The sequence below is a fragment of the Aythya fuligula genome, chromosome 3 (assembly GCF_009819795.1).
Source record: "Aythya fuligula isolate bAytFul2 chromosome 3, bAytFul2.pri, whole genome shotgun sequence".
In the NCBI taxonomy this organism is placed as follows: Eukaryota; Metazoa; Chordata; class Aves; order Anseriformes; family Anatidae; genus Aythya; species Aythya fuligula.
Window position 1 is genome coordinate 73,816,376 of NC_045561.1, and position 130,950 is coordinate 73,947,325.

Sequence of the window (130,950 nt, forward strand, 5' to 3'; positions counted from 1 at the left end):
TTTTGCACATTTTGATAGAAATAAATTGTTATTTTGATTAAAATTATGAGGATGAAAATGAAAAAAAAAAATCTATTAGGCATAAATTACATTTGGAGAGGAAAGACAGAAAAAAGAAGCATCAAAAAGAAAAATTTCAAAGATATTTGACAACTAAGATTTCTCCTTTGTGTCTAATTAAGCACTTCTGTAAGAATAACATGCTATTCCATGTATGTGAATAGCACAGCTCTGTTGCATAGAAGAGTTTAAGACAAATAAACTGCCATTTTTAAGTACTTATATACAGATGTGGGAACTCTTCTGTGTACATATAGTTTTAAAATATTGATGAAAATAAAACACTTCTGTTATGTTAGGTGATTGGTTTCATTCTCTGAGATGTTATGGAGGCTTTCAGATCATGAGTTCATAATAGTGCTGATACTTTGCTTGGTATGGAGGACGGCATTACCTGAAATATATAAAGAAAGACGTAATTGGTTATACATACATTAACTTGTGATATAGTGCTTTCATACAGCATACTGTGAGCTTGAAGTAACTACCTCTATTATCACAGGAAGATTCATTTAAACACCAGCCCTTTTCTTAGTAGTTTATGGCAGATAAAATTGCTTCTCAACAATGTATTTATAAAAGGTGTAGAAAATAACTTTAATGTGATGATAAACATCCTGCCAGTGATGTTTATCACTGTTTATATGGAACATACCTTTTTTGTCCTCAGGGCTATTTAACAAAACCATCAAACCTCTATGATTTCCAAGAGCAGCTTGGTTCACTATATACAGACAAGCTGGTTTAATGTAGAAATGACAAGTAATACATAGCACTACAGGTTACCCCTACTTGAATCAAATATCAAGAAGGCAGCTAAATGTATCATCTGAATGTATCATTGGCATAGGAATGATAAAACCTAAATCTTTCATGAAGTTAACCCTGAAGTCAAAAAATTATGGTAAAACAGACTAAGAAGGAATATTTGTGGTAGTGCTTTTTTTTGTACTCCCCTAACCAATGTCACTAATGGTAGTCCAGCATGAATGGACTGATGGCATTTTATTCACAGATTACAATTACATTGACAGTAAAAGGCACACAACAGGGAAGCATCAGATTTTTTTTATTTTTTTTTTGAGGGGGTGTTATTTGCATAATCCCATTATCACAATGTCTAAAAGTTTTTCCTCAAAACCTTCCTATTTGTTCCTACCCTATTCCTTACCCATCCTCAAGAGGGGCATATGGCCTCAGTCATTTGGCAGCTTGAAAAATGGAGATACAGAGGCAGAGAGATTTGCCAAGGGTCAAATAGGATACCTGTGGTGGAGCAAAGAATCATATCCAGGTCTCCTTGGAGCCAGATTAATGAGATAAACACTGGACTAGACACCCTCTCTCTACACAATCCATTTTCTGTAGAGAAGGTTCAAGCAACTTATTTTCAGTGCCAGAATCATTGTAGCATAAAAAAAAAAAAAAAAAAAATCAAAATAATTCAGTACCAGCAATCTTGCTAGGATATCTAATAATAATACATTTAAGAGAAAAAAATATATATACATATTTATACCTATACATATATATGTGCATGTGCATATATGCACACAGAAGATAGATGTATATGTGTTTATTTAAATAAAATAGTATTAAATAGCAAGGTAAATAGTGCTTCTGTGACATTAATCCAAATAAAGGTACTTGTAAAATAAGGTTTAATTCCTTATCATCACACAATGAAATATTAATAAATTCCATATATGTTGATTTAAATCTCTTTGTAACGTGAATGAAAAAGGATTTTTTTTTAACTAACCAGTGAATACATTTATGCATGTGAATGAAATCTCTCATAATCCAGAAGCATTAAATAATCTAAAATTTTCAACTCTAAACTTGAGAGTATACCAAGCTTTCAATGGGCAATTGTTTTCTTACCTTCTACCCACTATAAAAAGTTTTATGGCATATTTGATGTTACTGAATGTGACAGAGATAAACATTTGGATTTACAGCAACTCCAATGCTGCTAGCCTGTTCAGCATAATAAAAAAGATTGCTCCAAGAAAAAAAAAAAAAAAAGGCAGTAATCCAGAAAAAATAATAATAATTAAAAAAAAAAAAAAAGTAAATCCTCTGTATAGTAAATATCTTCCATGAAATGTTGTTTTAAGTAACTGAAAAAAGTGTCATGCCTGATTAAATTGATTAAATAAGTGTGTAAATGATTTTTAAGGTTTCTTTTCCAAAAGATCCAAAGGGTGTGGTCAGACCATTACCTAACTAACTCCTTTAGTCTTCTTTAATCATAGCCTAAGAATCTGACTCAGAGTCCCTTGAAACCAATAAAAAGAATATAACTGATTTATTTGGGCTAGAGTCAGGATCTTAATACTAACACTTCTTCCACTCCTCTGTTGCCAACCACTTATTACTGGTAATTTCCACATATCTTGACAACTATTGTCAGTTTTTTTCATAACCCATCAAAATATACGTACCATGAAAGATACACCTGTGAAGAAATTAGGGGTGAATGTTAACTTTTTGGTTGTCACCATGGCACTAACATTAAGCCCACAAAGAAACAAAGGGAAACTCGAACTTTCTAATCAGCTTTTTTCCCTGCAACAATTCAAGAGAGAAAAATGTCACTGCGGTTAATAGCATAAAGTCTCTGAGTGGCCTGAAGCAAAAGCACCTGTCAAAATTGCAATCACAAAAAGAAAGGGTCACCAGAAGGACAAATGCTGTATATACTTGTATAGCAGTACTTTGAAAATCAAGTTCAAATATTCTGTGATTCCACTATTATACAAATAAAGTCAAGGATATTTTTTTTTAAATATGGAAATAAATAATACCACTATGGATATGAAGGCAGTGTGACTTGAATTGAAAATCATTACACAGTAGGCAAGCTACATTACTGAATGCCCAGTTGCAGTATTGAATTTGTGATTAAACATGAGTTAAACTGAAGAAAAAATGCTTCTGGAATTTTAAACTCCCGTGGCAAGGAATTAGATTGTTTTCTTACATGTTAAGGCCAACTTACATAATGGATTTACTCTCCTCTATTGTTAAATTAGAAAGACCCAAAGGGAATGCTCTTTCAGCAAAAAAATATTTTTTATTTTTTTTTAAAGCTTCTCCTTCTCCACAAAAGTTCCACTTTGGCTGCTTATGAACAAATGATTTTACTAAATGGAAAATGTTGGTTTATCATAGCAATGGAAGGAAACTAAAGCATTTTCAAATCCTTCCTTCAGCCAGGACTCAGCACTTACACAAACACAAACAGGAGCAGAATCTGGTTGACCAGAATTAGTTGTAGGTATATATATGTTATAGAATGTCATGTACAATGTGGATTCTTGCTATAGCTGACTCAGACACTCAGCTGCCCCTGGATCCCAGTCCACACACCCTTGCCCCACAGTCTCTCTAGCAGCTGTCCAGGACTCCCCTGGTCCCTCTGAGAGTCAGCTCTTCCCACTGGCTCACCTTTTGACACACACACATACACACTGATGGATAATCCCTTACACAGCAAAAGGTTAGCAAGGAGTTTAGCATGAACACAGGACAGATAGCACTGATCAGGCATGGGGTATGGCCAGATGGGAGTACCAACCAGTATCCCCACACCCCTTTATTTTCCCAAATTTGCATTTCCCCAAGTCACCTAAATCCTTCCTTTTACTTCCCTTTGCCCCCTCCTCAAAACATACCATAATAAGCCTTGTGCAATCCTAAAATGCTCTACCTATGCATCTTCTATTGCATTCCATACTCCTAAGTCATGACCAGCAGGTCAAGGGAGGTGATTCTCCCTGCAGCTCTACTCTCATGAAACCCCACCTAGTACTCTAGTACTCCTGTGTTGAGCTTTGAGACCCCCAACATACAAAGACATAGACATATTAAGACCACGTCCAGAGGATCGTCAACAAGGATGATCGAAGGGCTGAAGCATGACTCCTACAAAGACAGGCTGAGGGAGTCTTGGGGTTTTTCAGCCTGAAGATGAGAAGGCTCGGGGGAGACCTTATAGCAGCCTTCCAGTGCCTAAAGGGGGCCTACAAGAAGGCTGGGGAAGGACTCTTTGTCAGGGAGTGTAGTGATAGGACAAGGAGTAACGGCTTTAAACTAAAAGAGAATAGACTTAGATTAGATGTTAGGAAGAAATTCTTTACTCAGAGGGTGGTGAGGCACTAGCACAGGTTGCCCAGAGAAGCTGCGGATGCCCCATCCCTGGAGGTGTTCAAGGCCATTCTGGATGGGACTTTGGGCAACCTGGTCTGGTGGGAGGTGTTCCTGCATGTGGCTGGTGGTTTGGAATTAGGTGGTCTTTAAGGTCCCTTCCAACCCAAACCTTCTGTGATTCTATGAAGTAGTGCCCTCCCCTTGCACTCCATGGTCCAAAAGGTGCTTCTCAGAGCTCCTCCTGTTTACTTATCTTGATGGGCACACCTGGATACCAGGGCTCAGGTTCTCTTGGGACAGCCCTGGAGGAGGTCCCAGGAGGGTGTCCTTTTAATCTGAGTCCTTAATTTGTGTTCCCACATACCTTTGTGTCCCTGAGTTCTTCTGGGCTGTGGAGAGGAGCCTCTGATGGGCTGATGGCTCCTGCCACTGGCCTCAGAGAAGCTGGAGCAAAGGGACCAGGACATCTTCTCTGTGGTGAACAGGCTCATCCAAGGCACAGATCCCAGCTCTTCCTCAGACTCTGTTAACTGATGAAGAACTGAAAAATTGAAGCAATTTTGTCAAATAAGTTCTTCTGTCACTTTCTTTTTCTTTTTCAGGGAAATTGTTGAGATGTATTTGGTTGAAGTGGTAGGTCAATCAGAAGCCAATTGCTGTGACAATATCTTTGAAAGATTCTCAGGACCAGAGCTGAATAAAGAGTAATGTGAGGTTTCTTACTTGTTTCTGTTCTTGATAGATAGAGCCACTGGGAATCTGAGAACATTTTCACAAGTTTCTAATCCAAACATTAACTAACTCTAGAAGTATTTAAACAGTGACATCAGTTATTGTTCTAAAATAAATTTCATTTATGAGAAATAATATTTTTTGTAAAAAAGAAAAAGAACAAAAAAGAAAAAATAAAAAGAAAGAAAGAAAGAAAAAAAAAAGAAATGAAGACCAATTCAATCCAAGATAAATGAAGTAATAATTATTAAATAAAAAGATAGAAAATTATTTAATAGCAAGAATTTACACCTAAAATCAAGATCTACAGGAAAATTCTCCAGTAAAGAATAAATCCCCTTTAACATGTAAGGGTACCAAGCATATAAAGAGGCTGCTGCTCCCCTTCCCTGGAGCTTTGTTACTGTGTGGCTGCAAGCTCCAGCTGCTGGGAAGGAGTCATGAGGGGAGACATGGTGGCAGCCCTTCACTCGGGGACTGTGTGTCAGCCCTGGTCCTCGTCTGGGCTGCACTGCAGTCTCCCTGGTGCCTGGCATTATGCCCATGATCTGGCCTCCAACCCTGACCAAGTGACCTGCCTGGTTCACCACTACAGGGTGCAACCAACAGCAGTGAGGCCACCACCCAGCTGGCCTTGTGATCCTGCTCTTGCTGCAGGATCTTTAGACCTGTAGCGCTAAGCCTTGTGCTCTTGAAACAAAGCTAAATTAATTGTCAAGAAAATTAAAATTATGGCCTCAGAATTCTCTTTTGTTTAAAGATTACTTGTAACCATAATAATAATAGCTTTTTAATGCAATAATATTTGATTACATTATATTCTCAACCTGCAATTTTACCTTTTCATGACATTTTTCCTTTAGCTAGCTACTGTATTAAATTATTTTTCTCCCCTACAACATAAGATATAGTCATTTCATTGTTGTAACATGCAAGCTGTCTGCATAGCATGAGAGACAGTCCTACCACTAGAAAGTCTTGAAAGCTTTCTTTTCCAAATTAATCATGTTTTTATTTCTTGTCAAACTTCCTTCTTGCATGCATAGAACAAGTTTATATGCAAAGAAGCTGCCAAGCTGAAATAGCTGACTCTTTTCATATCTCTGTGTTTTAATCTGAAATCATATCTGATTATCCAATACTAGATTAATCAATAGACAGTATAAGAAGATAGAAAGACTGAAGCATATGCTGCATTTCAGCCACTGTAATTACCTACTTGGAAGTAAATGGGACTGTTCTTAGTCTATAAACTTAAAATATTCTGAAATTTTATGTTAGAAGCTAAGTTGCATATGTGTTTAATTAAATTTAAGCACACAGGTAAGTGTTGGCATTCTTTGTTGAGTTATGTTACCTAGCTGAACTTCAAAATGGATGGGAGAGATCAAGTTGTATGTAATAAAAATTGCTTCCACTTATTTTTTTCCCATCTATATATTTCAATCATAATATGGCAGGTTATTTGTATTACAAGCACTTTATGATATTAAAATTAATATATTTAGTTTCACAATTCATTCATCCTTAGTCATATAATGATAAACTTCACCACTATCCAGATTAACAAATCAACACTAATAAGAACAGAAATTCCAATGCAACTCATTGTCCTCAAACACAACATCTGCAGAAAGTTAACACATCTGATTTGAGAAGTACTTTCTAAAATGGCAACAGGCACAGGTTACATGGCACTACCACTGAATGCTCTGTAAATGATAGATGAGCTAATAACATAAAATAGCAGTTGTAATGACTAGTTTTCTTTTGAAATAGTCTGAATATGCAGCCCCTAGAGAAGAAATTAGACTAACTTAATGATGACATGCACAGCTAGCAGTGATGGGGTCCAAGTACAAGAGGGAACCTCAACCTTTTCTAACCAAATGTAACAGATACTTTTGGCCATAGCAGCTACCTCCAGAGCCAGGAAGCTGGCGATATAATAATGCCCATTTGTTGCATTGTATCACATTTGGCAATCACATTTTCTAGCTAGAGTTGCCAGTTCTGATTGTTTTTTTCCAGCCTCTGGCATCAAAGCAAGAATAACTCCAGTATCTACGGATTGTACAGAATTAAAGTACTTTGGTGCAAAATAACATTCTTACACAATCCCAGGAAGACATAGAGATAAGGACATTCTGTAACAACCCCAAGTTTCCTTCTTAATGAACTGTGCATGTACTTAAAAGCCTAGGTGCAGCTGGCAGAATCCATGATTAACAACTGCCTGCAAAAAATAAATGTAGGCACTTTGTCAATACCCCAGATACAGGGGCCAATGATTGCTATGTGAACAATGGGTTTTCTGTTGCATAAGTAGATTTAAAACATGAGTGGACAGAGTCCAAACAAGACAAAGATTACAAAAATCATCACAGTCTGACTGTTCTCCATCAATATTTGAGATCTGCCTACAAGTAATATTTGAATTTGATACCAGAGAGAAGTTCAGAAGGAAGACACCTACCTCCTTGTATGAAGGCAGTGACAAACATACCAAGGGCTATTGCCAATGCATTCCCACTTCCTTTCTGACTGATAGGAATAGATAGGATAGGGATAGAAAAAAAAAATCTTCATCAATTATGGTACACAATCACTTACTGTGCTCTTGGTTGGCAGCATGCCAGGCACTTCTGTCAGAGTTAGGGGTCAAGAAGGCAGTTCAGTCCCTTTCAGTCCAGTGTGGTGAACTGGATCTGATCGTCAGCATTTCTTCTAAAGGTGAATGTCACAGACCAGGCACACAAGGAGTAGGTCCTCAGGTGGCAGCTCCCCTGATTCCCATAAATCTAACTACACTTCACAATCTAACAGACCCTGTTCTCCCCTGCCACTGTAAGCTTTGGCTGATTGAAAATGACCAAAATCAACCACAGTAAACCACTTAAAAGCAAAGTGCTTTGTAGTAATCTAGCTAAGAGTGCAACACCCACACAAAAGAAGTAAAATATAGCCTATTTGTGTATTGTTTTCTAGTGGGTCCTACAACCTACTCTTTCCTTGCATGCTCAGTAATTCCAATTCAGCTCACTTACATTCAGATTTTGGCTGAGAGAAGCAGACTGCATTGCTGCATCTTCCAAATACTCCCCTCCAGATGCTCCTGTTAGTTACTCTATCACTCCATTGCTGTCTTCCCTTCTCTTGGGAACTTTCTGAGGCAAGGTTTGGTCTTTATATCTCTGTATTTTCAACCTTGTTGAAATAAATATCTAATTTTGCCCTGTACATGGAAAAAATAATTGTATGCATCAGCTGTCTAGCTGGTATTTTTTGTCTCCAAACTGTGTACCTTCATTTCTTATCTCACTATTTCATTTTCTGTTTGCTCTAATTTTAACAGTATTCTTTGAATTCAATGCCAATAGTAAGGATAGAATTAAATATGCAAACTAAATTGCTCTTGACAGTTATTTAAAAAAAAAAAAATCCTGATTTTACAATTATTGTCTACATGTTTATAGGCAGATTGTTTTCATCTTCATGTAAGGCTGTGTTTTAATTATATGTCTTCTCTAAGCAAGAATTTATTATGGAATGGTGAGTTTAACAATGGTGAGTTAAAACTAAAACAAATCAGATTGTCACTTCTCTGTTCTGAAGAACTGCTTTATGTCTAGAAGCTCCCAGCGCCTACAAGTATGATCCCAAGTAGGACCAAGATGCTGTTCAGAGGCTGAATCAAGTTTTTTTAGTGATTTTCTAGAACTAATATTTGTGTTATGTTTTCCAGTTTCTGTTTCAGAATTCAAAGGAGCATTTTTACTTGAATGGTATTTTTTTTCTATTACAGCCCAGTGGATACTTTTCTTCCAGTTCTGACTTCTCCATTCAACTGTTGTTATTAATGAATTCCATGTAGCCTGTAATCTTCGGTCCATGTTAGGCTACTGCATTTCTAACAGCAAAGACCAAGTGGGAACTCGATTTCCCTAACCTGACACCAAGAACTCCAGATTCCCATTTGTTATTCCTCAGACCTGCCGTTATGTCCAGTCAGAGCAGTCACTTCTGGTCTACCATTAAACTCCCACTAATCTAACCCAGTGACCTATATCTCTATGTTCTACATCTACTCCCCAAAATCCTCACATCTCCAGTGTATTTATAAGACCCTTATTCAGACCTTTTATTTAAAATCTTCTAAGCACCTTAAACCCATCTTTTCTTCAAAATATTAAAATGTATATTTTAAATTTTTTACTTTATTAAATATATATATATAAGCCCATCCATGTATGTTGAACTCATTCCTTTTTCATACTCTTACTTTGTTCAAGTATTGCTCCACAGAAACTCACATCTAACCTTCCAGTCAGCACGTTCCCCCAGATAAAGCCATACTGACAGCTAAAGCCAAGCCCTATACACTTTAAAACATATTTATTTGAAACTGGTTTGCATTTCTTGTAACAAAATCTTAGGTTTAGTTGGTGTTTGTTTGTTTGTATTTTATGCCAGTACTAGAAAATGCGTATGAGCAATACTACAGGATATATCTGTGTAGCTATAAATTCCTCTGAGATCTTCATCAATAACAGCTAATCCAGTTAGCTCTGTAAATCCTTTCACACCATAAAATAAACCTCTTCCCTTCCTCCCATGGCATTTTTGATTATAAAACTCAATTTCTGTTTAACAGACACTATTAAGTCTGGAAGATTAGTCCAAAATGCAACCCTTAAAAAAAAAAAAAAAAAAAAAAAACACACAAAAAAAAACCCTCATAACTATTTTGTCCAAATCCATACATAAGCTTTCTAAATGATTATACTCAGAGTGGATTAATGACTTGTAAATACAGTGACTCAGCTGTCTTTCTTATTTCTCCACTACTCTGTATTATTGTTACACTCTACTGTGACAGGGTCTCATCAAGCGCATTGGGTTTAGTTAGTGAATCTTGTCAATTGAGCTGCAGTCGTGCCTAAGGCTCAGAGGCTTGTTGAAGTCAGCATTCCTCTGGATTGCTCTGTCAGCAGAAACTGGAGGAAAATCTCACAGGTTTTAAATCTGGGGCACTGGCTACCTCTGAAATACCAACTTGATGCTCAAAGTGCTGCATACTCTGAAAAGGAAATGTTGGTTTTGCTAGTTTGTATTTACCTTACATATATCACTTTTGTCATTACTTTTCTTCCCTGAGGCACTTTAAAGAAAAAAAAAATAACAAGAAATATCTCAATCCCTGAATTGTCTCAATGAGAGTTGTTTTGTTTTGTGTTTTTTTTTTTTTCATAGTTTTATGTAAACAAATTCATGTGCATAACAATTGGAACTTTTCTTTCTTCAATTTTGATATCATCCTACTGTCTGTTCCTTGACAAAATGTTTCTCTTCAAATAAGACAAGTGTATCACACAAAGAGAAGATCATCTTATTGAGAAGTAAGCAACGTTCATTGATAGAAAAAAAAATGTCAATAAAGACTTTGATATACATTTTGTACTACTTGTAAACAAAGTATGCACCCCTACAGACTGAATTAGGACAAAATTTCAGGAAGTGGCTCTAATAAAATGAGAAAGGTAGAAGAGAATTAGATTCTAAAGCTCCTTCTAAAACATCCAAGTAAAATCTTTAATTTTAACTAAATAATGCAGAGCAGTGGAGAAAAGTACATTATAAATTAATAAACACCAGTCTTCATACATAAAACCTGATTCCCTAAGTGTTTTATATGAACAGATATAGCAACATGACCTACCTTGCTAGTCAAAATAGTCTGAGTAACAAATATTCCCACTGAACTCTTCATAGATGACAGACTCTATGTATAAATTCAGTTATGTCAGTCAGAACCTGAAAGATTAATGATTTGTCTTTCTTTTAAAGCTCACAAATACAGCACATGCATACTCACACAGGTGCATATATATACACAGTTATGTATATACATTTGTATGTGGGCATAAAAATAAATATGAAAGCCTTATTGAATTATAATGTTGCAATGGAAAAAAATATATACATTTTTGCTGTAGCTTCTGCTTCTCTGTTTTATGAAAACTGATGAGCAATGGACTGGCATAGAGTGGGTGAAGGCATTCTAGTACAAGATTATTAAATTTACTCCTTAGAGACAGTTCCACTGTGCTAGGGAAGTTTGGGCTGATTCATCTGAAACTATGGACAGTTTCCAAATGATCTGGCACAAGCTTCATTCCAACATCATATATACCTACCAATGCTGTCCCTTCTCCTTGGAAGTCAAAATACTAACAGCAGCCTTTTCCCTCTCCTGCTGTCTCCTCTGTTGACTCTGGAGCCATGAAGTCCCTGAAGGACTTAGCAAGCAGTTTTCCCCCTTAATTTTTTTGTTCTTCTGTCAGACTTGGAACAGAAAAGCCCTGCCCATTCCCTTCCAGCGGCTCAGCAATGTTGGGCCTTGGATGCACCTTCAGATTAGAGGCTATCAAGGGATAGAAATTCCCTGAGACTGCAGAAGTTCATGTAAGTAACATTTTTGAAAAAGCAAGACTAAAAAGATGGCAAATATTTTCTTGTAAAATGCTCTAGACATACAGGAAAATAAACCTTTGGCAAACTGTTAGTGACTACAACACTTTTTATTCTAGAAAATGCATCTTATTTCACTGATGATTTGAAATTAATATTCAGAGTTGCTTCATCCCCTTTTTGCAGTATTTGGATTGAATAATATGTGGGAAAACAAGAATAGAGTGGCTAATGTATTTGCCTATTACAGTCACTGTTGTATCTATATGTCAGTGTGAACCCAGATTCAACTCTGTACAAGCTTATATTTCTATCTGTAGCAAAAGTGCAATTGGTCTTCCATAACACTGTGCATGAAGTCACTGTTGGATACTGGGGAACAACAGAACAGTATGAGAAAACATACAATATTTAATGTTTATTGTAAATAGAACCAACATACAAATATGTTGTTATTCAGTGGTTTAAACTTCATGTCTCAGAGATGACCAAGATAAATAGCCAGGACCACATTAAACTTCAAAAAGAACTTGTTATCATGTCATGAAAAATTCTTGCTTTCAAGTGATGGAGTTTACCCTGTAAATTAAATCTCTAAAGTAATGGAAGAAATAACCCGTGACACTGGTGGGGGAAATTAAATCAGAGTCACTAATAGTAGGTCAGCACTGTCTGAGCAGAGGTAATAGAAGTGACCACATGAATGATAAGCAGGTCTTCACTCAGCTGTGACATCTGTCTTCCAGAGACTGTGACAAACATTCATCTGTGTGGCAAGCAATTCACAATTCAGGCACTAATATGCTTATAGTGCATATGGTGGAGCCAAAGCATGACAGTCTTTCTCAGCAGGATGTTCTAATTCCCTTAATGAAGACCATTAGGACAAGTAAAAATATTTGACCTCAGTCTCTCCACTAGAACAATCTACCACTGCTCTGCATAAATTTTTATTTTATTTGAATGTTTGCTTTTTTATTTTATAAGCCTGGAAAATATTTTCTCAACTAGTATAATCCCCATTCCTTCCAGTATTGCTAAGGTACTGTAAATCTACCATGCAGAAGTAATATACAAAGGAAACAAAAAATAAAAAATAAAAATAAAAAAGTAAGAAAATTAAAAGAAAACTCTGTTTCAGAATTGAAAAGCTCCAGAGTCTTTTTTTTTTTTTTTTTTTTTTTTCCTAAAGACTTTAACCTCTCTGCAATAGCCATTGTCAAAATAGCAGGGTAAGGCATTAAGCTAAAATGGAATCTTACATGTCATACAAAGCATTTCTGAAATTCAGGGGCTTCTCTCTAATATTCTTCCTAATACCTTAGCATCATCACTAATGTTTTGGTGTAAACATAATGTAATATATAACATATTTCCAGATAAAACATATGTTTCTATAAAATACAGGACTAAAGGATAAGGTCATATTCTACCACCTCTTTCCTCTGTGATTAAAAATAAATATATAAATAAAATAAAATAAAATAAAATTAACATATTAACACACACCACAATCATTACCAAATATTTTCAGTAGGAATTAAGGCTAAAGACAGTAGATGAGGAGTAGGATAACAAATAGCAAAGTACTTGGCAAAGTAAGTGTATAAGTATATAAATAAGCAAACCTTACAGCACATGAGCTCCTGTTCGGATAAGAAGAGGCTGAAAGAAATGTTTGTTTACATTATCCACAGGATATATGTGATCTTAACCTTTTAGTCATTACATTAAAACAAACAACATATTAAATGGAAATTTCCCCAGAGTTACTGATTTGCAAAGTGAAATAATGAACTTCGTATCCCTCGTTTACTCACACTACTTGTTTCCATTTAAATGGTGATTAGGTTTACTCAATACTAATGATCATTTGGCAGTATTATTTTGTGGCTTTAAAATCCAGAGGTATAACTACAATGATGAAGTGCTATTAAAAATGACAGATTTTTTTGGTGTTGCAGTAGACACAAGTGCTCTGAGTTTGACATTTCCAAATAACATTTTGGCAATAAACAAACCGTACCTTTTGTCAGTCTTCAGAGGCAAAACATCCATCTCTACCATTCTGCAATACGTTTCCTTGCTTCTGAAAACTTCCCCTTGTGGACATACCAAATGCACACTGGGTTTTGTCTGGAATAAATTCTAAACTGACACTGGGCCCAGACTCCACTGATAGCAACAGGAGTCCTGGATGAATTACCAGTTACACAATCACAATGAAAATAAGACACACAACCAATGGTGAAAGGGTATACAAACCAACCAACCAACCAACCAAACAAACAAACAAACAAAAACTAGTTAATTAAAACACTACCTTTTGCATTTTCTATAGACTGGATTTCAGAGTTTGATACTATAGAGATTCTTTTAATTTTACTTAAAGTTTTAACTATCAGTTCTAGAAGTCAAACATTATGTACAGCATTTCCAGAGCAAAAATAAAGACCGTCTTACATCTATTTGATGTAAGATTTTCCAAAATTTACTCAGCTACTACTGCAACAAAAATAATCAGAAATGAGTGAGTTGTATCACTAGTTTCTTTTGGAAAATTCTGGACCTCAGAACTGAAATATTATCAGTGCAAGGGAAAATAAAATGAGAACTGAAAACTTCTCAATTATTTTAGGATTGAATTTTCCAAAATTAATTGTATCATAATTCTGTTATGTCTGAAATCAAGTCATAAGCAATTCAAAACAAAAAAATAATAATACTAATAATAAGTTGCATCACTACACACTGCAAAACTTGGATGTATTGTGGAATTTTCATTGTTTCCTAAGCTTTTCAGTGAATTTTAAAGCATATGTAAATGGTCACTATCTCTCCATTAGAAATTAACCTGTTTACGTCATTGTTGTAATTGGCTGCCAGTAAACTTATGATGGACTCATCCTTGACAGAGGGGCAGGTAAAAAGCCTGGAGATAAATATGTGGTCATGCCAGACACAATTCACAGTCATGACAAAATTGAGCATGTCAAGGCCCTGAGGACACCCCCAGGCCTGCTTGTCCCTGCCCATCCCACTGGGAGTCCCCAGCCCTGTCCAGGGCCTGGCTCTAGCTCCCCATGACCCTGCCCTGCCCAGCCATGAGCACCACTGAGCCAGGCAGCCCCGTGTCTTGGACCTGTCTGAGCCCTGACAACTCTATCAAAATGCTAGCTGCCATCTCTCCAACCTGGGGGTGTTACCAGCTCCCAGTCTCTTCAGAATATTTTGATACCAGGTCAGGGTTTAACCATAAAAGTTTTCCTTATCATACAGCCCTTTCCTAGACCCAAGAAACACTTCCCTGCTTCTGCTCCCCAGACATTCAGATCTTGTTCCACACTTCATTCCCTTCATCAGAGAAAGAAAGTAAATCTTACTTTTCTCCATGGAAAAAAGACAGGAAAACAGGCAACATAGAATCATAGAAAGGCCTGGGTTGAAAAAGAAGATCCCAGAGATCCCAGATCTTAAAGTTCCCAGAGATCTTTAAGAAAAAAAGGAAAACAGAATGTTTTGAACATTTTTACTGGGTTCAATGGGCAGTATTTGAAAATATGCTGGAAAATAACTCCTTAAAGTTGCAGTCATTCTACAGCAATCCATCTAATAATGGCCCTTGCCTGCCAAGAGCCTGTATGAGAGTAGCCTGTCATGGGTCAGAAGAGTTCTGCTAATGTTTTTCATGAGTTCATCAGGAAAAAACAAGTTGGTGGTCACAGAACAGAAACAAAGGATGAGTACTAGCTTGTTTATTCTTAAAATGAATTATAGTTATCTAGAAGAACAGGCTATGTATTCAGTCTCCCACACATCTAACCTGGCTTTTTGCTAACAGAAAGAGTCACAGAAGACAAATACTTAATCTCATTTATATTTCCTTCCCGTTAAGTTAAGGAGATAAACAAAAGAAGTGCTCTTCTGAGCTCCAGGTTCACCTGGGGTATGCAGTCAAAGCCGATGTGATTCATGTCTGTAGCCAAATGAAGGTTTTCATTAAAACCTGGTGGCTGAACAGAGAGAATTATGTTGGAAAGATTGTGTTCTTCTTTCCTTTTTAGTGAGAAGTGTATGTTTTACACACATCAAAATACCCCATATCCCGAAGCCTTTTGTTTCTGGGGAAAAAAATAATAAAATAAAATAAAATAAAATAAAATAAAATAAAATAAAATAAAATAAAATAAAATAAAATAAAATAAAATAAAATAAAATAAAATAATTAAAATAAAATAAAATAAAATAAAATAAAATAAAATAAAATAAAATAAAATAAAATAAAATAAAATAAAATAAAATAAAATTAGAAATTGACCTTCTGGGAAATGGTAAAGAAAAAAATAAAATATGTAAATTAAAACCTGTTGAAAATACTTTTCTTGTGCCTCTTTTATCACCTGTATTCAAATTAAGACTAAAAATTGATAAACAAAGGAAATTATTCTGACATCCCTTACATCGTGTCTTGTTACTTGAGTGTGTTTGAGATGCACATATGCTTGAGATCAGACTCATTTTCAGTGAGACTTAGCTAATATTTAGTTTAAAAATCAATCTAATTCAGCAGCTATGAGAAAGTTCAAGGATTCTCTCTTTTTACCTTTCTGGACAAGCTGCATGGAAACTGAGTTTTCAGGAAAAAAGATAACTCTGATTTAGTTCCTTAATGTGTAAGAGATGCAAAAGGGACAGGTGTAAAATATTCAGAACACATTGGTAATGGGTATGGCAAGTCTTAAAAGAGAACCTCTGTGCCTAAGTGGAGTGCTACATGTATGTACAAAGGTGCTACCCATATTTTATGCCTTAAGATTTTACAGACAGCTTTAGCTGACCTAATAGTGAGTTGTGGAGCAAAGAAATAGTCTTGCATATTTGTCCATCCTCAGGGATAATTTCTCACAGCTCTTTTGGGCTGCCTCTAGTTCGTGTACCTTTGGGATGAATTCAGTCAGCTCCCTGGTCCAATTCAGAATGGTTTTCTGTTGGTTGTTTTCAGAGCAGCAAAGAATCTGCATCACTGTGTAGAAAAGACTCAACAGTGGAAGCATGTGGCTAGGAGCACACAAGGCAGGATTCCCTTTCTCATATGGACATAACCCTAGATCAGTATGCCAGACCGAGAGAGCACACCCCAAGAGGTGTGCCCTCTATATGTCTTTGAAGGATTTCTAAAATCTGCTGCAAAGCCAGATCCTCAGAACACAGCAGTTTTACAGAAGTTAATAGTGTTGGCTGGCCTACACTAGCCTAGAATCAGGTCCATATCTATATGCCCGTTTGTATGTAGGCATATGTGTATATATTTCTGCAGATATAGATGATGTACTTATATGTATATATACAGATAAGATACCAGATATATACAGACATTACACATTCCTGAAAGCCTCTCCTGTACTAATACCAGACTATTTCCAATATTACTTTTATTTGCAACACTTCTCTCACCTCCTAACGACAATTAGGGAGGGAAAAGTTGCACATTAAGTGGTCCCATTATGAATTCATTTGCTTGTGTTTTTTTTTATTAGCACACAGGATGATGAATTAATTTGGTATTCAAGTAACTCTCATTTCTGACTCCAATAAGAGTTCCCTCATAATGCACCATTAGTTAAATGTACCATCACAATAAAAATCTAACCAAAAAGAAACCATATGTTACTTTAAATAATGAACCCTCAGCAAAGTTGAATTAGCACTATAAATTAAGAAATGAGGCATTATGGTAAGAGTATATTTTTTAGGTAACATTGATTCATCAGAGCAAATCAAACTCAGTTGTTTTGTCTCCTAAATTAATTGTATTAGAATAAATAAAATAAAATAAAATAAAATAAAATAAAATAAAATAAAATAAAATAAAATAACAATAAAACCTACCTTTTTCATGGCCCACATATACTCCCCCCATGCATTCCAGAGGGATAAAATGAAAATCATGGATTTTAGCTTCAGCATCAAAAGAATAAAAGCCAGCCTCCCACCTATGTGTCCTTAGCAAATTTAATTAATACACACCTACTTGCATGACAAAACCTTTCATGTAAATATTATGTAAGAACACTTCTAATCTATCCAGCCGTGAATTCTCCTTTCAACATAATCCATCGGACGTCTTTCCTTTAGCTTGCTTTCTAACCATTTGAAAATCCGTATACAAATCACCCTTACCCTTTTAACTGGCATCTTTCTGTGGAGCATCATATCAAAATGTTTTAATTCAGAGAGATCATATTTACTACACTAACCTTGTCCAGGATATCAGATATGTGACCAACAGTTCTTGCTTTTTGTACCAATGGTACACAAAAAATGCTGTAGAAATACAAATTTCTGTTTTCTGACTCATGAGGTAAACTCCACAATATTGTGAAATATTTTTTTTCTTGTTTTTCTTGATCCTTCACTGTTTTTCCTGCTAATTTACTAGAAAATTAACCGATCAACACTGAAACATTTGCCCAAATTTCAGACTGTATCAGTCTGCAGACTAGGCAGATAGGAACAGTGAATACTTGTCCCAACCCAGAGTGATTTTGATAGTTTTTCAATAGAAAATAAATAAATAAATAAATAAATAGGCAGAGACATTCAATGAGGCTATGAATTTCTTATTTGGCTCACACCTGCTCTCCCACACACTGAGGTAAAAATACAATCCAGTAACTAACACTGTCAACACTAACCATACAACAAGATCCACACTGTACTCACAGGTTACACCTATGCTAGTGAATTGAGAATGCAGCTTTGAGTTCCATCCTGCAGTTTTCCATGCTGTTAAATTATTAGTGCAGTTTGGACCTGAGTCAATCAGAATTCTCTTTAGTAATGTCCAGGGTATTTCTAGAGTTGATCACACTGTGAATCACTACTAACAACCCTAGAACTCCTAAACTTTGGAAAGGAACAAGAGAATTTAGCTGTGAGAATGTAAATTCTGCCATTGCAGGCAGCCTCAGGGCCAGAAAATGATCTCGAGACCACATGATTTGTTTTCTGAGTATAAATGTAACTAAAGAATTATATCTGTAGTATACATCATCTAATAAATTGTTCAGGAATTTCAACTGATATAATTTATTTTTTTCCATTAGAAAGCAGCGTTTAATTACAACACTTTACAAGAATGTTTCTATTAGTTTCATATAGAATAACTGATCAAAATTAGAAACAAAAATGACATAAGCCACCATAAAGATCAACAGACCAGTTTATGGCTTTTGAATTTAAGCTGGCTCAGCAGAGATCTATACTATTGCCTTGTCGTCCCCCCCCCAAAAAAAAATAGTGTCTTTACACTTATTGCATGTTGATAATCACAATACCTCTGTCCACAGATTAAAAATCACAGAAATCACAACAACCTCTTAGTCATTCCTATACTATTGCCTCATCCTTCGGGTATACAGCAGATTTAAGGGGTTTCTTCAAAGTAGGTCACAGCTTCCCAACACCAAGGAAATCCCAGCAGTTTTCCTTGATGAAGTGTCAGAAGGTTCCTGCTCCACTTACTAGTGTATAAGGTCATGAAATGTGAATGAAGGCAGTTCTCTTTACTACTTTATATGTGCATGTGTCTTTCTTTTCTGTGTATTTTTTTCCTTTTTTTGTTTGTTTGTTTGTTTGTTTTGTTTTGGGTTTTTTTTGGCACAAAAGAAGATGTTCATATATCTTCTTTGTGTTCTCATTTGATGCTCTTTTTTGATGAGGTTTGATGCTCTGAACAACAACAAAAAAAAAATGAATGAATTTAATGATCCTGTACTAGAAGATTTAGCATGCTTTTCATCCTGCCACTGAACTGATGAAAGGCAGCAAAATGACACACTTTTTTCAGCTGAGCTCAGATACACTACAGTTCAAATCTCCTGCCAGCAACTCACTACATTTTCGTATTTTCTTTCCATATTCAGTCTCTATGTGTAGATTAGCCCATGCCCCTTCTTCCAGGCTGTAAATTTGCTGGTTTTAAAGATTTAATAGTGAGGTTGTGGCAGTGACAGCTCTATTTGTGGCACACCTCCCTTCCCACACTTGATAGAGGTTTGGTGCTCAGATGTAAAGTTCTATTCTCCTACACCTTATCAATCAGCTTCACTGTGTGACCCACTTCAGGAGAGATTTAAAGGATATAGTGCAGATTCTTCATAGTGAATACAATAACTGGAAAAAAAAAAAAATCAAAAAAAAAAAAAAAGCAAGTTTTGTATTGTTTATCTAATACAACAATTATTTCATCATTCTTCCTCTTATCTTAATTCACAAATGGTACGAAAGGTGAAATCTGTAGAAAGAGGGAAAATTTCTTACAGAAAATAGAACAAGTACTTTTTTTTTGAGAATACTAATGGCTTCTCCCAGCCTTAAAAATGTTCTGATTGTACCATGAAGCAAATATCATTCGCTATCCTTTTCCCTTCAAACCAGAACACAGAAACATTGAGTTTTTCTCCCAGTCTTTGTTAATACCTTCTGTTTCAAAAAATACTGATGGGAAGGGGTAGGAAAAGACCACAGATTCGCTAAAACGTGGAATTCTCTTTCAAGAACAGAAGTTATTTGGCTTAACAATTTCTCATACAGGCTTTCTTTCTTTCTCTATTGGTAAACAAAGAAACAAACAAACAAACAAACAAAAAAGATACTTAATGTCTAAAAAGGAAGACAAGGGATAGGGCAAATATGTGCTGCAAATCTCTTCTTTTCCACCTTTTCAAGATAAAGAGAATACTGGTCTGAATTGTTTGGAAAAGGAGGTAGCTACTTTCAGACCTACCAACTGCTGAGCAGTTACTACTGCTAAAGAACACATAACCATGTATTGTAGGAAAGAATATATGACAAAACAGTCAATGCTAGGAAGCAACAAATAAACTGGAGCTATAGCTAGAAGAAACACACAGAATTTCAATCAAAACCTATCTTTACTGATAGTTCTGCCTATTTTTCAGAGAATAAACCCAAAGTTCTCACATAACACACAAACTCAAGTCAACCTCTCTCTCTTGCCCATTTCACATTCCTGCTTAACATACTCTGTCAGAGCTACAACCTTTGGTCAAATCTGCATATGCTGCTGTGCACTGATCTCCAAGTCAAGAGGTCAATAAGTTTGTATTTATTTGTTTATTTTTTATTCATTGATTGATATAGCTTTGTTAATGCTATTAAACCTTTACACCTGTTGGAAAAGTCTAAATCTTTGTTTTCATGAGTAAGTGTCCACTTTGGAAGAAGAAAGGGGCACAAAATCAGTTCTCAGCTACTTTCAAAGGGTAAAAGCTAAAGTAAATTTTAAAAACTGAAAAAAAAAATCAAGCAAGTTACAGGTACAAAAGTAAGAGAATAAGTTCAAAAGAAGAATCTAAGGAGTCTGGACAGAGACAGAGAACAGAGAATTTGAGGGCAGTTATGTTATGGGTCGGACATTTTTCTGAACAGCCTCAATAATTTGAGACTTGATGGTAGAGATTCAAGCACTGCTTCAAAGCAGGTAGAGTGCGATATCATAAATAGGCCACTCATTTCCCAGCTACTGCATCCCAACAGTAGGGTTTCTCTGATCTGCCTGAACCTCCTCTTACACAGCTTCATGCTGTTCCCTCAGTTCCTGTCTCTGATTACCAGAGAGAAAAGCTCTTTCCTCTTATCACCCAAGTGATACAACATTAACAACTCCAAAAAAAAAAAAAAAATAAAATAAAATAAAATAAATAAATAAATAAATAGAAGAAAAAATGTGAGCTTTGGGTGGTGCTCATGAGTCACTAACATTGAGCAATTAAACAGTTTTCATTGTTATACACTTTGTGTTAATGAACTGTTTAGTCCTCAAAACGACTCAGAGGCAATGAGTGTATTAATAATCAATCACCGAAAGCCAGTCATTTCTGTAGTTCTCCTTTAATGCATCCTCACATCATCACCTTGTATCCCTGCCTCCATGAAATAGTTCTCAGATCTCACCCAGGTGACACAGCTGCTTGAGGTGCTGAATAGAATAGAAAAGAAACATTTAGAAGAGGTGGATTGAAAGTGCCCACATTTAAAAGTCTGTTTTTATTATTATGATTTTTTATTAAAATAAATTAAAAGTCTAAATAAAAAAGAATTGAGCAGTTTTGTCTGCTTTCGAAACAGAAGAATTCTGCACAGAGACCACAAGCTTCAGGAAGAAGAATGCAATCTACGAAGCTCAAAGCATCTTTTCATCTTTTCTTTACTTGAACTGAGCAGAAACAGTTCTTCCTAGATACTTATTTGTATGTCTTTTACACGACCCTCATTTCTTCTCTTTTGTTGTCACACTTTACTCTACTTTGAATCAATAACATTGGATGTGTTATTAAAACCTATTGTTTGAAAAACCTCTTTTTCATGACTTTCACTTCCCTTCAGTTTCTCTGGCAAGCTTTGTTATAGAGTAAAAACACACAATAGAAAGCTCCCTTGAGCAGTAGTCTTTGACTCAATTTTCAAAGATACTAAATACACTTCAGCATTTCTGAGTATCATGACTTTTAATACACTACACGTCCTAATGCAGTTCTTGATGATAATTCTCCCTGTTTCTCTCCTTCATGAGAGATCTATTCCTCTGATGTTGTTTGTTTGTTTGTTTGTTTGTTTTTGGTTTGGTTTTGTTCATCATTTCCTCATTCCTTGCTATTTCTGCTGTTTATGTATATGTTATCAATTTAACTTAACCTTTTTTTTAGATTCTCAGTAAATAAACACTCTCATGTTTTTGCCACTCTTTGAACTTCTCTCACCATAGTCCTTTCTATTCCCCTTAAGCTGAACAGAACCACTTTTGATCTGTTATCATTTGTACACATTGAGACAAATTCATCTGTTGCAAATATGATGCACTCATACGTATTGTGCTACAGGTCCAAATTTGCAGTGTAGTGAGATGGGTATGACTTTTCCACTCCTGCTACAAAGCCACTGAGATTAGTTAAAAACTTGTACTTTACATGTGGCTCAATACTCTTCCAAAAAAGTTTATTGTGTAGTTGTCCTAGTTTCAGTTAGGACAGAGTTAATTTTCTTCCTAGTTGCTGGTAGAATGCTATGTTTTGGCTTAGGATGAGAAGAGTGCTGATAACATGCTGATATTTTAATTGTTGCAGAGCAGTGCTTACACCAAGCCAAAGACGTTTCAGCTTCTCACTCTGTCCTGCCAACGGGCAGGCTGGGGGTGCAGCAAGAGCTGGGAGGGGACAGACCCAGAGCAGCTGACCCAAACTAGCAAAAGGGGTATTCCATACCATCTGACGTTATGCTAAAAAATATATAAGGGTGGCTAGCCAGGGGGAGGAGGGCCGGACTGCCCGGGGTTAGGCTGGGCATTGGTCAGTGGGTGGTGAGTAATTGCATTGTACATCGCTTGTTTTGTACACATTATTATTAGTAGTACTATTATTATCTTTATTATTATTATTATTATTGTTATTATTATTTTCCCGTCTTAATAAACTGTCTTTATCTCAACTCACAGGCTTCACTTTCCTGTTTCTCTCCCCCATCCCAGAGAGGGAGAGGGGAGGGTGAGCGAACAGCTGTGTTGTGTTTAGCTGCCAGCTAGGTTAAACCACAACAGTAGTATTTTTCATTTCCCAGAGGATCTTTTCCAGGACAATGCTGACGTTCACCTGGAGAGGTTAACAAATGGACAAAACAGATGTAAAAGTATGTATGTCAATATAGTTAGCACATTCTTAGAGCCCTGTTTCAGTTACATTCTGAAGACACAGCCATGAAGGTAGCTATCACATACATAACTTCACAAGCCCTTTAACTAGTAGCAGGCAAAACAGTCTCAACTTCGGGAATTTTTACGTAATTTGATTTATTGCTAATGAACTTTTAATCACTGGTCCAGGTATTGAGAAAAAGAAAACTTAAAAATATTAAACAAATTCTTTGGGAAACACCTTCTAAAGTCTTAACTGAAGCCAAGCACCTTTCTTTCCACCTCATTAGTCTTAATATCCATTGTTTTTAACAAGTGTTACACTTATTCCCTCCCAATTGCTTCAATGAGACACAAGGCAGAACAGGAAGTTGGGGTGGTATGTAATGGTTTCTTTCTGTTGCTGTTTATGTCCTAGTGGGTTTCCTCTGCTCCTTAATGGTCTTTACTGGGTTTTCTCCACTCCTTCATGCCTTTCAGTGTTATTCCAGGGCTGAAAATCCTTTGGGGGTGTCCCTGTTCTGGTGTAGGTTGCCAATGGGCCACAGCCACTTCAGGCTGGAGTGCTTCCTTCCAAGAACACGTTTGGCTGTATGTTTCCTCATCTGTCCCCCTTCTGCACATGTGCCCCCAAGGGTGTCTAGTCACATTTCTCCCAATGCCTTTCTTCATATAACTCCTCACATGCCTCCTCCTCTTGCCGCTGCTGCCCTTTTTTAAGTATGCTTGAGTAGATGCCTCATACACTCTGCTGTATGTTGTTGGCCGAGTTTCTGGCACATATCACAGAATCACAGAATTTCTAGGTTGGAAGAGACCTCAAGATCATCGAGTCTAACCTCTACCTAACGCTAACAATCCCCACTAAACCATATCCCTAAGCTCTACATCTAAACGTCTTTTAAAGACTTCCAGGGATGATGACTCCACCACTTCCCTGGGCAGCCTGTTCCAATGCCTAACAACCCTTTCGGTAAAGAAGTTCTTCCTAACATCTAACCTAAAACTCCCCTGGTGCAACTTTAGCCCATTCCCCCTCGTCTGGTCACCAGGCACGTGGGAGAACAGGCCAAACCCCACCTCGCTACAGCCTCCTTTAAGGTATCTGTAGAGAGCAATAAGGTCGCCCCTGAGCCTCCTCTTCTCCAGGCTGAACAAGCCCAGCTCCCTCAGCTGCTCCTCGTAGGACTTGTTCTCCAGGCCCCTCACCAGCTTCATCACCCTTCTCTGGACCCGCTCAAGCACCTCGATGTCCTTCTTGTAGCGAGGGGCCCAAAACTGAACACAGTACTCGAGGTGCGGCCTCACCAGAACCAAGTACAGGGGGATGATCACCTCCCTAGCCCTGCTGGTCACACTGTTTCTGATACAAGCCAGGATGGTGTTGGCCTTCTTGGCCACCTCAGCACACTGCTGGCTCATATTCAGCCAACTATCAACCATCACTCCCAGGTCCTTCTCTGCCTGGCAGCTCTCCAACCACTCATCTCCCAGCCTGTAGCTCTGCTTGGGGTTATTGCGCCCCAGGTAGAGGACCCGGCACTTGGCCTTGTTGAACTTCATGCAGTTGACCTCAGCCCATCAGTGCAGCCTATCCAGATCCTCCTGCAGAGCTTTCCTACCTTCGAGCAGATCGACACGCTCATAGCTTGGTGTCATCTGCAAACTTACTGAGGGTGCACTCAATGCCCTTGTCCAGATCATCGATGAAGATATTAAAGAGGACCGGCCCCAGCACCGAGCCCTGGGGAACTCCACTAGTGACTGGCCTCCAACTGGACTTGGCTCCATTCACCACGACTCTTTGGGCCCGGCTATCCAGCCAGTTTCTAACCCAACGAAGCGTGCGCCAGTCCAAGCCTAGGGCAGCCAGTTTCTTGAAAAGAATGCTGTGGGAAACGGTGTCAAAAGCCTTGCTGAAGTCAAGGTAGACCACATCCACAGCCTTTCCCTCATCCACCCAGCGCGTCACTTTGTCATAGAAGGAGATCAGGTTCGTCAAGCAGGACCTGCCTTTCATAAACCCATGCTGACTGGGCCTGATCGCCTGCTTGCCCTACAAGTGCTGCATGATGACTGTCAAGAGGATCTGCTCCATGAGCTTCCCTGGCACTGAGATCAAACTGACAGGCCTGTAGTTTCCCGGGTCTGCCCTCCGGCCCTTCTTGTAGATGGGCGTCATGTTTGCTAGCCGCCAGTCAACTGGGACCTCCCCCAATAGCCAGGACTGCTGATAAATGATGGATAGTGGCTTGGCCAGCTCCTCTGCCAGTTCACTCAGTACCCTTGGGTGGATCCCATCCGGCCCCATCGACTTGTGCACATCTAAGTGCCTTAGCAGGTCACCAACCAGTTCTTCGTGGATAGTGAGGGCCACATGCTGCTCCCCATCCCCTTCCACCAGCTCAGGGTACTGGGTATCCAGAGAACAACCAGTATTGCCGCTAAAGACTGAGGCGAAGAAGGCATTGAGCACCTCTGCCTTTTCCTCATCTCTTGTCACTAAGTTTCCCCCTACATCCAGTATAGGATGGAGATTCTCCTTAGTCCTCCTTTTTGTGTTGATGTATTTATAGAAACGCTTTTTGTTATCTTTAACGGCAGTAGCCAGATTGAGCTCCAGATGAGCTTTGGCCTTCCTAATTTTGTCCCTGCACAGCCTTACAACATCCTTATAGTCCTCCCTAGTGGCCTGCCCACTTTTCCAAAGATTATAAACCCTCTTTTTTCTCCTAAGTTCAAGCCACAATTCTCTGTTGAGCCAGACTGGTCTTCTTCCCCGCCAGCTCGTCTTTGGGCACGTGGGAACAGACCGTTCCTGCGCCATTAAGATTTCCCTCTTGAAGAACGCCCAGCCTTCCTGGACCCCTCTGCCCTTCAGAACCACCTCCCAAGGGACTCCATCAACCAGTGTCCTGAGCAGCTCAAAGTCAACCCTCCAAAAGTCCAATACAGCGGTTTTACTGGTCCCCTTCCTGGCCTCGCCAAGAATAGTGAACTCCACCATTTCGTGGTCACTCTGCCCAAGACAGCTCCCAACAATCACATCCTCCACCAGTCCTTCTCTGTGAAGAGAAGGTCTAGCGGGGCACCACCCCTGGTAGGTTCACTAACCAGCTGCGTCAGGAAGCTATCTTCCACGCTCTCCAGAAACCTCCTAGACTGCTTTCTCAGGGCTGTGTTGTGCTTACAGGATATGTCAGGGAAGTTGAAGTCCCCCACGAGTACAAGAGCTGATGATTTCGCAACTTCTACCAGCTGCCTGTAGAACTCCTCATCCGTCTCCTCATCCTGGTTCAGCGGTCTATAGCAGGCCCCGACCAGGACACTTGCCTTGTTGCCCCTGCCGATCCTAACCCAAAGGGACTCGACCTTGTCATTCCCAGCCTCGAGTTCTACAACATCGAAAGACTCTCTAATATAGAGAGCTACACCACCACCCCTTCTGTGCTGCCTGTCCCTTCTGAAGAGCTTATAGCCAGGCATTGCAGCACTCCAGTCATGAGACTGGTCCCACCATGTCTCCATGATGGCAACCAAGTCGTAGCCTTCCTGCTGCACGATGGCTTCCAGCTCCTCCTGTTTGTTACCCATGCTACGTGCATTGGTGTAGATGCACTTCAGCTGGGCCATTATCTTATCCCCCAGCCTTGCCATTGTTCCCCCTGGAACAGCCCCAACAATCCTTGCTTCAGCCCCATCCCCCTTCCTACCTAGTTTAAAGCCCTCTCAATGAGCCCCACCAGCTCCTGGCCCAGGATCCTTTTTCCCCTAAAAGATAGGGACCCGTCTGAGGCCATCAGGCCAGGTGCTGAGTAAAGTGCCCCATGATCGAAAAACCCAAGATTTCTGCGTTGGCACCAGCCCCGGAGCCACGTGTTTAACAGGTGGGCTTTCCGTGTCCTCTCTGTACCCCTCCCTGCCACCAAAGGGATGGATGAAAACACCACCTGCACTCCCGCTCCATCCACTAACTGACCCAGCCCCCTAAAGTCTTGTTTGATAGCCTTCAGGCTTCTCTCTTCAATGTTGTCACTGCCCGCCTGGACTATCAAAAGAAGTTAATAATCAGAGGGGCGTACCAGGTTGGGAAGCTAAACATGATGGGTTTTAGCATATGAATTGTTTTATTTCTAAAATATATGATATTATAGACACCACCAGAGTTTGCTCAACGAATGATGCTGAATATATCCTTTTGCTTCCAAACTGCAGGCTTGAACATTTATTTCAGAGATGCTTTAGATCCCCATCTTCCCATGAAGTCTGTATTTAGATTGCTCCTATGAATCAACATTTTCTCGAGGTTATCATATTTGGTTGTGAATGAGTTTCCTTAGTTGTTTGCCCATTTAAGCTTTCCTTTTTCCTTATTTAAACTTATTGCATACACATACATAGATATATAGATGGAAAAAAATGAAATAAAAGCTCTAATTATAATCAAATAAGATATGCAAGGGAAAAAAAAATAGGCTGTGATGAACTTTCTGTTCTAAACTCTGTCTCTAACACTCCCTGTCAGCTGTTTTCATAAAGACTTCTCAGAAGAAAGCCCAAATCACATCCCATGGCATTGACACAAAGGCAAGTCTGCTATCCATCACTATGGAACCCAGAGCTGTAAACTCAGGAATGGGCATCAGCTTGTCAAATTCACACAAAATATGTTCAGCATCTCTCATCAGTCACAGTGTTTGAAGGACAAATGCAACAACAACTGCCTGGTCAAAGTAGTTAAAATTCTTGGGCAATAATAGTGGTTTAAAGTTTCTTACTTTTCATCTTCTCTACTATGAGAAATTTGCATGTTTGCAAGATTCATTCTTTGTGTCTTGTATTGACTGTCAAAACTATGGATCAAAAGAGGATCATATTCAGATATCCATTGCTGTTGTCCTAGAGGGAAAGGAAGGAGGCGAATCAGCTCTTTCACCTAATCTCTCTGAACAACTAGATGAAAATCCATATAATTGGACAACTGTACAATTGCCATTTTATGTGAGTAAAAATAGTATTATCTGTCATCCTTTATCATACTTGGATGATCATTAAGCCAAGCAGGCAGACTGTTAATGTTTACAATGTCTAATATTCCCCACAATATACACAGATTAACAGGAAGAAAACAACTCTACTCCTGTCCTAGTGCCAATGAGGATTAATTTCATTCAAATAAATGTGTTTATGAAAGTAAAGAAAAACTCCTTCTGCAAACAGCTGGTTAAATTTGACTTTTTTAATTCATCCAGAAAGACCAATTAGACTGGGTGCCGTAATTGTTCTTCTCCCCCTGCTGACTCTTTTCTAATTGCTAATGTTAGTGTGTGTAAATACCAATTAAATCTGTTCTGATTTACTCTTTTTAACTGGTGTTTAGATTTCAAGGGGAAAAATGGCTTTTTGAATTTATAGAGACAGTGTGTGTCCTTTGTGATTTTCACAGCCTGTTTCAGTTAACAACAAATGGAAATAAATGCTGAGCAAAATCTGTTTGGTGGTTTTATAGAACAAACAGTCCTCTTTACATGGTGTTACCAAACACCTGATTTTTTTTTTTAATCTTTTATTTATATATATATTTATTGGTCATTAACTTCTAATCTTCTTTCCCATTTGGTTACTTGCTTGTGATTTCCTATGTGTCAGCCACAGAATTATGACAATGATATTATCTCACCATTTTATCATGGTATTAATTGCCAGTGATTTGTGGGTGAAGGGTGACAGTAATGACAAAGGGGATAATAAAGAAGAATGTAACTCAAGTGGAGCTAAAGAAAGCATGAAAATACCTCCTTGGGTTTTATGTGTTTTACTTGACCCAAGCATGCATCATTCTCTTTAATCATCATTTCAACTTGTTTTCTTCAGATATTCAGAGGATGATTTAGCAAGCTATTTTGATGAGGATGATTGACTACAAATACAATAGTGTGTAGACCAAGACAGAGGTGAAATAATGAAAGGAATAAGGAGTAGAGGGAAAAATATATAATAATTACATTAAGCTCACAGAGATTAAATACTAGATTACAAATGAAAACTGTGACACATTTACGTGAACTACACCGAAATGGTGAAAGCTGGAGGGAAGATGAAAATGAACTATCCTCTACAGTGATTGTTTTATGAAGTTCATAGCAGTGAAGCTTCATCTCAGCCTTTTATTCAGCAGTCCCATCAATGCATTTCTGACCTGTGGGGTTCATCCTACAGCAGAGCCTCTGTAGAGGGCATCACTGGGAATTGGTGGGCTGCAGCAGAATGGAGTGATGAAATCAAAGCAGCTCATTTCAAGCTGGTTTCCTCAGAGCTATCTAACTGAAGTCTTTTTTTTTTTTTTTTTTTTTTGGTGCCTTAGGTCAGTCTTTTTCAATCTCCGGTCATTCATTGGAGTTAGAGACATGCAAGATGGGTTTGTGCATTAGAGCTGTGCACACTGCACCTGTTTAAACAAGAATGGCAGAATGAGAGAACAAAAAGATGTATAGATGTATTAGCTGCTTCTGGCCACAGAAAGAAGAGCAGAACTCCCCAGTTTCTGTCAGGGACTAAGATAAAAGTTTATAAAACTTAACTATCTAGCTGGTTATGTGAATATGACGGGATTCTGGTAAGCAGAGCATTTGTGCCAACTTTTATTTTTAGTTCACTTCTAATGCAGCCCTCTTGATGCACTTTCTGTTAACATTATAATAACTCTAGAATAATTCTATTGAGGTCTCCATTTTCAGTTTCACTATCCCTATGAAATATTCCAAATGGAAGTGGACGTCTTTCATAGTGACTTTCAGCTTCTGAAGTTTCTGGCTTGCTCTTTTTTTTTATCTTCAATAAATCCTTTAGAAGAGGATACACTTTAGAGCAGAACTTGAAGTTCTGTTTTCACAGTTTGGACACCACAGGAAAAAAGTTGTTAAAATCCATACTAGGAACCCCATATATGAAAATATCTCCATAGAGTAATAAGTCAGGAGTTAATTCCTAATTTATGTCAAGACTAATGCTGTTTTTTGTAGTGGACACTGATAAGGTTCTTCACCTGGAATGTGGACTATAGGATACTGTAATTTTTCCCAGTATTTGGCCAAGCAATAGCTTAACAGCACAAAAGATTCAACATCTTGAGATTGTTCTCATTTATACTGTGGTCCAAACTAGAGAGTAATAAGTACTTAAATAATAGAACCTCAATTAGAATAAACATTCTACAACACTTTTCATGTCATATAAGCAGAGATAAGTAGCAATAGTAAAATAAAAGGGACTTGCCAACTGGACAAAGTCAGAGACCAGCCACCAAATCCCACTCCTCAGAGTGAGATTGCTACTTTCTGTCTTCACTGTCCTAAAATCTGCTTCAGCTTGGACAGAGATTGCTTACCAGTGGAAATGAGAAATGAGGGGTAAAACCATGGTCCAAACTGATATACATGTACTACCCTATGACATCAAAATATCTTACAGGATAGCCTAGCCAAATCTACATATCAAAGTCTGTATTTTCTTTCATTCAGGCTTTTCATGTTTCTTCATGTTATCAATGTGTCTCTTTACTCTGTTTCTTCTGTTGTTGTTGTTTAAAAAAGAAAAGAAAGATCATTTAGACAGCTCTCAGCCAAGCATGCCAACACTTCTTCAAAATCACATTTGGAAAGGGGTAAGTACTGCTATGTATGTTTATTAGGTTGTAGTCTTTCTGCATACACTTGCATGTCTTTCTTGCTCACTCTCACTGGGCTTCCATTTGCAGGATGTAAGGGATATAACACAAATCTTTAGGATTATTTTTCCTTCATTTTTGTGCCTTGCACCATCACAAACATTTCTGTATTGAAGAAAGTGATATGTTTTCTGCCACTGTGTAATTGAATCCTCTCCTCACATTATAATTTTATATCTTATTTTTTTAGTATAATATTTTATTAAGCTGTACAATGTGTTTTCAAGATAACCCTGTGTCTTAGTGGACTTGACTTTATTTGCTGTAACCTCATTTTATATTTCACGTGTTTCTCAGTCATCCCTCTGGTAGGCCTGCAGCCCATGTCCACTAGGTAATAATTCGAAGAAGCTGCATATGAAATAACATTTTAAATAACAGAAATCAGCATCACATTATATCACTGTTTTCTTCCTTTCATTTTCACCATCTTCTTCAGTTACTGATGAGGAAGGTTAATATTAAACATTATGTTAATGATTGTCAAATCAATCATGCTTTTCACTGAGTTATGCTAGAAAGAAGCAACACACTTTATAAGAAATCATAGAAGGACTGAATGAGATAATGTAAAATCACTTATACAGGCACTCTGGAGATGGAACCCCATTTAATATTTAATATAGTCATTAACCTGAGAGTGGGAGAAAGAGGGTAATGGATGGCCTATTGCTTTTACCTACAGGACAAGTTTCTGAAGTGAACTGTCTCCCGTGGGGCAAGTATCACACATGCTGAAAATCTTTAAAGAGGGTCAGAGATGAAAGGAGTTTGAGCAGACTCAAAATTCCCATGTGAGTATTGTGAGCACTGCAGATAGGGCAGGTGGTAAAACTTACCAAGCTGCACACAGCCACAGGCTATTGCCATCTAAATGCTCAATTAGTTTATTATGGCAACAGACACACCATGGTGGTAGAATAACGAACACATCAGCAGAAACTACAGAAAATAATGAATTATTGAAGAAAAGTATCTACAAGTAACATTAGTCTCACCCTTTCTTGATCTTCTCTTTTTTTTTTTTTTTTTTAATTTTTTCTTTTCATTCTGCCTAAAAGAACACTTGTTACTTATTACCCCTGTGAGTCAGAAATCCATAAACTAATTTTAACTATAAGAAACACAGGGGTGTTTTTGTTGCTGTTGTTTGTTTGTTGGGTTTCTTTGTTTTGTTGTTGTCATCTTGCTGTAGTTTGTTGGTGTTTGTTTGTTAGTCTAAATAAAAAGACTCAAAAGCGCATTAAACATTTACAGGTGACCTTATAAATACTGCAAGTATTTCCTGTGTTGCAACAGCACAGTATACAGTATGTTTTTGTGCAGAGCAGCTAAGTTATATGTTAACCATTGCCGTAACAGAGTCAGGGCACTTGCCCCCACTGCCACTAGGACAGGTTGCACAGGGCACGAATTTACCCCAAAGGCAAAGTGGGTTGTAGTGCAATGGTTTCCTCAACAATACCACATAGGATGCACCCATCCTCCCAATCATATGAGCGACCCTAACCCTTTGCCCAATAAGAACTGACAACCTCCAGCCTTGAATTGAGTTTCCCTGCCTCCATGACAAACCACCATGTTCTCCCACCTCACTTGATGTGCTTGTTCCTGAGCACACTGACAAAGAAGGAAACTTCTATCGTGCTTAACCATCTTTTTCACAGGTACAAAGAGCCATTATACGCTCTCTTACAAAGAAGCAGTGATGAGTCTGATGTGCTCCCATACATGTATGGACTTCCTCAGTAAAGGGGAGATAGTGGGTGTTCTTCGCTGCTGTTCTGGCAGCATTTTGCAGGTCCCTATAGTTGGAGGTCAGCATAGACAAAGCAGAAATTCAGCCACTGAGGGAGTGGAAAGACTGAAAATTCTCAACAGGAATAACAAAAAAATGCATAGATACAAATCTTTTTCTTTTTTTTTCCTTCTCCTTCTGTGTGAACCCTAACTACTTGTAACATATAATAGTATAGGCCATTAAGCTACAATACAAATATTATGTGATATCAACCAGAAAAAAATATCAAGTGCTGGCATTTTAACTTTGCTGCAACACCTTACGTTGTGCTAAGATCCATATAGTAGAGGTAGAGCCAGTTCCTTCCCTGAGCAATTTCCTGCTATAGGGAATAAACATACAAATGTCAAGGTTATCCTTAGTTTTATCCTTAGTTTCATCTTATTCACTATTTATCAATAACTGGATTACTTTTGTAAATACTTAAAATAATATATATATATATATTTTATTTTTCTTTGAAGTCTACTTTTTTTTTCCTTTGGATTTTTATTATTTACAGAAATGAGAACGATGTTACTGCATCACTAAGTTTTCAGGATAAGCCTTAAATCAATTTCTGATATGCTTGAGTATACATATATATTATATATATATGTATGTATGTATAAACACACTAAAGTCATATATGCTCATGATTTTACATCTGAATTCTATCCTGTAGTCAGCTCTGAGATGTTCCTTGGACTTTCTGTCATAAAGGGTCTGGTAGTGTTTTTAATCCACAGTTCACATTGCTTCAATGCAAAGAAAATGAAAATTCACGCTAGTGGGAACACAGTTATGTAAGATAATAACTGAAGCATCTTTATCTTATTGTGAATGGAACTGCACAATCTTATCCTTAATGCTGCACCATGATTTATCACACGTGATCACATGTAGTATCACTGCTGGGTGTAGCACATTCCAGGTAAATAAAAAGGCAAGATACTTGCTATAGGGAAATTACAATCTAAATTAGGCTATGAATGACAGTCAGCTGCGTAATTCAGAGACAAGAGAGAGGCAAAAGACAAGGAATATTTTCTCTAGGGACAGTCCATTATTAATAATGAGTCAATAAGTATTGCATGCTTACTCTTAGCTCAGTTAATTTATGATTATTAATATAACAATATTATGGATAATGTAGCAAGTTAGGTGACAGAGCAGAAATACTACAGCCAAGACATAATAGCTGAAAGTGGATAGCCTTCTCTAGTTCCTGATTTAGTTTAGCAAATATCCAGGTACTTATGAAATGCTGTCTTTGCTGGTATGGTGACTCAAATGAGTCATTACCTTGCTCTTCTGACTGCAAGTGTTTTCACAGCTGAGCCTTTGTGTGGGTACTGACTGTCTCCTGAAATGCGCCATCCATTCACACGTAATATGCTCAGAGTTGGTTCAAGTCCTGGGTCCATAGAGCTGTTGGGTGCCTCAGATAATTTGGGCATATATCTGTCCATAAGAGGAGAGTCCTTCTGAAGACATGGCTACCGGATTGATTATCAAAGAGATCATGTCTCTGATGGTTCTATCTCTGTTGGACCCAAATCTCTGTGAAAGAGAAAGCTGTTGAGTTCATAGGGAGTATTCATCCAGTTAGAAGACAGAGTTCTGAGTTCATCACACAGCTGCTTTGCTCCCCTAATGTAATACTAGAGGGTCACCTATTAGACATGAAAATTCTGTCTTTCTAGTAATTGGCATTTTTCTTTCTGATCTTTGAGCTTTTGTGCTTCCCAGACTATGCTATTTACTGCCTTGGGTAATAAGAATAGCACATCAAGCCACAGCAATATAAAAACTATAAATTATATGAAAACATGAGGAGATTGTGGATGAACTCAGACATTTTTATAATGGTTTACTGAATTTAGAGTGGAAAATAGTTATATTTCTGTAATTTTTGCCCACATATGAAATATGTTAAAAGAAGCAGAGTTCAGAGCCACAGGGAAAGTGGACTTTAACATGAAAGATTTTTTGTGTAGTAATAATTAAAATACATATTTAATCACTAAAAGAGACTGATGAATCACGATGTTAAAGAAATCTTCTAGTAAGGTCAACTGTGTTAATCCATACTTCTGGTAAGCAAAGGGGACATTAAAATGAAATACCAAACTCTTCACAGCTTGGGAGTGAGGGGGGCTGAAAAAGGATATTTTAAAGCATGGCAACCAAAGCAGACTACGTTATATGTTGTTGTTTTGGGGGGTGGGAGGGGGAGGGTATTTTTTTAAGTTGCACTTCAAAATGATAGTAGCTTCTAATGTTGATAAAGCAGCAAAACTTTGTAGTTTACACTCCCATCACCATGTTTCTCATATCACAGTGAGCTTTTGTCTATGTAACCATAGAGTAAAGTGCTAGGAAGCTTTTGCTGTTATGGGATAGAGGAGAAAAAAAAAAAAAAAAGTGCTTAAATAAAAAAGTGATATAAAGGGGTTAATTTTACATTTGTCTTTAAAACTGAAAGGAGATGATAGGCAGATCATCTTTTTAAGAACTCTAGATACACGTGAAGTGAAGGGAATTGGTAGTAGATGGAATGGATTCATAAAACAGAAGTCATGACTGACTAACCTGAAAACCTTATACAATGAGATGAGTGGCTTGGTAGTTGAGAGGAGAGTAGTGTATATTGACTAGCTTCACTTCATCAAGGCTTTTGAAACTATTTCCCATAACATCCTTACAAAGCTAGTGAATGTGGTTTGGATGAACAGACAATGAAGTTGATTGAAAACTGGATGAACTGGTCAGGCTCAGAGCATGTTGATCTGTGACACAAAGTCCAGCTGGAGGTCAGTAACAGGATGTGTATCCCAGGGTTCACTTACCATTCAACATTCATTCAATACCATTCAACATCTTCATTAACGATCTGCATGATGGGGTAGGGCATACCCTCAGCAAGTTTGACTATGATACAAAACTGGGAGGAGTGGCTGACAAAAGAGAGTTGTCCTGCAGTCCAGAGGAACCTCAAGAAGGTGGAGAAATGGGCTGACAGGAATTTCATGCAGTTCAACAAATGGAAGTGCCAAGTCCCACACCTGAGGATGAATGACCCCAGGCACCCGTACCTGCTGGGGACAACCCAGCTAAAAAGCAGCACTGCAGAAAAAAATGTAGGGATCCTGGTAGACATCAAGATGAGCATGAACCAGCAGTCTGCCCTTGCCACAAAGAAGGCTAATGATACCCAGGGCAGCATTAGGCAGAGTATTGCCAGCAGGTCGAGGGCAATACTCCCCTCTACTCAGCACTGGTGAGGCCATACCTGAACTACTGTGTCCAATATATGTTTTTCTTACCCTACTTTTCAAAGCTAGCTGGCCTGGTGCTTAAAAGCCAACAATGTGAATGGGTTTCCCTTTTTCTTTCAAAGATGTTTATTGCATGGTATTGATGAAGCTTTCATTGTTGGCATTTCTTTCCAACATTTTCAGAGCTGTCTAAGACATGAACCATCTCAGTTTCATGAACTGCAGCTTTTACTGCATATAACAAAGACAAAGGCAGTCATAGTAATTAAAAATATGAAGTTTAAATCTGGATTATGCTAATAGTGACTTCTTTATTTTGTCTATAGTTAAGAGAATAGAATACATATATTATTTTTTTTTCTAGAGTATAAAGGAAATCATTGAAATGAAATCAATCATTTTTATTGATTTTTTTTTGGTTGATGATAAAATAATGTATAATTTTTAATAACAGCAAAGGTTCAGAGATATTGCATTGGTTTTATTGACAGCAGCATATGCCATTATAACCTCTTACATACAAGCAAGGAATACGTTTGATTATCTTATGTTAGGATGTGAATATTAACCATTTAAATTGCTTAAATTTTTACAGCAATACATTTTCCACATATGATTCAAGTAAATAACAACACACTCGCCTTCTTAAATAAAACCTGTCATTTAGACAAAATGTATTTTGTCCTTCTTTTAGCCAATGACAGTATTAAATTAAGATGTGATGCATTCAATATAGAAAATGAAAATATTGGTAGAATGGATGTTAAGTGAACCATATATGCAAAACTAGAATCATGGGAAAAAAATATACTATTATCTGATCTTTATTTTTTTAAGGGAATAGTTAAGCAATATTCCCAATAAATCATATCAATTCTATATATACATCATATATGTAAAAGCACATCCAAAAGATACTTGCTGATGTTGTTTTTTTAATTAAGACCTTTTAAGCAGCTGTTCATGTCTTAAACAAAACGCAGTTAAACATAGGAACATAATTAAAATATCCTTACTGATGCTTAAAAAATTTGTTGGTATAATGAGAAGAGATGAAAATTACAGGAGGTATAACAAACACTGAGCTAAGGGTGATCTTAATAAAATCACTGTTAAATTCACATTTTGTTTGTAGGGAAGAACTTAAGTCCTTGATTAGACTAAGTGTTTAAGTATTCATCTAACTTATTTGAAGCCAATGGTAATTGAACACATGCTTCTCTAAAGCAAAACAGGCACATACATGTATGTGCGCTTTGACAAGCTGGAGCCTGTACAGACACATTCCTGTTGATCTGTTAGAGCACTCCTGAGAGACAGCTGTGTGATGGAGACAGTCTGGAGCAGTTCTGTCTGCATTCACAAGGTAGCTTTAGGATATTCATCCCTGTTACAGGATTTACATGCAGAGATGAAGGATTTGGGGGATAACACTAGTCCTCCAAGCACAGGTGCATGACAGACATTATCTAACATTTAATTAAATACATCTGGACTCATCTACATTGTGCTGAACTTTGCAACACAATTCATTGTATAAGGAGCCTGCTGCAACCCATTGTCCACCCTGATGTTGATTCATGACTAGGCTTAGCCTAACAATACTAGCAACACAGCAGAAACATAAGAGATGGAGTTGAAAGTCCCAACAGAAAAACAAACAAGAATCTAGCTCCCACACAACCACATGAAGCTGTGCAGATAACCATGTAGTTATTTGATCATCTCTTAAGTGTAAATACCAGCACTGCACTTTGTGCTAAGCACACCAATCTGTTTTCCACTGAACGGCAGAGTCTCAGGAGATCACAACATCCTGGTCTACTGTATATTGGCAACTCCAGACGCACAGTTGTGGCAGTCCAACTTGAAGATCTAAACTTGGACCAAAAATGAGCAAACTTCAGCTTTTGGAAGACATCTATACCAGATGTGAACCAAACCTATGGAGCAACAGTTGTATCAGCAAGTTCATCTGCTGCTCAGTCTAATTCTGTTTGTCATATGTGACATCCTAAACATCAGCACAGCCTTCAAGCAGGAAAGTTAACTATGTGAGGGTGCTGCTGAGGTATTCTGATCCAGTGTCTGCTAGGGAGATTTGAAAGCCATAAATAAGTATTTTTCAATTGTACCCAAGCCATGAAAAATCACATTAGAAGTATTTTCTGCAGAGTAAGACCAGTTTTAGAAGCCAAGGGCACAATACCCTCATGTTTCAGAGTTCTGGTATGTTTCCCTGCACTACACTTGCATTACTATTCATGGATATTGGTAATGTGAGGAAGACTGCATACTTTATCTTATTGGAGGCTTTTACTCCACCAGCTGTAGAGTGGGCCAGCTGTGCTTCTGAGGAGATATAGGACAGGCTCCATTAGTGATATATGGTGTTGTGTCTCAGGTCAAGAGGTGGCAAATATTCCTTCTGTTTCACTCTTTTAGGAGATGGGCCTGTAAATCAATGCAAGCTACTTCAGAAATTATCTCTGTGGCAGCCTTCTGGTTCTCAAAGGGGACCGACTTGGCAGCCTGATAGTGGCGGCTGTAAAGGAAGAAAGCCAGACTGCTCTATCACATGTGGATGGGGATAGAGACTTACATGTAGGTGACTGCTGACCATAATGTAGATGCTTTTGGAGACTAATGGCCTGGGATCTCCCTTGTATTAATACTGGCCAGACTAGCAACCTGTTTATAAATGGTATAATGTCCAGGGGACTGGAGATATTCAGTGAATGAAAGGCCTAGTGATATGAAGAGGATTGTTTGCCATTTATACACTTCCCAGGTAAAACTTTCTGCCATTTCTAGCTAAATGTGTTCAGTCTTTTTCACCTTCTTTCAACACTGCTTACAGATCTGAAGGTAATCCTGCTGATTTTCTGGTGCAGCCCTATAGATGTAAGGTATGTCTATGTCAAGAAAAATAGATAAATAAATAATAAAGCAAAACTCTTGAGAACAATAAAATCATATCCACAGCAATAGTTATGTGGAAGAAAGTTTTTCTTTTTTTCCAGGCCTAGATAATTTTGCTAAGGCATAGCTATACATTCCCTCTTAGGCATTGTACTGTGGGAAATGAGAACAGTGACATCTAAGTTTATCCATTAGAATCCTGCTCCTAGATTCATCCCATCCACTTCTAGGTGACTATAGGATGCAAATCAAACCCGTTAGGCATCCAGGATGGCTCAGTAATCAGTGTTCAGAGAAATTTCCCCTTCTTGGTTACACATCTCTAGCACCTAACTTAGAAAATTCTCCAAATTTAAGTATCAAATGTTAAAGGTGAACAAAGTCCTCAGTGCTCTTTTTCAAATTCCCTGACAAAAACCCTATTAGCTGAGCATAGGTCTGGAGAATTGTACAACTTTAATATTATACAGGGTTCTCTGGAGCTTTGGATTGGAGTACCAAAACAAGAATAAAACCTGCAGTCAAATAAAAGGACAAGGGATCCTTCCAACCCATCTCAATTTGAGCTGAACTATTAACTTTCATTCCTTCTGGGGCCTGATCTGAATAGTCCCAGTTCTTCCATTTACACCAAACTCTTCTGGGATTTTATTACTCATTGACAGTACTGTATCTGCTGAGATTTATGGTTTAAGGATACCACAAATTATATAGCAATCTTCTTATACCCTTGCAGAACAGTGATGTGGTAACAACCTCAAAGAACCAATTATAATGTAAATCTCCAGAATAAACTACTATTTCAAGGTTCCTCACAGTGTAAAATATGGAACACAATCCATATTCAAAAGCCTTATGGAATATAACAGAGATATAGCATGTGTCAAAAAGGCATATTTTAGACATTAAAAATTCTGCTATTTCAACAATGTTTTTGACTCTACACCAAAAGAGGTTAATCTGGTTATTAAGAGCTTGATAAATACATAAATCTTTTTAACATTATCTTTTGTTAGACAAGTTAATTAAGGTAAAGAAATGTAAAACAGCAATTATATTCTTCTCTTCTTAAATAGTATAACAGTGTAAGTGTTGAACTTACATAAAACAAATTCTTTTCAGGCGGCACACAGACTAAAGTCAACCCAGACTGACAAATTCTACATCGTGTTTAAGTATAATGAAAATAAGTATGAAAGAGATTGCAAGCACATCACTAATGCTGTTTAGAATGGATATGCAGACCATGTTATATAGCAAATCAATCTAACATGTTATAACACTATGATAATTAACTACAAATTAATGACCAGTAAAGAATTAGGCACATAATAAGCCAACTTCTCAGCTATGCAAGCTGGCACAAATGTAGGACCTGGTCTGCTCTATGCCTCATAAATCATTGCAATTACAGACAGTAAGACTAGAAAGCAACATCCAAAGGTTGTTCCATGTCATCCACAAATTTACTGAGGGTGTACTCTACCCCAGATCATTAATGAAGATGTTAAACAGGACTGGATCCAGTAATGACACCTGAGGTCAATATTGTATATTTTCCCCATACTTGTCAACTTCCCAACAACCTGCTCCTGTTCTTAATCAGGAGACTTTATTATTATTATTATTATTATTATTATTATTATTATTATTATTATTATTATTATTATTATTATTATTATTATTATTATTATTATTATTATTATTATTATTATTATTTATTATTGCTTTCTGTGTCATAGCCATCTTTTGTCTCCTTCTCAGTCTTCCTCTCTTGACTAAACCATCCCAGGTATTCCTGAATTTCTGCATCTGCTATGGTTTTTATTCCTTTAGCTCTCTCCTTCAATGCCTCTCACTAAATTGTTAATCACAGTGAAGAATTACAATGATCCAATGATCACAGAATGCATAGTATACCTTAGTATCCACTATATCATAGTACCATAGTATACCATAGTATCCACTATACCTCTGTATAGTGAATTGTGAGCTCTGTAAAATTATATGGCTTTGGTTTGCTATAATTAGTTATTTGACTGAACAGATTCTCATACATTTTGACCAAAAATAAGTGGATAAATAAATAAATCTGAGTATCTGGGCTTTGGCATCTTCCAATAGAAAATATCATTGGATCTGATCTTGCTATGTTTGAAGGGAGAAATAAACTCAAGAATGCTTAATCCTCTCACACAACGAATAGGAGTCTAAACACATAAATATGCATATAGGGACATCATTCTGGTTTCACCCCAAAAAAGATAGAAGGACTAATATGCTCTTACTATATTCTGATCTGCTTTGACACTCTGCTTCCTGTGAAGGGCTTAGTTTCCTTCTTATAGACTTCCAAATTCTTTCAGATAACACACCATTGCATGCTGACCCTAGTGATGAATTTCATCCTGGAACAACAGACATAGAAATTCTAACTCTTTCTATGCAATAAGAATGAATAATCTCTCAAAATCCAAGTTTGTGCCTTACTGTAAAACAAAAACAAAACAAAAACAAAAACAACAAAAAAAAAAGCATACTTAATTCAGCAGTTAAGTGCCAAACCTTTGCCTTTGCGGTATTACTCTCAAACCTCAAACACTCTTTTCCTTCAAAAACTGAATTTAAGAATTGATCAGTTGAATTCTCTTGTTGCTAGCCACAACAACTTTTTCTCTCTGTTTGTTTTTGTACTTCCAACTGTTAAAGTAATTCCTTCATGCCTTAAACAAAGAGAGCAAGAAGACTACCCTGTTCACATCACTAATCTCAGAAATATACCTTGATAGTAATATTTTACTTTTGATAACTAGGACACTGTGGAGGTTTTCTGGGGTGAGGGATTGAATTGCCTGGCAGTGGCTCTCAGGAAATCTTTTCTTCACAAACACCATTTATAGAAGCAATTTGTTAGGCCTGATCTCTTTGTTCTAACTTCTTGTTATTGTTCATTTAATTGCTAACATTTCACCTCAGTTATCACAAGGCTTTATGTATCTTAAGATACCTTTAATAACTCCCATCAGTCTCCCTGTATGGGCTCAAGTAACTTACAATATCCTAACCTCCAGCAATTAAAGCCAGGGTGAAAAGCAATATCTTTCTCCTGGTCCCTCAGCTAGCTCTAACTGTGTTGATCATTCACCAGAGCACAGCAGAGTACCATGCTCTCATAGACATTAGCGCAGATCCTGAAAACAGTAAACATTTACTCAGGTTCAGTGCTGTTCAGAGTGAGCCGGTGCAGTACCATCTCTGTGTAGAGCCTCATTAAGATATGCACATATCTTTATTTCTCTTTAACCAGAGGAGTATTCCCCACATCTAGATATAATTAGTGTACCACTATGCATACAAACTGTTCTTGAAATTCCCAGAATGTGTTGGAGTAAGGTCCCAACACAGTCCTTCTTATGTCTATGCCCTGATTCCCTTGGAAAGAAACCAGGAGGGGGTTTCAACTGCGAAAGAAAGTACCCAGTGTGGAAGTTGAACACTACATGCCCATAGGTTTTCCATGATGAACAGCAAGGACTGTAGAAGAAATTGTGTCATGAGCATAATTATGAGACAACTGTTCCTTTTCATACTTGCACTTTCCATGGGTTTCTTAATTAAAAATGTCCCTCACTGCTAACACCTTAGCACTATCCGCACATGCTACTCTCTTCTTTTGCTTTCTTTCCTTGAAATGCTCTTTGCACATTCATCTTATCAATGATAGTTGTTGCAGCCACACAAAGGAAAAAAAATAAATAAAAGAAAGGGAAAAAAGAAAGAAAAAAGGCTTCTACAGCTTATGTTCCTGTTTTATTTATTTATTTATTTATTTATTTTTACTTATTTATTTATCCCCGCATTTTAATGACTTTTAAGGCAAAAGGAACTGTAACAATAGGACAGTCTGACCTGTTGTCCAGAAGAGGTTCTACTAGTTGGGTATCTTTGACATATAACCCATATCATTATTTAAGCTTTAATGTTTTGTTCCAAATATATGTTCTCAACTTGAAGATAACAAATGAGAAAGAGACATTATGTTCATAATGTATTTAAAAGAGTTTGAAGCTTTCAATTCTGAGTGTTTCACATCTCCCACGGTAGGTAAGAATTGCAGGACTGGAATGAATTTATCTTGCTGTTTACAGTAAGATCCATCCATGCAATAATATTTGATTAATGGGACAACAGAAATAAAAGGAACCCATTCATTCTCTATGAAACATCTTGCAATTGTAAAGATATTCTGGGGAAAAAAAAAAAAAAAAAAAAAGCATAGAATTTCAGAATGATTCTGACTATACCTAGACAAACCTTAAATGCTATTTCAGGAGAGACTTCTAAGACTGCAGCAATATTTAACTGTCAGATCAAGGTTCAAGTTAAAAACTGAAACCTTCTCAGAAGGATCACACAATTCCAGAAAAATATAGTGACAAATGGTGTGTTAAGACAACTTGTTATTATTTCTATCAACTCAGAAATGTTCTCTGCAAAACATTTCTGGCTACAGCGTCCCATCTACATTCTAGTCTGGTTGCTTATATTTCCAGCACTGTGGGGATTTGAGACAAAGGAGAAAGGAAGACTAGAAATTCTGTTCTGTATAGTTTTGTTTTTTTTTTTCTATAGTTCAACAAGAAGCATTTTGGTGTAATTATTTTCCAAAAAAATAAAATAAAATATAAATAAAATAAATCTTTTGTCCTTTCATGGCAAATACAAAATGTTATGATGAGTTCACTGTGGTGTAAAACTGAAATAGAACATTACACTCAAGGTTGTGAAAATGTAAGAAGAACTGATGCAGCTAAGCACTGATGCAGCAGTGCTTAACTGCTTGTACTAATCCTGTATCCAATATCTTACCCATAAGTTTGAGGGGAATAGAGGGTTAAAGATCTGTTTCAGTCCCCAGCTGGTTTGCTTCTGCATCTGCCATTCAGGTTGCTGTAAGCATCTGAGCAGGCCTGCACACCAGAGAAAGAGAGGAAACAAATTTCTTAACATCTCCTGTTACTATTACAGCCTCTTAGAGGAACAATCCTAGGTTTTGTCTCCTTCCCTGACAAGCCAGCATCATTATGTCTTCTTCAAAGTCTCCCCATGAAAGTCTCATGAAGAAGGTATTTCAAAGCTTCAAAATATATACCTAACTATGTATTCTGAGGACAGGTTTAAATCCAGCTTCCTTGATGCTGGGTCTCCATGCAGTGAGAAGAATGGAAGAACCAGGAATTGGATCTTGCAAGGCCAGTTCATCTGGCTGAATATCTTAAGAATTCAATCACCATGCCCTGTTTATATATCTCTGCCAAAGAAATGGATTAGATTCTGTCTGATATTCTTCAGGTGTGAGTTGCTTGTATTTGCTGTGTGAGATTGTGGAGATTCACTAATGATCACTAGTGACAAAGCACTTTGACATCTCTGTTTCTGAACACATTTCAGAGAAGCCACTATGCCTTATATGGTTTTCCTATAGATCTTCTGCAGAAACTAATATTTGTGAACTTGCTAGCTCCATCATGCGTCCTCTAGACAACACTGCAAGGGGCAAAATGCAGATTTGTCATGTTTCTAATTTTAAAAATGAAGATGTCTGTTTTAAGACAAACACTTTGATATACAGAAGGTTTTGCAATACCTCTGGTGACTATACTTGCACTGCCTGGATGTAAATGAAAAGGCGCACCTGTTCTTTATGATAAGAAAATCAAACAGAGTAAACAGAATATCTATTTTTTTTGTGTCTTACGCTGCCAAAGCTGAACTAGAAAATTTTTTAACTTGCCAGAATTTTAGAATAACGATGTCATGTCTCTATCACTTAGGGATAGAGGCATGACTGCTAGATTCACCACCAAGCCCAACTCCAGTTCTTCTTCTTCATTAGCTTGCTATGCTTTTGTACAAGTCACATAATTTTCTGCTTCAGTTTGTCTACAGTTATCACTTTGTTACACAAGAATCCAGTTTGAAGGTATATTCAGGCAGGTCATGACAGAGGTTTGGAAAGTTTGGAAGGAAATCACTACATGCACTGTCACAATGCTTCCCAATGTATCATCTGATTAATGTCAATAACAAATAGATGGTGTTATTAAAATTCTGTGTTCTCATTAAACAACATTAGTTAATGAATATTTCTTCTATGTTTTTATGCAAGAGAAGTAGAAACACTGATTCTGTTTGTTAGACATCTTTCCACATTATGTGCTTTGACAAAAGAAGTACAGGAGACAATTATAGTGCTTGGGAAATGTTATTCAGAAAGTACATTATCTGCCATTTCTGCCTGGTATATCATGGTTAATGTAATCTCCTACAGGCTGGACATTTATTAATTAATGTGTAGCAGCAATTAATTAAGTATGGGACTCACCTGAATAAACGTAGATGTCAACAAATACATATGTATACATACAAGTTAGTTCCCCTAAGTTAGTCCCCCTAGGCTCTTTTGTAGTGGTAGAAAATAAAGAATCTTTAGGGCATGATTCCTCCTATTCTGAGGCAAACAACCAAACTACATCGTAAAAACTACACTCTAAATATTCCCTCCCATTTATCTGTGATAACTACAAAAGAAGCTGTGATGACTAGTTGAAATGCAGACACTGAGGCTATAGTTATGAACAGGTGAGTTGAAATCACCATCAAAATTGAAAATATACACACACAGGAATTTGATTCATGGTTCTACCAGAAAATTATTGGTTGATTTTAATAATTTATGTACTCTGTTATGCTCCCATTTCTTCATTTGCACTAAGATGATCATGAGTTTTATTCATTATGGAGGCCTTTACAGTACTCTTGTGAGGGGAAATATTTCATCTCAGGCAATAATATTATTATTATTGCAGATTACTCACCAAAGTGAACACTATTTTCATTTCTCTTTTGAAAATGTCTGGTTTAGTTTCAGACAGCAAGATGCCAAAGACAAAATATTTGCCATATTTCTTATCAGATTAACTTTGCCTGCTGAACATTTCCAGTCCTATCACACCATATTTACTGGGTAAGTACTGCTTTTTCATAGAGTGCCTCTTTTCAGTATACCACAGTCATTACAAATAAAAGGCTGGATCTTAAAACACTCTATAAATGATGGAGATGCACCATTTTTATCCCCTTCCAACAAAAGGTCCTAATTATATACTAACCCAGTGACACAATAATTGGAGAATGGGGAGGTAGAGTCTCCTACCTCACCTTGAGCCAGGCCAGGTGTCCTGTGATCTAAGCATGGAAAGCAAAGGATACACTTCAGAATATGTATTAATTGGATCACCAAATGATTTGAATGCTGGTAATTAGTTTTTCATTGTTTAACTTAAGTACAAGATGATACTTGAAAAGGTATAATAGAAATTTACATTATAAAATATTTATAGAACACTATTAGAATCTATTACAATTCCAGTAACATGTATTCCTGCTTCTGACAATAGTTTCTATGGCTGGCTCACAGTAAACAGCATTACTCATTTCAAATGGTATAAGCTACCACCCAAAATCTAGAACTGTCTGTGTCTGAGAAGTATGAGACTCCAGACTAGTTGGGTAGAAAAATGGAAAGACAGACAGACAGAAAGAAAGAAGGACAGAACGAAGGACAGGAGGACAGAAAGAAAAGCAGAAAGAAAGAAAGAAAGAAAGAAAGAAAGAAAGAAAGAAAGAAAGAAAGAAAGAAAGAAAGAAAGAAAGAAAGAAAGAAAAAGAGAGAAAGACAAGAAAGACAGAAAGAAAGACAGAAAGACAGACAGAAAGAGAGAAAGAAAGAGAGAGAGAGGAAGGAAGGAAGGAAGGAAGGAAGGAAGGAAGGAAGGAAGGAAGGAAGGAAGGAAGGAAGGAAGGAAGGAAGAAAGAAAGAAAGAAAGAAAGAAAGAAAGAAAGAAAGAAAGAAAGAAAGAAAGAAAGAAAGAAAGAAAGAAAGAAAGAAAGAAAGAAAGAAAGAAAGAAAAAGAAAGTTAGTTAGTTGCAATGGCTTGTGTAGATGGATTAATGTGCATGGAAGAAAAGAGATCACACTGATCCAGATGAAAGCTACACGAAGTAGAAAAGTCCAGACTGCAAAAAAGACCAGACTGTGGTGGATAGGAAATTTCCAATCTTATATTTCTTATTCATTGATCTGAATTAAAGACAGCAATCCTGATAGATCGTTTGACAGGCATTGTATTGCAGTGGGGAATGTGTGTCTTGCTTTCAAAACCAGATCCTCTTGACAGTATTATCTTCTGTCATAAATTGTTTAGTCATGCTTTTATAAAAATGTTGCATTGACAGAATTTACAGCAATGTCTCTTCTGAGGGCAATTTCCAACCTTCCCCTAGAGGTCAGGAACAAGTAAATAAGCACCCAGAGGTCAGGATCAATTAAAGAAGTACAATCTTTTCACCACTGTATGGGATCCCCCAACCTCTCATGTTTTCAACTTTAATATGAACAGTTTTACCTTCCCATTTTGTAGTTAAAAAACTTTGTAATAATTTCATTACATTACAACTTGACAAAAGCAAACAAACGAACAAACAAAAGCTCGTGTTTAAGACTCTCAATACTGTTTGACTGTGAGCAGACCTCCCTCACTGTGAATTATTTCTTGCTTTTGGTAATTAAGTAAAATTATTTCTTTTTTGTATATTTGGCCATTAGTGAAACTTAGTAAAGAAAACTTTTCTGTGGAGGGTAACAGATGAAAAACATCCTTTCTTCTTGATGTGTCATAATAGGAAAATATTTTTTAAGGTGTATCAACCTGACATCATTATAGCAAATACTGAGTCCATCTCCAGGTTTCCTTTTTTTTCACAGTTGCCATTTTACATGTGTTTTGAACTGCCAAAATAATATGGAAACATATGCAAATCTGTTTTTTATTATTATTATTTTTGCTGAATATATTTATTTGCACTCACACTACAAATAAAATGATAAAACTCACCCACCAAGGAAAAATAGAGTAAATATAATAGAGTGAATCAGGAAAACAGCCACATCTTATCCAGGCATACAAACAGCAACCCACTCTTCATTTTCATGATGCACTCCTCTGAGAGCCATTCATCATATCTGTGCTTACATACTCTGGTTTCCACTAGATGTTTCTAAGGATTTGCAACACAACATCCATACATAAAGGGCCATTAAAGCATTAAGAACAATAAGAAGCTAAGCAAGCAGCAGCAGAACACAAATATCACAGCTTGTGTATCACAGAAATTAAATAAGGTTCATGGTCTAAATAAATGCATTGGGAGCTCAGGATTTTTTCTTCTGCTCTTAAGAATTTTTGTGAATTTTTTTTAAATACTAAGTCCAGGCCAAATTGGTTCTCCTTGTAATGATAGCTGTACAATGACTGTAGAATGGCCTGCAGAAGTTGACATTTCTACCGTAACGAGCAGTTCCGTGCCTCATTGTCGAAGATGTATTAAGGGGTGAGACAGTCCCCAAAGTAGGTAATGACATTTTTCTTACAGCCTTCAAGGAGATTTGAACTATTTCCAATATATATCAAAAGGCAGTAGAAAGATTGCCACTGACTTCAGCCTGGGCACTGAGTAAGGTCCTCTGGAAGGGGAATTGAGGAGACAAGCCTTTTCATCTCTTGCCTCTTTACCACCTTCTTTTGCATTCTTTGGCCTTGGTAAGAAAACTTGAGCTGGCAAGACTATGCATACACTGCATGTTCATCCAGCATCTGAACTCCAAACCCAAGGGTGGATATAAAACAAATAAATGAGATTCTACTTAGTATTTAAGCCCAAGATTAGATTTAGCACTGTATTCAACATACAATGCAAATGCATCCTTTATATTGTGTCTCAAAAGAATTTGGGTTCTTTTGTGCTAGTCCAGCTATATTAGTCTTTGAGCACTTTGGAATGAGTAGTGTTTAGACAGAAAATAAAGGTTTATTAATGGAGTAGTTGGTATTACTATAGTCGGAAAAAAATAGAAAAAGCAAAGAAGCACTTTCTCAAGCCATTACCTGGTCTCTATATCCAATTACATATCTGTATATTTTTCAAAGCACATTATCTGATATAGTAAAAAGCATTGTCTGCCTCTGTAGATTCTAGCCCACTTTGTGTATGCATTCCAATCTAGATCTAACAGCAAAACCCTAAAACAAAGTGTAGGTAAATATTCATACCCTTTCAAAACTACTGGGAAAAAAGCAACAGCTCTCATAGTACTTCAAAACCAAATAGTTAAACAGGTACTAAATTCATTATTAGTGGAATATTTTTGCCAAAATACTTACAGAAGCTGGACAAATTAACTTTAGTTTCCATCATGATACATTGAAAGTATGACTACAAATAATTTATCTCCTTACAAATTATAGGAGCAATTAAAGATGTAATTAAGAGAGAACAATCTCTTAACTTGTTCAGAAGTAAAAGGCTGAAAAGTAAGGAACAAAATATGAATACATGTTCAGAAAAATATTTTGCAAATGTGCATCCATTTTGGGTGTCTGTTTTATTTGTTGATTTATTTTAATACCAAAACAAAACAAAACAAAACAAAACAAAAATGATAAAAAGATAAAAAGTCAATGCATTTCACACTTTCTGTCAAAAATCATCTTTGTGTATGTTGCACAATTCTTCATTTTGATGTTGATTTCAACATTTTTCTTTCACACTATTTCAAAACAGAAAAATAATACATATTTTGTCTTATGATAAATAAAACTTTACAGTTTGAGTTTATTTTTTACATAAATGAAAGTTTCAATGGGTTTTCACTGTAAGTTAATGTGTAAATTGCCTATTATTATTCCTATATTTTCATGTTAACTATCTAGTTTTGTTCAACATTTTCTAAATCTGCAACTGTAGTTCTAATGCAATCAGTTTTAAATAGTAAAATTAATTGGAATTCCATCTTTATTCCATAAACCCAGAGATTATTCATGGTCCTAAGGTAATATAACGTGTGGTAGCTCAGGGGTTGTGTAGGTTAGGGATAATTCATTTGACTGCAGTATCAAGAAGCATTGGGATTCCAGTAATATGAAAATATGTTTTTTAAGTGTCTAAATATTCTCTTCACTGTTTTAGTTTCTTTTGAGTAGTGAGAAAACTAACTGTGTGAATTATTTTTTTTTAAAGGAAAATGACCTTCTCTATCTATAAATATTAATATTTTGCAGTTGGTCTATAGTTATGATGAAAAGCATACATGTTTTCTTTGTTCAGTAGCAATTTCCAAAATCTTTATCATAAAAATAAGTGAAACACAGGATAATTATTTTTTTAAAAAGTACTATTACAGATTTGCCATCTCAGTAGCTACAACTGGGTACACTTAAGATATTCTCAAGTAGAGATGCCTAACGCTTCAGGTTTATCTGTGAGCTCCTCTTCATATTTGTACCTCATGTAGGTGAGAAAAAGTCATTTGTGTTTATTCAAGGACACTACAAAGGGCAGCATACTGCACAGCCTGTTGAAGAATACCAACAACATTAAAAAGACTAGAAATGGGCAGCAATCATTCCCCTCAGTATGTTTTCTCTCTGTATGCTAGGCACTTCTCTTTGAATGCAAAACAACTTAAAGGTGGGACACCAAAGGTTGTAAACCTCTTGATTAGGAGAGCTTTCATTTGAACACTTAATTTGCCTACAAAATGCTACAAAGAAAATTAGATACAAAAACTGTGTACTTGCATGTATTTCTCTGGACTGAATGACTACATACAATTATATATTTAAGCCATATTCTAAATTGCAGTTGAAAGAAAGGAAGAAAAAATAATAGGTAGGAAAGTGAAAGTTTGAAGTGAAAGATTGAGTTAAAATGAAGAAGTAATTAAAGGTTTATGGAAAATTTAAAAAGGAAAATGATTTTCACAATGCTATATAAAGTTAATCTAAGTAATAGAAGGTATCTACAGAACCCATTGAACAGTAAATACAATCATTATAGAAAGTTAGATTTCTTTAACACATAGAAAACACTGAAAATTTTTCTTATTCTTTCAGCTATTTGTTCATAGGTTACATAGGCAAATATATATATATATATATATATGTATATATATATATATGTATATATATATATCTTTGGCTAAAATAACCAAAACTAGACATTGTATTTTTTTGTTTGAATATAGCATAGATAGATACTTCACTGAAGCAACTAAATAGGTATCATAGTCTGACCTCACATTCTCAGCAGTCTGCATACTCTGTGCTCATATTTATCTCTTCAAATTACATTATCTTTTCTTTTTTTTTTTTTCATTTTCTACACAGAACTACAGTAGATATCTGTACATAGATCAGTTTCAATGTATTTTAAGCATAAAATTGTCATATTCTTGGTAACTCTCCCAGTAGTTTTCTTCAATACTACATGTTAGGAAACATTTCTTATCTTAGTATAGTCAGAATGCCATAGAAACTGAATGTTTTCCAAATAATTTGCCCCACACAGCAAAATGCATATTTGTCCCAAATACCCAAATATCACCTCTCAGTTTTGATTCTTAGTATGTGATATCCCTTCTCATTGAACCATGTAGTACAATATGTGTCTACAGTTTCTTTTCTCATGAATCCTACTGGGAGCTTTATGTTTTTCCTGGCCTACCAAAAAAAAAAAAAAAAAGGTTTTTAATATTACACCTGTTATAGATGAAGAAACACTCCTTTATTTCCATTAATGAAAGCTGTTTGAAGAATGTCATGTTTAGAGAGAAGCACATATTCATTTGTCTTAAACTTTGTGCTTCAATGTCATGTTTGGTTCGGAACCTTATGGTAAGTCACAGGCAGAGAATGACAAGGCTCAAGGAAGGACTAGATAGTCTCTGGCTGTAATTTATATTGCAGCAGCTGGCACCCCTTACGTGCTAAATTAAAGTACTTTATATTAATACATGAAGCTGATCCAAAGGCAGGATATGGCCCTGAGGAAGCAACAATTTTGAGAAATGGAAGATGCCATCTGCAATTGCTTCCATGTCTTAAAGACAGAGAGACGTTCTATTTTCCCTTTGGTCTCCACAATTTCTCAGCACTTTCTATTTTTATGGAAACTATCAGTATTAGATACATCAAACTCCATTCACTCCAAACACCCCTTGGTTATTTCCCCAGCCTTTAGTCTGACTTGCTGGCAAAAGTTTGCCAGCCCAGCCTGTTCAATAGCCATCTCTGTGAGTCATAACACAGGAGCTCCAGATGGAAGACTGGGCAAACATCTCCCTCCAGAGTTATCACTAATTCAGTTCCCATCAATCAACCAGCAGCTGGGAGTGAAGAATCATTCGTTGCTTTGCCTGGCTTGCTCATGCCAAAGACTCAGCACATTAGAGCTGCATTTTCCTTCATATCCAGTCCTTGGGAAGGAAAAGTCTGAAGCCTCTCACAGATTTCCCACATGGTTATTCAGCCCACTACCTCCAAGCATTAAGCCATACTTACTCTGTGAAGAGGATTTTGTCTTAGCACTGTGACATGGCATTTTTTAATTTTTTAATCTGAAGAGTGAAACCTCCTGGCTTGTCAATCCAAGGATGTGGTTTACAGGTAAAATCTAGTCAGTCTTTCCTCCATCCAAAAGACAGAGGAGCATTACATGCATTATTCTAATGGCACTGTAGCAAGTGGTTGGCAACCCAAAGGCACGTCTGGGTTAACGTGGGAAGCAAGCACACTGAATTAATGTGATTGCTCGTGCCCATTCTGCAGTTGGTAGCAGTCATAGGAGTTGGCTGGTGAGCCGTGATAATGGTGAGAATCTAGTTTCTGCTCTGTAGTAGCAGACGTGGCAGGAGGTGGCTGTTCCTTGAGCCAAGACAAAAATTGAGAATGAACAGTTGGAGTATGCTGGCAGCAGAGTTTTGGCACGAAGCTGCACAGCAAATGCTACATGGTGCCAGTGTGACCTGCTGACTAGTGCTCTCAGCCGTCACCTGCATGTGTGGATGGTTGCAGAAGCCTATATCTTGGAGGATATGAAAAAAACAGAACTGAGTAGAAAACAAATGCATAGCCTGAATAGTGTCTTCAAATCAGGTACAAACACCAGCAGTAAGTACCCAAGAACGCTTCTAAAATAATTGCTCAAAAAAAATGAGGGCTGGCAGATACAGGCCTTTGAATTTAGACACACCATCCACTAATAAGGATGCATGGGGCTGCCTCAGTGGGGATGGGGGCATGGTCTGAGGGGGAATGTTGACTGCTATTCTCAGGAATGACATTCAGTACCCCAAATATGTCTCTTTGTGCTGTGATGAGACCTGGAAGTCAAAAATCTCCTTTGGGGGCATTTTTTATTTATTTTTTTTAAGGGTTAACCCAGGCATTTCTCCTACACATTCAATTACAATAGAGAGATGAAAAAGATCTACTACACACATCGTATTTCTATTTTAGGGGCCTCTGATGAAAACTCAATCAAAGGTAGAGTTCTGATTGTTACCCTTGGCTAGCTATGCAGTGGTACAATTTTCTGTGCTGCCTGGGCAAGAGTGGACATGATCACTTTGCATCATTTCAAATGTATTCATGTGTTAAAATTTAAATTCAAAGGTTACTGGCATTGTATATTGAGGGAAAAAAGAAACAGTGAACCAGCTAGAAGAAAATCATACACTGCAGGACAGAGAGAAGCTAAAAAAAGTCCGCCCAACAGAGAAAAAGCAGTAAAGAAAAATTCAGCAGGGAAACGAAATAGTACTATATACAAATTATATATAGAAAGAAAAAGAGAAGAAGGAAATCTACTTCTGTAGGCTAGCCTTTTGTGAACATTACTTTTATCCACAGCTTCTATATAGGTAGCAGACCCTGCTTTTTCAAAAAACCTTGTATTAAGAAAAGAGAACTTGAATCACCTATGGGGAAAAAGAGAAAGGCCACAGGGCTAAATCATAGGAGTCAAAGATTTTAAAAATTGAACTAAAGGTACAAAGCGAAAAAATACAGTGACAAATTCATAAATTCTACATAGTTGCTCCATTCAACATAATACATTGTTCACTGTCTCTAGTCCTGGGAGACGTTTTATTCACCCAAAAACCTGTCTTCAGTCTGTCCAAAATAATATTTTACTTCTGAGATACAGGGATATCATTAGATAGAGGGCATCTGACATTGCCGTAGGGCTTCCCATCTGAAAAAAAAAAAAAAAAAAAAAAAAAAAAAAGAGCTCTCAGATGAGGGAATTTTGCACCCTTGTATTGTTACTGTCTACTGATATTAAATAGAAAAATATACCTTTTTTGCACCTTTTCTACTTAGGAGTCTGCAGGGAAATCAGGTGTATCACAACTGAGTTAAGATTCCAAATTGTCAATCAGAAGCAGAAGGGGGGGTTGACATTTTAAGTAGGGCAAGTGGATCATCCCGATTTTAACCAAAGGAGTGGAATAGCAAAGAAACCCAGCCAAGCTCTATCTCTTACCCTTCTGATTTCTCACAGCAGCACTAAACAGATAGTTGTAGCCTATTGAAAAGACTCTCTAAAAGTGTAACAACCCCTCCTCCACCACCATCTCCCTTTTTCACAAATTCAACTGGATGCTCCTGTGCATCTCAGTGATAAAGCAGGCTTATTTATATTTGATTCTTTCTCTGTTTTGTTAGAAGAGTGTTCTGCTCATTTTTCTCCCCACCCACCTGTCACAATTCAAAAATGTCATGTTAATGTTTTATAGGCAGACTCCTCCTGGCTTCTTCTTAGAAACAGCAGCATCGTTGAATAATTTATAACAGTGTGTTTCTGCTCTATTTTTTACTGGGCTCCAGTAAGCTTCCATGAAGGAGAGGGAGGAGGAATCACATAAGCAAATGCTAGTGTGTGTCTGCCTCTGCACACAGTGTTCAGCCCCCTTCTCTGGAAAGACAGGAAGGGAAATTCTCCTCTCAGAAATGCTGAAGGCTGAATTCAGATTGAGGAATGGGGCTTTCCATCACCAGCTGCAAGGATCACAGCAGGTAAAATCAGGTTGAGCAAACATCTGCTTGTCAATATTGTGCTTAGCATCGTAACTGAAAAATGTCTTGGTGAAATATGGAGCAAAGAGAGAGTTTGACCTTGCCAGGCTCTACACCCAGGGTCTGACATCGCCTTGCAAGCTGTTCCTTTACTTAAATCATTTAAGCCTTTGCTGATGCAAATTAAAATAAATACAAGCACACACACATGGATACATTTATTTTAGATATGGGCTGCAGGGCTGCTGGAGTCCTCCTTAACACAGAGCATGAGAACAGGGCAGAGAAGGAGAGCAGGGGGGCTGGGAGCCCCCTAGCAGCAGCCCCCCAGCAGCTACCAGCCCCCTAGAAGCAGACAGCTGGTGGCAGCCAGGTCCCACCACCCAGCAGCCTGACGTTGCCAGCCTGCTCCACAGTGCAAAGCAGGAGTTGAGGACAATCTGTCAGCCAGTGCTGCGTTTGCCCCAACCTTTTGCCTTGCTCCATCCCCTCCCACCCCCCTCCATGTGCAAACCCCACTGCAAGCCCCCCAGTTCATCCTAACTGTCCTGCTGCTGCCCTCCATTCGGCAAGGCTGCCATCTGCCTGCGCAGAAGACGAGCCGTCCAAGTGTGGTGCTTTGGGATTATGACTAACTACTCTGAAGGAATGAGTGTCTCAGTCACACTTTCTAATTATGGATATGAAAAGTATAATACTGTTGTGGAACAAGGAATCCATTTGCAGGCAGGGGCTCAGCTGCCTCCAGGAGAGCAGGGCTCACCCCATGACATGGCTCCTTGGGAAGACAAATTCCATCACCCCAACATACCCTCTGCCTCCTCCTTGTGTCCCCCCTGCCTCCCCTGATGCTGTCACTGAGCACGGCACCACAGGGTGTGGAACATCTGTTTGAGCAGCCTGGGCCAGCTGTCCTGTCTGTGTCCCCTCCCAGCTCCTGGGGCACCCCCAACCTCCTCACTGGCTGGGCAGCACCAGGAGCAGGAGAGGCCTTGGCTCTGTGCGAGCACTGCTCTGCAGCAACTGAAACATCCCTCTGGTATCACCCCAGTTTTTATCACAAATCCAAAACACAGTGTTATAAATGGCTCAGTCTTCAAAATAGGATTAAATAAAAAAAATAGGATTTATTAAAAGAATAGAGGTAAGCAAACAGCGCTGGGTGCACCAGGAGTCTCCGCTCCACCAGGACACACACCAGTTACATCAAGTAGCTGATTTTTATGCTCCTAGACTAATACATATTCATTACTACTTCTAAAAAAATAGGTTATTATAATTAGCTCCCGAGGTCCAGTCCCTCCTACTGGAGCATGCGCATCAGTCTCCAGTGGTCCCTCTGGGGGTCTCTAGGGGTCTTTCATGCTGAAGGCTCGTAGTCTTCCTCTCCAAGTTTTTTTCTTGTCCTTCCCCTTTGTACTCCTTGGCAGCATGTCAAGTTTACACAGCATCCCCTGCAGGTCTTGTCTCCTAGCCGTCCTTCAGCTTCTTTTTTTTTCTTCTTCTTAATTTCTTGGCCACCTGGCCAGATATCAGAGGCTTGCATAGTATCCCGTAACAGTCACTAGTTGTTATCAGTTGTTCTGAAACCCCCAGACATCAAAGTCTTCATACAAACACAAATAGCTTTCTTATTGACACTTCACGAGTAATTAAAACGTTCCTCACAACAGCATTGTGTGAGCCTCTATGAAGAAAAGTAACTGTCCCAGCCAAAACCATGAATATATATATATAATTCAATGGGGTTCCTATTTGTTACATTAGAAACAAAGTGGCGAACATAACCCATTAGGCGTTAGGTCTGCTCCCCAGCTCTGCCCTGCACTTGCTGCAGGGACTAGTGTACCTAGTGTACCTCCTTCATCATCTAAGCTTTGAAGAAGCCTTTTGTAAAGTCTGTACTAGTACTGCTATGTCCCATACTACAGAAGGAAAAGTAGTCCAACAGACAAAGAAATTTATACCTTTAAAAGTGAGCTTGGTGGGATACTTTGATTTTATTTTTTTTCTAGCAAAGATAAAAAAAAAAAAAATGACATTTGAATCCTTCTATACTCTCATAATGCCACAAGGAGACAGCCTTTCACCCCATTGATTTGGAAACATGTAGGGAATGACTCCAGGTTTTAGCTGTCACACATTCATGACTCCAGTGTTGGTTTTTGGACCACAGTACTTTACTTCAATATGCATTCTCTCTTTTTATTATTTTTTCTTTTTATCTTACCTTCATTCACTTAAGGCAAACAACTTTTTAGTGCAGTGTTAGTGTTACACTGCAAATCATAAGTATGTCTGCAGCTTGTACAGTCAATTCCAAATCTATGAACTGAACACAGTAACTATGCATCTGCAGTAACATGGTAAAAGATTCTCAGCTGAATGCTTGCAATGTACTGAACTCTCAGTTACTAGTGATGGGTAAGAAACAGTGACAAATGAAAAGCTAGCCCAAAACACTGCTCAGGAGACTATTTATTTAACTTTCATCTTTCTCTTTGGAAACCAAAATACTGAACTTGGATGACTAGGTGATTTAGCCTTGTCATTATCAATTTCTCAAAATTCTCTATACTCAAATGTGCAGAGAATATATCTTCATTGCAGTTCTTGAAACTTGCACTAGCCTACCTGATATATCTCTACCAGCTAGTGAAGGGGTTGCTGTCAGTGTAGGTAAAACAACACATAACTGAGCACGCTGCCCCTGTGATACATTTCTTCAGCTTTCTCTGTGAGATTGGTAATGGATTCTAGTTTGCTACAGCTCTGGTAGTGACACCTGAGTTATCTTGTAATGTAAAGCATGCTGTGTCATACCACCCAGATTGAAATCACACCTTTGACTGAAGCAATGAGCAACCATACAGAAAACAGCAATTTCCTAATTTCAAAAATCCTATTTGAAGCACTGGAACGTTTCTCAGCTGCCTTCATAGCCACAGAAATGTATTCATGTTGAGAGAGTGCAACAGTAAATTTTAATTTTAGAATGACAGAAGTTTAATTTTACTTATAAAATATAAAAGATGATAAAATAATGGGTCAGGTGTTTTTAGACCTAAGAAACAGCACCATTATGATTTAGATATCTGTCATAAGTTAACTCCAAATCAATATTTGACACTTGCACTATATTTAAATTACATTGCTCTAAAGTACATTAAGAATTCAATGTTGGGAATGCAGTTATTCCACAGATCAGGCTAACAAAGGGCCAATATAATAAACAATTTATAACTTTAAGTATGTTTCCTGCAATAATGTTCCAAAATCCATCCTAAATAAATCTTGTATAATATCTCATTATAACTCATAATTTAGCTATATGAAGAATTAAAGAATTAAATTATGGTTATTCTCTAACACACTGGATGTTTTATCTTTGCCCTTAAGAGTTATTTCATGGCATAATTGATTGCTGGAGCCACATATCTTATCTGAAGGATGAATAAGAAAAACTTCACAAAATGATTTTAGAGCTTTGGGAATTGTAAGAGGATGTGATATGTACTTATCAGACCTCCAGAAACCACGAGTATAGAGAAATCTCTTATCACTGTATGAGGCAGGGATTGGCAAACACACTTCTTTTATTAGTATGACAACTGATTAGAGGAAACTCATAGCAACATTGCATGCTCCTGAAGTGGAGTGTGTGTATTCAGGAGTCAGACATGCAATGGTATGACCATGTATCACTGTGGTATCAGGTTGGGGGATACTATCACGCCATCCTGAAGCTGTTTTATCCTAGCACTGACCATATACAGCAATCTGTGAAGTTACTGGGCTATACAGAACTATAGCTACAAGTGTGATGGGAAATGATCTTAGCATAAGAAGCCTTCCAGCTTTTGGCTAATTCTGTAAATTTGCCACTGAAAGTTAGCCTTGCCAAGCTAAATGAAAATGAGCTAGGATGTTCTAGACTAATATTAGCTTCAGTTAGGACTTTTTTTTTTTTTTTAGGACAACTTTTTTTTTTCCTTGGAAGGCCAGAAATATTTTATTAAACTTCAAAATAGAAAGCAAAAATGAAATGCCCATACAGACCTGAAAAGGATAACAGATCCTAAAAGCATTTTTTTTCTCTGAATTTTCTGCTTCTTTCCTCATCTCTTTTAGTTTCCTGACAAATTGTGTTAATTTACCCAATTCCTTTATCTGCTTCTGCTAATATAGTGATGGCAACCTGAAAGGGGCTTGCCTTCTGTTATTAATGCAACCTAAAGTATTGTAAAATCTCTCATAGATCACAGGTAAAGGGCAAAGAAAGTTATACATGCTATAAATATAAATGCTTGCCAAAACAAAACCTTTCACTGCAGAACTTCCAAAGGGAGAATATTGTCTTGTTTGTGAATGCACTCCAATGCACATCAGTGGCATTTCAGAAATCAGAAGTATTGTCCACACCAAAAGGTAGAAAGAACCCAATTAGAAACTGCTGTTTTCAAATGGCCATAGACATTTGATTCCAGCTACCCCAGCTGGCCAGCTGGTTGGAGTACTTGTACACATATCAACAGTGTACAAACACATAATTTAAAGGTTTTGCTGTTACCAGTGATTTTTACAAGACTATAAATTAAGGTAGAGGTCATCTTAAGCCACCGACAGTAATGAAGTTTAATCTCAGTTTTGGTCTCATGTTCAGCCCTCCAGCAATTTCTCTTCCCACCTCCCCTTCTTTCAGGGAAGGCTGCTGTGAAGTTTTTGATGTAGCAACGTGTATTTGAGTGTTTTTCAAATTTTCAAATGTGTATTTTAGTGTTTTCTGTACTTCAGTAAGGAAGGACTGAATTCTTCAGTAAAATGCAGCTGTGAAAATTAAAATGCCAAAGTACCTTTCACTGATTTCCCAGCTTTCTTATACTTGTCATTTGTCATTTCTCATATTGGATTATTTATTTATTTATTTATGGATTTGTCATTCCTGAAAAGCTGGAGACTGGAAGATAACTTACATTGATCTGCTGACAGTAAGTGTGAATAGAATGGAAGTTTTTTTCACTGACCCCAGCTCAGCATTTTGTTCAAGCACAGTTCCTCCAAACAAACTTTTCCAGCAGGTGACTGTGGCAGGAGTCTGTTGCAGGCTGGAGCCTGCATCAGCCCAGATATTGACAGACTGAATGGAAGCCATGCAGCTTTCATAGAGAAATGCCAAACTGTATCTCTTGGAACAAGTTTGCACAACTCCCATATGCATCATTTTTACCTGCTCCAAGGTCCATTCACTACAAATAGGACTCATACTGAACAGTGAGTTACAGTGGCCATGGGAACACTGAGTGGACAGGAGACTGCAAAACTTTTTAAATTAGTAAAATAAAAGCATATAGGACAGCATAAGGAGCAAATCACTTGAATGAGTCATGTGTTTCTTTTCTATTCCATAAAGACTAAGGAGTCCCTAATACTTACAGATCAAAATACAGTTGCGGTGCTCCATAACTTCTTGAAGAATGAAGTATTTAAGAAAAGCGGCAGTTCTTCCTTTCTGGTTGAACATTTTTAAGCTGTCTTTTGTAATATAACATAAAATAATTTAGTTCTCAAAGAATAACTGAATTACATAAATAAAACATTACATAAAAGATGTCTGAGTACAATTTATGTGAAGTGAATTTCTCAAGATCTGGTCTATTGTAGAAAATTCAACTCACCTCTTCTTGATCCTTTTATTCTATCTAAACATAAGAATTTATGTCAGTTCAAAAAATCTATTACTCTTTCTCATAACTGAATCCATTATTTTACCTCCATGATCCATCAAGTAAAAACAAGTGCAATACATAGCTCTAGCAGAACCTTGAACATAAAAGGCTTCAAAAATAGAATAAGTTAAACCCATCTTACTGTGCACTATAACCAGATATGATAACCTTGATGTTTAATTTAAATCAAGTCATAGAAAAGACATCTGACTATAATTGCTATTGGTCATACACATAAATACATGATTATAAAATGGATTGGACTTGGAAAGATATAGTTTTGCGTGTTACATTGCCAGTAACACACTGAACTTTGTGATGGTTTATCACCCTTTGCTACCTTCATCATCCAGTCTTTCCTGGTAATGGATCCACCTGGATGAAAAAATATGGAGAGAAAGAGCTGAAAAAAAAAATGCAGATTACACTGCGTTGATGATTTTTTCTCTTATTTGTTCCCCTGCCATCCCAGGGGTGGTATTACAGCTCAAATTAGAGTGGCAGCTTTTCACTAGTCCAACCAGGGCTGGCTTTAGGTTCAGACAAAATAAGGAAGCAAATGTAAATGCCTGGATTTAAGCCAGAAAGATGAACCAATGGATCTCATGGCAGCATATGTGATTTTTAAGCTTTGCCTCACTTTGTTCATGGCTGGTGACAAAAAGACTCTACAAGACACCACAATTTCTCAGGGCAATGCAGTGGGGAAAAATGATCATCCTGGCCCCACCACCTACCTGACTTTTCTGCCTTTCCTCGATTTCTTCTTCTGCTAAGAAAAGAGGGTTGGCTGGTCACCAGGCACATGCCAGTGAGGTGGAAATTTTGTTTAGGCTTGGAAAACAAAGGTTGGCTGCACTCCTTCACCTACACTATGTCACCTTGGGGAAGCCAAATATGCACATATTGCCTCTAAGCTGAAGACAAAATCAACTAATTTATTTGATGTGGTGTATAGAATGAGACACACCAAAGTGACTCTACCTCCTGCTGTCAGTCAGTGCTGCTGCTTATCTCCCATCCTGGGCCAGCACATACTAGAGGCAGCTGGCAGACCCAAACCCCGTCAATAAGCTAAGGCTGTGGAAGCATGCAGAGAGACAGGAGGAGAGGAAAATGAGCAGGATGTAGCAGCAGGGGAAAATGCCTGCCAGCAGCATCCCAGAATGCCAGGCTTTGTCACCTGGAGGCCACCACATGGGGGTGCCCACTCCTTTCAGCTAAGCAAAGACACATCTTGAGGCCACACTGGGAAGTGTGAGTTTGAAACAACTAATTTTGTTTTATAACATACATTATGAAACACACCCTCAACAAAGAAGTTTGCCTCTCTCCTGGATACTTTTACAACAACAAACAGAAAACAAACAAGCAAGCAATCATCTGGGGTGCTTTATAGGAAAAATGTGGTTTTGGTGCACCATCTCAAGGAGCCTTTCTCTCTCCTCTGACTATAGGAGAAATTAGGGAAACAATCTGTCCAACTTGACTGGATGAACAGCTTTTCTGTTCCCTATATCCTGGTTTAGGCTGCTTCATTGTGCAGGTGCACTTTCCTCAAAATTACTGGTGTTGCTTCAGTGCTACAAGATCCTTTTTACTTCCACTTGAGGGCAGGAGCCAGCACAGTGAAGCCTGGACAAGTCGGTAAAATTTGAAATTCAGAAAATTTTCCTATTTCCCTATTGCTGTTGTAGTTTGTTCGTTTGGTATTATTTTCCTGCCAATTCATCTTTTAAAAAAAAAAAAAAAAAAAAAAAAAAAAAAAAAGGTCTCCATTGAAATGCACTTCTGTCCTTTTCAAGGTTATATTTCTTTCATCTGCTTTTTTTTTTTTTGAATCATGCAAACTCAGCTTTTATTTGCAACATTCTTAATGTTCTCAGTCTGAAAAATCATCTTAGAAATACTGCTTGAATACTGCTTGAACATCAAGATTGCAAGTTTGATGATAAGTTTGAATAACACCATTCCTATTCTGACTACATAACACGTCTCTGTGGGATTTGCTAACCTTACATTGCAACAGTGCTAAACACAGCTCCTGGCCAGAAGAGAGGCGCATGGATTGATGGAGATTTGATAACCATAAATAATATCTCACTGGGGCCAGGAGCCAGTACTTAGCATTAGCCTAGAAACAAACAGGGACAGTATTAAGGCATGAGACTTTGCCTGGGACTCTCCATGCCAATTCTTATCAGTATGGGTTTGGCACAGCCATTTAACCTCTTCTTTCAGAATGGTGATCATTTTCCAAAATCACATGGATGGTATGACAGCTAATTAATTACTGCTGTATTGTGCTTTACAAATATAATTAGTATAAAGACAGCTACAAGGGAGAAACATTGCACACAAAAAATGAAGATGAACAGAGACAGAACACTAAAGAGACTGTAGGTGTAGTCAGACAGAAAGAGGAAAAATAAATAAGGAATATAATTCTGAATAGACAGCACATAAAAGGTATGCTTGAAAGAAAAAAAAAATAATAATATATATATATACTTAATAATAATAATGAAAAGGTATGTTGCCTTCCAAAAGTAGAGGAGGGTAAAAGGAAATTAAAAATTAGAAGCAAGGCACTGAGATGAATGGATCTGATATATCTAAAGAGAAGAAAAGATGATAAAGAAGAGAGGTAATAAAAACCACCCAGCCTTTAAAGTAATGAATCTTTTAATTTATTTATACCTTTTTTGATATTAGAGGAAAATGGTTGAAAACTTACACTGAGCTCATGCTATGTTAACACAGTAGAGCTCTTAATTCCTGGATTATGTTGTTAAATAATTAACTGATGAATCATAAGTAAATAATTGAAGCTTGGTCCTCTAAACCTCACAACTGGAGATAAAACTGTCACAGTTATATTAAATTTTAGCAAAACTGATATTGAAGTTAATTAGAAAATCTGGAAAAAAAAAAAAAAACTTCTAAAATCTGTAGCTGGGAAGACTGCTAGCAGAAGCATCTGGGCCCCATTTCCCCATGGAACAAAATAAAAGGGATCATCAATTATTTAAATCTCCTACATTAAAGTTAAATCTAGAGAAGATGGAAGCATAGATTTCTAGTTCTTCTGTGAAATACCTACACCTGCCCTGAGCCTTGTCCTGTTGGAGAAAGTTATTGATGTGTGCAGAAGGATAAGATGTAGGGGGTCACTCTGAAATGTTAACGTAGTCTTGATTTCTTTTTAATATATCCAGAATTCCTAAACTTTAAGATCTTTTTAAGAACTTTTAAATTCTCCAGAAATCCTAAACTTTAAGAGCTATGAAACCAGTCCTTATACTTCAATAAATAATGATAGATCATAGGTTTCAAGACACTATTTAACATTCAAAACAAACAGCTTCAGGAATCTAATAATGATTGTGTTTATTCTTGTAAAAGAGGAACTGTATACAAACTAGAAAAGATCAATCCTGCATCTATAGAACAAAATAATTCCTTTCCCCCCATGAACTTCTGTGTTGCCTTTTTTTTTTTTTTCAATACAGCAAAAGCATGTGTACTTTGGGTTTAAGCAAGGCAATTAATCTGGATTCTGCTGTTATCATGTTAATGGGATTTTTATTATTATTTTTTTCTGTAAGAGAACTCTTAAAGCACAGATCCTGCTGTGCAGAGTGATCAAACTCCTCTACAAGCACAAACTGGTATTGTTCAAAAATCTAAGGAAAAGAAAATAATTATTCCCATAAAGAAATTATGAAATGCTGTAATGCTACTGTGCAAGATTATTTTTTTTTTCATTCTTGTGATCTGATATTTAAAAAATAAATAGAAGCCAGTTTGTATTTGAGAAGCCCCCACCCTTTCAGCTTCCTGATGCTTCATCTTGCAAAACACTTGCCAGCAGCAAAAACTTGAAGTGTCTTTGAGTGCCAGCATTGGCGTGACAGTGTAGCAGCCCTCCTTGTCTTCACCTCATAATGTCTCGCTTCATATCTGGGCTTAAATTAATTTCACAGCCACCCCTTCAGTCACATTCACACACTTTTCCACCTCAGCCCCCATCTTGGGGTTCACTTGGCGTTGTCACAGTTGTTGGCACTGATGTCATTCTCTATGAAGCTCTCCAGCTGCCAGCACAAGACCTGGAAGGTGGGCCTCTCACTGGCCTCCTGGCTCCAGCACTGCATCATCATCTCATAGATGGACTGTGGGCAGCACCTGGGCTTAGGCAGTCTGTACCCCGTGTCCAGCATCTGGATCACCTGGTGTCCTGTCAGGCCTGTTAATGGTTCAAGGAAGAAAGAATTCATCAGACTTCCAGGGTCTGCATAGGCACATGTGACGCCACATGTCCCTGACTCCTACCTAGATGACAAAAGGGTGTGCTTTCTCCAAGTGCAGCCATGCTAAGGGCAGAGATGGGAGTGGGAAGGCCCCATTCCATAGAAAAAGAACACAGAAACCACTGGAGGTGCCCAGATCAGCAGCTGAAAAGTACCTCCAGTACTTCCCAGGCCCCTTACCCTGACTGTTCTGATGCAAGGCATTTAAAATGGGTTTGTCGTGGTGGGAGGCTTCTCCTCCGCCACCTGTCCTTTGCTTAAATTATTTTGACATCTACTTCACTTAAGCTAAATCTAAGTCACTCTGCACTCAGCAGCTCCAAAACCTCCCAAGAAAATCTAACCTGCTTTTGAATTTTCCTTGCATTTGGAAAGTTTTCAATAACATCAGCCCTAATTTTCCTCTGGTGCAGTTATCTTGTGGCATCCTGCTCTGTCACCATGGGTCATGAAGAAGAAGCAATTCCCTTATCTTTATTGTACCTTTTATGTATTAAGGCTATTGTCCAATTCCCTTTCAATTTTCTACTCTTTAAACTAAATCCTCAGTTGTATAATCTTTATTTCTTTTTCTTAGATCTCTGAATGATGTTTCCTTTGTACATTACCCATTGCCACAATGGTTCAACATAACCTTATCTCTTAACTGATTACAGAGGACATACTCCTGAAAGTAATATCAAGAAAGCAAATAACCATGGCAAAAGGACATTTTCTTCTGTAAAGTTAAAGGTAAACTACGCCTTTGCCAATGTATAATGCTATGTATTTATTCAGACAATACCAAAAATCATGGTGCTTCTACTTGAATAATTTATGTATGTGTGTTTACATATGCACACATATACAGTTCGTGTAAGAACAATTTGAGGATTTGGAGCGTGTTTTGTTCTGTTTTGTTTTGTTTTGTTTTTTCCTAAAGTGCTTTCACAGGATGGGAAGATGGAAATTAAAAAGCAAAACCAACTTTTCCTTTTACAGTAAATACCAGTTTTGAACCCCATTAAATGTAATTTATGGTAAATGCACCAGCCCTCAGGCCTGTTGGGATGCAACATAACTTTTTTTTGGTTCAGTCCTGCCCTAGTGTTCTCCTCACTAGCACAAAATGAATCACAGTCAGGCATTTCATTGATATCTGTTGTTACTGGAGCCACAGCTCTTGAGCACTTCTCAGAGTGCTAGGTATATTGGCTCTTCTCATACCATTAAATGTACTTATGTGGTTGGTGAAATTTTATTCCTAATACTTGTGATCCTTCTCTTTATGAAATCATTCCACTGTGTAGTCAAATATGAAGGAATGTGGGAAAATCACCCTTATTCATTTTTTGGATGGCTTCTTCCTGAAGTACCTATGCAGTATTTCATCAATGATAGCACATTCTTTTATGTGATATCCACACAAAAGAAAGGAAAAACAAGACAGCAGGCAGGTGAGAGAATGAGACCACACCTTGAATATTATGTTCAGTTTTGGGCCCCTCACTGCAAGAAGGACATTGAGGCCCTGGAGCAGTGTCCAGAGAAGGGCTACGATGCTGGTGAAGGGTCTCGAACACAATTCCTATGAGGAGTGGCTGAGTAAATGGGTTGTTTATTCTGGAGAAGAGGACACTAAGGGGAGACCTTATTGTTCTCTAGAACTACCTGAAAGGAAGGTGTGGGGAGCTGGGGGTCTGCCTCTTCCTGCAGATAGCTTGCAACAGGACAAGAGGGAATAGCCTCAAGTTGTGTCATGGGAGGTTGGGGTTGGAAATTAGGAGAAATTTCATCTCAGAAAGAGTGGTCAGGCATTGGGATGGGTTGCCCAGGAAAGTGGTGGCATCACTGCCCTGGGGGCATTTAAGGAAAGTTTGGACCTGGTGCTTAGGAACATGGTTTAGTAGGTAATATTGGTAGTACAGGGATGGTTGGACCAGATGATCTTGGAGGCCTTTTCCAACCTTAATGATTCTATGATCCTATAAAAAGCCTTTCTCTTTTCCACATTCTAGCAATTGGCATCTTTGATCCGGTGCTGGAGGGAAATAAACATTTGGCTTCTGTGTATGTGAAATGTAGGTTGACTCCAGCAAGAGAAATCTTGAATGGCTGTTGATCACAGCCTTTGGAAAGCTTCCAGGGAGCCTGGGGCAGCCAGAAGGTCTGACCCACTAAATGGGTATCATCTGAACAGCTACCTTTCTGTATTTACAGTTCTAACCCTTTAACATGCCTGTGGTACAGGCATTAAGCTTTTTAATGTGTCCTGGCTTCAGGTAGGATAGAGTTAATTTTCCTCCTAGTAGCTGCTATGGTGCTGTGTTTAGGATTTAGGATGAGAATAATATTGATAACACTCCGATTTAAAATTGTTGCAGAGCAGTGTTTACATTAAGCCAAGGACTTTTCAGCTTTTTGCTTTGACCTGCCAGAGGGCAGGCTAGGGTTGCAGTGGGAGCTGAGAGGGGACATACTCAGGACAGCTGACCCAAACTGGCCAAAGTGATATTCCATACTATCTAATGTCTTGCTGAAGAATAAATATGGGGGAGCTGACCGGGATGGGGGGACTGGCTGCTTGGGTATAGGCTGAGCATCGGTCAGTGGGTGGTGAACAATTGCATTGTGCATCACTTGTTTTGTACATATTATTATTATTATTGTTTATTATCCTTTCTTTTCTGTCTTAATAAACTGTCTCTATCTCAACCCACAGGCTTTCATTTCTTTCTGATTCTCTTACCCATCCCAGAGATGGAGGGTGGAGGGTGAGCAAATGGCTTCATGCTGCTTAGTTGCCTGCCATGTTAAACCACAACAATACATCATTCTAAAAGCAAGAAAACAACTAGAAATCATTCCTTAGGTAAAAATGCTTACCAGCATATGGCACCTTTCCGTAAGTCATTATTTCAAAGAGAAGTATTCCAAAAGACCACACATCTGACTTAATGCTGAATTTGTTGTGGCAGATTGCCTCAGGGGCTGTCCACTTCACTGGAAGTTTTGTTTCAGGCCTGGTTTCACATATATTTCCATTTTCTACCTGTCAACAGTAAAACAAAGTCTGATTTAGGATTGTTTTTAGCAAAGCACTTAAGCACCTGACCGAGCTAAGCTTGTGCTTAAATTTATCAAACGCTTGCCTTTCATGGTATTAAAGCATGCACTTACTGAAGTCTTTTGTTGAAGTGGGCTTTACAGTTGAGAAGTGCTACTGTTCATTGGAGGCCTTTCCAAAGCATTTATCATTTCAAGTGAGCACACAGAGTTGGAGTGGCTTGTGATTAATTATGACCTGCTACTGTGAGCTCTGAATCTGGTGTGCAGGATCTCAAAAATCTGTCAGAAGTGGCACTGTAAGCATCCTGCTGACACTAGAGACCAAATGCCTCCAAGTCTGGTCTTCAGTAAATAGAGAAGGAAAGAGCTAGAGCTAATGAATTCAGAACCTTTGGTCTATGATTTATTGTAACGTTGAAGGGCCATTAACTTTTATAACAATCGCTTAAGAAGGTTTCAGGACTGAAGAACAAACTCCAAGTGATTCAAATTAACATTAGCTTACAGTGGCTGCAATTAATTCATGTGAAGTGAAGATGAAATACTTATAGGAAAAGAAAAATTATTTGCTTGCAAATTTGAGTTAATTTTCCTTACCCATAGAAACGTTTCCTTAAAGTTTTATAGCATGGACACCTAAACTTTGTGAACACTTATTCTCTCTTTAATTCCTACTTGTGGTTTAGTGTACATCACCCACACCCATGCCTTGGTCAGATTTTCTCTTGCAAATTCAGGCATATGTATACAAGAATTTCTGTTGTTTTTGTTTGTTTGTTTGTTTGTTTTTACTTTAGAATGTATCTTTTTCAGCTGTAATGTCCTAAAGCTTTGAACTATTGGTTCAAATGTCTTGTATCTACATATCTACAATGTCTTGTATCTACACGTTGATATAATTGGCATTTTGACCATAATACTCATCTCTAGAAGCAAGAAATGATTTGATTATGCTAGTTAACATTCTGTATTTCACTTCTCTCACTTGAGATCCTCATTTGGGATCTTTGCATGTGATCGTGCTAGTATTTTGACTCAAGAGACAGAATATTCCTAAGAAAGTCTGCAAAAATGACTCTATAACAGAATATTTTAGTGAAGTTAAATTTTAACAAGCAATGTCAACAGCTGTAAATGATTACCCTTTTTAGTGAGAACAAAGGAGAAATACATATTATAAGCAATCTTCATTTAAAGACATATTTTTCTTGTTAAAGATGTGCAATCTGATCTTATATATAACTAGAAGAATTAAAATTAAGCAAAAAGCACTTTCAAAGCCCCTTGATACCATTGTCAAGCCATTATTTTACAGTTCAGTATATGTAATAAATCCAACTCTGTTATGAACTTCAATATAATGCTTGAATTAAAAAGAAAAAGTAAATGAGAAGCAGAGGGCTTTCTTCTCTGTTTTTCTTTCTCATAAAAGCATAAATCAATAAAAGCAATAGTAAGACCTCAGAAATCATGGGCTACATTTTGAATCCATAAAATATGTCAAATCAAGTCTTTCCAACTCTGTTCAGATCCTTTTCAGAGGTAAGAAATTTCTAATCCACAACTCTTTCCTAGGGTGATACTGGTCAGCATTACTTGGTTTTCCATACTTTCCAAGGGTAGAGATGAAAAAAAAAAAAAAAAAAAAAAAAGAGAAAGAGAGAGAGAGAGAGAGAAAGAGAGTGCAATGGCAATGAACGTAAAGCTGCATCAGATCCAAATGTCTGAGAGTTCTCTTTATGAACTCCACAGTCAGTGGTGCAGAGGAATAGGTAGCAATTTTATGATTGCTACCTATACTCCCAAGCATCACAGAGACAAAGCAGAAGTAAAAAAGGAGAAAATAGCTGTGAATGCATTTTTATCTGCTTTTTCTTACAGGCCTGGGAATGTAATTCCTGCAATTTCTCTTCATGTGCTAGACACTAGTCTTGTGGATAAAGGCTGCAAAGCAAGGGTTTCCTTCCTTGGTGGCTGAGTGGGAAGCAATCTTCCCACCAGGCAGCCATCTTCAGACTGACACAAAGGCACAGGCCAGCTTCTAACCTTACATGTGATAACACAAGTAGTGGGTACAAGAAAATGCATTAAGGATCCTTTTCTCTCTGGACTTGCTTTTTTGCCTGAACACAATAATTTAGAGGTTACAGGACATACCTTAGTTGATGTCTTCTTCCTTTTCCCCTAGAGCTGAATTAGAGCCAATTTACTTTTTCACAACCCACCTTAAAAACTCTTGCAAGTCCAAAATCCGCCACTTTGTAAACACCGTGTTCACCAACAAGAACGTTTCTTGCTGCCAAATCTCGATGGATATAGTTCTGGGTTTCAAGGTAGGCCATCCCAGAAGCCACCTGAGCAGCCATGTCTACTTGTTGTTTCAAGAGGATTTTGGAGCCTGCATCTTCTATTTAAAAAGACAAAAGTAATACAATATTTGTGGTATTCAAATATAAATAAGAGTTAACTGATTCATACAGCTAACACAAATCAAGGCAACCATGCAATGCAATGATGTAACAGACCAAACAAATGTCAGAGGTTAGTGAACAGCACTACTTTAAGTCACAGAGCTTGTTTCATGATAACCAAGTGACAATGACTGCCCCATCTTGTTGAAAACAGTAGGTGCCAAATACAGCAGTTGTTCTAGGTCTAGAAGGATCTGGTGACATATTCTAAAGAAAAAGACATTTATCTATTTAGCAATGCAGATATTTGCCTTTCTGAAAAGTGTATAACCCATCCCAAAATGCAAGTAAGAGTTAACGTCAGCACTCACTGGGTGTAGCCAAAGATGACTAAAGAGGGAAAAGGACAAAATTAGCCCTGCTGCCTGTTCTCTGGTGATTCTTACTAGCAAATACACCATCTGCTGTCAAGTGTAACTCTCATTTTCATTTTACAGTCCACTTGACTGCTTCACGCTGTTATCTCTGTTGCTGCTTTTCTACACAAGGACTCCTCGAGCTGCTTTCAAGCTGCCTGCTTCTCTTGTAGAAGTTTCTGAAGTTTATGCCACTCCCACCACAGTAAGATCATCAAGTTCCAGAAATAGAGATTTGCGGTCAAAGTTTGGCTGTTAAAATAAAGTAGCAAAATAACTTTGCATAGAACAGCTTGCCTCTACAAATGAAGAAAAAGCCTCAGGGCCATGAAAAACTGCAGCCATAAATAGTAAGACAGGTACCAATAATATGTTACTGGGTATGACACACTGGAATTCAAATCCAGGGACTTTATGGCATTTTGAGGACAGATAAACTCAGCATAGAATTTATACCCCAAGGTAATCTAGGTAAACCAAATCAGTGTTATATTCAGGCATTGACACCCAAAGTCTGCAGCACTGAAACATATTTCGATGTCTGTAGCATCTAATATTCAGAATGACTTCAAATTTCTGTTTCAGAATCTTAACAATATCAAAAAGCTAAGTGTTTGTTGCTTCATGTATTGGCAGTTCTTTCTCATTGAGGATGGTGTCTTGTCTTCCTTACTGCCTCTGAGTTAAATAAAACATTTTAGGCTGGCAGTTTTCTGTCACTTATTTTGAATTGATTCACAGTGAAAGTGTCTTGGCATTGTTTTGAATAGCTTCCTCCAGTTCTGGCATTTTATCTGACCTACCTTTGCAGTCACCCCTTACGGTAAGTGTGAAATTCCATTGTTTACTAATCTATGCTGCACTTTCCTCGTCTTGAATTTTATGCTCATCTAGATGTTCTGAGATGAATAGGTAAAAGAAATGAATTTTAAATGTTTATATTTGCTCTGTATATGTATTGTCCTACTTTCTTTTTGAGGCTAAACTCATTGGCATGATAATCTACTGCTGAGATTATTTACTTTTATTGTTGACTCAGAAATTCTTTTCCTCTCTCACACATATGTTTAATAGCTGCCTTGACCTTTAGAAAAGAGAGAGAAAAATCAGTCTATGTGAAAATCTATTGCTTAACCGTCAAGAAAATCCATCATCAGGCCACAGAATAATATAGCACTCAGAAGTTTTGCAGTTCTGATAACTGGCAGACATCAACATTTACTATTCATCTTACTGGACAAAAATAAATCCACAAATGAAGCTTATGCTGTATTTAATCAGGAAATAACTAAAGATGTACAGGTACTTGCATAGGTACCTGGGTTTTGGAAACTAGCTTTTGTGACTCAGTTTAAAAACCTTCTCTTTGTGTTCCCTTTCACACTGCTCCTTCACCTGCAGACTGCGAACTACCTCCTTGTTAATGCAAAGACACAGATGGACTTAGGCATGGGTTTGTCCTTTCTCTGTCAATGCTCCAGGCTGGCCTGATGCAAGCTTGCTCCAATTGACAGAACACAGCAATGTCACAGCAGAAAGGATGACTCCTCATGTGTAATGAACTATGTAAGTGCAGAATAGGAGTCAGAGCTGCTAAATCCTTCTTGTGCTTTATTCCTTCTAGGACATACAGGTGCACCATGTTAAAGGAGAGGGACAAGATCCACCTCTATAAGTTGCAGCAGAGGCTGACCTACCACCTTTAGCATGTGGGCTGATGGAAGGGGGGAGGCCACAACTGATCTCACTGTTTATGTACAGCTACAGAGGTTTCCAGAACAGAGCCAGCTCCCATCTGTCTAAACCAGAGCTGGGTAGAAGAGTTTCCAGCTGCAGTATATGGGCATGCATGTGTGTTACTTTTTTTGAAAAGTGTTATAAAGGAAGAAAAACTACAACAACAAAAAACAAAGTTAATATAACTTCCACATCCAAACCAGGCACTACTTGTGAATTTACAAAACTTCCCCATGGCTTATTCTTTATCCTATAAAGAAAATGTAGCATTTTCATGCCCTTTCCTAGTAATATTTTTTGACATGACTATCCCCCATATATGAAAAATTTATTAGAGGAAATATCAAAGACAGCTCAGGGTCTGCACCCTGTTCTAAGCAATCAATCACAATATCTCATTTAGGAAATATGAGCAAATATTCTCATCAACAGAATCTGACAATGAATAAATAAATACACAGCACTTTCACCAGTTGAGAGCATTTCCTTGGAAATAATTCACCAAATGTCCAGACTGCGTCTCTGTTAGAAAAAGCCCAAGGTCTATCAGACATGCATGATAAAGGTATTCATATGTTTACGATGATTTCATTCACATCCAATAACAAAAAAAAAAGTTTTCAGTTACATTTTTGTCATACTGGTGGAAGCTCAGTAACTCTGAATAGCAGTGTTTATCAAGAAGTATCCCAAAGTACATTCATAGGGTATACAAGGACTTCATGTACCCATCACAAGTCAGTTGCTGTCATTATGGTGAAATGTGATAGTCACCACACATAAAATATTAGGGCTTCTTAAAACTGAAAACATGTACCAAAAATTTCCAGAATTGGAATTTAACTGAGGAATGTTCTCCAGACTTTTCCTCTCTTCCAGTTTGCCATTTTTACTCATAACATACACAGAAACACCAGCTTTTTAAAAATGTTTTCTTGGTTCTTGAAGTAGCTGAGTGTCAAGAATGCTTATTAAGAGTTATGCACTGACCTCCAACTGATAAAGATCACTTTCAGACAGAGAGCTCTACTTGAGCTTCAAATCTGTTTTCTTACTACTGTCACTGGTGGCAATAACTTCTCTGACCAATATCTATCGAAGCAGGTGAATCTCTGCCTCCACCTCCTAGTTCTGCTTATTGCCCTGTGCATAGGCCATCAGAAAAGGGAAGATACCAGCAGGTTTCCATTGGCCATTTTTACAGTTTTGATAGCCGCCTGGAGACCAACTGACTTTGCATAGTCTCTTATGCAAGGCTGCAGGAATTAGTGCACAAATCAGGCTGTATACATGCAATGCCTACAAGGGCAGCTGCTGTGCATATGCTGGCAACTGATCTAAACATGGGCTGCAGCGCTGATATGTCCTGGACATATTGTACTCCGTGTACAAAGGGAGGACAATTTTCACCTGTGCAATAGCTGTGATTCATCCTGGCTTTCTCAGAGCTATTTCTCTTATGCAATAAATGTTTTCATGCACAGCAATCATTTTCTGATGTGCCAGGCTCTTTCAGTCAGATAAGCAGCAATCTGCACATAAAGGCACCAAAGATGAGAATTTAAAGGAAATTTGTGCCTCACAGCTTCTGACTACTAGCACTTAGTAATGCATGCAAACATGTAGATGACCTGGCACAACTTCCTTGCAGCCCCTCTGGGGGCTTCCTAACTGGGTCATCCCTCTACTAGAGACTTCTTCAGCTGAAAATGTCCCTGGACTGAGCCTCACTTAAGAAACAGTTCCATAGAGAGGATGGGGAAAGAAATGTATCGCTTTAAATTCTGTCTTCAATACTGCACAGGTCTTTGCCTTATGGGCAGGAGGCAGAAGACATTTACTGAGATCTTTAAGATCTGTCTGAAGTGTCTGGTTAGGCCTTGGAATGGGTTGCCCAGGGAGCTGGTGGAATCACTGTTCCTGAAGGTGTTTAAGAAAAGGTTGTATGTGGTGCTTAGGGATATGGTTTAGTGGGTGATATTGGTGGTAGGGGGATGATTGGACTAGATGATCTTGGAGGTCTTTTCCAACCCTAACAATTCTATGATTCTAAGAGAACATCACAACCTTAGAGACATCGGTATATCAGTCATATCCTAAACTGAAAATGAGGAACAGCACTAGAACCAGGCATTTCTCAATAGCTGAGTTGAATTTACAGAGCAATCATTACGCTAATTTTTCCAGGCTGTACAACTTTGTCTTTAATTATTATTTTTCTTCAGAAGAGCACTTTGAAGTGCTGCTGAGATAAAAGACCTGGTGCAACAGGCAAGGGACACATTCACAGTGAAAGGCTATCCTTGCCTGATAATAGATTTTAAAACTATTAAGTACATGTTGTGGAAATGCCTCTGTTTTGTGTCAAATATGATGACTTGTCCTCTGGTATGCTTATCTTTTTATTCTGTTGGTGTACATTCCCATCTAGTCATAGAACTGGTGGAAAAATATGTGTCATCATAAGGCAGGAACAAAACTCTAAATGTGATTCTTTCCTGCTTCTCAGATACCTTGGCATGTCAAATTTGTTCATAAACATCTTTCTTTCCTCTTTCTCATCCCCAAATACAACAAATAAAACATCTTTCATATTAAACCAAGTGTTTTAATTCTTTCTTTTATATTAGTATATTTACTAAACTGAAAGCTGTGGCACCCCTTGAAATGAGTTTCTAGTTGTATGCTTACTTTGAAGGTATTCTAGAAGACTTCCATATTTCATAAGCTCTGTAATAATATAAATTGGGTCCTCCAAGGTACAAACAGCATAAAGCTGTATAAGCTTTGGATGTCTCAAGTTCTTCATTATTTGTGCTTCCCTCAGAAAGTCTTTTGGGTCCATTGAACCTGAAACAACAACATATAACAAAACATAAGCTAAGGTTATTAAAGACCTTTCTACCAGCCTGGCAGTCTTAAGGCAATAACTGAGATTGTTTTCTGTCTCTCAAAGCACATTAGCATCTCAAATCTTCACAGTTCCCAGAGAAAACAGGCAGAGCAGATGAAATAAACAGTTAATGAGTGAAATATGCCAGTTGCACAGGGACAGAGAACATATGTGTTCCAGCCCCCAGGAATATAAAGGCTAAGATTAACCTCCCACAGGCCTCTCCTAGACAGAAGAAAAAAAAAAAAAAAAAAAAAAAAAAAAGTGAGGCTAGAATGTAAACTGATATAATTTAAGCAAATAATTATGTTGCAACTTGTTAACAAAATACCCGGAAACTGAGGTAATAGTATCTAGATAATGAACATAGAATTTCTTACAAAAATAGTGCTACAATAAGACTATGTTGCACTATCATTATCAGCTTCAACAATCAAAACCTGAAAGCATTGAAAACACTTTAGTATATAAGGAATTGATATGTGTATTTTATATACATAAATGCAAACAACTATTTATAATGTTTACATAATATATACATATAAATAAATACATATAATCTCAGAGAGAATATGCAATAGTAATTTTATACCACCTTAAATGTGTAAGTATCTTAACAGTTAATAATCCCAAATTTTTACTCATTACATAAGAACTATCATCTCTAGTTCTATTCATATACATGGTGAGTCAATGTGTAAGTCAAACTAAGTAAAAAAAAATGTAGAAATGGCACAGGGAGTGAAAGTCAGTGGCAAAGTTAGGATTAGAGCTCATACTTTCTGAATAGGGCATTGATTAGGAAAAGAAAACATGCACAAATGATGAAATTTTTTCAATGTGCATGATCCAATAGTGATCAGATATTCTCAGAGGTTTGAGGATGATGGCAAATAACATGGATTTCACAATACTCTTAAAAACGAATGTGAAATTATCCAACTACTCAAATATTTCCTTCTTCTTAAATCAAAATATTTTCATTAAGAAAATATTACAGTGAGGTTTTTGAAAAAAACTATTCAAGCCTAATCTGTTCTATGCCATGTTTAAAAACAGCCTCTTTTCTTAGTGTAAGCAGAATGAGTCATTTGAGAAATCAAGCCTGCAAGTGTAAGAGTCTTTATTTTATTTTCTTTAATATTAGGTAACAGACAAGGTTCATTTGGGATCTTGGCTCTGCTCCTAACATGTATGTTTAAATGGAGTGAAATGCTGTGAGCATGCTAAATGCCTCAGCAATAAAACTCCACCAGAAAATCTGTTCTACAGAATGAACTGGTAAATCAGCCCGGACCACTTCACCCAACACCTTGAATGCTACCACCTAAGCAGTGCTCCAACCTATTTCCCAAAACATAAAAATAATGTGTGGTTTTACATCCTTGCATCAATGCAATAGAAATGACTGAAAAATGTTGCTGATAGACATTGTGAAAAAAGCCACTTGATACTGCAACCTCTGAGAGCAGAGACAGGTGCTCATACTGGTGTTCTAACACTTTGCTTGGCAATTCCACAGGGTCCAATTTGGCAATATTTTATAGGATGCCATTAGGAGGGGTGGTGAAAGGCAATGGATTTCTATGCCATCAATAAATGGATAGCAGCCAATAATGCATCTCCTTAACTGGTACAGTCTATACCCATTTCTTTTTGTCACTGTCAGAGGAAAGTGGGGAACTGGACAAAAAGCAGATGACTCATAGATGGTCTTGATAGAGCAGAAATGATGAGACTTGGAAGAAAAAAAAATAAATATCTGTAATGATAACTTTACGTCCTTTTCCTATTTAAAGTAACAAAATCTTTACAGTTTTATCTGAACTTTCCACATATTCTTCTTTTCTAACAGTCAAAAAAACAAAAACAAAAACAACAAAAAACATACACCAAAAAAAAAAACCCTACAGTTATCTTTATAGGGTTTGGGCTTACTTTGATACTGATTTAATACTGCGGTCCATTTGCTTACTATTTTCAAGATTTGTTGTGGAAATCACCCTGACATCTAAAGAGAACCTGAGGTATTGTTCTTCTAAAGGTAAATGCATAAGCCTGACTAGTGATTTAGCATCATTGCCAACATTTGACATGTTGATCCTAAAAGGAATAAAGTATCTGCTAACTTGGGGTCTACCAAACTGCCTTTTCTCTATGGATCATTATACAGGATTTCTTCACACCATAGGAAATGACAGTCTGATTTGTTTCCAACATCAAATTTTGCCTACGAGAAATCTCTCAGTTTAATCATGCTATAAACTTCTTCCTACAAATTGAACCCAAGCAACACGTTTTTCATATATGACAACTTCCAATAAAGTGATCAAGAGGGAAGTATTCTATTATGAATAACAGCAAATTCTTCTTTACCCTGTTAATTAAAAATATTAATAATAATAACAAACCAGTGACAAGATCAATAAGTATTTTCTGCATAAAGAGTGTGTATAACCTTCATTTTTCTTAGTTTATATCTTTAAATAGCACAAGCAGTAAACACTGACCAACCCTCCCCCTTATAGTGTAATGGGCACCATGAAATGGGTGCTAACTAAAAATAAAATAATAATAATTAAAAAAAAAAAAAAGAGTGGTTTTATCACTTTTTTGTCTAAGATTAAGTTTTAACAATTCAATAAGCAAAGTAAAAACTGCTGTCTCAAAACAAGACTGTGTTTTTTACCAATCAAAAGAGCAAGAAAGAAGTTGCAGCATATTTCTCTGGAGAAGCTTATGGGAATGAATAAAATAAAATATGTGCCAAAATGAGTTGGTTTTTTTTAGTTTGTCATTGAATTATGTGTTTGTAATGAAGTAGCCATTTTCATCTGTAACTGGTAAACACAGTATGAACAGCAGATTAATGTAGGTTAGAAACAACTTGATCAAAAATAAACTATAACATAAGCTTTTACACAAACAACACATATCCTTTTGCAAGACGTGAATTTGTGAGTAGATTGATCAGTACCTGAAGAAGATATGGGTTTGATAATTTCTTTTTTGAATGAGAAATTTTTTGGTAAGATCAAAGTCCTTAAGAACCAAATGCTGGGACATGTTTATTTGGTGCAATCTATGGTGTGTTTCTTTGCCAGAAATCACCTCTAACTTAAGGCTAATTAAAACAGGCATATCAGCACTTACTACTTTCTTTCTGAAAATATGTTGTTCTAGAATTGAGGAAGCTCCACATTACAAGGCAGACACTTGGTCAGTTATTTCTATCTGATTTCCACTGGCCTAAAGGTAAGTGGCCTTTAAATATTTGATAAGCCCCTCTGGAGAAACTTTGCTTGCAACTTCTGATAAACCTTCAAAAATGACTTCAAAGTAACCTTGCACTTCAGAGCAACATTGTCTTCTGTACGAGTTTATAAAGAGTGGTCTTATGTAGAGAGTACGCTGGGCATTATTGTGATCTTCTGAATAAGTTTATACATAATAAAAAAATAATGTTAAAAAGTACAAGTTCTTAGCGCAAGAGACTAACTGTGAACTATTTACACTACCAGGAGAATATGATAGGTATTCAACAACCCTCAAGCATGTTTCTCATCACATTCTAGTGAACTTACAAATTAGTGCAAGTTTACGTACTGAATTGTAAGTTATGTATTGTAAAGTTATGTACTAAACTAAATTGAATAAATTTTCTTTGTTCAGGGAAATAGGGAAAATTTCCTGCGTGCAAAGCTTTTTACACTGCATATGCCTAAAGACATGACATACTGAAGAACTGAAAATATTACAAAAACCTCTGATAACTACTGACCCAGAGACTATTTTGAGAATGCCTCCTAAACAAATCTTACTTGGGAAGCTTCCATGCAAAGAGAGGAACTTGGGAGATATATTACAATATGATAATGACAAGTGCATCTGTAAACTTGAACAGGCATAAGGAACTTTCTCAGCTATGATTAATCAGTGATGATAGATGTCTTCTATATGTGCTGACAGTTGGATAAGCAAACTAGCCCAGGGAACAGGTTATAGAGAATCTATCACACTCAGCATAGGACAAACTGAAAATCCCTACTGTAATGATTTCCACTTAAATAGAAAAAACTATGTCTCAGTGAGAAAATAAAAACAGAAATATGAAGTGATATGGTTCAGGGACCTACAACAAGACAGTGTTGTGCAGAGCCAAGAATAGAAATACAATTGATGGCTTCTAGACAATTTTCTTATCTCTGATCCCTCCCTACACATCTTTGATAATTGTGGGTCAATAACTTGAAAGGCAGAGAAGTTTGTTTCTTAAGAAGTTTGTTCCTTAAAGCAAAGATGTTTTTGCGTTTTGTTTTTTCATTCACCCATCCATCACTATGGTTTTGCCTGCTAAAATGTCACAGATGTCTCAAAAGCAGAGTGAGTCAAACGCCAATGCACAAATAAGACCATTATCTGAATGTAGGCATCACATTACTATGGTTTTTGCTTATAGCCACAGTGATCAACTGACGTATAGTTCTGTGCTTTCTAGCCTAGACACCACACATTTTAGTCATTTGTGGCCTAGAAATACTCATGTGTTTTCAACTTTTATTCCCTGCTGAACTCTCTTCAGTGTGCTGCTGAAACACTTGAGCAACTCACTGCCAGAAGCTTGAAGGAAGCTGTCATCAGCTCAAGCAATGCAGTTCTTCAACATAGGATGGTTCATGATTATGCACCTGCATAATCAATATGGAAAATTTGTTCTTCATAGTGCAGTGGACAAACTTCCACTGCTCAATTTTTTTCAGCTGAAGCCTAATGTAATTGTGTTCTCAGTCACACCCCTGCAAAGTTACCAGCTAATATTGCCTTTTATATTAGGTTTACTGCATAAGAGAACTTTGTTTATAGACATCTGAAAATGTACTTAGGGGATTCTCCTCTGAAGAAGTATAATTTTCAATGTGAATGCTAATTTGTGAAAAGATATAGGAAAATATTAAATCAAGAGTGACTGCATAATCAATCAGAGAGCATGAGTATCCTGAGGGAGCACCAACAAAGTAGGAAAGCAGGAGCTCATTGGCTGCTCTCCACCATACATCTAGGAATATATTCTGAACAGTATGTTCAGCTCTCCATGGCAGGAGACCCTTAAAAAAAAAAAAAAAAAAAAAAAACCTCCTGCTCCTCTGACATTTTTTATCAGGACCACATCCTAGTTTAGATATGGTAGAGTCCACTGAACAACTGCACAGAAGATCAAAGAAAGGGGGACATTAAATCCTTGCCTGTTTATGATTGATTATTGCAGAAGGGATCTAACAGCAATCATGGCTTATATGTTGCCTTACAACTGCTGGAAGCTCTTCTTCCTGTGCCATTCTCCACTGGATGTTTGTGGAAAAAATAATAAAGGTGTACCTAATATTGCCACAAACAATGAGGGAAGAAGAGGGAGAAGGGTAGAGGAGATAAGAGAAAAGAGACAAATAGGAGTAGGAGATGGGAGGACATGACCACCACCCATATACTCCACAAAGGAGGGTATTGTCCCAGGGGACAAAAATCCTGTAGCTGAAACCTCTAAATATAACACCAGCAAGTACTGAGGTGACACGGAAGGCTGGTTACAAAGGATCAAGATTCATAAATTTTAACATAATGATTGCCTGTCTCACACTGATAAAAAAAAGTTTGATAAGAAAAAAATCTCAATATTGTTGTATTAATTAAAGACTTTGAAGATATTTTACATGACTTGTTATTATTTTAATCAAAAACTGTATCTTAATGATGAGACTTGTGACTCTTCCTGCAAGGCTAACAGAAATCTTGGACAAACTCAGGGATCACAAATTATTTTTTGACATTGTGAATGGCTCCACAGTCCACCATTGGCTCTGAAAAAAAGTTTCCAAGAAGTCAGGGGAAAAAAAAAAATGATACTGGATCAATAGATCTCATCTTCTGATGTTTTTAATGATGAAGTTCTGATTATTCAGTTTAGAGATGGACAAAAAACTGCTAGCAGATAAAGGATGTTTCATTAAATCTGAAAATATCTCAGGTTGAGTTCTTTTTCCTGTAAAATCTGCCTTATTGTCTGGAAGGGTTGTGTGTGGAGTCTTATCATCCATAGCAAGTGAACTGCAAACCCAGCCCCCTGAAGCTGGTTAAACCAGATGTTCCATAGTCAGGAAGGCAGTGGGAGTTTATCCCACCAGGTGCATCAGAGGACAGTCATTTCCTGTGACCTCTTCAGGAACCCCAGTCCCCTTGCAGTTCATGGTCAGAGGACTCAGAGGTTCACCTCTGTGAGACCTCATAGGCTCCAACAGCTCAACATATTTCTCAGTTTTGTCACTGTTGTAAAGTCTGTGGAAATTACAAAATGCTGCTGGTAGCTGGATTCACCTCTTCCAATTTCAGGCACCAGATCTGAGTTAGTTGTTCAGACTTTGCAATCAATTGAAATAAATATGCTTTAATAGCATGTTATTCCCTGGTTCTAATGTAGATTTCTAATCTATAGCATGACTCATATAACATGTAAGTGCCTATTTCTTTCCACTAATTATTAAAGTCTGATACATCTAAGATGTAAAATGCCTAAAGATAGGAGGAAAAAATGTAGCTAGGATGCTAGGCGTCAATGTTTCTGAAAGGAACACTTGTGAATTTTCTAGTTTGTGTGCAATATCTGAAAAATTGGCTCTAGCTCCAGATTGGAATGGAAGCAGATTTATGAGTATGCTAATTACTCATAAGCCAGAAATCACAAATTTACATCAAGTGAGAATTGGTTCAGGGAAAAGTTCGTCATTGCTACCTCACCAGAATTCTGGAAGTTGAATTCTTCTTACAGGTTTGAAGGCCATATATCTAAATACAAACATTTTAAGCCTTTTAGCAACAATTAATAGAAATTAGAGGAAATCCAGAAAATCTATTTGAGGAATTTTAAAGATGATTGAAAATTGTGATTGAAAATTGATTTAACTCAGTTTTTAAGTGCCTCCATAAAAGAAAGAAAAAATAAGCATACAAGGAGGTTTTTATTTTATTAGAAAAAAAAAAGACATAAAAATTAAAGTGAAGACAGCAGCTAAACCGTGATGAGAAATTATGCCCACATTCTTACAGTCATTGTGATATATAATCAATGAATATAAGCAACTTCTCTCTGTACCTCCATCTCAGGACTAAAAGATGTCTGGTTCTTATCTAGTCACAAACAAGCTGTGTTTTAATTAGATGAAAATAATCCATCAGATGGGTGAAATGTAATGACATATAATAGCAATGTATTCAGATTATACGTGATCTAGATTTACACTGCAAAATAAAGCTCAACAGGAAAATATTCAAACTAGCAGAAATCCCTTCTGGTTATCAAGCCCATGAATCTATGACGTACTGATTTCTATCATGCTCTTGTATATTGTTTGATATGTGATGATTTTACTTGGTTAATCTGCTCTTTCCTGGAAATGAGAGCATGTTTCCATGTCACAATTACTCTTATTAACATATCCTTCCTATGTCTATGCCCTGATTCCCCTGGGAAAGAAACCTGGAAGGGGTTTCAACTGGAAAAGAGAGTGCCCAGGGTGGAAGCTGGCCACTACACCACTACATGCTCATAGGTTTTCCAGGCCAAACAGTAAGGTCCTAGACTGCAGGAGAAATTTTCTCATAAGCATACTCTATTCCTGTGATCCTTTGCATACTTGCACTTTCCCCGTGATTCTTAATTATGAATGTCCCTCACTGCTAACACCTTAGCGCTATCTGCACATGCTAGTGCTTTCGTTTGCTTTCTTTCCGAAGGAAGGAAGGAAGGAAGGAAGGAAGGAAGGAAGGAAGGAAGGAAGGAAGGAAGGAAGGAAGGAAGGAAGGAAGTGAGAGGAAGAGGAAGAGGAAGAGGAAGAGGAAGAGGAAGAGGAAGAGGAAGAGGAAGAGGAAGAGGAAGAGGAAGAGAGAGAAAAGCTATTAAATTGCAGCTGTATCTTGGCATTAGTGTCCCATGAAAGCTTCATTAGTAGTATTTCTGGGTAGTGTTGACAGTTCTGATAGAATCCATTATTAAAACAAGTTTGTTTCATAGAGAACTGATAATATGCACTGTTCTTATTATACAGCAGGAGAAGCTGAAGTAGAGTTTTGAAATGAGTTATTAAAAGGAGATGAAATGATTAGGAGAGCTTCCCATTTTGCATATGCAATACCAGATAAATGTCAGCTGCACTTTCCTCTTAAAGAAAATAAGTATAAATGTATGCACTGCAATTTGTGCAAAATCTAATTATTTTGTTTGATGAGAAACAAATCTTTTCCTAGAGTGCTAATTGCCTCATATTTTCTTGAAGAAGGAATAAGGCAATCTCTAAAAGAAAACTTAATGTCACAAGAATTTAAGATTAGTCTTGTTCTTCATCCCAGTTTTAATTTCCTTCTTTAAATATTGTTGAAAATATTTCATGCTTTAGGAAGAATCCCTCAGTCTTTTGCAATAAAACAAACTTATCCAGATGTTGCTATAAATCATTAAAAGAAAGTAAACTATGATGAACAAATTAGAGTCTTAGAGTCTTGCCTTACGGAGAAGAAAGGCAAGCATTATACTGGATTGCTTAAACAGAGGTCTAGCGTGTAAGAAATATGAAGTAATTCCCTGTCTTTACACAGCTGGACTTGTTCTCCCTTTCAGAATCATATCTGGGGGGAAAAAAAATCTTATTTACACGAAGAATTCTGCTTGTTGAAAGATTCAGGTCAGATACAAGGAGAAACAGTCTGGGTTCAGACTTCAGGTTTCAGGAGTCATTAAAAATAGGCTGATGGATCCCTGTCACAAAAGGGGGATTAGTGGATTCTGTCTTAGGACAGAGAAATGGACAGAAATTTCAATATGGTTTCAGTGTTTACTAGGTAGTATGGAAATGCATCAGTTCTCTGAAAACGTATACTGTCTTTCACACAACTTACAGGAGGGCTTTAGTCTGAACAGTTTTCCCACTTTGGTTAAGAGAAAGAAAAAGACAAGGTTCTTATTTGCTTTCAGTTTGCAAGTCCCAAAACAGAAATAATACTGTGATGGAAGATAGCCCTAAAATGCATGCTTATATTCCTCCCTGTTCAGGAGACAATTCAAGCATATTTAGTTGTTCTTCTGAACCAAATATATTAATCTGTTTTGTTTTCTGAAATGGGATCATTAATGCCCAACTTGATTTTTTTTTCAGTTAACAGCAACAAACTATAATGTTAGCTTTTTAAAAAATGTATATATCATCCAGGTTACCTGTCTTCTCTATGAGATTCTTGCCATCTGCTGGCAGATATTTTATGTTGTCAACTTAAAATGCACAGATTAAGTTAATGAAAAATAATCAAGAAAAAAATTCAAAAGCTATTTTAGTCACAAGGTTGTACTATATGCAAATATTGGATATTAATATTGTGTATTAAAACCTAAGAAAATTTACGCAGTCATTATTGAGATTAATGTACTTCTTAAATACAACAAACTTAACACAATACGTATTCCAAAGGAGTCTTTATAATATAGCATGTAGTCACTTGGAACAATTCTAGCAACGACAAACCAGAATTAAGTTGATTACTTCACCTACAGATGGAATGTATACACAATTCCATACCAGCAACACTGTACAAAGGAGATGGCCTTGCTGGGGTTGCCTTTCATATAATATAGGTATTGAATAAGAATTTGTCCAGCTCACACTGAAACAGAAAACTATATAAAATTCTCACTCAAAATACCAAAGACTATCTGGACCTTGAGTTTTACAAGCCTTCATGTTTAAGTGCAATGATTTTAAGAATAATTGCATATACTGATAGGGTTTCTTTTTAATACCATTGAAAAAATAAAGCAGCAGCTTTGGCAGCATTTCACATTATTAGCAATTAAGAGCAATTCACATACCTGGTCTTAATGTTTTGATTGCCACAGGGGTGGTATTGTTCCACAGTCCTTCCCATACCTCACCAAACTGACCAGATCCTAATTTTTTAACAAATACCAAAGAATTTCGGTCTATCTCCCACTGGTCAACAGTTTTATATGTCAAATCAAAAGTATTAGGAATTTGTACCTGGTAAAAGAAAATAAATAATATGTTAATTTAGAAATTTATTTTATCAGCAGAATGTCCAAGTCATTGGTAACTACATCATATTAAGTTGAATCTGATATGAGTGTTCCCTGAGAGCACAAACATGGTTAAATAAGCTGAGAACACAAAATAGAGCCCAGTTCTTGGTTGTTTTTGTTTGTTTGTTTGTTTTTGTTTGTATGTTTGTTTTTGTTAGAAATAAGAAATATCCTAAAGAAAATATCCTGCCATTAAAAGTAAAATTTAGAAGTCATCCCCCTAGCAAGCTTTTTTGAACAGTGATGTATTGCTCACCTCTACCTTGTGGTTTTGTCTCAGAAATTACTTATGCACAGCTGGAGTTATGAAGCTGGAGGTTTCATCATCATATACAATTACAAAAAGGTATTAAGAAATCATTATCTGTCATATTTTCTCCTCCAACTTCAAGATGATTTGTTCAAAATGGCATGGTATTTTGCTATTAACATATCAGCCTCAAAAATGAAACTGTACTGCTACCCAAGAATTCCTGAAAATATGCAGATCATTACCATTTTTAAATGGTGGAAGCAGCTACGGGGTTAGTACTTTCTGACTGACACCTGACAAATTAGCTTATAAAAATTATGTTGCACACTTTACTATCCACACTTACCTTTAAACATGGTTTTCCAAGCACTACACAAAGGCCATCACTGTTCTTACTGTAATAGCAAACAAACTCATTCATAGTTTTAAAAACTTTCTGTCTGCTCAGGAAAAAGCCTTCTTTATCTAAACTTCTGATCCTGTAGTGCTTCACAGATTCACCATCTAAAACTAAGAAGATTTAAATATATTAAGTTTCCAGGTATCACAACAATCGTACAATACAACTTTTGATGAGCATAATGGATATTAGATTTCTAAAGGTATTTGTGACGACCTTAAAATAAATTATTTTCAAAAATGCCAGCAATCCAAATTCTTTTTCAAACCAAAGCCCACTGTTTAGATAGCTTAGCATATCCAGTCTATCATTCTTTAACTTTTTTTTCTTTTTAGGTTTGGAGATTCTTGCCTCCACCACATGGACCGACACAACAATACATAAGGATATTATTGATGGGGCAGTACATGTTTTCCATGACATGTAATGTTTTCTCTGTGTGTTTTTGTAGGACAACAAAAACAGCCAGGAACATTTAATTCAAAGTAATCTATTGATCATTTTTTAATCTTCCATTTGTCAGTATAAACATTCCAAACAACAGCTTCTGAACTGGTAAGCATGTTAGTGCAAATATATTGTCCATAACCCATGGTTTTCTGGAAAGCACTCACATTTTCCATGTTGTTTTTTTTTTTTGTTGTTGTTTTTTTTTAAGTTTTGTGTGTGCTTGGAATATGTAAAAATAAAGACAATAATGTTTGGTTTTGAATAGCTGATGACTACCATTTTCATTGAAATGTATTTTATTCTTGTCTATCCTTTTGTAATCAAAAAGACCTTCACCTCCTCTCTTCCAGTAGGTTATTCAGGTGCACCTCATGATACTCAAGGTGTCCTTTCCTGTGACCATCAGAGCACTCCTTGACAGTGCCAGAAGGAAAGCTAGGTCCCTGCAAGCAGGAGATAGACAGAGAAGCAGAGGCAGACCAGAGATGGAGGAAATGCACCTAATGCATTGGATAGGATAATTGGTTTAATTCCTAACAATGCCTCAGCTGTTAGTTCTAACATTAATGGTGCCATAAAATGAATTTGGCTGCTAATAAGGAAACCTGACCATATAAAACACAACTTTAAAAGGAAGATGTTTAAATACTAGGATACATGTTTTTCATCTCAAAAAGAAGATACATGCATCAGTGGAAGGTTTTCTGATATGGGGAGATTCGGGTGGAAAAATGCTCAGAGCTCAAGTACCAAACTGTAATGAAATTAAGTGAGAAACAAGCATTTTGAAGTGTGGATAAATTTTGTTGTTGTTGTTGCTTTGTTTTGTTTTGTTTTTTTTTAATTTAGAGCTGGTGTGGGAGCAAGGTGATGGGACACAGGCTGCTCAATTATTGTGGAGACCACTGAAATTAAGAATCAAACCAAAATGAAAAATGGGAATCATCCAGTGAGTTTGAGGAATGGCCAGGGGGAGATACATTGGAGCAGGACTAAATGTGAAGCATCACATTTCGGAAAAAGACAGAAATAGCAATAGGTAAAAACAGGAGAGAAAAAAAATCATTAAAAAACACAGTACTTTTAAAGTGAGGGGGAGTGAGGAGTGAGATCCATAGGGGAGAAGGATTCTTCTTTTGCCATCCTGGTCCTCATCACCTAACACTACACCTTTCCAATAGGTCATGTGGCTCCTTCCACACCTATCAATACAGGAGATTATCATTGCTGTCCCCTTCTCAGTGCTGTCACACAAGACAAAAATCTGAAAAGCAAAGGGAAGCACAAGGGAAAGGCCGTCTGCTGTTTACCTCCATAATACCTTTCAGTAACTGAAATTCCAGCAAACATATTTAATTTAGGTGCATTGACTAGTGGAAACTCTTAGTTAAGTAATTAATTCAATGGAAATATCTTTCCATCCCATAAGCAGCATCAGCCTTTTGTATTTGAATATCTAATTATTGACAAATTTGTTATTGTTCCCCTCTGGAATTACTATTGTAGATAGATCCTTGATATTGTAACACTTGGCATGAGTTTTGCTCTCTGCAACTCCCCAAGAAGGGGAAGCAGGGAGGGAGGTGCCAGCCTCTGCTTTCTGGTAACCGATGACAGGACATGAGGGAATGGCACAAAGCTGCACCAGGGGAGGGTCAGACTGGGCATTAGGGAAAATTTCTGTACCATGAGAATGGACAAACAGGCTTCCTGGAGAGGTGGTTGATGCCACATGCTTACACAGGGGCAAGAGGAGTTTAGACAATGCCCTCAATAACATGCTGTAACTTTTGGTTAGCCCTGAAGTGATCAGGCTGTTGGACTGCATGATCTTTATAGGTCCCTTCCAACTGAACTATTCTCCTCTATTTAGGCATTTAATTGTTGATCACATTAGTTAAAGAAGAATATACAGACAGCTACATATTGCACATAGAAAAAAATATTCCAAGTTATTGGTTGCTTGCAAATAACAAAGATTATATAAAGTATATTTCTCTAGCCTTTTTTTCTAATAAAAAATAAAAAATAAAAATCTTCTTCCTTAATTACTATCAGAGATGATCAAATAGTTTTCTGCTGTACTGTGCGATTGTCATGCTAGGCCACCAGAGGGCGATTAGGAGCTGCTGAAAATGTTAAGGGATTTTCTTTCTGCCCCAAGTAATATTTTTATAGAGCTGAATTACCAGTTTACAATTTGGCATGAGGACCAGAAATGAGAATATTTGTAACTCCTGAGTTACAGGAGTTGTATATACATATATATAACTCCTGAGTGTTAAGATAATTACATCAGGCTTTTTAGATACCAATCTATTTTAACACACTTAATTAGTATTTTCTTAATTATAAAATGTATTTACATTTTTGTGATGCATGTTTCAAAAATGGTGCTAAAGAAAAACGAAGCAAAGTGTAATTCAGTAACAACAGACTGAAAATATATTGAATTTTTCAAAGGTTCAAGTAAAATGCATATAGGCAAATTAATTGCTATTTATGATTCATTGCATAAAAGGGCAGCAGGATGACTGAGTTAATCTTGTCTCAGTATTATATCAAAAGTGATAGTAGTTTGACTACCTTTTTTAATTATTAGCAGTGTTATATTTATTACTTGCAAAGGAGCTAATCTTAAAGTAAGAGTTGGTTTGAAAGATGTGCTCTAATTTCTTAAAGGAGCCTTGTATGAAGCTTTATGCTTGCCAGTATATACGTCAGACCACACCAGTGCAAACTTCTGACCTTATGTTTTCTAAATCTGTGAGTAATGGTTACCTCAGTGTTCTGGACAGGATCCATTTTATACTGGATTGTGTAGATACCAAATACTTTATCACGGTTCATGGCATTCTGCTGCTATTCAGACTGCATTCCTCAATTTCATGTCAAATTGTGACCAGCCAAACAGTATCTGCCAATCAGTTGTTCTAACCTTCTTACCTCAACCAAGAAGTGAGACTTGAACAAGGAAATAATAAATGAGAAAAAGAATGCCATATATCTGACCACCATGCCGTATATCTGACCAAAGGGAAATTTCTTAAGACTGTGGAGGAAAATGATGGTTTATTCTACTGTATACTACTTTCATTGGCTTCTTATTCCTGTAAGGTAACATTGCTGGTTTATGGCAATTTCATAGCTTTTTATTTCCTTTAAATGAGTCTGGAATGTTGTGTGGATAACTTGGAGAAAATGTCTGGTTTGACAGAATCTTTGCCTGTGATAAGCAAATAAGGGGAGGCTTGGTGCAGTGCTTGACTGGGGACTGTTCACTTGTAACCTGCGGCTGAGCCTGGCTGCATGAGTGCTGCACTGCACAATTACAGAAGCTGCAGAGTGGCACAACTCCTCTGCCCATGCATGACACAGAGCACATGTTACTCTGGGAAGATCTAGCCATAACCCCTTGGTGCTTCCAGTTTTCCCTAGGCCCAAGCCAGACTGTTGAACAGGACAGGATTGCAACTTCAGCTTCACACAGCTTGACAGCTACTGGGTTTGAAGACTGCAGTGGCTTTCTCCTCAACTTCCTTGCCCCCAAAGAATCTCAGCTCCCTATTAGATTTCTTCATGGTTTAGTTTAAGAGAAGCATTCTTCTCTCCCTGTTTCCCATCTTTGCAAGTCTGGGCCATGCAGAAATAAATTTTGCAACTGCAAGGATGAGAATAAAGTAATTTACAGCCCAGGGCAGCAAAATTAAATTTTATGGTGACAGTAGCAGAGTCAACATCCTCACCAAATGAGTCATGGAGACACTAGGCCATCATCACTGCCAGCATCCCAGCATCTCTCCTCCCAGCAGTCCTCCCCCAGCACTGACAATGCAGAGCAGTAGGCAGGAAGGGAAAGCAGGAGCTAAAAGAAGCCCTGGAGTTCCGAGCCCTTACTTCCCCCCTGTCCTTCATCAGAAGAAGGAAGAGACATTTCAGCAACTGGGCCACAGCCTGCCTTTCTCAAGGCCAAAAGTGGTGCCCGGTCATCATGTCCCAGGTGGGGCCAGAAGGAAGGAGGCTTGTTGGATCACTCTCACCAGCACAGATGTGTGCAGTGGCTGTTCCGAGATCAGTCTTCTGCTACAGCCATGATTTTGCCACTCCTATCAGTCTGCTGCCTTAAATGATTACATATTTTTCCTAGGCCTAAAGCCAATCTGGACTAGTGGAAACCACACAATATTTTGGTGGGGGGAAGAAAGAAAAAAAAATAATAAAAAGGAAGATAACACAAACCATTTCCATTGCCATTTAATGCAATCAGTCTTTTAGATACCATTATTCAGTAAGGGGGGAAGTAGAGAGCCTCCTGCTATCATTGGCAATGATACTCAATTAAGCTGAGCACATCTAAATTATGGCTTTTAATTAAAAAGAGGCAATGTCTAAGATGGCACCAACAGGTTTAAAATTTAATATATTTCACACCAGATGCTGGAGTCATCAACATAAAAATCTGTCTACAACATGTGCATTTTTAAAATGGGAAAACCTATTTTTAAAATGTCAAACACTTTAAAATGATAGCAACACATCTCAGTGCCCTATGTAGTTTGATATGCTTTCCATTTAACCATTTGCAGCTGAGAAAAGCTTTTCTGAACACCGCTTTTTATTTTTAATTTAAATAGTCCTTTGTCTTTTTTTTTTTTTTTTTTTTTTTTTTTTTTTTTTAAATGAAATATGAGTTTTTCCATCAAGGCAAGATAGAAGTGAAAAGTGTCCTTTATAAGGAATGGCAGGGCTTACTGCTTCTCTCTCCCTACCTCCTTCCTTTCTTTTTCTTTCTCTTCCTTATTCTAAAAAGATCCATTTCTCTCTCTCATTAACATTAAATCTCTTTCACATTGCCCACATGAGTGTGGATATCAACCATGAAAGTCATAAAATTTAACAGTTTATGTGTGTCTGGGTAAAAATTTCTCTCCTTTTCTATTTCTTACGCAAAATAAAACTAAAAAAAAAAAAAAAGGAAAAAGAATGTTAGACTGTACAGTCAGTAAAAAAAAAATCTGAAAGACCTTAATTCTGAAAGGTAGGTTATCACTCTTTAGCCATTATCATCTTCTCTGGAGTGAAACCAGAGAAGCAATAGCAAGTAGAGCACATCCAATCAGTCCTACAGATGATGGGAGTTTGGGGGTCTTTTTTTTCCACACTGAAAAAGCTGGAAACAGAAATCAGAATATATTCCAAATGGGAGATGGTTACTTCTCCAAGACATCCTAAAAGAAATAGTCCTGAGTCACTGCTCCTCAAGAAAACATTGCTTTGCTTTGAGTGTTCCATTACTGCTGATAGAACTCTCTCTCTCCAGGAGAGATTCAGAAAAAAAAAAAAAAAAAATGCATTTTTCATAATATCTGAGGAACTAAACAACCTTCTGTCCAATTAATTCTCCCCATATTACAACCCACTTCAGCATTTACATTAGAATGCTGATCTCTCAAAAAATCTCTCAAAAAGTATACATAAGTAATGAGACTATGGACATACAATATCCCGACCATTATATGTACTCTTACACTGGAAACAAAGAGCTTGCAAAACACAAAATAGGCACCATTCAGTCAAGCCTGATTAGTAAGCAATAATAATATTTAGCTTATTCAAGATTAAGTAGCAAGTCGAGGCTAAATTAGATTCAAGCCTGGGAAGCTGCTAAAAAATCTAACAGCAGCGGTAAATCATTTCATTAATACTCCCTGTCTAAAGATTGTTTCAGAGTTTATTTTCCTTCTTTGCCTAAGAGAGCACAAATATTTAATAAATCTGAGATGGCCCTTGCATACATGCATATATGCTCAGAGAGCAACCCAAACTTGTGCTCAAAGGAGGTCTGGCTGCTGTAGCTGGAGCCTTGCCTCCACATATATAATGTTCTTCAGTTCTTCTGTTATCAAACAAACCAGCATGGAAGAAATCCAAATAGATGGTTGTATCTTGTTATTATAAGCCCTCTTCAAATCTCCTGTTCCCTATCAGGCTTATATACAAATCTGAAAAATAAAAATTGTGCTACAAGCTTACTTAGTTGACTCAAATATACTAAATAAGTTATCATATAGTATCTACCCAGGATCTGGAAGGAAAACAATGAACAGCAGCAAGGGTGATCTCATCCTATCATGAATGCTGGACTAATGTCTATTTTCATTCTCTGACTTTCTGTAGTACTTCATACTGTAAATAAGGTACTGCTGCCTTCATCTCAGAGATTTAGTCAGGAGGTAGGGTAAGGAATTAAGATTTTGAATCTTTTCTAGAAGGCTACTCTTGGGGAATAATAAAAAGAAATTGCATTTCCACCCCTAGGTGCACAAGCACAAGGTTTTTCATTGATTTTTAGTAAGGTAACATGTATTCAAGTGCTAGCTTTAAGCAGGTAATACAGGCATAGCTATCCTTTCCTGCATAACACCATACCGTTATCAGTCCAGCCCAGTTCTTTAAATGAAATCAGTTCACTGATGAAGAACACTTGAAGGAAGCTGACAGCATGTAAGACGGGGATAAGTTGGCACATCAAGGGAAAACACTTTTAAAAGTCTGTGGCTACAGTATGATCTTTGGATAAAAGGGTGTGCACACAGTGGGTCAGTTCTGTCACAGTTTGGGAGCAGTCTGACTCCTTGTTGATGTTAGTTTTCATATCAGTGCTTCTTAGCAAAAGCAAACTTCCTTGTGGGCTAGCTGAAAACTGTGGAAGGAACTCTCCCAGAACAGTAAATATCATATTTATTTCATAAACTTCCCTGTATTTCACTTCATGAGCAACGTATATTTCTTTGTCTTGGCAATAAAAAGTAACCTTCTCGTATTACAACAAGACAGTGCAAGTATATACATACCCTTTCTTTCTAATTCAGAAAGAGAAACCAAGAATGTTTCAGAAGTTCACTAAGTTGCTCAATGAATTTTTTAGTTATACTGAGAAGATGACTGACATGAACATCCAGGCAGAAGAGGATTCAATGTGAAAGCACTTGGTTATGCACAAGACTCCTTTTACTGACATAAATCCACACATGACAGCTTAAAGTTTATTCACAAACATCAAGATTCTTTACTGGATTATAGAATTAAATACATAGAGAACATTAGGAAGTTTGGGTGTTGTCTCAGATACATTACATTCTTGATGCACACTGTTATGACAGGTTTGATAAAAAATGTCCATGAAAAATAACCAATGAATAATCATGTGCATCTATTACGGAAAATGTCTATGACACAAAAAGATGGCATAGAAATGTATGCAAATAAATAATGATGTTCTTATTTGATAGTCTTTTGGATTCAAATAATGGACTGAAAGTATATTTCAAAATATCATCATTATAAATCTAACTTTTAACCAATACTTACAAGTAACTTTTCAATTAAATACAACTGATTTTGAAGAACAGCTTTGAATATCTTCCCATCACTTTCCCCTTACAACAAGTAAGCATAAACCTGTGGTTGTATTCTAGCAGACACATCATTTTCTTAAACTGCTGACACCTGCTAAGATGTGTTTAATTGCTATTTTATGTACCAGTCAGCACCACACTGAAGAGCAGTTAAGGTATTTTTGACATTTTTAGCATGAAAATAGTTTCAAGACAACTAGAACACTGGAAGGACTAAGCACAAGAAAGATAATTTGTGTTCTGATCATAATAATAACCAAAGCCTATGAAATGAAAGTTAGTAAAAAAAATAAATTACCCTTGCCAAGATTTCTTTATATATCTCCTGGGTAATAAATATTATCACAAACTAATTTAATTTTCATGACCACTCTGTAATGAAAAAGTAAATGTCCAGACCCTGAAAAACATTTTAAACATAGTTTAAGGTGAAAAGCTAGAATATACCTGAAAGTGAGTATTCGCCTTTTAGACTTTCGCTTTCTCGAATTAGGAAGGCTCCTGACTGGTTTCCAGGATACAACAGCTGTTTCTCGGCATCTGCTCGCTTGATTGGGCCAAAAAACCATCTAAACAAATAAAAATTATTAATTTTACCGGTCAGTGAAACATGCTAGAAAGACAATTTCAGTTTTACAAGTTTGCTGTAAATTTACTAAAACATATTGTGTGATATGCTAATTAAAATTCCAATAACATGGAAAAATATAAAAGAAAACCCTACAAACTATATGACAAAATTATTGTTATTAAATATTGCTTGCACATTTGAGTGAAATCTGGATTCTATTGCTGATGGAAAGTCCTACTGATTTCAAGGCAATGAAAATTCAAAAGCCACAGATTGGCTTTGTCTCAAGAAAAATTCACCCAGAAATTTTGCCAATGCTACCATAACAGAAACTGATGCTAAGTCAATTGACATCATTTGAACAATGCAGAGGTATGCACTAAATCCTGACGTCTTAAAAGTAAAAAATTCCAAAAGCTACAGAAATACAGTAGGGTTCCAAGAGGTCATCCATGCTAAGGCCTTCCACATCCCACTTCCATGTTGGTATCTCAAATGAGTTACTGGCAATTTTTCAGCTTTGCTGCTGTTCAACAAACAGCAATGTCTCTCAAGTCAGAGCAAACATCTGAACATCAATATTCTATGAAAATCTACTCCTGGATATTTCTCTTAAAATTAAAATATTTGCAAAACTTTTCCTCTGTCACTAATACTTGTAGTTTAGAAAGTGTTGATCAAACAATAGTTTTAGTTTCCTCCTCTGAGGGTACTAGCTATCTCTCTTGCTGCTTTGTGCTGAATGTAAAATAAATTGAAATAAGAGTGAGATGAGTCAGTATTTTCAATTGGGTTGGCATTCAGCTTCTATCCAGCAAACATACAAAGTACTTTCCAAGATTAGCTCTGCCCCTTATTTGAGGTAAATGTTGATAAACAGTTATCAAAGATATGCCATATACCCACAGGCGAACTCCTTTTAAATTAATCAGAGATAAACTTATTATGCAAACTCTTAAGATAAATCAGTGTATCACATGACATGTAAGTTGCCTACTCAGCTACTTGATTTGTCAATTACTAGTGAAAAGTACAGGAGGAGTCATCAACAAATTGCTTTAGTATCTGTAATGCTTCCAATCATTAAGAGAAATGAAGAAAATAAATCAGAACATTGGGTGAAACCTTGGCTGACCAAGCATGCAGAATGATAAATGTTTTTGTATGAATAAAGAGGAAATAAAAAGAGGTAAATACAGATGGTGCTAGCCTACACTAGTATCCTTTGTTAACAAAAGAAAATGAAACCCAGATAATCTAGACTGCATTCCTGTCTTCTGACTTGACATTGATTTGGGTAAAATAGGCCTTGGTAAATATTTGGCAAGTAAAAGAATCTAATTAAAAAGTTGGAATGTTCTAGTAATAATTTTAATTAGTAAGCTTATTAATTCTACTAATTTATTTAATTAATTCATTAAGTATGCTATAGAAAACAAAGTAATCAATAAACATTCAAATCCTTGACTGATGTTCTCATCAAAGGAATGAGAGGACAGAGTACACTATAGTTAAACACAATTCAAATCCCAAAGAAAATTTATCTGCCCTAAAAAGTTAATTAGAACCTTTGTGAAATTTCTAAATACATATGCTTGAGAATAACATCTGCATACTAGCAAACTATATGCTTTTAAAGAATTTGAACTGATATTCACTGAATCACAGAACAGCTGAGGTTGAAAGGGACCTCTGGAGGGCATCTGGTGCCCAACCCCCTGCTAAAGCAGGGTAACCCACAGCTGCTTGCCCAGGACCATGTCCAGGTGTTTTTTGAAGATCACCAGGGATGTCTGGGCAACCTGTGTCACTCCTCAGTCACTGAGTAAAGAAGTGTTTCCTGATCATCAGTCATCGGGACTGAGCATCTGATTCCAAGCAAATTCAGCATGTAAAAAGATGCTGCTGGCAAAATAAGATAATTAGAACAAACAGTATATGACAAGTGTAACTGAGGCAATTATTACAGACGGCGAAAAGCGGACACATATTGTGTATTCCCTAATTTGCATGACTTCATATGATGTGATTAGTACGTTTCAGAAAAATATCATGAAGACTACTTTTAACAGCTTCCTAGGCTAATATGGGCTTCCTAGTCCAAAGTCATTGGGTTTGCAATAATTATGTAGAAAAACAAATAACTCCTTAACCTCAAAGCAAATAAATTAATTTGCTATTCACTTTTTTTTTTTTTTTTAAACAAAAGCACATCTGAATTCAAAGTACTATTTTCATTATAAATGGAAGTTTAAACTCCCTTTATAAAGGGTGAAGGGCTTATTTCAATTACTAGTGATTGAGCTTATGCTTCAAAAGGCTTAATATTTTACTTCATCCAAAAGCATGTATTTTAGAAGAAAAAGTACTCTAAGGGTAATAATGAATCAAACTGCTCACCATCGGATATAGTTCTGTGGGATAGGAAGGTCAGAGCACAACACCACCCTCTCATTGGTAAATCTGTTTGTTTTTATAGTTCCAAGTTAAATGAAGGTTTTGAAATAGGACACTTGGAAAAGCAGTTTGTTTGTTTTTTACTTAAAAAAACTAAAACATCAAGCACCATCCACAACCAGGTTACCTAACCAGCCGTATCGCTAACATCTGTGTCTTCCACTGACACTAGTCAGTTCAGGAGCTTCTTGAATCAGTGATTAATTCACAGTTTTATTCTGAACTTCAGCTTGCAGCTAGATCATTTTGGGTCATCATTATCAATGCCGGATATGTGCATCATATGGCACAAATAAGTGCATTCAGACTTTGGCATAAGTGTCTGTTTCTAGCAGGAGCTGTTGTTGCCCTTCTGTCAGTGAGACCCAGGAGCATGCCATTTAATATCTTGGCAAGCAGTGTGTTCAACATCCCATTCTTTCTCCATTTTCACTATAGAATGTCAGACCTGCTTTTGGGGGATTGTTTCTAGCAGCTTCCTCAGAAATTGTTGTTTCCACCATCATTCAAAACTCACAGGAACACTTTAATTAACAATTGCAGGTGACTTTCAGGTCACTTCTGGCCACAAGATACATGTATAAGAAGACATTAGGGACAGAAAATATTACCTCCATGTAGGTCTATAACAAACACTGTCTTTACTTGGTGCAGATGATGTCCCCATATGAGAATACCAGTGAGGTATGTTGTGGTCATGCAGAGTGTAGTGATCCCATCTCTACTGGTGATCAATTCCACTGGCAGGTTTTTTAACCCACAGGATCACACATGGACCATAGCAGACTTGATAATGAGACATTTCCCGACTCTAATAGTATCACTACTGATACCCATGCTGCTATTCTATAGCCCCTTTCTTCCAGGAAAATAAATTATAAAACTTCATCAAGCTGAATGCTGGTGGTTATTCCTGATGGGCAAGTTCCTGAGAAATAATGATCGTGTCACCTACGCTCACCCATTCAGTCCAGCTTGAATCAAAACCGAGTCAAAAGTTCAGCTGAAGTTGATGGTGTTACTCGGCTCCACCACCTTCTTTGCTCAGACGTCCTCTGTCTTACAGTGCGCAATGAACTGCTGCTATCTAATTACCACAGCATTCATCTACCTAGCTCTGCTTGGTGTATCCATATGTTTGCTCAGTTTAAAAAAAAAAAAAAAAAAAAAAAAAAAAAAAAAATCTGCTTCTTCACCTTCCCCCACTCCCCCCTTTTTTTTTTTTTTTTGGTCTTATAACAGGAAGATGACAAGAACTTCTAATCTGGAAAGTGGAAGAGAGGAAAAGTAACATGGTCCAAGGGTATTGCATGCTGCATAGCCACAGGCAGAATCCCTAAAGAGGAAGGCAAATGCCTGCAATGCTATATCCCTGGCAGTTTCCAGCATCTGGCAACATGCCTAGAAAAAGATAAAACCCCAGTGGGGGGAAAAAAAAATTAAAAAATCCACATCTAAATAAAGAGTATGCAAAGCAGGTTTTCTTCCCTTCCATTCTGTTCACAGAATCACAGATCATCTAGGTTGGAAGAGACCTCCAAGATGACCCAGTCAAACCTCTGACCTAACACTAACAAGTCCTCCACTAAACCATATCCCTAAGATCTACATCTAAACATCTTTTAAAGACCTCCAAGGATGGTGCCTCAACCACTTCCCTGGACAGCCCATTCCAGTGCCTAACAACCCTTTTGGTAAAATTCTTCCTAATATCCAACCTAAACCTCCCCTGGCACAACTTTAGCCCATTCCTTCTCATCCTGTCACCAGGCATGTGGGAGAATAGACCAATCACCACCTTGATACAACCTCCTTTAAGGTACCTATAGAGAGCAATAAGATTGCCCCGAGCCTCCTTTTCTCCAGGCTGAACTAGCCCAGCTCCCTCAGCTGCTCCTCGTTAGACTTATTCTCCAGACCCCTCACCAGCTTCGTTGCCCTTCTCTGGTCATGCTTGAGCACCTCAATGTCCTTGTAGCGAGGGGCCAAAAACTGAACACAGTACTTGAGGTGCGGCCTCACCAGAGCCAAGTATAGGGGGACAATCAAAATCACTAGACATGCTGGCCACACTGTTTCTTATGCAAGCCAGGATGCTGTTGGCCTTCTTGGCCACCTGAGCACACTGCTGGCTCATATTCAGCCGACTATCCACCATCACTCCCAGGTCCTTCTCTGCCTGGCAGCTCTCCAACCACTCATTTCCCAGCCTGTAGCTCTGCTTGGGGTTATTGCGCCCCAGGTGGAGGACCCGGCACTTGGCCTTGTTGAACTTCATGCAGTTGACCTCAGCCCATCGGTGCAGCCTATTCAGATCCTCCAGCAGAGCTTTCCTACCCTCGAGCAGATCTACGCATGCACTTGATATCGCCTGCAAACTTACTGAGGGTGCACTCGATCCCCTCATCCAGATCATCAATAAAGATATTAAAGAAGACTGACCCCAGTACAGAGCCCTGGGGGACACCACTAGTGACCAGCTTCCAACTGGATTTAACTCCATTCACCACGACTCTTTGGGCCCGGCTATCCAGCCAGTTTCTAACCCAATGAAGTATACAACAGTCCAAGCCAAGAGCAGCCAGTTTCTTGAGGAGAATGCTGTGGGAAACAGTGTCAAAAGCCTTGCTGAAGTCAAGGTAAACCACATCCACAGCCTTTCCCTCATCCACCAAGCACGTCACTTTGTCATAGAAGGAGATCAGGTTTGTCAAGCAGGACCTGCCTTTCATAAACCCATGCTGACTGGGCCTGATCACCTGGTGCCCCTACAATTGCCACGTGATGACTCAAGATAATCTGCTCCATGAGCTTCCCTGGCACTGAGGTCAAACTGACAGGCCTGTAGTTCCCCGTGTCTACCCTCTGGCCCTTCTTGTAGATGGGCATCATGTTTGCTAGCTGCTAGTCAACTGGGACCTCCCCTGATAGCCAGGACTGCTGATAAATGACGGAAAGTGGCTTAGCCAGTTCTTCCACCCGTTCTCTCAGTACCCTCGGGTGGATACCATCCAGCCTCATTGACTTGTGCACATCCAAGTGCTGTAGCAGGTCAACAAACATTTCCTCATGGATTATGAGGGCTACATTCTGCTCCCCATCCCCTTCCACCAGCTCAGGGTACTGGGTATCCAGAGACCCACTGGTCTTGATGGTAAAGACTGAGGCAAAGAAGGCATTAAGCACCTCAGCCTTTTCCTCATCTCTTGTCACTAAGTTTCCCCCCACATCCAGTAAAGGATGGAGATTCTCCTTAGTCCTCCTTTTTGTGTTGATGGATTTATTAAAACATTTTCTGTTATCTTTAACAGCAGTAGCCAGAGTGAGCTCCAGATGAGCTTTGGCCTTTCTAATTTTGTCCCTGCACAGACTTACAACATCCTTATAGTCCTCCTGAGTGGCCTGCCCTCTTTTCCAAAGGCCATAAAACCTCTTTTTTTTTTTTTTTTTTTTTCCCCAAGCTTTAGCCACAACTCTCTGTTCAGCCAGGCTGGTCTTCTCCCGCATCAGCTTGTCTTTGGACACGTGGAGACAGACCACTCCTGAGCCATTAAGATTTCCTTCTTGAGGATTGCCCAGCCTTCCTGGACTCCTCTGCCCTTCAGAACCACCTTCCAAGGGACTCTGCCAACCAGTGTCCTGAACAGCTCAAAGTCTGCCCTCCGAAAGTCCAAGACAGCAGTTTTACTGGTTCCCCTCCTGACTTTGCCAAGAATAGAGAACTCTACCATTTCGTGGTCACTCTGCCCAACACAGCTCCTGACCACTATATCTCCCACAAGTCCTTCTCTGTTTGTGAACAGAAGGTCCAGCGGGGCACCTCCCCGAGTAGTGAGTAGTGAGTAGGCTCACTAACCAGCTGCACCAGGAAACTATCTTCCACACTCTCCAGAAACCTCCTAGACTGCTTTCTCTGAGTTTTATTGTATTTCCAGGATATGTCTGGGAAGTTAAAGTCCCCCACAAGAACAAGTGCTGGTGATTTCACAACTTCTGCCATCTGCCTGTAGAACTCCTCATCTGTCTCCTCTTCCTGGTTTGGCGATCTGTAACAGGCCCCCACCAGGATGCTTGCCTTGTTAGCCTTCCCGCTGATCCTAAGCGATAGGACTCAACCTTATCATTCCCAGTTTCGAGTTCTACAACATCAAAACACTCTCTAATATAGAGAGCCATGCCACCACCCCTTCTGTGTTGCCTGTCCCTTCTGAAGAGCCTATAGCCAGTCAATGTAGCACTCCAGTCATGGGAGTGGTCACACCACATTTCAGTTCCTTAGCATTAAGGCAATATTTCATTCTGATCATGTCTCTGCCTTTGGTGCAATGCATTCATTTGACGTAGAGAGCAGATCTGACAGAAGATCTCAACTGGGAACCACAGACTCCTTCTGTCTCCTAAAATTAACTCTATCGAACCCCCAAAACTAAGCCCAAACAAAAGAATTACCAGCCCAGATGAAAAAGCTCTCAGTGGAAATGTTTCTTGGCAGCCTACCACTCCTTGAGCAGCTCCTTTGCTTCCTATCCTTACCGTGGTGCTTTATGCTTTATCTCTCTTAAATCCCTAACCCTAACACATACACTAACCGTATGTACAGTACCAGCTTTATCCAAGACCTCCTGTCATAGCCTGTATGAAGAAGACATGAAGCAATTTTTTTTTTTGCAGCCTCAAGCACATCTAGCTGAGCCTCTTTACTGTCCCATTACAACTAATGCTCTAGGATTCGTCTCTCTCCTGACTCTATTGAAAGCTGTGGGCTAAACCTTAGCCAAAGATACCCAGTCATGGGCCAGACAAAACACTTCTTAGAAGATAAGTCCTTCTTAACACTCGACTTGTCTCAAACAGACCTGTTCAGTTCTAAATGGAGCTCTAGAGTTTGTCATTCTGCTAACCTTAAAACTAATTCAACCTTAATGCTTACCCTAGACCTGCTCTGAGGCTTAGCTCAAAGACCCCCAGTCATGGGCCACCACCCTGAAAAATCTCTCAGGGGACAAGTCTTTCTCCCTTAGCAGTCACAGTCACACTGGAGTTCTAGGGCTAATCTCACTCCTTATTCCAACCCTAGGCATGGACTGGCCTCTGTCAAAGAACCTCAGTCATGTCAAATGAATAAGCAGTCTGGAAACAAAGATTTGGCATATTCAACCAACATTTGGTAGCCCCTTCCCACTGTTCCACTCGCACTACAGCTCTGAGATTTGCTGCACTTTTAACCCAATTCTAGACATGGGCTGAAAACCTCAGACTCCCTCATCCATGGACTAGGTGAGAAAACCCTCAAGGGAGAATTCATTTGGCAGTCTACCCTTCCTTCAGCAGCCCCTTGCAGCCCCACTAACACTGTTGGTAATGCATCCTCCCTAACTCTAACCTGCCCCTCAAGCTCAGCCTTAGGCATGGGATAGCCCTAAGTCTTGTTTGAGTATTAAACAATGAACTCCAGACATAAGTTTCAAAATACTTCTCAGGGAATATATCTTATTTATTAGGGAACACGTCTTTCTAGAGGCTATCACTGCCTTGAGCAGCCCCATAGCAGCCCCACTCATACTGGACCTCTAGGCTTTGTCTCTCCTACCTCTCATACTATGGCCCAAGTCCTTCTGGAGAGGGACCCCTTGGCATGGGTCAGACGAAAACGTCCTAAGGAAACAAATCTTTCTACAACCTTCACCTTCTTTGAATTGCCCCTGTGCCACCTCCCTTCAACTCTAGCACTTGTCTTTCCCCTAATTCTACCACTTGATTTTGCATTGGAGGAACCACATCCAAAGATCGTCCAAACCACATCTGAGGTGAAAAATTTGTTACTGGAGAAATTTTTTGGCAGCATAACTTCCCCTTGGGCAGCCCCTTTGCAAACCCAATCAATAGCAATTCTAAGCTCATAATAAGCTCATAAACTCAGTGTGCCATCACCATTTGAGATGTGGCTAAGATCTTCATCACCAAGCCAAACACCAAGCCATCTTAAATAGCCTTCTTAGAAATTTCACCAGAACCTTCAATGTTCTTTGGTTAGCTGTACTGAAGATCACAACAGAAAATGATATGGAAGTTCAGACTACGGCACCCATTATCATTTAGGCTCATCAGAGTACAACTTCCACTTTTTTTCTCTACTCCACCTAGACTGAACATGCATAGGACCAAAGTCAGAACCATCTCCACATCTCATATCTGAAGTAGTTGAATGTGCTTTAATAACTAGCTGTGGCTGGGATAAGGTGGGATTATTTCAGTTTTTCATTCAAATCACAGGTTTGGAGGTAAAATAAAGCTAAAGGCAGAGGTACATGACACACTGAATTTTGTGAATGCCCAGCTAAAGGAGAAAATCCAGAGGGCTAAATCAGAAGTAAGGTATAGCCACATATAGACATTGTGACTACTACAAGAAGAATGGGGAGGAGGAAAGGGGAGAAAAGATCATTGAGAACTACATGGCAAGCTCATTCAAAATGGGTGAAGACATAACAGAAAAAAATATCAGGGAATCAGTCATGTGAAACTGATTTTCAAAAACACTAAAGATGTTGAAATGGACAGCATGATCCTATCCCAGATTATCACTTCTCATTTGTCATAAATCCTTGCAACTGGGATTTACACTCCCATGTTAGGGTAAATACTATGAGAACGCTAAATCCCAGAACTGGGAAGGTTTGTTGTGGTTCCTGTGGTTCTTGTCCTGAAGTCTCCATTACAAAAGAAATGATGGTGATAAACAGGTTAGCTGGCCCTCCAGTGACCCTACAACTGTATTGTGTTAATTGTATCTGTAGTGCTAAACTATGAGGAGAATGAAAGATTTTCTGAACTAAGAACGAAGAATTACTGCAATTAGAGCAAAAGCCTTCGATGAAGATAAACAGCTATTATATACAGTGAAAACAAATATATCTCAGTTTCTTCTGGAATGTAGAAAGCTCATACAATAGCTAAAACAAATAAATAAAAGTTTCAGTGGTCTATAAATTTTATATTTTAAGTGCCTCAACATCTACATTCATAGAAAGCTGTAGCCACAAAGTCAAGAACTCTGAAGTAAAGACTTGGCAATATTAATATAGCTTTCCTGGCATCAATTCAGGAAGACGCACTCTGATACCATCTTTAATTACATGGCCACATCCACTGCTTCCTACAGTGTGAATATGAGTGCTGCTCAATGAATAGTTACCCTGCTTTTTGCTTTGTCATTGCATAGATAGAGTTTTTCTACTGTACATTTAGTCTTTGCTCTCAATACAAGTTATAAAATTACATGAATGGCCAATTTCCTAGAGGCCTCTATTATAGTGCTCATGATTATAATATCTGAATGCTTTACAAACATTCATAAACTTCTTTTGTGGCACTTTTGTTTGTAAACTATTTTACAGTGGAGAAACAACACAGAAAAGGGACTAGGGAATAGGAGATTATAATAAATATTCTCTACTAAATTTGGACATCCAGCTTGAAAAGCCTAAGGCCTACCTTTCAGGGCATTTAGCATTGCACTGTATGTAGTAGTTTATTCAGAGAACAATGTCTGTTAACTTCAGGAATTGTTTCACATAAGACAAGGAGAGATGTGGAAAGTGAAACAGAGACAGAGAGATCCTCTGGGGTCTTATTTAATTCGTTTCAACATATGACCATCCTGTGATCGCTGCCCTTACTCAGCACATGAAAACCTGAACAGGCTTGCATGTGCCACTGTTCCCTGCTGTTGTCTGAGCAGGACAAACAGTGCAGCTGAGTCAGCTTTTAATCCATGCCAGGTTTGCAGTCTGTTGTGGGTAAACATCAGTACTGAAGCTGGGACACAAGTCTACTAAGGGTACACCCAGCACATTCTCTCTGTGCTGAGAAGGCTCCAAGCACTTGCTGGGCTTTCCCAGGATATCAAAAACATCTAGGGAGTGTCAAATTCTAATAACTCTGCTTGGTTACAACATATAAAGGGCAATTTTATTTTCAGATGCTTGGTCAGTTTGCACCATAGTTTTCTTAGGTAGCATGTAAGACCTTAATGTAGAGTAGAGTAAATGCAGTTAGAAGGGACCTTCAAAGACCATTGAGTCTAACTGCCTGAGCACTTCAGGGCTAACCAAAGTGGGCCATCAACCACCTCCCTAGGAGGTGCCCGTTGCAGTGTTTGTCCATCCTCATGATACAGAAATTTTCCCTAACGCCCAGCCTGACCCTCCTGTGGTGCAGCTTTGTGCCGTTCTCTCATGTCCTATCATCGGTGACCAGGGAGCAGAGGCTGGCACCTCCCTCCCCACTTCCCCTGCTCAAGGAGTTGCAGAGAGCAACAAGGTCACCTCTGGGCCTCCTCTTCTCCAGAGCAGAAAACCCAAGTGCCCTCACCTCTCCTCACAGGACATGCCTTCACGCCTTGTTACCAGCTTTGTTGCCATCCTCTGGATGCTTTCAAGGACCACAACATCCTTTTTGAATTGTGGAGCCCAGAACGGCACACAATGCGCAAGGTGAGGCTGCACCAGCACTAAATATAACAGGAGCATCACCTCTCTTGATGGGCTGGCTGTGCTGTGCTTAATGCACCCCTCAGTGCTGTTTGCCCTCTGGCTGCCAGAGCACGCTGCTCTCACCAGCACCCCCAGTCCCTTTCTGCTGGGCTGCTCCCCAGGCACTCCTCTCCCAGCCTGTGCCTGTGTCTGGCACAACTCGAACCCAGGTGTAGAACCTGCACTGACCCCGCATTTTCCTTTGCTGAACTTCATGCCATTGCTCACTGCCCAGTACTTCAGCTTATATAGATCCCTCTACAAGGCCTCTCATCCCTCCAGGAAGTCAATAGCACTTCCCAGTTTCGTATCGTCAGCAGTATAGCTGTCTCCAAAATGAAATCTCAAGCCCTTCTTCCAAAGTACATGCATGAAGGATTTCTCATACTGTTCTGAGCCATGTTTTTTACTTTCAGTGATGAAATACTTTCCTGGTATTAGCCCCGGAAAATTTACATCCAATCAGGTAAAGCCTGGGAAACTTGCAAGCAACTAAACAAGCCCTTCTGATAGAAAATATTAAGCTGTCTTAATTATAAGCCTAATGAAGTAATACCATTTCCCCAACAGTTGATATTTTAAGAAATTAGCAAACATTTCTGCAAAGATCAGAGCCTTCCCAGATATAACACAGCTAAGAAGCAGATGTGCTTTACAAGTGATGAACTGCATGTGTAAAGTGGAGCGTGGCAGAGGGGCACTGGCTGCTTCAATCTTCCCTTTATAATCTACAGTGAACCCAATGATGGACATTGAAAAAACAGAAAAGTATATAGTCTAACTATATACTAACTATACTAACTATATACCCATGATGATTAAAACTTGCAAAAGATTCCTTTCATAAGTGTGCTCAAAAATGTAAACTTTCACAGTCATGGCACAAGAATCTACACACTGAAAGATCCAGAATTATTCTAAGGCTTGCAGACCAGCTGTGCAGAGGCTGGAAAATATCAGGCTGTTTCAGCTTCTTTGGACATAAAGCTCTTCTTCCTTTCTACAGGCTTGTCTGGGATTGTTTTTAATACCATGTACTTCTCACTGTTATTTATTTTCAGATATTGAAGAATGCATGGTACAAGGACAAACTTTAAGAGGAAGGAATATAAAACAATATAAGACAATGCAGGATGGACAGAGGAAATGGGATATTAAGAATTCTAAGCAGAGAGGACCATAATATATCATCAAGGAGATGGGAGAAAAGAGAAAGTCAGAGCTAACAGACAATGATGAAGAGAAGTTAAAGACATGACAAAACTAAAGACTTCATTTCATGCTCAGGGACTATAACCTGCTGCTGCCTGAGCTACTGTACCTGCTAATGAAATGCTGGTTTCCAGCTTCTGCTTTTGCAAGGCACACATTTTTGGCAATGATTTCAGTCCTATTTGGGGATACAGTTTCACAGAGAAACTCTCACTATAAGCAGTGCTCTCTAGAGATATTTTCCCTTTCCCTTTCTTCATCATTCTACTTGCACTAGTGCTTGCCAAGAGAATACTTTACCATGCATTTTCATCATATATTTATTGACTAGAGGTCACTGTTAAATGTACTGGTTTAATCCATACTTCCCAAAGTACTGTCATAAACAAGATAGTCAGAATAAAACTTAAAGAAATGTGTTGGTAACAACAGCCTTCTACAATCTGTATAAGGAAATCAATTACAATCTTATCATGCTGCAGAAAGTATCTAACTTAGACAATATTGAAATAAAAACGCATTTAAAATGTACCTATACATTGACACAGCTCTGTTGTGATTACTTATTTGCCAGCATAAGAATAGTTCCTTATTTATCAGAAACTAGTGAAACTCCCAGTGAAACTAGAAATTCTGGTTTTCAGGGTTGATTACATAAGGTAGCGCGTTTAATCTTACACAACCACAATGCACTTGCTTCATACGTAAAGATCTGAGTCACGTATTGCTTAGGTCCTTGTTGCTGAATAACTTATCAAAAGTTAAGTGAAGACCATCTGCATGCACTGTATTGGACCGGGATGTCCTGAGTCTTTTCACAGTGACGGCAGGTGGAGTAAGTTGTTTTTTCTTTCCACATGGGAAAACACAGAACATATGAATAGTTCTGAAAAACTAAAGGATCATTTCCATGTTATACAAGTGGCATAGTTCTATCATAACCAACAGCACATAATTATTTTATGTTACACAAGTATGTAGAAGTCTGCATGTATATGACTGTCTGTAGAGCAATGCAGTATAAGTCCCACTGTGCTTTCCACATTTTGAGATCAATGCTATGATTTCTCTTTAATGAGTACAATTAGAAAGACATACTTTTGGAAAGTAACATATCCCATTTTCCTCTGAGCTTTTGGATAACATTTTGCTAATGTTCTTGTTAACAGATTATAGCTGATAGATTGGCATTTTTCCATAAATACTAAATTTGTGGTAGACTTGAGAGAGTTTCACTGGTGAGGTGGCAGAATGAATGAGTTGATAACTGAAGAGATATAGAAGGGGAAAAAAAAAAAAAAAAAGGAAATAAAATTAAGTTATACTTCTCTACTTCTGTATATATTTTCAAAACAAAATATTATAGCTTATGTTCTTATGTGGTAAATACATGTACATTCAAATTGAATAATTTTCATATTTAAAGTTGTTTCTTATTTCTGTTTTCAAATGAAGTTTCTATCAAAGTACATAAATGTTTATTTTTAACTTTGTTGAGAAAGTATTAAGTTATCTGGAAACAAGGTACAACTAAACAATACCCTATAATTTCTTCAGTTTAATTTGATACAAAATTAATTTTTTTTTTTTCTTAGGGGCAAAAATAAAGGGTAACAAATAAAATGAGAAACATTGCTGCTTCTTTCTTCAAAAGGGAGCCATTTCCCCCTTTTTTCTTCCCATGTTGGTTTGGGCACTAAGATGTGAGCACTTAGGCATAAGTGATATACTCATCCATGACCCAGAGCATCTTTAGTTAAAACAATGCAATTTGAACCTCATTCTGTAACATACCATAATCACTATTTTGCTGGAATACACACCATGCATAGATGCTTACTCAACATAATTTGGATAGTGTAACATGGTTACAACTCAGGCAATCCTTTTGGAACTGAAATTACATGAGCTACCATCAAAAGTGGGCAGAATTTTTGCTACTATTTATTTTTAGTGAGATAGGAAATTGCAAGTTATGGACAGAAAAAAGTTTTGTACTTCAAGATTCAAGGACCAGATTCACCACAGTTACATTGTATAGTACCTTTCCAAAAAATAAATAAATAAATAAATAAATAAAAATTGTTTTAATTACCTGCTAAAAACCTGACTGTAACATTGAACAATAGCTTACCTTATATGAGCCCATTGACTACAACATAGCCCTATTAAACACGTGAAACACCCACCTACCCAGACAGATCGATCTCATGTATGCCTGAGACCCGAAAGGGTCCCCAGGTTACACTAACAAATGACTGGCGAGCCCAGCTGAAGAAGCTGCAGGAGAATATTATTTGTTCGTGTGAGAGAAGGGCAGCAGATGTATCTTAAAGAAGGAACCTGGGCCCCTGAAAACTGTTGTGGTCTAAGAAATAGCTTTGTTTTGTGTTACCCCACTGTTTTTGTTGGAAATAATAAGCTATGCCCTAAAGAAAAGGCCTGTCAGAGCGTTAGGGACTTTTACAGTAACACACTGCGTGGGATTGTTTGGATAAGGTAATGTTCAACAGTGAGTGTGGTAAAATCCACCACAGAGATTGGCATTTCCTGTTACGGTACAGAACAAATTTATTGTATTGTAAACATAAATAAAAAGATTAGTCAGGCATTAATATACAAGAGTCCATGACACATTGGGTTTACACCTTTTCAGTAAGTACTGCAAGAGGGCATAACTGCATTGCTGCGTGATTCTGTTAAAAGAGATTATGCATAGTACTATGTTGATTTTTCACTTCTTGATAATAACAGTTGATTGTGCTGCAAATGCATTGTTCAATTTGCCCTGAGACTGACGTAGGGAGCAAACCAAAACAGAGCCTGGAGCATGGTGCTCATGCCTCACATGGGGGAGCCCACAGGAAAGGCAGATTCTTTCTCAGGGCAGCAAAAAAGGGAGGGATACAGACTATTTCAAAGTCTGTGGATCAAGCATGTGCTCCAGGTTTCCCTGTGTTTCCATAGTTGATGGACCCCAGCAACCCTGCCAAAGGCTCTGTGGTGAACCCTGTCTATTAGTTAGTTATATACCTATAGGCGTTCTTCTGGTTGGGGCATGCAGCTTTGCACAGCAGCTTCTCTCCCCAGCCCTTGGCACGCCTCACCAGGGCTAGCGTGCTCAGGTGAATGGCACACTCAGGTGACCTCCCCCAAATGCAGGCTGACCAGAGGGGGGAGAGGCCATGCATCTGCTCTGCCCCATATCCAAGTCCATTCAAATTTCTGAAGTGAATACCACCACACTCAAACCCTTCATGATGATAGTGCTGCCCCTTTTTCCCCAAGGTTTCCACTGGGAAAGGTGCCACCTGGGGAAAGACATAGCTGCATTAAAAACAAACGTGGTGGCTCTGAGACAGAGCCTTCAAGACAACAAACCATCACATCTTTGGGTCAATGATGGCTGGGAAGCGACTGGGATTTCTCCTGTAGGGATAGTATTGCAAGGCCAAGTCCATGGGCTCTGCAAATCAGCATAGCTCACCCAATTCTAGCTTCATTGTACAATAGGAACAAAAGATAATAAAATAGCAATCAAATCACAGCCTGATAGAATTAATTTGAGTTAATCTCCGTAAATAAATCTCATCCAGAGATTATTCACTATTGAGTAATTCATTTCAACAGTTCCACACATTCTTCAGAATATTGTTCATCTGCATCTAATCTTCTCTGAAGTGCTTTTATATGTGAAAATAAATTGGAGATGGAAGTGATATATTACTTTTTTTTTGCTGTATTTTAATTATGTAAATCACTGGTATTTCTTCAATTTAAGTGGCTAAAGTCAATTAGTGTATCAGTTTGTTCCCAATAGTGGTTTTGTACCTGGGTAAGGACTTCATTGCATTTAAAACTTGTTTGAAAATACTTGTCTTCTAGTAAATGAAAATACTTGTCTTCTAGTAAATGAAAGGCTATCATCAGTTTTTGGCTATCAGCACTTCCCATCAAAGCATGGGAAGTGCTTTGGGCCTTTTGTTGTGAAATATATCCATACAATCACCCTAATAAAATAATAATAATAATAATAATAATAATAATAATAATAATAATAATAATAATAATAATTAAAATAAAATGTGTTCCTCAGGCCCTATTTCAGCTGCACAGAGTTCTCAAGAGTATTGTAAAATATTGCATCAATGCTAGTGTCTTTACACATTTGTTAACATACACCTGAACAAAAGTACTGATCTACTGTTAAAATGTACTGTAAAAGTAACAAGAGCTCTACTATTCATAACATCTGGTGAACAAAATTGAAACCTTGAGGTAGCCTTAATATTAACATGGTACAAAGCACTTCTAACATCAATTGATTTAACATTAAGGGAAACTCAGAAGTACAAGAAATCTTTCAGTCATATGTTCACTTAAACCATTACAGCTTCCAAAAGCACTGAATTGATTTTCTTGAGAAAATCATTCCTGAAAAATTATTTTCTTCTCTTACAATGAAATTCACTTCTGCTCAGAAGTAATACAGAAGCCCTCAGGAACAAAAAGCCCCACATGGCTGTACAGGATGTTTAAAATCTTTCCACTGCTTTTTGGGCAGAGCTCTCTTGGCACAGGCACGTACTTCCTCAGCCTATTGCTGGAAGCAGACTTGTCTGAGCAGACTTGTGCCCTCTCTCAGGTCACTTTTCACTAGAGAATGACCTCCACTGTCTCACTCAGTCTCCAGGGGTAATCAGAAAAGGATTGTGCTGTCTGGAACCCTAAAATGACCACAAGCCAAGGGAAAGAAAATCACAGAATGGTTTTAGTTAGAAGGGACTTTAAAGATCATCTGTTTCCTAGTCATCCTGGTCACCTTCCACTAGACCAAGTTGCTTAAAGTCCCATCCAACCAGACCTTGATTACATTGAGGGAGGGGGCATCCACAACATCTCTGAGCAACCTGTTCCAGTATCTAACTTCACAGTAAAGAATTTCTTCCTTATATCTAACCTAAATATATTCTCTTTTACTTTAAAAACATTACCCTAGCATACTGTCTCTTTCACATGGTCACAAATGTCTTAACAAAGCAGTCTCCCAGATTTTAGGGTAGCCTTTTCAGGATGACAGATGGGAAGGGTGACACACTAAAGACACTTTTGACTTCTAGAAGTAAGGCTAGCCCATCTGTGAAAATCTATGTGCACTATCATCACAAGACCCACACATACAGATTATTTTGTAAGAGATCACAGCACCATGTCAGAAAGGTAGAAAATATAATTGATTCATCTGTGTTAGAGACTGAGAATACGTACACACTTCTAAACTCTTGTAAATCTGTCGGAGTTTGGGAAAAGTATAAAATAACAGGAACATAATCAAGGCTCTTTTTTTTGGAGTAAGGGTAAAGGAGGCTGCTAGGGAAGTTAGGGATGGCTGCCTCTTCCCTCAGCACTAGTCCATGGATGCACCTGCTGCTTTCCCATTTGGAGGTTCAACCAGTAGCAAAGTTGAGCACATATCCCAGACACATACACACACAAGGGGCATGGACACATGTAGAGGACATAGACATGGCCAGCCACACAGATGGCCACAGATAAGGTGCTGCCTTCAACAGCCTCCTGGACCCCAGGTTTTCACCTTAACAACTGCAAAGTCTCAGTTTGCCCCCAGTTTCTATATAGCCCATCAATTGGTGTGACTTACTCGGTTTGTTTCTGCTTGAGTTGTAGTTAATATGAATTGGTCTGTTTTTTATGTTGTTGTTGTCTCTCTCCATTTCCTTGTCCTCCCAATTTGGCAAGGTGCTCAGTCAAATAATCTTACAGAGAAAAAAAAAAAAAAAAAAAAAAAAAAGCATTCCCGCATGCTATATACCCTTATCAATCATTGCTGCTGACGGGATTTATCATCACCACCTCCCTTATCAGGTGTGAGTCAGACTTGTATCTGTGTGTTCTTTATGGCTCCTTTGATCAGATACTCTTAGAGGAGCAGAGACACTCCTGCATACCTTCAGAGAGGCTTCCACTAACTCAAATGACCAGTAGTTTCAAAAGGAAGAATGAGTTTTGTGAGTTCTCATCAGTTCTGAAACTCGGTATATATTAATTACCAGATGTAAGATTCAGATTTTTTTTCCTCTTCTTGTGTGGTCCATTTTGAAAAGGTGTGCCACAAAATTGTTTGTGTTACAAATAAAGAAAAAAAATATTTATTTTTCAGGATACTAGCAATATATCTGCTTTAATGAGAGAAAGCTAAAGCAAAATGCTTACGAACTTTATTGCAGATAAACCTACAACATAAGAGATTATAGAGTAATCCGTGAAGAAATAATGAAAATGTCAATTAGTGCAATCCCATCTGAAACCATCCCTTATTTAATTCACTGCTCTGTTTTTCCAGTTTTTATGGATTAAGATTAGCATACCAGCATGGATAAATGGAATGTATTTTTATCTAGTTTAAGTGGTAAATAAAAGCTATTGGTTCATTATCAATATTTTGTATAATCTTCTGAAGAAACTATTTCCAGATAAATTCTAAGCATGTTTGGAGACCGAAAATTGCAAAGATATCAATTTCCATTCTAATTTCTCATTTCTTTTATGGCTTTCCTAATGCAGTTTTGAGGTGCAAACCTGAATGACATCGTTAGCTTCTTAACTAAGGATTTTAATCACTTATTTTTTGAGTTCTAATGCAATAAGTGCCTTCAAATATGCTCCATATAATGCTATTTGGAAAACACTGAATACTATTTTATCTCTTACATGTAGCAGTAAATATGTGATAATATTTTGTCTTTTTAAAATATGACCTAAAACATTCTATTATTTCTTTGCTATTTTTATTTTGCTTGCATGACTTGGAATCATAGAATAAACCCTAGAATGAATCACTGAATCACAGAATGGTTTGGGTTGGAAGGGACCTTGAAGATCATCTAGTTCCACCGCCCCCCCCCCCCCCCCCCCCCCCCCCCCCCCCCGCCATGGACAGGGATGCCACCCATGAGACTTGAAAAGGAACAAAATATTTTATTATGGGAAAATATATGAAACATAAACAATCATATCTTTTACTAATCTGTTTTAAATAAAATTGAGAGGTAAATTGTGTATTGTCTAACTTAGGCTATGGGAAGGCTGCATCTTTATTATAACATTTGCAAGAAACACCACTGCTAAAGGATTTTGTTAGAAGATACCATCTATAAGATAATAACAGGGTACATTCTGGTCTTACTCTGCACCTTCAGTAGGATGTGAAATAAATTTGGCAGTAAGTTGCTCACAGTTAAATAACTCACATTTGCAACCCAGGTTGACTTGGGCATTATGACAGATGGAAACAGGAAAGCATGGCCTGTAAAGAAATAGGTGGGTGAATCTCACAGGGACTGTGACAACACTGCTATTTCTTTTTGTGCCTAAATAATTTAATTTTTTAGTGTGGCTTGGTGTTTTTTGATTTATTTTTTTTTTCAGTCACTCCTGACTGAACAATCAACAATTGGAAAAAAATAAAAAAATAAAAAATAAAAAATAAAAAATAAAAAAGCCAAACCCTTGTTTAGGAATCTAAAACTTTCTGCAGAGATGAGAAGGGTTTTTTGTTTGGTTGATTGGTTTTGGGGTTTTGCTTCTTTTCTTTTCTTTTTTTTTTTCTTTTTTCTATAGCTTACTTTTTGTCTCCAAACAGAAATAAAGAACTGTGCAGTGTCAACACCTATGCTTTTGCTAAATAGACTTGACAATAGGTCTGTAATTAGACATGGCAGTGATGTACCCTCTAACATTGCTTATACAACAGTTCCAGTCTCTGGTGAAGTACAAAGGGAACAGATCACAGAAAGTGGATAGGCCTGTGCACTTTTCGTAAAATCCTTTCTGAAACAGAGTAACTGGGCTAGAAGGGCCATTGGTTTGACCTCGTAGGGTATTTTGTATGTTTTGTGACTTAATCTTTTCGTTACAGTTATGGTCCTACACACACAAGAAAAAGCCTCAAAGTCTTCTATACCCAGCTGTGCACTTCACTTGCTACAGAATAATTCTTCACAGAGATACCTGACCTAGTTTGTTTAAATCCAGCACAACTTTAGGACTTCTTAGCCTGACTGAGCTGCTGGTTACTATTCTTCTCTTCTAAACCTGTTCAGAGATGACTGAGCTCTGCATGGGTCTGCATTGTGCTATGCAGAGAGCTGTCAAAGACAGCTATTGCAGAAATAGTAACTATTGTACAATACCTGGCCAATGTTTTTGCCAACATCACTCACAAACAACTAATATAGGTTAACACACACAATCCTTACTTCTATTGAGTCTGAAGAAAAACCATTAGACAGGACCGTTAAGGTATTCTGACCAGAATGTTGTCTTTGTTTTTCAATGATGTGCCATAAAGGCCATTTTGGTTTCATGATGCCATTTTAAAAAAAAAAAAAAATCTAACTGCCCATGTTTTCAGTCTTTAAAGATATTGTTTCTGGTTGTGACATCATTCATTGTCAAATATTTCACAACGTGGTAATGGAAACTACTGCATAGTAATTACCATATATAACTTACACACTGATTCCATATAAAGTAGAGAAAGGAAAGAATTTCTTCATTATTCAGAGTTTGAATAAGTAATGTTATATATCTAGAAAACCACATTGCCAGGTGACCTAAACTAGACAAGTTTGCATAAACTTGCATAAACTGCTCATCTGTGATGCCAGAATTCCTTTCATGTTTCTGAGCAGTGATACACATTTGGATTATACATGGACATGTAAATACTGCTGGCACTTGATAAAGCCTGACATTTTGCATAGTTCTGTAAACCATCTCCTTCACTTTATCACTGTATATTTAAGAAATGAGCAGAGCTGAAGAAAATGTTTGGGGTTTGCTTGAAGATAGCATGACAATGTTGAGACAAGACTAATGAAGTTAATTAAGTAAATTTAGGGTCTTGTTTTAGCATTCCATAATTTAAATTCAAGAAAGACATTCACAAACACTCATGGCAATTCAAAAGTCTGGCTAGGTAGTTCAGATGCCATAAACAAAGGGTGAAAAAATGTGATCAAACGCATGATCTGGCTTTGCGGTACACACCCTGTATCACCCAGCTATTTGACATGGTCTTAAAACTATCAGGCTTATAAACTGTCCGTATGTGTGCATACACAAAAATTCATGCATTAAGTATATTCAGGTACATACATAAAGTATATAAAAAATCATCCATCTCTTTCAGTTATGAGTTCGTATACTGCCTTTTCAGTGATTTACGATAAATATATATATTGGCAATAAAGAATCCCTTTCTACCAAAATTGGTTAAAAACAGCTTTCATATGTAATGCGACAGGTTCCAGGAACATGAGAAATATAAACCAGCCATGCTAGCTAATGAACAGATATTACAAACCCATTTCATTACAAGGATTACTGCTGGTTCTGGTGGTGTCCTCAAGAGTTTGTACTGTAATACAGAAAGGAATTACGAGAGTGGGAGAGTGCTGAAACCACAGTGGATCACATTCAGATTTCTGAGGTATTCAGAAGAATTTAAGGTTTCACTTTTGAAAGAGCTGCTAGCCATTGTGGCTCTAAATACCACTTTGCAAAATGACCCACATGAACAAAAGGAACCCCATAAGTCTGAATGTTCAGACAGTCTGAAACAGGTTGGCTCGGTGAACAATTTCTTACTCATGTAGAGTGACTCAGATTCAGTCAATACATGAAATAGTTAAAAGTGAGTCAGGCCACAGAAAGGAATGAACTATGGAGACTGACAAAATAACCTGCAAATCACTTCTGCTTTCAAAGAGTTGTATAGAAAGCTCATTATGGAATTGACTGGTGAGGTTTTGTTGATTAGGGCTTAGTTTCCAGCAGCTGGGAAACACCTACCCCAGAAATCTCTCTGAAATAAGGAACGTTTCTGAAACTAGTAAATGTTACAAGTAATTGCAGTGCTCTTGATTGTCCTAATCAGCTAGGAGTTTGTGTGGAATTACTTCCCTCAGCACAGCAGTACTGTGTCAATAATGTTGGGAGGAGCATATGAAATGAACTTGACTATCGATGAACAGCCAACAGGTCCATCAAGATGGTAGATGAGAGCCCCTTCTAAGTACACTCTACATTTCCTCTAGTAAATAATTCATGTCACTCCAACAGTTTTGTTTTCTTTTTTAATCATTATTTTTGCTTCATTAAAATTTACTGTCCAGCTGGGCCATATTTGTTGTCCATAACAATTTGCACTATGTCGCTTTCTTGTTTAGTTAAAACAAGTGGCAATAATAAAGTAAGGGCAGCTGAATGTGTTACTATGGTTCCTGTTTATAGCACAGAATAGCAGGCACAGAGAAAGCACAGAGAATGTAAGGTCACACTCCTTGCTGAGGAAATATATATATTTATTCCTATTTTGGTGTTAGTCAGATTGTTCTTTCTAATCATGCTCTGCTAAAAAAGCAAGGCAAATCATATAACTGTGTCTCCAGATGCATTTTTCACTTCCCTTGTGCTAAACCCTATGTGCCTCGACCCAGGGAAAAAGAAAAAGCATTCCCAAATCATTGGATGCACCAGATGTGACCTCACTCAAACTTGCTTAAAAATGAAAAATAAGTTTGGATTATTATTTTGCCTGCTATCTATGATATAAAAAGAAGAAAAGAGCTAAGCATTCTTATAGATGCTAATTTATCATCAGCAAAGCTTGAATCTGCCTTTTTTTTCAGACCATGTAAGGAGTACTGCAGGTGTTAGAAAAAAAAATCAGTAATGAGAGGAAAGCAACACAGTAAGGAAATCTCATTTTTATCACTTCTGCTTGAATGTTCTGATAGCCAAGAATACATGAAAATTCTCTTTGTTATAAGCAGTATCAAACTTTTTTTTTTTTTTTTTAAAGGCTGAAGATACTGTATTTCCTTTCTTCCATTTCAGTTATTAATCTATCTTACCAGCACTACCTCAGTTATACTATATGGAGTCCAAGAAACATCCAGGAAGAAAAGCTTATTTAAATGAGGACAAGACAGCAAAGGTCCTCACTTTTCTGTCTTATTTTATTTCATTTTCCTTCTTACCAAGGAAAATTTCAAAAAAAGCCTTTCTCCCTTAAAAAAAAAAAAAAAAAAAAAAAAAAAAAAAAAAACAGACACTTCAGCAAAGTCAAAACAGTCTGCTGTGGCACTTGCAGGGAATAAATAATCACCCACATTATCTCATGCCAGGATGGACAACACAAAACCTGACAGACTTACCAATCCTTAACTGGCTCTACAATACAGATCACATCAAAACGTTGATTAGAAAGGGCTACATATATATTGTTGTTAATAATATTGATGGCTACAGGCAAAACTGAAGTGATTAGCAAACAAAATTCAATAGTTCTGCATGCAGCTTTCAAGCCTATATTGGCTAAACTTCCATAGTGACCCTGTCTTCTCTAAGATATTACATAATTTATAGAATATTTCATGTCCTTGTATCCCTTTATTTAAGTGAATTTATGGGGTTACCAAGCAGGCATTGAGAATCAATGTTTTTCTTTTTGAAAGTTTATTTACAACCATGCTGAAATCAGCTGTTAAAGAATATGGTCAGTTTGTTTTATTTCCAAGTCTTACTAAGACTCGTGTGATGAATTGAAGATTGGAAGCACTATAATATTGCTTTTTAAAGAACCTTATAAGCCAGTTTCAGATGCTAAAGGCCTTTTAAGGACTTCCCCTTCTTGAGCTCTAGGTGTGATGAAGACACACCACTAAATGAATGCTTGTTATTGTCTGTCAATGAGTGTCTTTGCCTACCTTTCTTGCAGATATTAGTTTACAAATTCAAGGCTCAAAAAGTGAAAGAAAAAAAAAATCATTACTTTCACAAATTCCTATAAGTGCATGAGACAGTGACCCAGGCATTTGCATAATCATGAAATCTGCTTCCTGGAACAGGTTTTCCAGTTTGTCTTGATCTAGTAAGTTCGAAATACTTTCTAGAAATAAACTAAAACATCCATTTTCTCTGCAGACATACAGAAGCTAGATGGTGCTAGAGAATGTACATTTATATGTGACACGGATTACAAGTCTTCCATTCTTTATCAGTTCCGTGCTGGAAACATGAAGAAATGGTAAAAAGATGGAAGGATACAATAAAAACTTTTCCAATTTCCACAGATATGTATGTTATGGCCATAAGCAATTGTCCAACACCAAATGAGAAAGCTAATTAAAATCAAAATGGAAAGATGAAAGAAGTTAAATTTAAATTTCAGGCAGAGAATGTGATTAAAACATTGACTTTTAATTAAAGAGAAAATATAATAACTTTTTCATGTTCCTCCTTTTACTTAAGGGAAAGCAAGTGTTATCTCTTTAAAACACCATCACTACTGCTGCTTTCATTGTTTCAGTAGGATAATAAAGGTGTCAAATATATAGGGTGGGTGAAATGGAAGTCTTGGAGGAAATTATAGCAAGAAATATTCCAACCAGATACAAGAGGAAAAATCATCACCATCAGATTGAAAAGCTTGACTGTAAATAGCCCTAAGCAGACTGGTCAAACTTTATTTTTGCCTTGAGTTGGGGCAACTGGTTCAAATGTCCTTCTGAGGCCTTTACCAACATAAGTTTTTTTATGACTGTAGAAAAGTGTCTCTGTGTGACCTAACAATAAGCAGATCTGTATTTTGTTTCATTGAAGGTCACTAAGGCCAATGGACTTAGAAGGAAATTTGAGAAAAAATGGCATATTTTTCCAGAAATGTTTTGGTATCAAATTAAGTTTAAATTATTAAATCAAATGTCAAACATTTTGGAGGAATGACTTCATCTTAGAGCTTTAATAGCTCTCTATGTCCACTGTTCTACAAATCTGGTGAAAATAAAAAGAATTTAAAACAAACAAAACTTTTGCCAAAAATAAAAAAATAGTCATGATTAATAAAGGAAGAAAATAATTAAAAAAAAAAAAAAGTATAAAGAAATAAATTTCATTCTATTACAAGAAAAAAAAAAAACTGTTATGTTGAAATGCACTTTATCAAAGTTAACTACACAACAAAGATAAGAGGAAGCTTAAGAGCTGAGACTTGATTTTGTAACTGAGAAAACTTACTTGCAAAGTATTAATAGCAAACAGCAATCCTAGAAGACTTGTAATAAGACTACTTCTTGAAAGGGAGCAAAGGCCAAGATGAGTTGAATTAGAGTCTACCACCTCTTGTGTTCAGAAAATGTTTTTCCTGCAGATTAATTTCTGCAATTGGAAGAATTCTTTTGAACACAACCATTGAAAATGTTGTTTGCCTTAATACAGAAATAGCAACAGCTGGTCAGATTCTGGAAATTAAAGTCTTCAGGTTAGAGAGGAATCTCATAGTTGCCCTATGTTACACATCTTACAGCTGATAAAATACTCATAACCATATCCGAGCCGGTGTTCTTAGCCCTGGGCAGTACGGTGGGCAGATCAGATTGGAGATGTTTCAGGTCCAGATGAGATTTAACTGCAAAGTTGCAATATCATTCCTTTAAAATCAAAATGAATTCAGAGACTAACACCATTTCTGCTGTCTCTTTCCACACTGATAATTTTTGCCAAGACACACTTCAGGAACAGCAGTGAGTGTTATTTCAGCAGAAGATGTTACCTATGATTGAAGCACACAAAAGTAACTCTGCATCCTGGCCTGACACAGACCTTAATCGTCCTCACTAGGTATACGAGTAACAGATTCCATGTGATGTCTGCTCCAGTTCTGAATGGCAAACAAGATCAGACATGTTTTGAAGGGGCAGAAGAACATGATCTGCATAGTTAAACTCTGTGAAACTAAGAAATTCAGCCTGTTCCTTTGCTATATCCACACCTTTGTCTTTTGCAGTACTTTAGTTAAATTTTTACTGAGTAGTGATTTGCTTACAGAGGAGAAAAAAATATAAATAGAAAAAAAAAAACACACTATAAATCTTATCTGTTAGAGACTCGCCCATCATCTGTAACAAGATTTGAAAGTGTAAAGGTAGCTTCCTGGACTCTAATTGACAACTCCACAACTGGTTAGGCTGAAGGCTATTTGGGGTGGGAGTGATACCTTCTTACAATCTGGAAAGCATCTGACCCACAGTAATAATTGTTAGATGAAAAACAATAATGAACCATCACAGTGATAACCAGCCTGATATTGCCAGGTGCTTTTTCAGCAGATCATGGGGGTATATCAGAGATGGAAATGATTTAAACCACTACAGAACCCCCAACACTCTGCCTTTTGCAACTGATTTTCTTTCACCTTTTCCTCACATGCACTGACTAGCAGTATTGCTGGTAGCACCACTGGAGGTGCACTGTTGCAGGTTACTACTCAGTGGGAAGCAATGTCACAACTGCCTGCTCCAAACCCACTTAGCCCAACAGAAAAGGAACTGTGGCACGCATTTCATGGCTACTCACGGCTCAGCTTCGATGCTCTGGTCAGCAGCTATGTAGTTGGCAGGGATGTAGCCCTGGAGCTTGCGGCCAGGAGAGACTGACCCTGGCGGCAGGAGGAGCCTAGCGTACCACCAGCCCTCGTGGGATGCATCCAGCACTTCAAGCTTTTCCCCAGCTTGAAAGCTCAAGTCCTCCTCTGTACGAGCCTCATAGCTGAAGAGTGCCACGAAGTTGCAAATGTTCACCAGATGCTGGCCAGGCAAAGGAGGTAAGGGCTTGCTTTTTTTCTCACTCTCTTTGGCTTCCTCATTTCTCTGGTTGTCAGTGGATATCACAGCAAGGTTGGGAAAAGTTTGGCCAATTTTGTCTTCCTTTTCGTGTTCCTTCACTGAGAATAAGCAAGGGATATAGGGCTCCAAACAGGTGCAGTACTTCCGACAGATGTTTCCCATCCTTTTTCCTTGTGCCTTGCTCTGCTTCGTCTCTTCTTTCGCTTTTCTCAGTTGCAATATCCTTAGACCAACTTTTGCCCCATCAGTATTTCAGAGCTTTGCAGGATTTCTTTCCTTCTTCCTCCTTTGGCACAAAATCAAACAGCTCTTGGCACAGCTGGAAGCTCCTCTCTGAGCCCCACTGAGAGTTCATTCCAGGCAGCTCCTGATTCAGGAGTAAAAACTGAGTATCCAAGCGCGAGAGCAGATGTGGAGGGAATTTTTCACTTCCTCATCGGAACAGGAAAGCAGCACAAAAACTGCCTCTGGGATAAACTCTTGGGAGAGCAGGAGAAAGTGAATCCTCCTCTCCAATAGCAAAAACATAAAAATAAAATAATTCAGAAAACCTAATCCAGAGCAGGGTTAGTATTCTCAGTTCTTATAGCTCACGGTGAGGTTTTCTCATCTCAAACTGTCATATGATCAGCAGTGAACCTCGGTAAAATGTATCTTGGCAATGATTAACCGAGCTGACCTGCCTGTTTCCTCAGCCTCCAACATGAACAGCTTGATTATTTCTTTTTATTTCCTGGTCTGCATTGGTTTCTGTTCACAGGGGAAGCCTCAAGGCCAGCAGGCCAGCAGACACCCTCACCTGGAGCACACCTGCTGCTTCTGCACACTTACACACCCACCTTTCTTTTTTTTTTTTTCCCCTTCTTATAAGGAAGGAAAAAGAAGAAATAATAATAATAATAATAAAACTTCAATCCTTATTCTGCATTTTAAGGAAATAAAGTCACTAAGTTACTAGCCAAGGAATTGCTCTAGGTGGTTGGTTAATTTTAACAACAAAGTATAAAATTAATGTTTTTGTTTGTTTGTTTGTTTTGTTTGTTTGTTTGTTTGTTTTTGTTTTTGTTTTTGTTTTTTTTTCTTCAGCCAGAGAGCAAGTCAGTGGAAACTAATCTAGCCAGTATGTTCCCTTTTCCAAAGCACCCATAAAATGGCATGCAGACAGAGCATAGGAGTCTGGCTACTGTTGTGGCAGAGCAGCCTGGGGAGCTGTCTGCCACATCCCAGCAGTGCAGCCCCAGCTTTATAACAGCTGGAAATCACCAGCCTCAGGGACACGTAATGCTGAGCAGGAGCAGGAAGCCCAGGAGATAGCCAAGCTGTACCACACAGTGGCATTTCAGTAACAGAAAAGCTGTTACAGATAAGAGGTTAAACAAAACCCACTCATTGGCACAAAACTTCCAGGTGATAAAGAAACTTACTCCTATTAATAATTATTTTTTTGGGGGGTGAAGGGGTGTCAGGAATAAATGATATCCTCCTAAACTATTCACATGTGTACCAGCTCCATTTAGAGTTCCTGATTTCTGTTGCTTTAAATATATGTATATATTATTAATAATAACAAACACACAAACCAAAACCACTTTTTTCACTATGTTTCTCAGCCCATCCTTTTAATGATGAGACCCGTGGCATAGGCAGAAGCTGAGCAATGCAGTGGGGACTGCTGGATGACTGAAAGTCTCCACTGAAAGCTTATCAGGTGCATCTCCACTGAAGAGGGATGGGGAACTGCTTTCTCACTCTTCTGTAATGGTGCAAAGGAAACTGAAAGAAGAAGAAAGGACCATACACATTAAGTGATCACTATACCTAATAATCTGTAGTGAACTCTTTGGGCCTGACGAGAAAAAAAAAAAAAAAAAAAAAAAAGCATATTAGTTTTGCAGATTATGAAAATCATATTTAATTATGAAGTATGACAGGAGATGATTTTTCCCCACAGCAAGTATTAATCACTACCCAGATCAATAAAAACACAGATATCCAAGAGATATTTACTTTCCTTAAGTCTGGCGGACAGGAAAGGCCTGTGTTGAAAAAGAAACTATCTTCATTAGTCTTGTTTCAAGAATTATCTAAATTCAGTGAGGCCAGGGAATAACAGAAAAGAAGTATTAAATCCTCTCTGTTTCTTCAATTAGCATATTTGACAGATTTTCCTGTAATGTTTCATGGTCCTGGCAACATGGGCATTAATCTGGCAAAGATCTGCACACACATTTACTGGGCAGAACAGTTTCATCATTACAATTGAGATACCTAACATGTACATGTGCAGAAACAGTGTCATGCACTGTTCTTTTCACAATCAATACCCGTCTTTACAGTCAAGTACCTGTATACACACACATTAGAAACCACATTGTGGTCACCAAGATCACTTATATAAATATATATAACCATGGAAGAATGGGGCTTAAACCTACAAATGTTTGTGTGTATATATATGTATATATCTTATCTCAAATAATCACTGGCATTAAATTAATTTTCTCTCCCAATTTATGGCCCTTTACAAAACCAAGAAGACTTTTGCTGAAAGAGATCACTAGCTGAAAATCAGGCTATTTTCTTCCCAACCAACTCTTCAAGATCAGTCCTATTTATGAAATGGGTAGGCTCTTATAAATCGCCACAGGATTCATTAATGAGAATCAAACCCCCAGAAAGAGAGAGTGAGAGAGAATAATGGGGCTGCTGAGAACTGCTGACCCAGCCTCAGAGCTGGGCAGGGCAGGGCTGTGCTTCACTACATATGGGATGAGCTGTGGAGGCCACACTGGAGTGCTGGCTGTGCAGATGCCTTTGTTCCCACTCTCACGATTTTATTGAGGATTCTCTGAATTTCAGAAAATAAAGCAATACTCTTCATGCTTTAGAAACTATATATCACAAGTGATGGAAAAAAAAAATATATATATATATATGTATATAATAAAAATGTTCTTGCTGTTTTTACTGAAATAAAGTAAAATCTGAAAAATCCCATAATCCTAATTTTCATGCTCACAGTTTGGAACATGAGGATAATCATGTATATTCAACAGCTTTTCAATATAAATTATTGTCTAAATCCTTTGCACTGGTATTACATATAGTTTAACAGAATAATCTTTGCAACACCTATTTCTGGTGTTGTTTTTTTTTTTTTATTTCTTTTGCTTTGCATACCACTGTATATATATATATATATATATATTTATTTATTTATTTTTTCAAAAGAAGGACAAACAGATCTGTATTACTTACTGGTCCTCTGTAATATTTACTGTGAAAGACTTAATGTTGATAAATTTTATTAGCAGAAATGCTTTGAGGACACAAGAGTCTCACCTCTTTCTTATAACAAACAATAACTACAGAGAAAGATGAATATATTATGACCAGAGCTGGAACATTTACAGTCTGGATACCAAAATTTAGAATTCTGGTCCCCATATTAATAATAAATAAATAAATAAATAAAAATAATATTACAAGTAGTTTCTTGAAATATGCAACACCTTAAAACAAAAATGGATCATTTACAATCTGTGTATGACAGGATCACATAAACTTCAATCAAGCAGTACATTTCCCCATCAAACTATGTAACTCCCTATTAACGTTAAAGTAGATTTCCTTGTTCTATAAAGAAAACAGTCACAGTAATACTGTAAGTTTGAGGATGACAGATATCTGGAGTTACTTTTTATATTCTATAAGTTGTTTGCAAAGCCCCATATAAGTAAGACTCTTGCAAGGAGTCTCACCCTTGCATAAAAGATTCATTTGCAGTCCTCCAAATCCATTAAATCAAATTCTAATTAACTTAAGTCAATACTCTTTAGGCCTTGTTTATTCTACAAAACAGTCATGATTAAACACAGTAGTGAAGCATATTTCTCTTAGTTGCCTAAATGGATAGAAAAATAATGTGCTAATATGATATGTTTTAGTAAGCCTAGTGCAAACCTAACCTGAACCACATTAATCAAAGTGCTCTTGGAACAATGTACTGCTCTGCATGGATTAAGGTATCAGACAGTCATATTAAACAAATACAGATCAGACTTGAATCCGTGATATTTCAAAAGTCTCATTTTGATAGGATTTTTATTTGTATTCCATGTATTTTATTTTGCATAAGTTTTTATTACAGACATTTCTATGTTTATTGAATTGTACATGCTCTGTAAGGAACTACTGGTAGAATACATATCACCTTGCACATTTAGAAAAAAAAGAACCCTCCTGAAATTCATAAATATGCAGCTCCATATTTTAGAGACAGGGAGTGAACATCACTGAGTACCAGGCTTTGGTACCGATGATACATGATGTTTAACACAATTCCCCTATGCCATGCAGAGAAGAATTACAGTCAGAACTGTACTTTCTCCTGTGGAAAATGAATATTCCAAGGCAATATCAACCAACAGTTTTGTTAAGAAATATGAATAGGTTCAAATAGAAAATTGAAAAAGAGAGTGTTTTGTCCTATTAATAATACAAGATAATAAAAGAAACACGTATTTCTTTCTGCAGTTGTTTCAAATTTTGTAAACAGAAGAAACTCCACTTGGAAAACTAAAGAATTAAGATATAAAATGCAAAAGTCATAATTAAATAATGTATGAAACTGTTCACAGCATCACTTTCTACATGGTATATTTTTTTCTAGTCATTAGTTATGCTGTTACATTAATATGTATTAGTCTAAATATTTGTCATAATGCTGTCTCTTAGAAACTTTCTAATGCATGATAATAAAGCAAGTTGAATTTTCCAGCAAAGTAAAATATTCAAATAATATGATCTTTAAAGAAATCACATGAATAGCTAATGCACACTGCTCTGAATCTATGCTTGGGAAAGAATTTAAATGATTAAATATTTTGAAGTAGTGCTGTTTTTTTAAAGCAACAAATAGAAATGAAGAAGTGATTTTTTATTACAGCTGTCTATTTAGCAACATTTCTTTCCATTTCCACGCTAGAATTGAACACATTACCAGCACTTGGTAGCTTTTTTATAATCCTTTTAATCACCACATCCATTTTGTTTCTGTAATTTGCAAATTGCCGTTCTTTTCAATGAAAAAAAAAAAATATGTGTGTAATCTTACTCTTGACAAAATTGTTTACTTTTATTGATTAATCATGTTCCTGGTTTTGTATATTATCCCAAACCATAGATCTACAAAGATATAGAGTTATATTTGAGTCTGTATTTTTGAACCTTAAATCTTTTGCATTTTTAATGAGAAAACTCTGGCTATTTGTTTTCATAAGACTGATCCAGTAATACATCTCTACTACAGAAACCGTTAAAAGTACATTTTCAAGTGCTTTGGTGATGAGGGTTGCTTATTTATTAGTGGAATTGTGGCCTAAAACAGGCTACATCTGACAACAAATGAACACAGAGGAATAAGACTCTGTCAAAGAGTGACAAAATAGAGACTTTCTCTATTTGTTCAATCAGATTTCACTCTGCTTAAACGTAATGTGAGTGTTGCCATTATCTTCAATGGGACCAGACCTGAGCCATTATTTTTCATTTTATTCTACGTTATTTTAAATGATATAGAGTCTATGGTGTTAAAAATGTAAGTTAATTTCATTTCTATGAAGCAGCCTTTCTGAATAAATCCACATTGTAGCTTTCAAAGGCATGAAAAATACAATGCTTTCCAAATCTGTCTCTGGGTGGGAAAAAATATGGTAAGTGAATGACAAAAAAACTGTCAGTGAATGTCTTTACCATTCTTTAAAGTAAATGTATTCCAAAACTGATCCTGTTATGGACAGTTTTTAAATAAAGAAGTGTATATATTTATGTTGATTTTATCATGAGTCTAGATCATCTCTGACATAACTCTATCAATGTCTGCATGGTATGCCACAGATGACTTATGAGCATGACTTAAAATCTTCATCTTTAGAAATTGGAACCGCATCAAGAGAAACACAGAACTCCAAAGAGGGATGGATGTAATAATGTATCAAAGTACTGCACACACCATTTCACCTGTGAATGAGAAAGAGTTTGTCTTTTCCAAAAATAAAATCAGCAGCACCTCTTGGGCTCTGCAAGTGAGAAAGGCAGTGCCTTACAATCAGCTAAAAATTACCATTAGAATATATTCTTACACCACATAAAGGAACACAACTTCTACATTAGTTTAAATGACTGAAATATTAAATGTAAACATAAAAGAAAAATACTAGCTATTAATTTTTCTTTTATTATTCCTACTAGATAAACTGCATTTATTCTTCCACACTACTGTAGATTGTGCACACACTGGGATTTTATACAGCTAAAATCTCTCTCCAGGAAAAGGGCTGGATCTATAAGTTCCTATGGTTTTCCAGGATGAACCCTGTGCACCATCCATCCACCTTCTGCACTAGATCAGTGCACTTCATAGAAACCTCAGGATGTGCACCTATATCTTTTTATATAAAACGGAAAGAGCATGAAGAAAAGAAGGTTATAATCCTGGTTTTTTGTTTGTTTGTTTTGCTTTGTTTTGTTTTTGTTTTTGTTTACTTCAAATCAATGTTGGGAAGGAGCAGCAAGGGCATTTTTTAGACTCAGAAAACAATCCTAAACACCATAGTCATTGGCCAAAGGCACAATTGATTTGAAAGTGGTTATCTTAACTATCCATTTTAAGAAGCAGAGGTACAAACTGAAAGTCCATGAATGCCAACATTTAAGAGATCCATTTCTACATTTGATCCAGTATTAGAAACCTTAAAATTGATTTCATTTTCTTGGTGTGTTTTGTTGTTGTTGTTTTTGTACCAGGTTTTGACTTATGTTTAGAATAGTCTTTTAGTAAAAGTAAAGAATGTGAAGTTATTTCTCTACTATGTTTGGGCCTCAAAGGCCTCAGTCTGGTCTAAGTTTTTCTGTTTGCTCAAAATATAAAGTTTTGCAAATATAAAGTTTTGCAATTTGAAAAAAAAAAAAAAATCCTTTGTTTCTGCATTCTTCTCTCCCTCTCTCCTTGTATCTTCTTTATCTTCTTATATCTTCTCTCTTCTGTATTCTGCCTTTGACAGGTGTGTAGTAAGATGCTGTACAAAAGACATGTCTCCCAACATGGAAGACATTGTTTCTGTAAGTTTAAGGAAAGGGGATAGGAAGTAAGCATACTTAGTGATGCTCACTTTTAGCACTTGTGTTACAGGTGTTTGTTGCTGTAAACAAAACAATTTACCTTCTGAGACAAAACTTCCCAAATTCATATTTGTCTCTCTTCATTTGCAGAGCTTTAAATATTATCAGAATTCCCCCTCTCTCTGAGGATAGAATGAGGCTCAACACAACATAGGTAAATCTGAACATAATTTTTTCCTCATTTCCTGTGAGACGACACAGACTTACATAAAATCAGACTAAAAATAATTTAAAAGTAACATCAACATAACGGAATCTTTTTGAGACTTAGTGTATACTAAGTTTTAAAATATACTTTTCTAGATCCTTTACTTCGCTTTCTTATCAACATCCAACATACCTTTTTATCCTTTTATCAGATCATTACTAGACACCCTCTAGAGGCAGAAGCAGAACAGTAAATATCAAATTCAGTTTATATTCAAAATAAGCTCTTACATTTGAGATTTATAAGCTATTACTCTTAGCATTTTGTTATCACAGCTCCAAGGAACATCACTCTCAGTGTCCAGTATGAACATCACTCTCAGTGTCCAGTAATGAACATATGCAGAAGAAAATCTTTCTTAAATAGAAGATCAATCACTCTTTAATAAAGATGACTTCTTAATAAAACTTAAAAAATAAACAAAAAGACCTTCCTACTCATCACAGTGATAGGCTAGAATTTGATCTTGAAAAGCTTAATGTGATGATGATTGTAATGAATTAATTAACTTGTGTATTAATTTACACAGAATGCTCTGTTAAATTACTGTGGGTTCATTACTCTAGTAAATACTAAACTGGAGCAATGTGTTTAGTTTTTGATTTTGTGTTCCAGAGGAGAAAAAAAAAAAGTGGACCAATTTTACAATGAATAAATATCATCCACTTTGAGAATAAAAGATACAAAACTCCTTGGCCTTTAAAGGCCTCAAAGAACTAGACAAAAAGACTGTAGGAAAACATATACTAACAGTATTTAGGTAGAGGAAAGGTTGGTGCACAATTATATGGTTCTCACATCTGTTAGGAATAGGACAAGATTTAACAAAAACGATGCAATAGAGCAAGAGAGACTTAATTTTTATATGGATGGAAAGGGGAAGAAAACATAGTGTTCTGTGTGTAAGGACTGTTAAAGGCTGTTAAAGGACTATGTGTAAGGACTGTTAAAGAAATTGCTTCAGTGACTCTTTGCTCCTTTTTAAGAAGTTAGACAATTGACTATTATGGATGTTTGTAGTCTGATTGATCTTGCCCCAAGGCAAGAAGATGACTGTTTTTACGTCTTTTCTAGTTCTATTATCTTTAAAACTGTAATTTACAGTTGTGGCATTTCCCACTGGTTGTCCAATAGCTCTGTCCTTTGGTGCAGGCTGTGAAATGCATCAGATTTTTCTTTTATGCAATCATTAGAAAAAGTATCAGGCTTGAACTACATGTCTGCAATGTACTTGAACAATTTAAAAATCCTCAGGATGTCTGAACTAGACTTTGTACAATTTCACTCGTGAAGAAAATGAAGCCATAAGAGATTAAGCTATCTGCACATGACTACACCATGAATGAAAGGGAAATGAGCACAGAGAACTTAGAATTCCTACTCCAAATTTTATGCTTAAGACTGAAAAAAAAAAAAAAAAAAGTATATTGCAACAAAACATAGAAGAAATAGGACAATGTCCCACATATCATAGCAGCTGCATAGTCATCTTGCCATAAAGCACATACTTTGGAAGCATAGTTGCTAAAAACTGTATCTTTTCAGTACAACTTCTTTTGACTAAATGTAGCATCCATCCAGCAAAAAGAAAAATCTTTCTAAGCATCTCTGTATCAACTACTCAGAGTTTTCAAGAATATAGTCACTAAGAGTATTGCAATCAGTCTTGGCTATTAATCACCATGACAAAATTATTGATTTTTGTTTCCTTCTTTCATGTTGCATGGGAACAGTCAAAGTTAGATTACAAGATCTGAGAGGGGGGATAAGGACAACAAGCAGGCTGTTGAAGGTCCCCAATATACACAGAAAGATTCTGAGCACCTGTTTAACCTTTTAATAAACCCATGGTTTTACTTTAAGGAATCTTGTTTCTTTAGAAGCATCAGTCTCGCTTCCAGTAAGACAAAGAATGTAACCAGTGTAGTACTGAGATGCCAGATGCAATCAGATGTCCCACCTGAAACAGGATGCTAGATACTGTATGTACTTGATTCCACTGAAGAAGTAAAAGTGCCCAGGCTTCTCTGTCTTGTAACAAGGCACCTTATGTGTCAA

At 37.5% G+C, this 130,950-nt stretch overlaps 1 protein-coding gene across 1 annotated transcript; it reads right to left on the reverse strand.

Annotated features, from left to right (window-relative positions):
• Window positions 1-64,583: 64,583 nt before the first annotated feature.
• Window positions 64,584-121,664, reverse strand: FRK (fyn related Src family tyrosine kinase). The gene is made up of 8 exons (XM_032184464.1): window positions 121,234-121,664; window positions 94,465-94,586; window positions 86,096-86,259; window positions 85,269-85,437; window positions 75,160-75,318; window positions 70,130-70,311; window positions 67,722-67,887; window positions 64,584-64,792 (listed from the first exon to the last, which is right to left on the reverse strand). Exons 1-8 carry the CDS (start codon window positions 121,662-121,664, stop codon window positions 64,584-64,586), a joined length of 1,602 nt encoding a protein of 533 aa, XP_032040355.1.
• Between the last annotated feature and the right edge of the window lie 9,286 nt (window positions 121,665-130,950).

Bases quoted from the DNA above. Each gene is read 5' to 3' on its own strand.
- FRK (XM_032184464.1), bottom strand. From the start codon at position 121,664: ATGGGAAACATCTGTCGGAAGTACTGCACCTGTTTGGAGCCCTATATC. The intron at 75,319-85,268 runs GTATGTGAATTG...TTGTTGTTTCAG, and splicing joins AATCAAAACATTAAGACCAG to GTTCAATGGACCCAAAAGAC. The intron at 67,888-70,129 runs GTGGGTTGTGAA...TACTGTTGACAG, and splicing joins GACTTGCAAGAGTTTTTAAG to GTAGAAAATGGAAATATATG.